The following is a 144,179-nucleotide window of genomic DNA, read 5'->3' as shown; positions in this document are numbered from 1 at the left end:
GATGGCTGTTACATAACGATATCATTATGGTTATTGCAATCCCAACATTTCCAAATATGCATATAGTACAACTATCTCTGGTCTATTTTGGAATGCTACGGGAATGTGTGCACATTACATTTTAACAACCCAGAAAGTATCTTACTTGATCAAGCAAACCCAACAGAGGCAATCGTAACGTTAGATGCTAGAATCCAGCCGATAAAAGTTGACGCTGCAGAACAAACAAAATAGAAGATGGGGACCAAGTTCCATACAGTTAAGTTACGTTAGCATAATAAATCACAAACAGATGCCAATAGCTGTCTGAACCGACTTAAACAGTGATTAAAATGCCAAGGCTTTCATTACAAAGATGGCAGATAGACACTAAAGTTACGTATGAGACCAAACTTGGCAAAATGCAAACGTTAATGCACAGCTAGCTAGAGGCTAGGGCTAAACCATTATCAGTGAGTCAACATGCTAAAGTTGTAGGTAGCTATCATAGCAGACGAGTGCTTCACTGACTTCATTGACTGAAATACCAGTGCCAGTATCACCTTAATCAAGGTTTGCATCGCAAACGTGATTTCAATATATGTATAGCACTAATAGACATTAGCAATAACTTATGCAATTGCACCTAGCAGCATGCTAGCTAGCAGCTATATGCCGCTAGCATAGTAGCACTATATGGACAACAGCGACACATTAAAACAGACAAGACCAGACTAATGTTAAATAATAATGTGTGTTTTTTAAATCACACTAGCAGCTACCATAACATATTCTGCCGAAATTGCTATCCCATTTTAAATCAGATAGGCTACAGACTCATATGAGCATCACAGCTAACAATAACGTTAACTTAGCCTGTTGCACAAAATGACAAACGTCTCTGGTTGCACTAACGTTAACGTTAGTCCTAATATCAAACAACGTCATTACAATCAATAAACATGATGATTATAAAACCACAAAGGCCAATGTTTAGCTATTGTGAATGTCGCAATATATTAATAAATATCACTTACTCGAGAGGGTTCAGCGCAACCGTGTCCCAGCAAAGAAAATATCCACTAGTATGACTCTTCTTGGCTCTTGGTGTACAGTCATGTTCAACCGTTACAGTAAAGTAAAGGCGCGTCCGCGCCCGCGGATCCGACATGGGTCCACTCAGGATCCGCTGTTTGACAGTAGAATTTACGGGGCCGCCTGGAGGCGGAGCTGATCCTCTGTGCGGCACCAAAACGAATGCGACAGTCACGCGGGTTTGGCGACTTGAAGGCGGATCCGCCTAGGAGTCTACTGCTGTGTGGGTATACACAGGGACCACCTTCTTCCTATTGGACAGCTTGTGAGGATGCCACTCACCGACCAGGATGCTGATCCACCTGCCAGACCCAAGACCAGAGCAGACACTCGTAAGAAAAGTCAAAGAGACTACAGACCAGAGACTCAAGAGTTTCAGGAGTTTTCTGATTCGTCCTCTGACATGGAGTATTATGTCACTCGGAGAGAGCCTGTCCCGAGGGTGCTAAATACTGCCAGGCCAGTAGTTGACTTAGAAGATGACCCTGAAACAGAAAATGATAATGACACGGAAAATGATAATGACCCTGAAACAGAACATGGAAATGACCCTAAAGCTGAACCTGTTCATGCAAATGATTCAGACCCAGACAAGGTTGACCACAACTCTGAACCGGAACCCGAGTTCAGGAAGTAGCTCCGGAAGAGACCAGTGAAGCTGGATCGGAGTCTGACCAAGTAGAAGTATCTGAGGTCCTGAATGATGGAGTGCAGCCCAGATCTGAGCCCAGACCTGAGCCTAGACCTAAGAGAACTGCCAAGCCAACTATTACCCTTACGGTAACACTTTCTATGAAGGTTGTATTTATAACACCCTATGAATGCATTCATAATGTTTTATAAGGTGTCTATAAAGCATTGTAACGCTCATTATTACCATCTATATGTATTCACAAGTCGTCATAACCAACTTCATGATGCATTATGACAACTAATTATGAATGATTATAATTTTAATCTGAATAATGCATTATAAATATGTCAAGATCTGCCGACTCACTTGTCAGTTTTATGATGCATCATAACTACTTCTCCCTGCTAAATACGTATAGTGATGCATAAAGAGTTTTGACTTCTACTGTAGTCCTATATATCTATAGCTATAAGTAAATGTAATAAAGTTATATAATAATTTATACATCTCCCTACAGCACACAATTGTAAACAGCTATGCAATATCGTAAGTGTTATTTGTCAGCTCTAAGTAAAGTGACAAGAATATGACCCTATTATTAACAGATATAAGTTCATTGAATAATAAAAGGGTGCAATGAACTAAGTACTGAGTCTGCCATCTTTACCCCATATGCACAATATTATAAATTACTATGCTAATGTCATAGGTGTTATTTGTCAGCTTTAGGTAAAGTAGAGCAAATGAGGTGTTGTTATAAATAGATATAAGATCATTATAAGCAAATATGAGGCACAATGAAATGAGAGCCTGGACATAAAGACAAAAGGAATGCATTTAGTTAACTTTATTTTCATTTAAACCAAAGGTCTATTTTGATTCGAACGATCTTTCATAAGATAGATTTCAGTGGCATTGTGAGTTTTATTCCAAAAATAACCACCACCACAAAATATAGGACTATGCCGTGCCACTTGTGTTTGTGTAATGTGCTCAGAGCATTGATAATTATGTGTGTTGGTTTAAATTAAAATAAAGTGAACTAAATGCATTCCTTTTGTCTTTATGTTCAGGCTCTCATTTCATTTTGCCTCATATTTGTTTATAATGATCTTATATCTATTTCTATAATATATATATATATATATATATCATTTGCTCTACTTTACCTAAAGCTGACAAATAACACCTATGACATTAACATAGTAATTTATAATATTGTGCATATGGAGTAAAGATGGCAGACTCGGTACTTAGTTCATTGCACCCTTTAATTACTCAGTGAACTTATATCTGTTAATGATAGGATAGGGTCATATTCTTGTCACTTTACTTAGAGCTGACAAATAACACTTATGATATTGCATAGCTGTTTATAATTGTGTGCTGTAGGGAGATGTATAAATTATTATAACTTTATTACATATTATTATAGCTATAGATATATAGGACTACAGTAGAAGTCAAAACTCTTTATGCATCACTATACGTATTTAGCAGGGAGAAGTAGTTATGATGCATCATAAAACTGACAAGTGAGTCGGCAGATCTTGACATATTTATTATGCATTATTCAGATTAAAATTATAATCATTCATAATTAGTTGTCATAATGGATCATGAAGTTGGTTATGATGACTTGTGAATACATATAGATGGTAATAATGAGCATTACAATGCTTTATAGACACCTTATAAAACATTATGAATGCATTCATAGGGCGTTATAAATACAACCTTCATAGAAAGTGTTAGACTTACCTATGATGAGCCTGGTAGATCAAGAGACCAGCCTCTGACCATTGTACAGAGGATAGTCATTAAAATAGGAAAACACTAGAAACACTAGTTATTATGCCCTAGACTCCTTTGTTGGTTTATTATTGTCTGTTGAGGACACACAGACATTTAAAAGGGGGAGGGTGTAACCCTGTTGAAAATGTATACATTAATCTAGAATTTGAATACATAATTTCATAGTTTAATAAATAGAATGTGAGGTTAAAAAGTTAAGATTCATTGACCAGCAATTAAGTTATGAGTTTGCTCAATAAGAGAAATGCATATTGGGTAATGTTCATGTTTACTGAGAATAGCATTGAAAATGTTAAATATTTGTTGTTTAGTAATATGTTAAAATGCTTTAAAAATGCCTGTAAGAATAGGAACAGAGTTACACAAATGTTTTGTGAATTTATTTTATTTCTGAAAGTTTTGTGAATGAGCCAATCACATTCAAGTTCAGAGGGCAAGGAAGTGAGGGTGCGGGAGAGAAACGTGAAGACTGAAATGGAGTTGGGAGAAAGCGAAAGAGTACGAGTCGAGAAGCATGTTTGCTTATAGAGAACTGTTTATGTAATGCACCAGTTTAGTAAGTGTTCAACCAGAACTCTTATACAAAGCGTAAATGGTGATAGTTTATGTCCGGTTGAGTGGACGACTCAGCACACACAGACAGAAAGAAGTTTAAGTTAGCTGCCGACTTAGTGGCTAGTGCTTTGCATGGACTTTGCTAACAAGCTAGCAACCAGTGACCAGTAAAGCCTGTGCGAAACTGCGAGACCGACAACCAAAGACCCGACGGAGCCGGATAGCGTTACCGAGTGATGGACTTTGCGAGGTCGTCAGCTTCATGAATCTTCTCTTCAACCGTCTCATCTTCAATGTGAATCTTCTAGTCATATCTCCTGTTGCTGTTGCCTTTGATCCTGCGCGCGTGAGGCTACATTCCCATTGAGTAAAGGTACCATTTTCTTTTGTTTTTGCCTTCGTGGTGAAGCAGCCATTTTGTAAGGCTACAACGCACCCGAGCTGCATTCAGGCCTGCATCACTTGAACATTTGAAAGGTATTTCCAATTAGATTAGCTGCTAGGTTATTGCCGGCTATTTTCTTTTCTTGGGCCCTTACGTTTTCAATGTGAATCTGTATGCATTTATGATTTGAAAAGTGAGTTTGAAAAGAGACATTTACATACTTACCTTCTTTTTCTAAGTAAATCTTTTATACTTTTTATAAAACAGTTGTGGTGAATGACTATTTTGATATTTTAAGTTAATTAAGAAAAAGAGTAATTTTGGTTAAAAAAGTGAAAGTGTTTAAAGGATAAAGGTAAGTCCAATACATTTCATTTTATGTTAAAGTGTACATATTGATGCTTAAATAATGATTTAAAGGGAAAGAGTAATTCATATAATAAGTTAGTAATTACACACACACAAGTTAAACACTGATTACACACTGATAAGTTTATTAGTGAAACCCCACTTATTTGATTGATAGTATAAAGAATTCAGGATAGCCACCTCTCACTATAGCCAAACATGCTAGAGAGGCGCTACACAAGTATACTTGGGCTATAAACATGATTTACATTTGTTGTTATATTTGTTGTTGTAATTCCAATTGCAATACTGGAAGAAATCATTTTCTTAATTCTATCCTCTCCTCCTGTAATCAACTTTGCAGTTTTCTCTGTAATTAAGGGGGCAAATTCAAGGACTATTATAGTCAGGGCTCTCAAGTTTTGAATTTTGCAAGGAGTGAGACTTTGTTTTTGTCAAACAGAAAACAACCAAATGAGAAAAAGCACATTTAGCCCCAAAATGGTCTTTTGAACAGTGGTGGTTCTGTCCGTGTGTGTGTGTGTGTGTGTTTATGAGTGATGTTGTGTGTTGTAAGTGTTTGTGGCAGATTTTGAGGCCTTGATGACTGATACTGGGGGCTCCCATTTAAAGCACTGTGGTTCAGCCATTTTCAGTCATGAGGCCATCCTTAAAAATATTCTTGTTTGCAGTAACAGCCAAAAAAAAAAAGGGTCGGTAGGTAGGTCAATATTTTTTTTTTCCAAGATTCAAAGTAAAAAAAAAAGTAACATTTTGGTCATGGTGATTACGTAGGTATGAATTTAAACAAATGTGCATATTGTGACGTAACTGACTGGGTCCACAACCCGTGCCTTCAGGCGCATCACTGTAAACCTCAATCTGATGCAGGTTATGTAGACCAGCCTTTCTCAAACTTCTTTGACCTGAGGCCCAGTCATGACAGACTTTGGGGTCATAGGGCTCATCTACACGTACCCAACCCCACTCCCTCCAAATCAAATAGTCATTATCATTATCACAATCATTATTATGCCTATATTGTTATACAGTACTGCACTTTCACTTAAATGTTTTGTGACATGCACATCAGAGGACTGCTTTACTAATGTAAGATATAATTAGTTTCATTGCTTTTGCATGGTTGCATGATGCTGCATAAGAAAAGAAATACTTCTCAAAACAGCAACAATTATATGGGTGCTATTGTTTTGGGATGTTTCCCTCATGCAAGCATCATACATTGGTAGGAAATGGAGAAAAAAAATACATGTTTTTTAATGAAGTTTAATTTGAATGCCTGAAGGATTCAGGAAACACAATACCAGCTTTTTTGGCATAAATCACTGATCTGTTGATCTTTAACAGATAGAAAGAAGGCTACAATAGCTTTTGGCCACGTTATATTCAAATTTGACTATACAATACTCAGTGCTATACAGTGTATTATACAGTCTCTGCTCTGTTTCTATGGAAGTTCCAAAAATCAACCCAGAGGAAAGAAAATGTTAAAATGAGAGCTCCTCTCTTTCTCAATTGTTTCTCCTAGACAATAATGAGATCACAGTGATATAAAAATGAGATTATTGCTTTTGTCTCCCGCTTCTCAGGCTTGTCTTTGGAGCTTGGAGTTAAGTTATCTCAGTGTAGACTCCCTTTAATCTACAAATGAGATCTCATCAATATTTTAAATAATGCTCAGTGTTGTCTAATTTATACATCTCATATTTTACTCAGGCTGATCCACCAGAGAGCTCTCTCTGTAAACTCATGCAATTCTCATTTCAGATCTTTTTGGTAAATCTCAGATTAGGCTCCATCAGTTCTGTAAAAGAGATCTCTTCACAAGCTTGAACCGTTCTCATTCTAGTCATCTCACTTTAGTCCTTTTTTAATTTACAAAAGAGATCACAGTGTAACAGGGTGTAGCAGGGGGGAACGCGTTATTTACTCCATCCCTATAGAGGGAGCCGATATAGACTTTAGCCCTTCAGGGACTGGAGTAGGTAAGAGAAGAAGCTGATTTGATTCTGTTAATCAGAGTAGTGCAAGGTACAGAGGGTCCCTGTTAAGTTTGGACGGGTTCCTTCAGGAATCACGATCCCCATTTTCTCGGCAGAAATGGCAGAAACTGCAGTTGACACAAACAACCACAAGGTGTCACTTTGGTGCCACTACTATTTTTGATGCGACTTGACTTACTGCTTCCATGATGCCGTTTCCAAGTCAGTAGAACAATCAGAGAAAGCTGAGCCATTACCAAACATATATGATAATACAATAGCGTGAGTTTATATATCTTATACCCTATTTGTCACGGTTACTTATAGATTTGATAGTGTAACGATAAGCGCATAAGAGCATAAGAGACTTTCAGCGGGGGCACGGAAACTTAAATTGATCACGGTAGTTTAAGCTTACACTTGACAAAACATTGTAATATGAAAATGTAGATGCAATTGTTGTAAGATGGTGCAGCTCCTTTAAGAAAGCACCGTGCAAAAAAGTGCTGTTGAGACTGGAGCGAGTCATATTCAAAATGCAAAAAATAACACCGCAGATAAAACCAATTATCCTCATTCATTGCAACCGCAGCATGCCTGCTTGCCGACGTTTAAACAAAAAAGATATCAAAGCACCTTTTGCGTTTCAATGTAACACGAAATTTTTTTTAAACAACTGTACAAATGATTTAGCTAATTGATTATAGCCTGTACACCAGCAATTGTTGAACATTTGGAAAAAGATCGCTCAGCTGTTGCCACAGTCACAGGCAATGTCAGAAACAACATGAGAGCAGTACACACTTCCCCGAATGTAGATGTTACACTGTCATAATCTACCACCAGCATTTTGGCAAGTTGAAAAATAGATGACTTCTGTGAAATCTCTGCTTTAAAGCAAGACCTAAATGAGTGGAGTTGTGTTGGGAATGTCGGTGCAATGTCCATGCTATAATGGTCTGACAAACGTACTGCCTTTTCAAGCAGTTCATCATCACCTGCGAGTTGAAGGATCATAGGACGTAAAGACTCAAACACATAACAAGTTTCCCGCATGCTTGCACATCTTTGGGAGAGCTGACTGATTATGATGTCCAGAGTTGCATTAAATACCTGCACTTTAAAGTATCTCTCTGCATCGGTTAAGCGTTCATCTTCCGATAGTTCGTCAAAGTGACGCTTCACTCTCCGTGCTCTAACATTTTCAAATGTAGCCTACTCTGAACCCCCATTTATTTGCAAGTGTCTGTGCTGTAGCCTTGGCCTGGTCAAAGGCACGCAGGTAGTCAGAAAGGACCGGTATAGAATTTTCCAGCAATTGCATTGCGGGGGTAGCGACGGGTCCCGGGAGGTCACAGACCCTGGTGCGACTGCACTTGCTGCACCTACTATAGTTACGCCACTGCGTGGAGCGCTAATGTGTCTACTGTAAATCATTTATGTGTGAAAGTCATTAGGCTGGAAGCGCTAATGTGTCTAAGCTCATTAGTCTACTTTCAATAGGCCTACTGTAGGCCTACAGCCTGAGAGGGGGAACATAACCTATAGCCTAGGCTACTGTAGAGTAGGCCTACAGTAGGCTAAACAATCTGTTTTGAAAGTCTGCAACTAAAGTTTCCTAATGGAAGCGCTAACGTGTCTATTGAGCTCATTAGCCTACTTTCAATAGGCCTACTGTACAGCCTGAGAGGGGGAACATAGCCTACTGTAGAGTAGGGGTGTAACGGTACACAGAAGTCACGGTTCGGTTCATACCTCGGTTCGGACATCACGGTTCGGTACGAGTTCGGTACAATGGAAGGAAAAGCAAACAAAAATGCAGAAAGCATTTTTTTTGTACATGTCTCAGCCTGTACCACCTAGTGTCATACAGTCTCTTCCCTGAGCTATCTGCAACAGCCAAGTGTGTAAGATGTAGACTAAACAGTACAATAAGTACCCAGACTCCATCTGTAACTTGTAAACAAAATAAGACAATCAGCTATAAAAATGAAAATAGGCCTACAGCATCTCTTATTTCTGAAAGTGCAAATTACATAGAAAAATGATTTTTAAAAATCCATTTAAGCAAGACCTTCAACATCTGTGTTTAGTTGTTATGGTTATGGTTATGGATTTAGCAGACGCCTTTGTCCAAAGCGACATATAAATACAAAACAACATAATAATATTTAAAAATGAACAGGGAACAGATTAAAATCTAGGTCAAATATAGTAAGGAGAATAGTTGTAGTACACAATAATATCAATTCAATCAATAGCCTAATAAAAAAGCAATGTAAAAAAGGGGAAAGGCAATAATAAAAACAATAATGTCAATTCAATCAATAATATAAAACAATAACATGCTAAGACTACATTAAGGAGAATATCAATAATAAACAATAATGTCAAATTAATTAACAGCCCAATTAAAATAAAACAACATTATATAAACCATAACACATAAGCGCTTAAACAACTAAGTATATGTTGAATAGGAATGTCTTTAGACCCCTCTTAAACGACCCAAAACTACCACAGGAACGGAGACCACTGGGCAGTTCATTCCACCAACATGGAACCACTGAAGAAAAGAGTCTGGAATTAGACCCAGTTTTTATGACTGGTCGACACAACATACGCTCACCAGAAGACCGCAGTGGGCGGTTGGGGATGTAAGGCTTGATTATTGAATTAAAATAACTAGGAGCAGATCTAGTTAGTGTCCTATAGGCCAAAGTGAGAGATTTAAATTTAATTCTGGCTACTATAGGGAGCCAATGGAGAGTAACTAGGAGAGGAGTTACATGTGTCCTCTTTGGCTGATTGAAGACCAGGCGTGCTCCAGCATTTTGAATCAGCTGTAATGATCTTGTTACACAAGCGGGTAAGCCAGCTAACAGTGAATTACAATAGTCCAGCTTAGAGATGACCATGGTCTGAACAAGAAGTTGTGTGGAATCTTGTGTCAGATAAGGTCTGATCTTCCTAATGTTGTAAAGCATAAACCGGCATGATTTTGCAATAGAAGCTATATGCTCAGAGAAGTTAAGTCGGTCATCAATTACAACGCCCAAGTTTCGTGCCGATCTAGTTGGGGTCAGTGAAGTTGAGTCAAGCTGGATGTTAATCTGTTGGGGAATAGCTGTTTTAGCTGGAAACACCAAAAACTCTGTTTTTGAGAGATTAAGCTGAAGGTGCCGATCTTTCATCCAGGCTGAAATATCCTTAAGGCATGCAGAAATCCGGTGGGAAACACTAGAGTCATCAGGTGGGAAAGACAGGTAAAGTTGAGTGTCGTCTGCATAACAGTGATGGTCAAATCCATGGGAGCGAATAGTATCACCTAAGGAAGTGGTGTAAATAGAGAAAAGCAAGGGTCCTAATACTGATCCCTGAGGCACACCTGTGGTGAGGGCATGAGACTTAGATACTTGTCCCTGCCAAGACACGTTGAAAGAACGCCCTTTAAGGTAAGATTCAAACCAGTCAAGAGCTTTTCCAGAAATTCCCAGTTCAGATAGTATAGATAGGAGAATGTCATGGTTAACAGTATCAAAGGCTGCAGATAAATCTAGTAGAATTAATACTGATGACTGAGCAGAGGACTTAGCTACTCTCAATGCTTCAGTCACAGACAGAAGAGCAGTTTCAGTAGAATGACCACTCTTGAAACCAGACTGCATAGGGTCTAGTAGATTATTCTGATGAAGAAAGTCACAAACTTGCTTGAAGACCACTTTCTCCAAAACCTTTGACAAGAAAGGAAGAAGGGAGACAGGTCTGTAGTTCTTCACCTCAGTTGGATTAAGTGTACTTTTCTTTAGCAGAGGTGTAACCCTAGCCTGTTTAAAAGAATAAGGAACTATTCCAGAACTGAGTGAAGCATTAAATACATGTGTGACTGCTGGTAGAACAGCGGGTGAGATAGACTGTAGAAGAGTGGACGGGACAGGATCTAATGGGCATGTTGTTGGACGACATCGCTGAAGCAATTGAGAGACTGCTTCCTCATCAAGAGGAGAGAAAGAGTCAAATGATGGGGTCATACTAACACAAGGCAAAGCCCTCCTTATAGGAGCATCAAACTGAGCACTTATTTTAGCAACTTTTTCAGTGAAAAATGTTGCAGTCATTTGCTGACAGTGAAGTAGTTGATGGTGGTGCTGGAGGATTGAGGAGAGATTTGAAAGTAGAAAAAAGTTGTCTACTGTCAGTGGCGCTCTCAATCTTGCTTTGATAGAATGCCTTTTTTGCAAGTGTAACAGTGGATGAAAAGGATGACAGCAAAGACTGGTAGTTACTAAGATCATTTCCATCTCTGGATTTACGCCATTTCCTCTCAGCAGCTCTAAGTTCCTTTCGTACTGAGACTATACTGTTCGTCAGCCATGGATGGCGAGGTTTAGAACGAGTAGGTCTTGAGGAAAGAGGACATGCTGCATTCAGACAAGATGCCAGTGTAGAGCAGAGAGTCTCTGTAGCGTCATTAACCTCAAGTGTCAAGAATGAGCTAGGAGTAGGTAAAGCAGATGTTACTAATGTTGCAAAATGGTCACTTGAGAGGCTTCTGAGATTACGCCGGAACGAAATTATCGGAGGAGGAGCAGCTGGGTTATCCAGGAGACACACAGAGAATCTGATAAAGTGATGATCCGATACATGTAATGGATTAACCAAAACCTTGTCTGTATTACAGTTACGTACCAGAATTAAATCAAGATCTTTACCAGCCTTGTGAGTAGGAGGACTGTGGACACGTGTGATATTAAATGAGGAGAGTAAGGACAGGAAGTCAATTGCAGACGAGTTATCCAAATGAATATTAAAATCGCCAAGGATTAATAATGGGCATGCATCCATTGGAATAGCAGACAGTAGAATGTCCAACTCGTTCACAAAGTTCCCAAGTTGTCCTGGAGGGCGATAAATAACCACCAAGTATAATTTGTATGGTTCAGTTATCATGATGGCATGATATTCAAACGAGTTGTGGACCTGAGCAGGCAGCAACTGTGTAAACCTCCAATCATCAGAGACGAGAAAGCCTGTCCCGCCTCCTCTACCAGACGAACGACTGGTATGCGAAAGTTATAGTTGTATATGGAAGAGTCTACAATTTGCCTCAATATTTTTAATTGTGTGTAAAGTAATAATCTAGCCTACTAACTGTGAAAATATCACAGTATTTTACCTTTTTTTAAAAAACGAAATTGCTCCTTTCATTTCATAAACAGACTAGCCTACAACTAGAAGTCACGTGACTTTGCCCTTTGACGTTAACTCACCGTAGCATGGTTTGTTTATTAGCCTGGTTAGCGTTGTCACTTTATTTTACTGTCTATGCACTTAACACTACCAGCTCCTCATGTGAGAAGTTGCAAGTTACCCCAACATAAAGGTAATTACCACGCGATTTACATAGCTTTCTGTCATTACGAAATTATTTGATTTAAGCCATAGGTTTTGGCCCTATTTGTATGTGTATCCAAAGGCTGCTGAAGCGCAGGGGAAGTTTTTTTCCCCCTCGTTTCAGTGATTGGTAGCCTACATCATCTGGGTGATGGCTTCGAATATGTGTAGCATTTTTTCCACTCACATACCCAATAACTGCTGAACAACGCCGACACACAGTTTCATCTTATCCACCACTCTTTCGCCTGTACTAACGTTACTGTAACTGAAGTTCAACTTCTCAAACTTGCGATCTTAAAGAGACCAGCGGATCCTCTAACTCTTGTGGGTCTAACCTCAGTGCTGCTAATGACTGACGGACTCGACCGACGACCTGACAAAAAAACACATAGGCGCCAATCAGAGCTTCAGAGCTAAGGCGAGGCTACAGATTAGCGTTAGGTGTCGCTAAAGAACTCCCGTAACTCTCGCTACTTAACAGTAATTGCGCATGGCATTAATTAATCCGCACACGAGTTTTATGTATTTTTATACCGTGTATTCTGCGTGTAAATTCATGCACCGAACCGTGACGCCCGTACCGTTTCGGTTCAATACGAATACATGAACCGTTACACCCCTACTGTAGAGTAAACAATCAGTTTACTTAGTTATATTTGTTTAGTTAAATCCAGTTTTCTACTCTATCTCCATGATATGCTTAGCCTATAAAGACGAAAGACGAAGTCGGGAAAGTGCTTCAGAGAAAACGTATTTATTGAAATAATGAACAGTCTAGATTCTACATTCTACAGTCTAAATTTAAAGCACGTTGAATCCCTGGGAAGATCTGCGTGTTGTGCGGAGGAATTCGTTGATCTTTTTGATGCAGTCCTTCAGTTCACTCCTCCCCATAGCAGGGAACTTTCGTTGCAGTGTTGAGAGACCACAAAGTTTTTCACATTCTGCGGCAATGCTCGCTTGCCCTTCGCTCCATCCCAGTTGGTGGTTTTGCTCCAGGCTTTATAGTGTTCCTCTGTGACGATGGACCTGAAGAGCAGGCATCCGTATCTGCCCACTTGGCCGTAGCTCTGTTGGTGAATCTGTCAGTGACTAATGCGAGAAGCGGGTTCTGTGTTGTAGGCTATGCATTTTTCCGACACTTGGCTGCAAGCTCCCCTCCCCCACCCCCTTCTTTCACAAGCAGTGCAGCTTTCTGAAGCGGTGCCTTTTGAAGCTAATGTAACAAATACCACCAATATTGTTGTGTGGCAATAAAAGTATCCAGGGTTTGCGCAAGTAGCCTAAATATAGGCTATAAATAAATTAAGGACATACAATCCTTAACGTGAAAAAGCTTAACGTAGCTTAATGTCCCAAAACAACAAGTCGTTTTATGCGCTCATTATAAAGAAAGTTTAACGTGTCCCAAAACAGCTGTCAATTAATCACCAAACGTCAAGAGGGTTGAGTCTGAATGACACCGAGTTTTAGACACTGAGTTTTTGAAGTTAAGAAATATTTTCGTAATAAAAATGGTCATTTAACCAATAAAGGCTGAAAACATGTAGCCTACAGTAAAACTGTAGGCTATAGCCTACAGTACATGCAACCCAGCAGAAGACTATTATAGGCTATTGGCAAATCATTGAGCATCATTCACACATTGTATTCAGCGCTAATGTGTCTAGGCATACTGTAAATCATTCAAAATTTGTGAAAGTCATTAGGCTGGAAGCGTGTCTACTGTCAGTGACTAATGCGAGAAGCGGGTTCTGTGTTGTAGGCTATGCATTTTTCCGACACTTGGCTGCAAGCTCCCCTCCCCCACCCCCTTCTTTCACAAGCAGTGCAGCTTTCTGAAGCGGTGCCTTTTAAAGCTAATGTAACAAATACCACCAATATTGTTGTGTGGCAATAAAAGTCTATCCAGGGTTTGCGCAAGTAGCCTAGCCTAAATAGGCCTATATAAATAAATTAAGGACATACAATCCTTAAAGCTTAACGTAGCCTAGATTAATGTCCCAAAACAAGTCGTTTTATGCGCTCATTATACATGGATTTCTATGAAACGTCACGAAAACATGCTGTGCGCAACCAAGAGGCAGAAAGCACCATAGAACAGCATAGAGCAGGGGTGTCAAACATGCGGCCCGCTAGATGGTTTAAACCGGCCCAGACTTGTAGAGAATAAATTTCTGACGACAGGGCTCCAGAGTGCGACCAATTTGGTCGCATATGCGACCTAATTTTTCAAAAGTGCGACTAAAAAAAATCGGAGGTCGCACCGGTGCGCCCTATTCGAGAGAGGAAAAAGTGTCCGCATTGAAACTCTACCTTTGGTTCAATAACAGACACATATTTGGCCAATATCGTGGTTTAAACAAATTACAGATAGTGAAGGGCGGGACCTCCCCTCTGATTGGCCGTGGCCCAGTGCCTGTGAGTAAATTTGAAAATGCGTGTGCTGCAGAGAGAGAGAGAGAGAGCGAGGGAGGTCAGAGACCCGTCAGATAAACAGAGTGGATTTAGTTGCATTACAGTGTGGTCACATAGGCCGAGATAAATGTCCCCTCTCTCCACTGCCTTTCAGCGGCTGGCAGCAGCAAACCGATCAGACGAGCCCGAGATGATGATCAAGTTTATCGTTGCCTACGATAGGCCTAGTGAAACTTCCCTTCACCAAGTTCAGTCCGAAATAATTATTCACCATAAAATAGTTTGAACGTAGGCTAAACCCGACATACAGGAATGCCACTTGCGCCAAATTTATAGGAGTCATTGCAGATGAAAAGACGTCTTAAAATTGCGAACAATGCATACAACGACCGAACGACAGAGATACAGATATCGCCGAAAAGGAGTGCGTCATTGACCGCAGTTACATGCAGGGAGTAACCCGGTTTTCAACAGCAATATTCGTTTTGCGCGCGAGTTGTGTAAACTCATTCTGATGGCATCAATCAATTTAATCCGGTATTTGGCGCAAACCGAATATCGCTGCTACATTTAAAGCCCGAATATTCCCTGCATGTATACAGTGGTCATTGTGTACGGTGAATTGAATGGACACATTTAGATCGAGCATGGCAAGTCATTGCAATAGCCTATAATAATAGGCCTACCATTTCGTTACTGCATTAACCATGTTCTTATTGAAAATTAAAAAATACTAAAATTAAAAAGTAAATTGCATTGTGGGGCTGTCAAATAATTATTGCAATCATCATTGCAAAATCACATAAAAATCCCCCAGGCTACTTGGAACATCTCTTTAAATTGTGCTCAAATACATTTCTATGGAAGATGCTAGCATGGTGAGCTGGTTTAGCCAAGGCCTAAAGATCATGAAGGATAGTATGTAAAACATTGAGCCATGAGATGTGCAGTTTGAAGCCCTTAAAAGACGTGCACTGTTAATTTACATACTGTTATTTTTATTTAATACATCTTGAGATGTTTTAAGTTTAAATTTCAGCTCAGTGAAGCACTTAAAGCACCAACACTTCATTAAGTTACTTTTCTTGTAGAATTGTAAATCATAAGTCATAGGACAACCTATATAGGACAGTAATTAAGGGAAAAAAAGTGAACCTGCTGCGGTGTTAAATGCGATGTGGTTGAAAATTTGGGTGCACCTAACTTTTGTGCTGGTGCACCTAAGAAAAAAAGTTAGGCGCACCAGTGCAACCAGTGCAAAAAGTTAGTCTGGGGCCCTGCGATGTCAACAACAAAAAAAATCTCTAGCCCATTCCTGTGAGGAGTTATGAATTTTCAAAGAAATAACCGAAATGCTCAATTCAGCCGCTAGGCGCAGCCAAAAAACAAAAAAAATAGTTCGGAGTTGACTGGTCCTGTGCTGTCGGTTTGGCTACATTGTCGGGAGAAAAGCAGGCGTTGCGACAAAATTCAGAGACAAAGTGCAGCCTGCAAACGGAGGACAAGATGTTTGGGCATTTTATTGTATTTTGCACCAGGAAGTGTTGTGTTGTAAAACACTAAACTTGGATCATGTTAAAGTGTGGTTGTGCAAACTGTAAATTTAATCAGGTCGCGAGGTCTGACTCACCGTCAGTTTGACTGTTTTCTTAGTGATAATGGCATTCTGTCTGGCTTACCATACCACGCTGTAGTACGGTGGTTAAGCCGAGGTGCCGTACTCAAGCGTTTCTTTGAACTACGAGAGGAAATTGGACAGTTCTTCAGGGCTCCAGACTAACTTTTTGCACTGGTTGCACTGGTGCGCCTAACTTTTTTTCTTAGGTGCACCAGCACAAAAGTTAGGTGCACCCACATTTTCAACCACATCACATTTAACACCGCAGCAGGTTCACTTTTTTTCCTTAATTACTGTCCTATATAGGTTGTCCTATGACTTATGATTTACAATTCTACAAGAAAAGTAACTTAATGAAGTGTTGGTGCTTAAAGTGCTTCACTGAGCTGAAATTTAAACTTGTATTAAATAAAAATAACAGTGAGTAAATTAACAGTGCACATCTTTTAAGGGCTTAACTGCACATCTCATGGCTCAATGTTTTACATACTATCCTTCATGATCTTTAGGCCTTGGCTAAACCAGCTCGCCATGCTAGCATCTTCCAGAAATGTATTTGAGCACAATTTAAAGAGATATTCCAAGTAGCCTGGGGGATTTTTATGTGATTTTGCAATGATGATTGCAATCATCATTTGACAGCCCCACAATGCAATTTACTCTTTAATTTTAGTATTTTTACATTTTCAATAAGAACATGGTTAATGCAGTAACGAAATGGTAGGCCTATTATTATAGGTTATTGCAATGACTTGCCATGCTCGATCTAAATGTGTCCATTCAATTCACCGTACACAATGACCACTGTATACATGCAGGGAATATTCGGGATTTAAATGTAGCAGCGATGTTCGGTTTGCGCCAAATACCGGATTAAATTGATTGATGCCATCAGAATGAGTTTACACAACTCGCGCGCAAAACGAATATTGCTGTTGAAAACTGGGTTACTCCCTGCATGTAACTGCGGTCAATGACGCACTCCTTTTCGGCGATATCTGTATCTCTGTCGTTCGTGAAGGCCTTGTATGCATTGTTCGCAATTTTAAGACGTCTTTTCATCTGCAATGACTCCTATAAATTTGGCGCAAGTGGCATTCCTGTACGTCGGGTTTACGTTCAAACTATTTTTCTGGTGAATAATTATTTCGGACTGAACTTGGTGAAGGGAGGTTTCACTAGGCCTATCGTAGGCAACGATAAACGTGATCATCATCTCGGGCTCGTCTGATCGGTTTGCTGCTGCCAGCCGCTGAAAGGCAGTGGGGAGAGGGGACATTTATCTCGGCCTATGTGACCACACTGTAATGCAACTACATCCACTCTGTTTATCTGACGGGTCTCTGACCTCCCTCTCTCTGCAGCACACGCATTTTCAAATTTACACACAGGCACTGGGCCACGGCCAATCAGAGGGGAGGTCCCGCCCTTCACTATCTGTGATTTGTTTAAACCACGATATTGGCCAAATATGTGTCTGTTATTGAACCAAAGGTAGAGTTTCAATGCGGACACATTTTTTCCTCTCTCGAATAGCTGGTCGCAGGGGTGCGACCTCCGATTTCTTTTAGTCGCACTTCTGAAAAATTAGGTCGCATATGCGACCAAATTGGTCGCACTCTGGAGCCCTGTTCTTGGAGAAAAAAGGCAGACCAGTAGCAATTTAAATGCCCGGAATGGGTGTAGGATCTGGCCTTTATGGTGGATAGCCTATTACACAGCACCGCCACCTAGCCTACAAAATTATTTGATCTGATGTAACCTAATCGTATCAGTTGATCGTATTGCTCATGCACTGCTAACTTATGTTTGTTAAATTCATTTTATTTTTCATACATTTGCACATTTACATTTTTAAGGCAGGATGTTAACTTTCTTCATAGCTCCCACTTCAGTTTAGTGTGGTGAGTTGGTTCAGGTGGTCAGATGTAAAAATGTAGGCCTATCCACTCAACTATAAAAATAAACCAGTTGTTTATGAGAGTGAAATGCATTTTATTTCAATTTCATTGGCCTCTGAATAAATGTGTAATAATCTAATATATCCCTTGTGATTATGTAGGCTACAAATGTAGGCTGAAGGGTAAAGCATAGCCTAAAAGCATAGCCTAAAAAATAAAGTAAAAAATGGAGCCAAATTATGTAAAACTTCATATTATATAACCATTCATATAGTAATTGTGTTATGTATTTGAATTATCACATTATGTTATACATTTTGTATTTAATTTTGAATAATTCCACTGTTTTACCATATGACGTTTTGTTTTACCAAATGACAGGACTACTTTGATTCAGTTTCCTACTTAATTTTTGAACTTGTGCACTGATGTAGGCTAATTCTGCATCTAGAGGGGTTCAAGAATGAGGAATGTGACTGTTTATTTTTAAATCATAACTTTTGTCAAACAAAAATCATTTGTTTGCAAAGTTGTAAATTGTAAAATCTCCCTAACAATTGTCATTTGTTGCTCACATTTCCTAATCAGACACTTGAATCAGTTATGGGATACTGCTTAGCAATGCAAAAGATACAAAGGCTTCTTAAGTGAACCTTTTATTGAGGAAAAAATACTGAATACCAGTTTTTGTCAACATACAGAACAATATTATCAACACATAGCCTATTATCTTGCAAAAGATCAGAATAGAAGAACAATAATGTTGTTATCTTCCAGAACAAGCACATCTCATGGCATTTAATTTCTGATATTAAAATGTTAAAATATTTCAGGATTGCATACTGTATCACAATGCATTTGAGAATTTATAAAACTGATTCTGTGGCTTTTAATTTTAAAAAGATCCATTGCTACACCTGACAATTTGGACCAGGACTGCTTTTCTTTAGAACATTTGAATCCATCTTGAACACTAAACCACTGAGGGATTCCCCACACCCACAGTCTCAACCCAAAGACAAAACCACTGAAGGATGGGTTAGTGCTGTTTGTTTTTCAAACAGAAAGGAATTTGTCCCAGTCCTCATCTGACAATTTTGAGCTTCGACTTGTTGATGGCTCTGGTTCAGAGATGATTGCTTTGATATCTGATTGAAAGTAAAAGAGAACATCTGGGATTTGGGGCCATACAAAGTTATTCTTTGTCCCAATCTGCTGCATGCAGGACACCTCGACTTCTTCACCAACAACCTTCTGGACCTGCCCCACGAAAGGCTTTTTGTCATAGGACACGATCACCATCTTCCCAGCAATCTCTTGCTCTTTTGTTGTGAGTGTGGATGCAGCTTTTCCAGAATTAAAATCAAGGATGGAGGGTGAGTCACATCCACAGGGAGATCCCAACCGGCGGCAAAAACAGGACACCTCTCTGTGAACAATTTTTCCAGGGGTGTCTGCGGTGATCTGGTGAATCCCCAAGGTGCCTTTAACAACTGGTAAGGCATCAGGCACTGCCTCATCCACTCGAGTGATGTCATCTTCTGATACCCACTGGAACTTCACATTTGAGTTGGATTTTTCCAGAAAGGAAAATAGTTCTTGTGGGTGCTGGATTTCTACAAATGCATCTGCACTTCTTTTAATGGACCCACCAACACCATCTGGTGCTCCCTTTCCATGGGACTTCTCTGAGAAGTTCGATGTGATTTCCTGAATGCCACGAAGAAAGGGCAAGGTGCACATGAGGTAGAAGTTTTTTCTGTTCCTATATTGGGTCAGTGGGCCATCACTCATGAAGTGTACAGTAGTAATTGTTTTGTTGGATAAGAGGTCATCCAACACCGGCTTCAGATGTGCCCATACTGCCCGTTCATCATGCCTGAGGGAGTCGGAAATGGTGGCTTAAGCTTGGGACATTCCAGATGTGTAGACCATGCATGTGTGTATAGTTGCTTGTTTTCGACTACCCCCATAATGAAAAGACTGAACCTCAACATTCAACTTGCAGTCATAATTCTCCGAAAAGTCCATGTGGACTACAGCCTCATGGTCTTGGAGGCTGTTTTTGAGGGCTCTACACTGTTCCACTTGATATATCCATATGTATTGGTGCTTTGCCAGTGCATCGAGTTTTTCATTAAAGCTTTTCAGGAGATCCTCCCATTTTCCTGTCAAAGCTCTCTTCACAAAATGGGAAAAGGTCTTTCCCTCTGAGCAGACCCTCTCCCTCTGCCACTGGTGCCATGTAACCAGTCCAGTATTTTGTGGGATGGCTAATTCTATCTCAGAATAGCAACACTTTGCACACTGCCTGAACATGCATTTTTTGTTTTTAACATCACACACAATTTGGACGAGTGCATCATAGGGTTGGTAATGAATAATCGATGATCGATTATTTGTTTGTAAGAATTTATTCGACTAAAATTCTAAGCCTAATAAATAATCGTTCTAGTCGCGCGCATTATGAGAACAGCTATAACTTCCGGTATCTTGTGCGAAACAGACGACGAGACGAGCAGAGTTGAAGCGGTCTAGAAGTGGAGTTGCTGCGGAGAAGTGCAGTGTGGGACCATTTCTCTAGAAAAGACGATAAAATCCAATGTAATTATTTTGACGCCCTGTTTATCTACCATAGTGCAACGTTTCCACTAATATATCATCTGAAAAATGTAGGCTACATCCGAACGTTAATTCCGGCGAAGCCAGCTCACCAGCAGCCAACAATTCAGGCTACACTAGCCTCCGTCCCATCTGAACGATTTTTTTCAGCTGCCGGACTGACAGTAAATCGATTGCGCACACACCTTACCCCAGAACATGTGAATATGTTGATTTTTATGAACAAGAACACATAGGTGAGTCTGTGATAGGTAATGTATGCCCAGGCAGTCCATGCAGGCCAGTTTCTCACCTTACTGTAGCCTGTAAGGTAGCCTGCATCTCGCCAATACGTTGCCACGACGGTCAGTTTATAACAGTTCAATGATCTAATATGGCAATAAGCCAGGTTTTGATATCATTATTGTGAATTTGTGTCCTGTTTGATGGCCATCAATTTCGTTCATAGTAACGTAATCTAAGTTAAAACTCAATTGTCAAATAGGCTAATTGCCGCCAGCGTTGAGCTGAAGTTTAACAGAATACAGACATTAGACCGTGTTATTTCTTAATGTCATTATTTTCCAATGTTATTATTATTTTTATTTTTCAAAGGTCTAGTCTAGGCTGTAGCCTACTTTTTTTTAAGTGATCAGGCAGTGATGCGTTTGCATAGCCTAGGCCTACATGTTAAAAATCCGTCGGATGCCATAATGCACTGTAATAAACAAAAGTTGACCTCTAAATGGCGTATTTCCTTAATAAATCTATTTTTGATAAATCAGTCCTGTCATGTGCGTGTTTTGACCTTAATTTGTGTGGGGGTGATGGTGAAGGCAAATTTAAACCATGTCGATGGCTCTGAGCGGAGACAAGTGACGTCATGCTTTAGTGAATAATCGATTAATTGTTTGATAACGTTATCAATATTCGAACATGAAAATTCCTGAAAAGTCCCAACCCTAGTGCATCAGAAATGCTTTTACTCCCTATAAATCCACTCTGATGAATTCTGTCCAGAAGAAGCTTCACATTCTCATGATCGAAGCAAGCACATGTGTTGCGGTCACTAGCTTTAGGCTCCGTGACATAAAATGGGCGAAGACGGACAAACTGCCTGTAGGATATAGTGTGTTCACTTCCTAAGTTTGACTTGTACTATTTGTACAGCTCTTTGAGAGACTTGGTAAGAACACGACGCTGTTTCCTGACCTTATTCTGAGTGACAGTGTCCTTTTTACCTGGTAGGAGACGACTGTTTTCATCACGGGTGAGAAATTCCACAACACTTTGTCTTGTTGCTGCAGCTTTTCTGACACTCTTTAACTTGTTAATTTTACTTGTTGCTTTGGATTTTGGATTCCTCAGTCTTTGTAATGTTTTGTGGAATCTATCCGCCCTTCTTTTTTCTCTCAGAAGGCCTTTTTTCAGTCGTTCCATTTCCTCCTTCAGTTTCCGAATGCGATGGAGGCTTGTTTCTTTGTTGCCTCTGAAACCTTATCAGGTATTGAGGATGAGATTGGCCGTGGTGCAGGAGATAAGGAGCGCAGGGATGGCCCTGGTGCAGTAGATGAGGAGCGCAGGGATGGCCCTGGTGCAGGAGGTGAGGAGCGCAGGGATGGCCCTGGTGCAGAAGGTGAGGAGCGCAGGGATGGCCCTGGTACAGGAGGTGAGGAGCGCAGGGATGGCCCTGGTGCAGGAGGTGAGGAGCGCAGGGATGGCCCTGGTGCAGGAGATGAGGGGCGCAGATGTGGCTCAGGAAGGTCAGGCTGTGCAGGCTCCACCAGAGAGTCCTCAGACACTGGTGTGAGGTTCATCACAGCTTCCATTTGTCTTTGTCTTTCCCTACGTAGTCTCTGATTCAACCTCCATTGTTCTCTCCTTTTTGCTGCTGCAGATGCTGTCAATGCTTTGATGGACAGATAGTCATATTGCCCAGTTTGCTTCCGCTGATGATACCTGCAATACATTTGTTTATTTATTAATTGTATGTATTTATGCATGCATGTATAATATGCCCATACACTGTCACAGTTATACCTTTGCTTTCTCTTTTCTAGTCTCGCCTGTCTTGCAGCAGGATCTGCCTTTATCTTTGCACGGAAACGTGCACCCCTCTCTTTGTTGGAAAGAGGCATCTGTTAAAAAAAAATTGTATGTGTTACAACTAGCAATGCTGAGTTGGATCATTTTGAATAAACTGCAAGCAGCAGGTGTTGTGCAGCACAGTTAGTGCCCTCTGGTAGTTACATATAACCATACTTGTAAGCATCCTCAGAAGGGTGTCCCTCACCAAGTTTCGAATTAATATGTCAATGCATCACTAAGATACGAGCTATGTTATCAAATTATAGCGCCCCCCATAGGTCAAGTCAACCAATTTATTGTATCCCCTTCAGGATGACTTCTAAAGTCCAAGTATCAAGTTTGAAGTTGATGCATGGAAGCGTTGCTGAGATATAAGCTTACTTCCTGTTTGCAGGGAACACTTCCTGTTTTGTTGATTGTCTGCATTGGGTGAATACTTTGGAATTTGGAAGTACGAAATGTGGTTTAAATACATGAAAGAGTTGTTGATATAAGCAATCTAAGTTGTTAAGATATAAGCAAAGGTCACCATTGATTGCGCACCCACATGATTTGAGCCATGAGTCTACAGTTTAAAATGGCATCTTGTCTTTGTTTTACTGAATGACATTAGGGGAAATGTGTCTGCGGAACAAAGTGTTTTAAATATTAATAGTGTTTTTAAATGATCTATATTGCAAATACTTTACAATGTTTATCTAAAGACTTGAAAAAATATGCCAAAGAGAAAATGTGATGATTTTGAAATATTTTTAACAATTTTAATTGCATTTGTCTTCATTGACATAAAGCGAGTGCCGTTTTACCGAAGGACATTTTACCTCTTTATCACTATAAAAGTCAGCCAGTTTTAAATTTTTCACACAATTATGACTTGTATGTAGAAGAGTGATGTAGGTAGTAAGGTCACACCTCCAAGGAACATTTGATTGTTTTCTTTTATTTTATTATTTTATTTTGTTTAATTGTTCATTGGGAGACTAGTCTTATGACTGAGCTCCATATTTTCACTAGTTGCTGTGTTTGCCTTTCTTATAGAAGTGTGTGGTGGCTATTGGTTGCTGTGTATACCTTTCTTATAGAGTGTGCAATTACCAGTTGCTGTGTCTTGCCTTTCTTATGCATGGTGCAGTATTTCCCAGTTGCTGTGCTTGCCTTTCTTATAAAGGGTGCGGTGTATTGTTTGACATTGTGGCACTGGCTACTGGCCTCCTTGGGTCATGTCTCTGGATATGTTGTGATTGACTGGTCCTCAATATTTTAAACTTGCATTCTTTTTGTACAATAAACTGAATTTTGTATTTTTGATAAAATCAGCCTCAGTCTATCCTTAGTAAGCTCTGTGGCAGGGAGATCTTGGAAGGAGACAACATACATCTTGTTACATCAGCAAAGGCTTATACAATACTCAGACTTGTTCAATTTATATATCTCATATTTTACTCAGGCTTATCCATCAGAGAGCTCTCTAAGTGAACTCATGTAATGCTCATCCAGACCTATTTGTTTTATAAATTAGTCTGATCTGTAAGAGCTCGTTGTTGTCAAGTGTCGTTAAACAATTAAATAGCATTCAACAGGTTGAAGCGGAGCTTTGATACCAACGTTATCGATTAGTTTCAGTTTCTCTCGCACAGGCGCCTGCATTGAATGAACGCTCTCCATGTTTAATGACATCGATAGCAGAAACGTTTGTTTTCTTTTTTTGTCGGTCCGCGGTATCTTGATCAACTGCGCAGCAAATTATCAGACGAAGCACCGGGCCTAATTTCACTCCACGACTCCACGTTGCGGACCCACATCAAAACAAAACTATTTCCTGAATGGTTGAGAAATCTTATTTTCTGATTGGCCGATAGGTTAGTAACTCAACAGCAGCTCTCTGAGATGAATGAGCGCACAGACAGCAACGTTGTGTGACACGTTTGAAAAATATAGCCCTTAGAAATTTCTGTGCGGGAGTGAGAAATGCCATGTGTGGCGTGTGAGCGTGTGAAGTCATTGAAATGCGTGTGTCTCACGCTCAATGCGTGAGACTTAGGTCTGATTTAATGTGCTGACTAACTGGCAAGTGCCTCCTAACTCAGACTAGTTTGTATCAATCCTGGACTGTGGTGTCTGTTTTTAAAGCATTAAAAAAATGTTGTCTGTAATTCTGGTTGGAAATCCAAGGACAGTTATAATTAATGTGCTAAGCACCTGGGAAGTACCCCACAACATTGCTGTCTGAAATTCAGCGACTGATTCAAGGGAAATTAAAGCTAATGTGCTAACTAACCGGCAAGTTGATGAACTAGGTTACATCAGACTATAATATTCACATTAAAATGAATTACTATTGAATGATTGTATTCCTGTATGTATTAAGCTACATGGAAGTGCCATAATTTATTTAATTTATTACCAAACATGACACGATTTAGAGGTATAAGCTATTATGCGACAAAAAGGAGCCTAATTTGACCTTTAAAGGTCACTTTGCAAAAGGTATTTTGTTCTCTGGAGGGACCTAAACTATTTTTTTACATATGCCCACATTCCACAAAGTTCAACCTGACTAGTACTATAGTCCGTGTCATGTTTCATTTTGAGTAGGCTAAGTGTTCAACATCAGTGTTCAATATGGATTTAATTTCAATCATAGGCATAATAATATTTAAAAATAATAATAACTCAGTTGGGGGGGCACACTGGTCTGTTTGGGCGGGCCTGGCCCCCTAAGGCCCGCCCTTGACGCTGACGCTGTCTACTACTTGACCCTGTAGTCATAGCTAATTTCAGGCGGGGATCTGCTCCTCAGGCTACTTTTCTTTTTTTCATACACATATCAAGCTTGAGTTTTGTTATCAATATTTGCATAATATTTTCAAAATCTTTGAATTGCTATATTGGATGATACAAAAAGGCTAATATTTTAATTAATTTAATATGTTGCTTGAGAATAGGTTGATAATGCTACAAAGGCCAATATTAGCCCAATTACGCTGATAATAATCATTGTATAGGCTATCTCTCTTTACCAGTTGCCACTTATGTCTGTCCTTAAAAAAAATCTGGAAGCTTGGCACATTTGGCAGAATTTTCTCCAATGTTTTTCTTGTTTTTTTACCTGGCTCTTTTAGTCCCTCCTGGCCTCTTTCTACCATCCATCCTCCCTGACGCTTATCGCTACGGTAGGGCTGGCCCGGCTATGGTATCTGAGAAAACTGTTTTGGAAAAGACGGGCTATATGGACCCAACCAACTCTTCTTGGGAGGGGAGAACACCCTCACATGGTAGGCTACAATCCATGCAGAGGCTGCGGCATAGAATGTGGAATGTGTGTAGCCTACTTTAAAAGAAGATAGACTAACGTGGCAATTGTCAATATTTTTCCCTCGACTGGCCCAAAAGTGAAGCAGCCCACCGGGAATTCTCCTGATTCTCCCGATTACCCATTCCGAGCCTGCCTCCTGTCCAACGATCTTGCAGAGTCCAGTTACAGCTCATGGAGTTCCCTGTGTGTACTGGTCAACAAGCCGGATGGGTCATACAGGTTTTGTACCGACTATCGGCGGCTTAATGCCGTAACCAAGACTGATTTGTATCCTCTACCGAGGATTGATGAATGTGTTGATTGTGTTGGGGCTGCCACGTTTGTGTCTACTTTTGTAACCCCGGATGAATTTTTACAGTATAAAGTTATATGTGGCAGTTGTGGCCTACTGGTTAGGGCTTCAGGCTTGGACCCGAAGGGTTTCCGGTTGGATCCCCGACCAGTGGGAATGGCTGAAGGCAAGGCACCTAAGCCCTCACTTCTCCTGGAGCACTGCTGTAGCAAGGCAGCTCACAGCTCCGGGTTAGTGTGTGCTTTACCTCACTGTGTGCTCTGTGTGTATTCACTAATTCACGGATGGGATAAATGCAGACCAAATTCCTTGAATACGCAAGTATACTTGGCCTAGAAACCTGATTTACATTTACAGTTATGCCCTTTGGTGTCCAAAATGCCCCAGCCACTTTTCAACAGCTTGTCAGTTGTGATCCACTGAATGAGCTCTTGTGAGGCCTATTTGGATGATGTGGTCCTCTATAGTTGTTCTTGGCCCGAACATCTAGACCTTTTGCGGGAACTCATTACACGTCTTTAGAAGGCAAATCTTACCATCAACCTCTCCAAATGTGAGTTTGGAAAGGCCTGAGTCACTTACCTTGGGAAAGTGGTTGGAGGTGGACAGGTACAGTGAATGCCAAAGTGGAGGCTGTCTGCATTTTTCCTGTGCCCGCAACACAACGGGAATTGCAACGTTTCTAAGGTACGGCGGGTTATTATATAATAAATAATTTCAAATCAGGTTTTAATGATATGGAAACATGAAATGAAAGGAAATTATTTGTAAACTCTATAGTAGGCTATGTTTTCATTAAAAAATAAGCTACCCACAATGCATGTGATTTCCTGCGGGCACCCAGAATATCAGGCGTGTTAGTTTCGTGGAAGTGTAGGCTAGGTAGAAGGCTACGCAAACATGGAAAACTGGCTAAAAACAGGGACACTGTCCAAAAGGCCTAATTAAGGCGATCGAAGAGGAGAAGCGAGAGAAACAGAGGAGACAGGTAACATTGGGATGGGGGGCAGAATGATGAGGGTGGAGGTGGAGCGCAGGGGGCTAAAAGAAAGGACAAGACAGAAAAGACTGCAAGAAGAAAACAAAAGTATGATGAGGCGTATGCCTAGGCTTCATGTTAATTGGGAGACAGACTGCTAATGTTCTCCACACTGTTTTTTTAGCGTGTGAGCTCAGACCAGTTTCACATTTTGATTTTGTTATTTGTTATCAAGTAGGGCGGCTAATTAAACATGATGCCTGGAATGAATCAATAGAATGTGTTATTCTTTTATGTGTCGGATGGTGGGGGTACGTGCGCGAGACGAGTCAGGATGTAGAAGGTGGTCTGCAGGAAAAATAGTTTGGGAAACGCTGCCTTAGCCCAAAAGTAGCTTTTCAGTGGACTCGCTTTGATGCTATCAAAGCTTTGTTGGCAGACTGCTCGCTCCTAATTTTGAGAAGCCATTCAGCTTATGGCCTCCTTACACAACTTTGACAAGATTTAGGAAGGTTCTTGTAAGACAGTCTTTTGAGTAAAGCTTAAATGGGGGACATTAGTTAAAAGACTACAATCTTGCAAGAATCCTTTCCAAATCTTGTCAAAGTTGTTTGGTGTAAGGTGGCCAGTAGCTAGTGACATTGGGGCAGGGGCTTTTATGCAGGTGGGGGAAGATGGGGTAGACCACCCACTCCTACTTCTCCAAAAAGTCTAACAGTTGCCAACAACGTTATGCTACTGTGGAGAAGGAGGCTATTGCCTATATCCTGGCTGTTGAGCATTTTGGGTTTGTTTATACTGACCATAATCCTCTGGTTTTCCTTCATAGGAATTATGCAGTGGTCTTTAATTTTACAACCTTTCAACCTTATTAAACATGTATGTGTCTTGGACAATGTTGTCGCAGATACCTTGTCTAGAGCATTATGGTTTTCCTTCATGAGAATTATGCAGTGGTCTTTAATTTGACAACCTTTCAACCTTATTAAACATGTATGTGTCTCGGACAATGTTGTCGCAGATACCTTGTCCAGAGCAATGTAAGTCTGTATTTTTCCCTCTCCTCCTCTTCCTCTTTCCCTTTATGTACCTGGGGCCCAGGTTCCATGGGAATGAATGGAGTGGATACGGGATGAGTTGGACTCTTGAGAGAGTCTCATCTGGGGAAGGTGTTGGTGTTACATCCCCCTGCGCCCCATCAGCCAGTTTTTTGTTTGTGTGTGTGTGCGCGTGTGTTGGAGAGTTGACAGTAGATAGGCCTCGTTAGGTTTCACCTGGCGGCAGGTGATGTGGGAATAAAAGTGGCCTGGGGCTCCTCCTTCGTTCTCTCTCATGTCCAGCATCATTTTTGCCTTTTTCTCACTGAACTACCCACGCACACGCACCCAGCTCACACACACCTTTCCATTATCTTTTCCCACTAGACAAGATATAGCCTACTTCTTAATTTGGTGTCATCAAATATAGAGGCATACAATTAAATGGTAGCTTAGTGGAGTTTCCATTCAATGTGCACGTCTGCGCAAGTGATACTGCTGATTTTGATTACATTTATAATGAGTAGGCCTATAAGCTACTATATGGTAGGCTATATAAGATTATAGTGTTACATAAAGGCAATCACAAAGAAAATAGGTAGGCTTTCTGCATGACTCATTCCGAATGAATTGTCTATAATAAATACAACACATTGGGCTTGGCAAGAAATTTGGCAATGCTACTTTCCCACAGGTGATGCCCCCTTCCCCCAACACACACACACTCCACACCATTACACCATACTCCCCAAACACACACACAATACAACTTTTTAATTACTACTTTTAATTAATTCTTTAAAGTTGATCTGGCTCTAATTTCATTACTTATGATTAATATTATGATTACATGACAATAAACTACTTGAACTTAATTGCCAAGCAAAACCTATAGCAAACCCTGAACAAATTCACACCTTGAACCTTTGTTTACAAGGTGTTACAAGACTCAATATATGGCATGAGCATATGAATGGTCACATACAGTCTATATTACTAGCCTGGTCACACCCTTTCAGGGAGATACAAATCGGGAACACTAGTGTTTCCCCAGGTAGGCAGACTACCTGCCCAACCAGCATCGAAAGGGGATGAGGCTATAGATTCGAAACCGAAATGGGCTATAGACCCTCCAGTGGGCTAAAGAGTGTCAACCTCGCATTGTTTGTGGTCGTCCCCTCCAAACACTTTGGAGCTAGTTTGTCCTCTAACCCTTCACTGTAGTATGTCGCCATCTAGCTAATCAGCGCTATTCCTTCCTACTATTAATATGGTGAGTAATTAATTGTTTCCGTGTGCTTCAGCAGGTTGTATGGTGTCGCCATCCTTTGCTTAAAGGAACACGCCACCCAAAATCAGTAGTGATATATGTTCTTACCGTAACTTTCACGAGTTGAGTCGTACCTCTCCCGCGTCGGTAGGTGCACTCAAACGCTCTGTCGCGCGGTGCGAATGTGTTAGCATGTTGCTATGCTAGCGGGCTCTGCCGTGGCCGTAGAGAGAGGCACATAGCAGTATTCAAACACCTCCACGTTTTACCTACTTAAATACAGTTGCACAAGTAGTTGATGAAAAATGTTAGGGCACACAACATGAAACGTGACGATTTTCCAAGCGAATAAACATGAGAACTACGATGTGTGGCGCAATAGCACTTGGGAGTACTTCGACCTAGCGTGGTAATATTATTAACACCTAATTGTAGATCCTATCCACCACATCATAGTCTCGGTAGGCTACAATTATGTGTTTTATATATAGGCTAATATCTAAACAAAATAACCCAGGCAGTCTCATCTAGGATATAACACAGGTTGAAGTTGGTTCTATTTAGGGAGGTGAACATCTGTAGATGACTCAGAAATGACATCGGAAGACAAGGAGTGAATATGGCAAGAGGCAAGCCGAAGTCTGCTGACAAGGGCCCGACGGTAATTGTAAAGGAATTTACAAAAGATTCATTGAACAAAAATGCTGATGTGGTACATGAAAATGTAGCTAAAAATGTGGAGAATGCAATGCAATCAAGCATTTTGGACGATATATTGTCACAAGCTGGCAGAATAGGCAACAGGCCGATGTGCGTTTTATTTGGAGACTGTTTTGCGCGACAGAGACTGAGTTTGCTGCTGATATTCTGGGGATAGGCCTAGCCAATGTACGACTTTTGCCTTTTAATATATTTGCTGCATTAGATCAGTCTTTCTAGAACAGGCAAGGGCTTTCTAGCCTCACGTCAGCAGCGCTGCATCACCCATATAGCCTACATTAAAACAACCAGCCACCACCTCTAGTGTGTGTGCCTCTCTCGCTCAGAGGGGAGGGAGAGGCTGAGGGTCGATCCAGCATGGATTCTAAACTCTGTGGTGGATAGGATCTACAATTAGGTGTTAATAATATTACCACGCTAGGTCGAAGTACTCCCAAGTGCTATTGCGCCACACATTGTAGTTCTCATGTTTATTCGCTTGGAAAATCGTCATGTTTCATGTTGTGTGCCCTAACATTTTTCATCAACTACTCCTGCAACTGTATTTAAGTAGGTAAAACGTGGAGGTGTTTGAATACTGCTATGTGCCTCTCTCTACGGCCACGGCAGAGCCCGCTAGGTCAGCCTTTGTGTCATCCGGGCCTACTGGTGTGATTACTGTTGTTGTCTGTACTTTTCGTTGTCTGTTGTGGTTTGTTTTGCAGGAGTAGGGGGTGCTGCAGGGGAGGCTGGTCACCTGGTGTTGGTGGGAGTCTCCAGTTTGTAGTGCATGTGTGGGTTCATGTGTGTGTGTTTCCAGTACTGTTCACCTGTGTGGGTTGCAGTGGTTGCTATTTCCTATATCCACGTGTGATCCTGACATCCCTCTCTTCACGATAACCTGCCTCCCTATGGTAAGCCCCCCCTTCCTCCTGTCTAATTAATTATTAATTGTCTTGTCTCATGTTTTGTTACATTCCCACCCTATGGGGCACAAAGTTGTACATTTTAATAATAAATTAATATTTTCTTAGTCTTGTGTTACAGCTCTTTCCTTCTGGTCTAAGTTTTTCTTAATTTGTTCCCCATCCTTTGTGCTTAAATAAAAACATTTCATTTTGTGGAATTCTGTCTCTGTCTCATGCCTGAACCTGTGAGCCTGTCGAGTCTTTTGATTAACAGAAACCTATTCCCTGGTTTTGATACGAGGGTGGCGTAGTCAGCTAATAAATTAAACTTCTTGCCAGTTCTTGGCAATGCCACACAAAGTTAACAGTATGTTTATGACCGTCACCATGCTAGTGTTGTAAACTATCGCTAGTGACCAGACTCTATTCACTTTGTGAATGAGTCTTGCTTGCCAGGCTACTATATTACAGCACACATATACCTAACACAAGATCTCAAAAGCATATGGGCCGCTGACTGCATTTATAGTTCCTTGGAAGAATAAGGTTTATTAAGGATGATTAAGGTTTATCACCACAATCAAGGTTTATCACAAATATAACAATACAATAGTTATAATTAACAGTAAACAGTTATAGAAAGTTGGTGAGGCTACATTAAGGATAGTAATACTAACAATAAAGCCAATACAAAATCAACGATCAATAATGAAAATAAACAGATACCATATACCATTACTCATAAGAACCACTTAATTAAGTGCAAGCTGAACAAATAATGTCTTTAGAACCCTCTTGAAAGACCCAAAACTATCACAGGAATGCAGAGCACTGAGCAACTCTTTCCACCAATGAAGGGAGAGAGTACCACTGAGGGGAAGAGTCTTGAATTTGAAGTGTTTATGGCAGGTCGACACAACAGACGCTCACCAGAAAATCACAGTGGGCAATTGGGGATGTAAAGTTGGATCATAGAATTGAAATAGCAGGGAGCAGATCCAGTAAGTGTCCTTGGCTATAGGCCAAAGTGATAGATTTAAATTTAATTCTGGGCCTGTATTCACAAAGCATTTTATCTTACCACTAAGAGTTTCTCTTAAAACCTATTCACAAAGCTGCTGAAACCAATTTTTAGTAAGGAAAAATGAAAACTTGGTTGCCATGGTTGACACCATTACTCATGCAGAAGCTTGATTGGAGTGACCATCATAATTGGCTGATGATTATAACGTGAGAATGATGCCAAAACACTCCCATATGAAGATGAGTGACAGGTCTTTGCTGGTGAGAATGCCTGACCACCCTGAACGTGCCCACCCTAATGCAACACCAAACCCTGACCACCCTGAACGTGCCCACCCTGCTGTAACACCAAACCCTGACTAACCTGAACATGCCCTGCCTGCTGTAACACCAAACCTTGACCACCCTGAACGGGCCCACCCTGCTGTAACACCAAACCCTGACCACCCTGAACGTGCCCGTCCTGCTGTAACACCAATACCTGACCACCCTGGGCCATCACCAGCCCCTGGGCTCCCTGCACCAGGCCTCCCCCCTGCAGCAGCATCCCTTCTGTAACTGTCTGACTCCCGTTGACCAGGATCATTCCCTGACCCAGACCCACTTGGGGCCTCTCAGCCAGCAGCACTGTGCTCTGGACCTGCTGCGGCTCCACCATGTAGTACAGGGGCTGCTGCTGCTGCACCAGCACAGTCTGGGTCGGCACGGCAACGGCTTCACACAATTGAATCCTGGGAAGAGTAGAGGAGTTGCTGATGGTCCTGCAGATCTCTGTGGTTTCAGTGTGGACAGGCGAAGGAGGAGGAACAGCCTCGGAAACCATCACAGTGCTGACAGACATAGAACTTTCTCGCTCTGTTTTTGCTTGCATCTCAATTTGTTCCAGAATCAGTTTTGGTGGCTTGCAGATCTGGGCCAGGGTGGAGAACTCTGACCCCAGATCATCCAGGAACTGAAGGTCATCATCAGACCCCAGGAGGCTGCAGCAGCCCACAGAGCCAGCAGGTGATCCCTGCCCCTCGTAGCCATAATCCAGCAACGTGTCCTTCTGAGGAACCTGCACAGCTGTGTATGCTGACTTCTGTAACACAAACACACACACACACACACAGATACACTTGTCATGTGTTTCATTTACATAAGAAAGACAAAATAAAAAAGATCTCCTGACCACAGTTTTTTTTTTAATCCACACTGCTGAGTGGCATACTGACTATCCTATCAGTACCAGTGTAAATATTGATGAATGAATAATAAAAATGAATAATAATTACATTTGTGTATAATTGCAGAAATAAATGTATAATTTTCTACATAAAAAATATTAAATATTATGTAGGCTATATATGGCCTGATGAAAGTAGACAGCTAAGAGATATAGCCTACTGACTAGGCTACCGAAGTTGTGTGGAAGATCTGCTCCAAGAAAATCCTCGTAAAAGATGGATAGACAGCCAATCTGAACACTTGCTTGTGCACCAACCAGCGGAATATTCCACATTGCCAGCCTTTGCTGGGACATCAAGCCCAGCCCAGAGCGGTAGATAAAACAGGGCCCAGCCCACATCCAAGTCAGCCATGTTTTTTTTTGTTTATTACGTCACACAGTTTAAAATCACTGGCGGTGAGAGGGAGGTACTTAGGGGCTAGGACGACGAAGTAAACAACTTTTACAAATAACGAATCCTGATTACCTCTCCATTGCTGTCTGGGGCTTTTGCTAAATGCAAATCATGAAATACAATGAATACATGAAAGACATATCTTCTGATCCTAAAATAATAAGCTTTAGAATAATAATAATAAGCTTTATTTGTATAGCACCTTTCATACAGAATGCAGCTCAAAGTGCTTTACATTTGAAGCATGTAACACAATAATAGTCAGTCATTATCAATCACTTTTCTTCATTGCTGTGGCCGTTTATGATCCAATCGGCAACATATCAAAAATATAGAGAATAACATGTCATAAGACTGGCAGCCTTAACCCTTTACCCCCCACAAGCACGCCATATGGCAACTGTGGCAAGGAAAAACTCCCATATTCGAGGAAGAAACCTTGAGCAGAACCTGACTTAATAGGGGGAGCCCATCTGCTTCTGGCTGGCTGCGCCCTCCAATGGCGTAGAATAATCTGAAAAAGTAGTCTACAGGATAGGATGTTTTCAGATCTTTTTTAAAAATATTTACTGAACTCGCCTGCTTGATGTACAGTGGCAGGGTGTTCCATAGTTTTGGTGCATAATGGATAAAAGCAGCTTCTCCGCTTTGCTTGTGGAGCACTTTGGGCACGATTAAAAGATTAGAATTGGATGATCTAAGTTTCCTTTGTGGTTGATAAGTAAAGGATAATGTATAGAACGCCGGTCATTGTCGGGAGATAGGTCCCGACAGGGCGAACCGGACCCCGACGCGCAGCGGAGGGGTCTTGTTCCGCCCTGAAGGGACCTATCTCCCGACAATGACCGGCGTTCTATACATTATTCCGCTTATTACACGGCTACTTACCAAAACTCCCCACGATATGACTTTTTAGCCTACATAGCCTAGGCTATAGCCTATTTGTTACCGTTTCATCATGGCTTTTGCTGAGAAACAAATAGTTCGCAACAACACACGCTGAACTTGAATCAAACATTCTTTAGAACACAGCTGATCAACCGTCTGCTTTCACTTTTGAATGAAGTCCCAATCCTTGCGTAGTGATATGAAAGAATTGACTTAGAAGCAAAAAGCCCATTTTCCTTGACAGCGGTCTGTTATACTTAGCAACGGTCTGTTATTCAGAATTAGCAGACCGCCGAACGTTGGGAAGGCCCATTCAAGTGAATGGAGCATTCTGCAGCACTATGAAGAGCTGTGTAATAAGATATTAAAAGCTCAGAGATATATGAAGGTGCTATGCCATTCAGAGCTTTGTAAGTAATTAACATAACCTTAAAATCAATTCTATAGGAAATAGGAAGCCAGTGCAGTTCAGATGTGTTCTCTCTTCTTGGTCTTAGTTAAAAGTCTAGCCGCAGAGTTCTGTATGAGTGCCAATTTCTTTAGATGTTTTTTGGGAAGACCAGTGAAAAGTGCATTGCAGTAGTCTAACCTGCTAGTGATAAAGGCATAAATTAGTTTTTCTGCACCTTGTTGAGTTAAAAAAGGGCCGCACTTTGGCAATGTTTCTCAGGTGGAAATAGGCTATCTGAGTAACTTTACTGATATGGGGCTTAAAACTTAACTCTGCATCTAAGATGACACCGAGGCTTGTTACTTTTGGTTTGACCTGGTGCGGCAAGTTCCCCAGATTACTAACAACAATGTCTCGCTTTAGTTTTGGTCCAACTAAAAGTACCTCTGTTTTGTCATCATTTAGTTTAAAAAAATGTTTGCTCATCCACTGATTAATGGAGGTTAGGCATGCAGTGAGGGAGCAAAGGCCATCTGGGTTAGTTGGCTCCACAGAAATATACAATTGGGTATCATCTGCGTAGCTGTGGAAGTTTACATTATGCTGACTTATGATGTTTGCCAATGGAAGCATATATAGGAAAAATAGCAGGGGGGGCCACACCAAAAGTCATGTTTTTCAGACACATGATCTCCTAGACTGATATAAAAATCTCTGCCAGTAATGTAGGTTTGAAACCAGTTTAGAGCATTATCAGAGAGACCCACCCACTTCGCAAGGCAGTGAATTAGGATGCTATGATCAATGGTGTCAAATGCCGCACTCAAATCCAGAAGAATAAGGATTGAGACTTTGTTTGAGTCAGTAGACAGTCTAAGATCATTGACTATTTTTACTAGAGCCGTTTCTGTGCTGTGATTTGATCTAAAACCTGATTTGAATTTTTCAAGAATACTGTTTTCGTTGAGGAAGGTATTTAACTAATTACAAACGACTTCTTCAAGTACTTTGCTCAGGAACGGTAGATTTGATATAGGCCTGTAGTTGCTCAGATTGCTATGGTCAAGATTCGACTTTTTAAGTAAAGGTTTCACAACAGCGGTTTTAAAAGCAGTTGGAAATATACCTGTTTCTAATGAGGTATTTATTACCTTGATAATAAAGGGAGCTAAGCTATCATATACATTTTTGAGGAATCTAATAGGGATTGGATCCAAAACACATGTTGAGGAGCCGGTTTGAGTTATAATTTTACCAAGCTCAGATTGAGTAATAGTGCTAAAGAACCTTAATTTTGGGGGGCTGTTTTTGGGTGTACTATCAGACATATTACTTGTGTTATCAATAGCCTCCCTTATAGAAATGACTTTGTTTTTGAAGAAGTCTGCAAATTCTTCGCATCTTAGAGAGGATGCCTGACTGAGTGTATCAAAAGGTGTTTGATGCAATAGCCTATCAATGGTGGAGAACAACACCCTAGAGTTTCCACTGTTTTCAGCAATTACCTTAGAGAAGTAATTCCTTCTCTCATCCCGAATAGCTCTTATAATTTGCTATTTTTTCTTTTAGAATGGCACGGTGAACCTGTAACTTAGTTTTTCTCCATGTTCTCTCAGCTTTTCTACATGATCTTTTTAGATCATGGATATTTTCGTTCATCCAAGGTGTCAGTTTGCTACGGGGCCTTTTTTTAGTCTTTAAGGGTGCCACTCTGTCAAGCAGAGCGCCTAATTCACGATTGAGAGCCTCTACCATTTGATCAATGGGATGATGTAAAATATCTAAATTTATGGAGTCTATAAGAGCTATGAACTGCTGTTCTGCTCTAATGTCTAAGAGTCACGATTTGATTGCAATTTCGGGATGAATTTTTGGAGTATGTAGTACTATATTAAAAGATACACAATAATGATCAGACATATTTATATCATTTACTGATAAGTCTGTGACTTCTATCCCTCTAGAAATGACTAGATCGAGGGTGTTGCCAAGGTTGTGGGTGGGTCCTGTAACATGCTGCTTTAGCTCTAAACTGTCCAAAACATTAAGGAACTTACTGGCTTTAGCATCAGTTGTCTTATTGACATGAATATTAAAGTCGCCATTTACAATTATCCGATCATAGCTAGTGATGATGAGCGACATAAGTTCAGAAAACTGGTCGAGAAAGCCAGTCCATAGTTTAGGAGGGCGGTATAAGGTTAATAGAAGTACAGCTGTGTCAGCCTTCAGAGTGAGGGCAATATACTCAAAAGTTAGCGAATTCGCCAAAGTTGACTCTAGTGCAGCTATATTTGTTTGAGAGAATGGAGGCAATTCCACCACCTCGTTTGCCCTGTCTAATTGAGTGGAAAAAATTATAATTTGGGGGACAGGTTTCAACAACAACAGCTTTGCTGTCTGAAGTCAGCCAGGTTTTAACAAGAAACAGAAAATCCAATGTTTTTTCACTAATAAAATCATTGATTGCAAAGGTTTTGGTAGTAAGTGCACCTATATTTAGTAAGCCCATGTTAGCTGAAAATGCCTCTGGCTTTTGAGGAATATGCTGAGGTATGGAAAGAATATTTGTTAGGTTTCTAGTTTTAAATTTATCTTTTCTTTTTACTATATGTTGGGTAGAAATCAATGTTGGAATAGAACTATAAGTCATGCTATTGCATGAAGCAGTTTGATCTATGGTAGTAGTATTGTATGTTACCCTGCAGAAAACATTTTCAGACCCATCCACATGTATAATGCCATTCGAATCAATACCTGGGGGGCGTGAATCTGTAATATTTTCTACAGAATGATAACGAAAGAAATTGTTTATTTTAACACGGTGGAGAAGGACGCATTTGGCGCTTTAGTGCTGTAGCCTCGCAAAAATAGAATTTGCTAGTCGTAACAATAATAATTAATTAGGACTGTTTTCTGCTAGGCTAAACCATTAGGCTACATGTACATCTTTTACGTTCAATGTAGGCTATGCTGCGAGACATGTAAAAAAACAACACATTCACGTTGCAATCAGGAATTATTTGAACAAGAGGGTAGTCTCACATAGACTAACAAGTATTTTATTTTTGCACTGTTTGGCTGACAGACTCTAAAGTAGGCTACCCTATATATGCATTTAGCCTGACTCCGCCCTCCTACGTACTTCCGCTAGAGACTTTCTAATGAGGAGACACAGCACACAAAATCCTCCATCGAAATGCATGGGGCTACTTTGTAACGCCGTTACACATATCACACCCCTACCTTGGCAAAACGTCGATATGTGAATACATTTGGCGTTCCAAAAAGCGTTGCAATATCGCCGCCGAGTGGAGGGACTTGCCTAAAAGGACTTTGCTTCTGCTCAATTTTAATTTCCCTTCGTCTGCAGTATATTCAGTTTTCTCCAGCAAAAATCTGCAGGTCCAATCAGCGAACAAAGGGAGTAGCTGAGAACGATGATGTTGAGGTTGTGCACAAGTTTGAGCCAGACATACGTCACGACCAAACGATAGCGATTGGTTATGGCAGATCCAGAGTGGCTCTGAGCAGATCCAATTTTTTTTTATTTTTTTTTTTAAGTATATTTTTTGGGCTTTTTTGCCTTTATTTGGACAGGACAGTAGAGAGTGACAGGAAGCAAGTGGGAGAGAGAGATGGGGTAGGATCGGGAAATGACCGCAGGTCGGATTCGAACCTGGGTCCCTGTGGGCACTGGGACCTGTATATGGTACGGGTGCTGCAGCCTGCTGCGCCACAGCGCCCCCCCCAGAGTACTCGTCTTCAAGAAGGTTAACGCTTGGCAATGGAAAGTGGCCAGACTCTGTACAAATGAAATGTACGTACGAGAGTCTGGATATTTCCAGGCTACATATGCATTAGTTCTAGGCTCAATTTCCTTTCCATGGAAAGTTTTTTTTTATGTTTAAGCCTGTTATCCTACAGCAGGAATTAGTGCCTGGTATGTGGGGGCGTGGCATCACGATGGTACCCAAAGCCACTTACAAAAAGGGAATAATCAAGGTCACCAGGACATACAGTATTAGTGCAGCAACTTGCATACTACCTACTTACAGAAGCACTACATACACACATAACGAGGGGTGAGAACCAGAGGGGCGTAAGTGATATGATCAGCTCTTTCTACTGTCAAAAGGACAGAATTATTTTAAAAAGTAATTTTAGAGTTATTAGTGAAAAGGACTTAACACTGAACACACTGAACCAGTTGGTGAAATGTTGAAAGTTGTTGAAATGTCACTTAAGCCCCTCTGATTCTTAGGTCTCGTACACTTGTGGACTGTGGCAACCACCTGGCACTGCCATTCTCTGCCTCTCACCTGGGCGAAGTACTCCATCAGAAAACCATCAGGTAGAGCAATATCTCCATAGAGGTCTGCCAAGCCTGTCTGCCTGCTCTCCTGCCAGGTGACAGCGCGGTATGTTGAGCCTCTCTGATGAGCACTGAGCGTGTTAGCCTGGCCTATGGCTGCATACTCCGCCATGCTCCTCATGTCCATCTCCACATGTTGGCTTGGCTCAAACTGGCTCATCTGCATCATCTGTCTGTAGGTGCTGCTGGACATTTGAGTGGTTTGCTGCTCCACTGCAGAACTGAGGGCCACAGGTGCTGCCTTTATCATAGTAACTGGCAGCAGGCAGGTAGGGACCTCCTAAAAGCAAAGAGACAAACAAAACAAATATACTGTATTGCACTCTTGACTTCTTAAAATATATTTACAGTAGTTTCCTGTGCACCACCACAGTGTGTTATGCAAATTAAAAAGAAACTGCATCCGTGTATTAGCCACAGTGCCCAACAGCCCAGTGAATCACAATCAGATTTTATATCAGAATCAGAATCATACAGAAGAATGAAGAAAATAAATGTATTCCCATGTATAGCCCACCCTTGTGTAGTTACCCCATAGCTGAAGAAATTTGCAAAATCAATGTATAAACCTCAGTTAATACTTGGGAAATTATGGTAAGCAATATGGTGTGAGTGAGAGTGGGGTTGGTAAAGGATATCCCCACGGCTGTGATTTGGCCATACCGTAGGTCTCCTCAAAAAATACAGTAACTAGTGTGAATTTTTGGTGTCTGGCGGTGCCAAGCAATGAACATTGTCACTGTAACAAAGTTGGGTGAGAGGCTATTTGTGCACATTCATTAGTACATTCGGCTGTCTTCATGTTATGTTAATCTACTCCATTAACCCTTTTATTCTCATTTGATCTGTTTAATGGAACATTATAAAATTGCAACCTGCTCTCTAGTTCTCGATAAATGGAACATTAAATGTCAGACAATTCATGTGTAACGTATTAACCGTGGAGTGATAACTAAATAAAGTAAAGAAATCTAGGATATCAGCACTCTGGGAATGCAGCTTGTCCAATTAGAAATGAATAAATTGTTCAACTGGACCTTACTGTTGGGGATACATAGATCCATTACCTTGTCTTCACCCTTGGCCTCAGTGTGATACGGGATCAGGTACTCTTTAACATCAAAAGGCAAGTCCATGAAACGGTCAGCCATGCCGGCTACAGATCCACACTGGCAGAACAGCAGCAGTAGGGGGACCACTTAACACACACAACAGCACACGGAAACAGAGAGGACAAAGAGATTTAAAATTTAGTTTAAACAGTACCGTAATTTTCAGGGTATTAGCCGCAGGATAGTTTTATGCAAGTTAAAAACAAAACAATATTAATACCATATTAACTGCCCCCATGCATTAACCCCATAGCTGAAGAAATTTAGCAAAATCAATGTATAAACCTCGGCTAATAGTTGAGAAATTACGGTAGTAATTTCAAGATTTGCCTAACACTCTCAAAAATAGGGGTACGGTTGGGGTACATTTTTGTTCTTTTAGGTACAACTTTTGACCCTGTACCTTAAAGGGAACAAAATTGAGCCCCTAAAGTACTAATATGTACCGTTCCTGGATCATTAATGTACCTTTTCGCAAAGGGACCATATTTGTACCTAAGGGTACAAAAAGTACATGGCCTGTCACTCAAAAGTTGTTGGGGGAGGAGATTCGGGACGGGAGCAACCGTTATTTTTCCCCTTTTTTTTCATCTCACACACCAAGAAATGGAGCAAGTTTCAGTGAGGAGCTTGGTGTGAGAAAACACATGTGCAGGATGGAATAATCTTTGTGGAAGAGGAGGCAAAGCTATTCAGAGGTAAGGTGTAGTTGCAATTTATCGAAATTCGGTTTGTAAATTGTAAATAGCCTACTGTTACAGTAATGGAGTCAGATTGTTGGCTTAAAGGCTAACATTAGCATTCGCTAGCAACTTAGCCTAGATTAGCTATGAATTCAGATATTTTTAAATGGAATTCAAACTCCTTCAATAATGCATGACTATCGTGATAAATGGTAAGGAAATGATTTGTGTTTGTGTTTTATCTACTATTTCCCATGTCAATGTTAAGTTTTTGTGGAAGCCAACTTTCACTAGCAATCATTATCCTAACTAGCTTAGCCCATAGATATATGAGCATATCCTAGCATTGTTAGCCATACATACTTGCTAACTTCCCTGAAAGGCTGGTTTAATATCAACGGTAGTGCAGGTGAAAGAAGCCTGGTATGTGCAAACATGCAGTAAGCATGATCACTCTCAACACTGTCATTTTGTTTAGGTGAAAATTAATTAGTTGAGTTGCCTATGTTCACCAGAACATCCTGTTTGTCATTGCTTATCTAGTTAGAAGCTAGAGGGAGCAACTCAGAACCATTCTATAATGTTATAAAGTTACTCAGAGCTTGATAATGGTCTAACGTAATAAATCTAACGTTAATCCTTCTCACAGATACCCACCAAGGCAGAATATGGCCACTTGGAAGTAAGCTTACCTTTCCTAAAGGATCTAATGGCTACGTAAGTTACCCAACTGGGTGTTTTTTTTGTAATGGTATTTTTCTTATTGATGTTAAATACATAGAAAAGTATTGCATAATACATTATGCAAATTATAATAATACAGACAACTTTTAGATTTTTTTTTTGTCCAATAGCAATTTATATATTGGTTAAGATTATCTTTGTGCTATTTCATTGTTGTGTCATTTTGTTTAATTATATTATTCTATTGCATGGCATTTGTCTTTCAAACACATAGTGGAGCAGGCAGCTTTCGTTCATGAAGATATGGTGAAAAGGAGTAAGGAGAAGTTTGGGAGAGTCAGCCGGTCCATGGAACTTGTAATGACTCAGCGCTGATCTATGCCAGGTGAGCAGATTGATATAGTTACATACATGTATTAGACAAGGTATTTTACACAATCTGTCTGAGGCTATTTATTTGTGTGGTTGAAAAAAAATCTTATTCTGAGGTTTGTGTTTGCATTTTGCTTCCAACAGATGTAAAACCCCTGCTGTCATTGGTGAGGCTACCACTGCTATTGAAAATATGTGAACGTCCTGTAGATCAAGTAAGAATCCAGTCTAAGTCAAAGTGGATATATGCAGAGGAACAGAAGTTGGAAGAGGGGGGAAAACAGCAGCCTCCACTGCTGTTGACCTTTACTTAGCACACTCTCCTGAAGAAGATGTTGGATTTCTGCCTGTTTTTGAAATTTTGGTGCCTTTTGAGACTCTTGCCTTTTTAATGGCTCGCCTCATGATTGGAAGGATTGGAGTGTATTTTCTGATTGATTGATTTATTGGTGAGGTAATGAACATTGTAACAATATATTGTACATTTTTACAGGCTTGCTAATATTTCCCAATGGCTGGCACATTGTTTTCTGAGATACTACTCTAAAATGTCGCTATATGACTCATTACATCACACATATTGTTCACTCAATTCTATGGTGTATGCACTGTGAATGAGATCTAAGATCATAGCTACTAAGTTACTGCAAGGACTTTGTTAATTGCAACGTGTAATGGTTATGGCAAGCAGATACTGTATTTTCATCACTCATACACGAGTATTAACATGAACTTGAAAGCATACAAGGTTTGTTGGAGTAATTACTAACTCAAATATTGGTATTTTATAGATCATATAAAGGTGTTATTAGTGCTATCGTGCAAATTAATATATTTTTTCCTTCTGCATATAAACACAATGTGGCTACTCAGGCAAAATATTGTAAACCAAAGTGTTTTATTATTTACACTTACAGTCATAACATATTTTACGTGAATATGTATATTGATATGGATATAAGATACTTTGATGTTTTGATATGAATGTGTTTTTAATATGAACATGTTAACATTTATTGTATCTGTATTCATGTGGAGTATTGTGTGTAATATCCCCCCAGAATAAACATTTAAATGTACTTATTGGTTGTGCATATATTTTAGTTCCACCTTAAATTTTCACTGGGGTTGTACCCTTGAAGTACAGATTAGTACCTTTTAAGGGTACTATGTGATAATGATATATACAGGTACATTTTAGTCATTGCAGGTACACAAGTGTACCTTGATGGGTACAGATGGCTAGGGTACACAAATGTACCTGCATTCATGGGTACATTATTGTACTTCAAAAGGGTACTGCCCCAGCGACAAGCATTTGTACCGACTTAGGTACACACTGGTACTTCCATTTCTTAGAGTGAACCATCAGGTTTTGAGTGTCAGAGATATTTTGAGTTCAGAGGTGGCTGAGAAACTTCACTGTCAAACTGCAGCTTCCATGTGCCTAAGTAAAAAAAAGTGCGTAACTAAGCGCTTTTCAGCCTGCACGAATTCTCCCCTTCACTTAAAGTGTAATTCCAGCGAAAATTAACACAAGGGTGTTTTTCTGCATTAAAACACATCAAATAAGCCGTGGAGACAGTAATTTTCGTTGATCAACCACTACAGAGCTTGGCCTGGTATATGCTAGCCCCAAATCGCAAACAGTGGAGTAGCTATGAGCAGTAAGCTAAACGCTTCCCAAATAGCATTTTTTTAACTAGTAATATTCACTGTAAAAAATAATACTGTGGTTTTGTTGCTTTAACTTAATTTGTTTAGTTAATATAACTAAACTCTGTGAAAATTGTCGAGTCAAAAAGAAATACTAAGTTTTCACTGATTCAACTTTGTTCTAAGTTCAATGAACAAGCACTTTGTTGTCTTCACTTAAATGAACAAGTAGCCCTAACAAAACACGACACATGCTCGTTACTGCCACCTCTGGCCAGACCTGTTTACATCACTTTGCCCTGTTGGAAGAAAAGCACATGGAGGAATCGTCTCAACTTTCATCCGACGTAATCCGTCAATATTCAGTGTTTTTGGTGAGTAAACTATAGTACACAACCACTCAATGAATTGAATGAGTAGAACTATTTCCATATAATTGATGAAACACTTGCATTTCGTAGATGTTTTCGCTTAACCACATATCTCGCTAGTACCAGTAAAAGCTAGCTATTATAATGCTGTAATGTACCAAGCCACTTGAAGAAAACAAGTCTTTTCTCTATTCCTTATGGTTATTTCCCCTTTGTGTATTTAAAATAGCTAAGGAGATGTTTTTGTTTGTTTATTTAAGGCAAGCCAAGTTGGTTGGTGGTTATCTATTTGCATACATTCACTTAGATGGGTACGAACTAGCCTGCTAACTAACGGAAGCTTCTCTTGTCCATCAGCATGTTCTCCCTTCACAAGGACTAATGACAATTTAACCTTAATTCAGATTAGTAAGGGTGATATGTTTGTTTTCACAGTTTGAGCCAAAAGTTTACTTTAAAAACAGCACTGAGAGTGTGTGGCAAGAAATGAGTCAATATCAAAGATCCTTTAGTAGCCTACATCCTATATCAACCATCTCCGATGCTATTTAGCACAGTGGACATAAATGTAGATTATTATTATGAACCCATTAAGCATATCTTTATTAAGCATGACTTCATTCTCACTATGTTTAGTATAGGTGATAAAAGTTACCTAAGCATTTCTACAGTGTTCATAGAAAGTCCTCATTCAAATCTGAATAATATTGTGTATCATAATGTAGGCCATGTAGTATCAATGTTTAACAGATATCTCAATAGGCCTAATGCTTTTACAAACACACTTTTGTGCATTAAAATCTCAGATGCTTGTAATTTATCTCTGTTACAGAAGAGTGTTAATGAAGTGGACCTGTAAACTGAGCCCATTTTCAACGCGGAATCAGAGGGTCATCAGAAGATATACTCTGAAGCACGGACAGCACAGCCACTTTTGCCCCTTGCTCTGCTTGTTTTATCACCTTCAGAAGGCAAGTTGACCTGAACGGACATTTCTACACACAATTGACTTTTTTTATTTTATAGTGTCACCAGGTATTAACAGAATTGCCTGTAGAATGAACACAAAAATATTGATTTAATGTCTTTTATCTTTTCTTTTTTGTTGTCATATTCTGCATTCAATGCATCCTCACGGAATTCAACTGTCTGATGTCTGCTGATCTCTTGTCTTAACTCTTGTCCTTTTCAGAAAAAGGGACCCTGCCATCACAAGCTCCAAGACATTCTTAGATAGCTTGATGCTCATGTAAGTATTGAACATATGACTCCTGCATTCTATGATGTGAATATTAATGAGCTCAGAGTTTTTTCTATTTTGTTTTTGTTTAACATTGTGTTTGCGTTTGTGTGTTTCCTTTTGCCTTTCAGGATTCCAACCAGAATAAGCGAACAACAGTCCTGCTTGGCATGCCCCACTTTCTTCGTCAAGATACTTTCTTTTCTAAAGACCTGTGAGGTAGGTTTAGCAAATGACTTCAAATGTGATTTGGAAGCACTGGTTGAAATACAAGGACATGCTCTACAGATGGAAACTCATCATTTTATAAAGCATGTAACATTGTATTTGAACTAAGCAGATTATTTTAACTGTTCTAAACTGTAATAGAATAAAAGCATGTCCCTGGTAATGAGTTAAATATTCACCTTTCTGGTGATTTGTTTTTCAGCCAACTGGTCCAGTTGAAGATGTCTTAAAAAGAAACCAGTGTGGGGATCCTGATCGTGTATGAGGACTGCAGCAAATGCGTGGTTCTACAAAATCAATGACATATGTCTTGTTTTGGAGGAACAGTTTATCGTCATGGACATTTCCAATATTCCAAAGGCCTTTGAACTCTTTGGACTGATGGGTCTCAATATGGACTACCCGAAGCATCCAAAATTCACGTTTGAAGTACTACAAAAGCTGTTCTTGAACATTGGAAGGAGCTCCTCTTCACATGAACATTGCAGCTGCTTTCTCCAAAACAGGCTGCTTGGTAAAGAGTAGTACAACAACCTTCCGTAGAACTTGGACTTGGTCCTCAGTTTTGATTTGTTTTTATGTGTGTTTTCAGATTATTTTTTCTAATGTGTTTCCCCCCCAAATTTGATCCACCTGTGTATTTTTAGTTCGTTTTTGTTGTTTTCTTCGATATTATGATGTGCATCCTCTCTTTGAAAAAAATAAGTATAAAAGTTTTTAAAAGTTAATAAAAACTAACAAGGAAAATACATGTCTGAACAAATTTATTCCAACTAATGATCCTATTTTGAAACAACATGTAAACTAATCAAGTTAACTTACATGGCTTTTTTGACACAACAAGAGTCTATGTAAAATTTTCAGTTGACTTAACTAAGAAAGATAAGTTAAATCAAATTTAATTTTATGTCAAGTTAACTCAAAAACGTTATGTCAAGTTAACTCAAAAACGTAAGGCAGCGGGGTAACAAACCTTTTTAAGTTAAAAGGGCATATTATTTTTTACAGTGTTGTTCAAAACGGCACCAAACCTTGTCAGTAGCTTGCTTAGGGTCTCTACACATAAAACTAAACACCAACAACCTAGTTAACCAACGTAGTGTTTATTACAGAAGACTGTTAAAAACACGTGCGCTATTTTAAAAACTTTATCTTGGATCCATCTGCTGAATTTCTCTACATTCAGCGATGTAAGTTATGAACCCATTTTCTACAAGCTACATGTCTTCCTAACATTCCGACATTGACATTGCATTTTCCAACGAAACAAACAAAGAGAAAAAATAACTTTGTTTGTGATCTGTCACTGTCTCAGCAAAGCTCTTGTACACAGCCACCTGTTAAAAGGCTCTAGACCCAGAGACAGTTGATAATATGAGAAGCAGCTGCCATTGAAACCTTCTTTCTCAACAGTATGTTTTTAAATTATGAATCTACACACCTCAAGCACGTCTTGACTCTTCATAAACAAACCTCAAAGCAAAAGTGAAATTTTGTCAAGTCAATTGTTTGTTAGGCTACAGTATGTGCTGACACACCATTGTGCTGAAGGCCTTTTGCTATTCAGTTCACCATGCTTACGTTTTCAAAATCAAAGACTGGTTTGTGTTCTTTCTGGATTTAAATGACATTCAGAAGGTGAATTAGAAAGTCCACGTTCCACATTTTCATATTTACCTAAATTAACAAGGTGGTGGATCAGTCTGGTTCTATTTTAAATAAATCACACCTCTTTCATAAGGCCGCCTTGATTTCGAACTTATGCTCTGTGGGTGTGACAGATGCAGGAATGGGAGAATGTGCGTAACTAAAAAAAGTGCGTAACTGAAGCGCATAAAAAGGGCTTATGTGTGATTTACGAACAAATGGGAGAGTTAGCCCCACTGTGCATAGCTAGAGCTCTAACTTTGTGTGGGTTTGTCATAGATATATTAACTAGATATCGCCTTTGGCTTCTCAACATGCATCTGCAGCCACCATCTTTCATCTGACGGAAGTAGGCTACTTCTATGAATAGCTTTATAGGCCAAAACTCCTGCAGCTTGTCAGTACACTCTATTCTTTTGAGGGTAAGTGTCCCCTGTTCAAATATGGAGGCTGCGTTGACATATTCTGCCTCATAGGCTTTAGCACGCAAGGCGACATCTACCGATATCTTTATGGGTTTGTGCTAAAGGACTGCTACTTGGGTGGAGTGATTTGCGCGCAGCACCTGAAAAGCCCCATTGTTACTTTTGCAAATCCAGTGCTTCAGCTGAATGAGAATTCCAAGTGTGTATATTTAGAAAATTGCTATGTCTCATTTTACATAAGTATTTGTACACAGGGCTGTAGTGGAGGCTAAATGCAAGTAAACACAGTTTTTTCATCTCTGAAATTTCAGAAATAGAGTTTATCCACCTCTTATTACAGTTTATCCGTCTCTCAAAAGAGTTTATTCACCAGTTGCAACTTTTCAACAACATTCAAAATTCACAATGTATTATCCACATTCACAATATGTACACTCATAAACAATCTAGGAACCATTTAATACCACTGGTATTGTTAGAAACATTGGAAAATAACCTCCACCATCATCAAACATGTTCTCAATACTTAAAAAAAAAAAGTCTGATACGGGGGAGTCTACCTTACCATGATCACAGAATTCATAGTTTACCCACCTGTAGCTATAGGCTAGTTGGTTCCAACCACCTCAGTGAGCTCGCTGGGCTGACGGTGGGTGCGTCAGACTTTACAGAGTTAGGGTACGTACAGTGTATACGGAAAGTTTTCACAGTCTATGTTCACAGCATGTTACAGCCTATGTTCACAGCATGAGACAGCCTAAAGGATTAAATTATTTTTTCCCTCAAAATTCTACACATAATACCCCATAATGACAACTTTAAAAAAAGTTTGTTTGAGATTTTTGCTAATTTATTAAAAATAAAAAACAAAGAAATCACTTATACATAAGTATTCACAGCCTTTGTGATCAAGCAAATTAATCTACAAAATTGAGCTCCAGTGCATTCTGTTTCCACTGATCACCCGTGAGATGTTTCTACAGCTTAATTGGAGTCCACCTGTGGTAAATTCAGTTGAGGTCCCACAGTGTATGTCAGACCACAAAATTGTCGGTAGACCTCCAAGACAGGATTGTCTCGAGGAACAGATCTGGGGAAGAGTACAGAAAAATGTCTGCTGCTTTAAAGGTCCCAATGAGCACAGTGGCTTCCATCATCCGTAAATGGAAGAAGTTTGGAACCACCAGGACTCTTCCTAGACCTAGCCGTCCCTCTAAACTGAGTGATCGGAGGAGAAGGGCTTTAGTTAAGGACGACCATCGCTGCAGCACTCCACCAGAAGGACGACCATCGCTGCAGCACTCCACCAATCAGGCCTGTATGGTAGAGTTGCAAGATGGAAGCCACTCCTTAGTAAAAGGCACATGGCAGCCCACCTGGAGATGGCCAAAAGGCACCTGAAAGACTCTCAGACCATGAGATACAAAATTCTCTGGTCTGATGAGACAGAGATCGAACTCTTTGGCGACAATGCCAAGTGTTAGGTTTGGAGGACACCAGGCACCGCTCATCACCTGGCCAATACCACCCCTACAGTGAAGCATGGTGGTGGCAGTATCAAGCTGTGGGAATGTTTTTCAGCGGCAGGAACTGGGAGACAAGTCAGGATTGAGGGAAAGATGAATGCAGCAAGGTACAGAGACATCCTGGAAGAAAACCTGCTCCACAGCACTCTTGACATCAGACTGGGGCGACGGTTCATCTTTCAACAGGACAAGACCCTAAGCACACAGCCAAGATATCGAAGGAGTGGCTTCAGGCCAACTCTGTGAATGTCCTAGAGTGGCCCAGCCAGAACCCAGACTTGAATCCAATTGAACATCTCTGGAGGGATCTGAAAATGGCAGTGCACCGACGCTCCCCATCCAACCTGATGGAGTTCGAGAGGTTCTGCAAAGAGGAATGGGCGAAACTGGCCAAAGATAGGTGTGCCAGGCTTATGGCTTCATATTCCAAAAGACTTGAGGCTGTAATTGCACTGCCAAAGGTGCCACAAAGTATTGAGCAAAGGCTGTGAATACTTTGGTATGCAGTACATATTATATTTTCGTTTTTTACTTTAAAACATTTTAAAAAAATTGAAGAAAAAAATTAATTGAATCCCTTTTGGAATAAGGCTGTAACAAAATAACAAAATTTGGAAAAAGTGAAGCGGTGTGAATACTTTCCGTATGCACTGTATCATCATCTACAGTAACTCTGGGGTAGACGGCAAATAAGCTAATTTCCCAAAATGTTGGCGTGTTCCTTTAACATGTATCTCTGTGTCTCTGTGTTGACTCACCCAATAAGATGGACAGTCCTGCCAACAGAAGGCCAAAAAGTGGGGCTCCAAAACTGACAGAACTGAGGGAGAAACCATCTGCACCCCCATATCCTCTGAGACTGCAGCCATATCCATCTGTGCAAGTGCAGACCTCCAGCTCCAGCGTCTGCTTGTCTGGGCAGGACAGACCCTGAGCATCGGTTACCTCCACTGTGATTGTGTAGACTCCTGGCCACAAGGGCTCCACTGGATGCAGGGCCACTGCTGTGCCTGCCAAATGCCAGGGAATACACAGACATGTCTACAGGTTGGCCATTTTATCACAGCTTAGCAAGCACTTAGTCAAGTCAAGGCAGTTTTATTTGTATATCGCATTTCACATGCACAGAGTGCAACCCAAAGCGCTCCATGGACAAACAGCATGCCAGACAGAGTGGCAAAAGACGCCAGCGTACCCGTTACTAGGCAATTGTTGTACATAAAACACACATAACATAACGTTAGGCTATCTCACACAAACAAATGAACAATTCTAGCACAAGAGGCCATACAAACTCATTTACACAAAGACAACAATAAAGTCAAGTCCATGGATGATTCCGCTTGGCGTAGCAACACAGAGCATGGTGATCTTGAACAGTCCAACCAAGTTCTTGGGCAGGCGTCTGTAGATCTCCGGAAACACAGATCTGGGGCCTGTACTACGAAGGGAGCTTAACCTACCCAGATGTAACCCAGGGTTACTTTGTTAAACCAGGGTTGACAAAACCTGGTTATCTTAAGTGGTGTTAATCGGTACTACGACGCTGATTATGAAGTTGATTTGTTGAGCCGGGATTAACCTAATTGGAGTTTGTGCGCGTTCACATAAAAGGGGCGGGTTGCAGCGTAAGTCACCACTTTCAATGATGACGCGATCACCTTATTTTACGGATGAGGAATGCACAATTATTATGACAAGTTATGAGGAATTAAAACCCACTCTACGACAAAAATAAAATACGTCGGCAGTGAGCAAAGCAAGGCTGTTGGCAACGTATTGCAGATCGGGTAGCCTAAATGCCTAAAAGTAAAGTTTTATTCCCACATGTTCTTCAAATATGTGTTACGGAGGATTAGTAGCTTGCAGAATGTCTGAAATTAGTTGAAATAATTAAATAGCCTATTTTGAGTTCATAGAAAGGCTTACAGATGCAACCCAATTCAGAAGTGGGCATATAGATTACAGTAATAAGGATAATTGAATGTTTAAGTAGCCCCCATTGACTGATTTAGTGTATGCCTAATCCTGTGAACATTTCAGATGCAACACCATTGCCAAACGCACATGGCAGCAGGTGAAAATGAAACACAAAAACATTATTCATAATAGTAGGTTTATATAGTTATAGCTTGCATTAATATTTCTTAATTATGAAAACATGTAGGCCTAGCTTATAGCCTTCACTTGGCCTCTGTTCTACAGCTAACAAGAAAAAGGTGTCTTTGAACACTACTGTAGGAGGAAAGGCACCAGAGTGTTTTACAGTAGCAGGAGTTGGCCATCGCAAATAATAGTGGAAGGCCGATTATGGAGAGGGTTGAGGGAGGCATTCGGTCGGATTCTGGTACTGTGGAAATGTGTAGCCTTTATGTGCAGGGTACAGTAATATGACATTCAATTCAACAAGTTTGTTAAAATGGTGATTTTTATTTATTAGGCCTACTGTAGGCTATGTCCGATTTATTTTAGGCTATTCTTGCTCAGATGTTCAGCATACTGTAGGCCTATGTCCGATTTATTTTTGGACATACAGTATTCTTGCATCACCGATGGAATACATGAATGTCCACGTACGGGGATTGCTATGAGACGTTTTCCTAGATCATCTGACAAAGATGACAATCTATATCTTCATAGAGAATATCGTCCGGGTAGGCTATATATATTTTCTGGCGGTCTCTAAAACCCCTCGCCCTGCGAAGAGAGTCCCTCACGATTTGCGCTCCAATGTCGTATGGATCATCCAGGTACGCTGACATGTCTCAGGAGAAATTGTTAGTGGAGGGGTGGTACTTATAAAGGGTGTGGTTAACGGATACCTCGGGTTAACCAAGAACATAACCTGGTCGGAGCAGGTTTGAGATGCAGCGTAAATTGCCATGGCAGCATACCTCGGTTAAAACCTATCCACCTTTCGTAGTACGGGTTAATCGCGAAGTTACGCCACACGTGATCAAGTTACTCTCGAAGTCACCCAGATAAGCCAGTAACCCTGCTTCGTAGTACAGGCCCCTGAAGTCCTAGGCTAGACGCTGGAAATCCAATTCGCAGAACTCACGGTGGACCTCTGATAGCGACGGTTCCTCCACCCAAATACCACTTATACAAGTTGTAGTGGCAAGAAACCTTGAACTCTGCTCATTAAGTGGGACCTATTTGCCAAAGGCATATTGAGTCAAAAGAAACGTCAAGAGGTGTGGGCTTGTCTTGGTACTTTACTAAGTACTTTATTATTAGAAATTGAGACTCATTGCCTGGCCAACATTGACTTTGTCCCACCTCTGGTAGCCTCTAAAACCTCTGCCTGACCTGCTATGATTTCTCATGACATAATTTGCTTTCGCAGGAAAAGTGTCAACACCACAGATATGCTTTATCAAGATGTAGGCTCCTAAAGGATTTGAAATGCCCCTCACCATTGAGCTTCTCCGTCTCCCATGGTCCTGTGGTCTGCTCTGAAATGATGGAGAAGTGAAGTGGTTCTCCATTGGGGCTGAAATCTTCATCAATGGCAGACATGTACACAACTTTAGAATCTGTGCAGATATTCTGGTATGTGCTCGTCAGTTTCGGGCAGTTATCATTTGAATCCTGCACATTAATGGCAATGGTTCCAGTGGCTGTTCTTCCTGATCCATCTGTGTGAAACATTAAGAGTTAGTCATGAAATTGACAGTTGACAAACTCAATAAGCCCATTTCACAGTGTCCAGGTTGATGTTAATATTACATTAATTGGCAAGGTAAAACTTATTCCTGTTTCTGTCTTTCCTGTGGACTGCGCTGTTCCAGAGTGAGTTAGTTTACACAGTGGCAACATCTTGTGAAATGGGCTTTGAAAATGAAATTGAGCTACGTGCGTGCGGACATTTGAATAGGCCTAATGTCGGGCAGTAAACGGGTTCGGGCTCGGGCTGATTTCTGTGGGGCTCTGGTCGATTACAGCTCTGCCACTGACCAACTGTGGGTGGAGATCTTTAGATTCAGCAAGTCATTGTTTGAAGAATTATGCCGAATGATAGACCCGGCTGTTGCCCGAGTACTCGTGGTCGGACGCCTATCCCAACAAACAAGCCATCACATCTATCCATAAATTGCAGGAACGTCTGTCTGTCTGTCTGTCTGTCTGTCGTTCGTCCGTTCGATTTCAAACTTGGCAGGTGTCTTGCTACTGGCATGAGTAAGTGCAGTGCATAGTTTGACATTGTTTCGATAAGAAAAGCAAAACATTGTTATATATCGGTAAAAGAAGCACACGTTGGCTTTCTCCGCTCTACCATAGCCACACCTCTCACACAGCACTGCACAGAGAGAGGATAAGCGGAGATTTGGCAGCACGGTCACGGTTAAAATGCAAGATGTTTGATTATCACGTCTGACCTCAACAATAAAGACTCCCTGTATGTTTGCTTGCATAAAATGATTACGCGGATTTTTCAACAACATGCCAACAAACACGGGTAGGTAGTGCCTATTCAAAATTACATAAAAAGTATGTGCAATAAACTGACGCTTTGAATAGCCCAGGCTACATTGGACGTGAGAATTTGAATAAACAAACTACAATTCCGACTGCAAGGTCCCAACAAGCGATAGGCTAATGGTCCCGAATGTAACGTTTCAGAAGACGTGCCACACAGCTAAACAACAAGTGGCAGACAGAGCAACTTATGCTACCAAACACTGCTTTTTCGTTGCAAATGTCAAACAATCACAAAATGGCTTGTCTTCACTATCAGGAAAGTTATTCAATAAGCTATAGGCCAAGCCTTAACTCAAAACATTTGTTATGCCATTCTGATCAGAAATGTCACATGCAGTCATGCCTAAATTCTGCTTACTGCACATTAATTATAGGCTAATATATTATGATATTCAGTATTCATTATTGAATGCTTATCTGGAATGATGTTTTTCCCTATCATCCTATAAATCTGCAGGCGTGTAATAGGCTAATTGGGCTACAGGTTTTCTACAGGAATAGCATGTTTGAACGGGCACTGCACTAGTTGTATAAACTTGCAATGTGTGCCGAATACAGAGTTGTTGGTAACAATTTTAGCGTCAGCAAAACAACTGTGCACCGATGTGTGTATTCAGTTTGTTTTATTCTACGGAAACAAGAAAGAGAGCACATCAAGTTGCCTAATGTTAGGGAAGCGCCAGAGAATGCTGAGATTCTCTGAAGGTTACGTCACACAATGCGAATAAACCGTTTCCATCAACTTTATTCGCATTATACCTTATGCGCATCGAGAGTTAATCCACCCCCCTCTAGCGAATCAAATATAGATGCGCATTAGGATTTTTCATGCACATTTCAAATGTTTCCATTCCATATGATCATTAATTGTGGTGCTAGGGCCACCCAAAAAGTGAAAAATCACACATGCTGTTAACATTTTTTAGGACTTTGGTGACCCACCTCTCACCCAAACAGTAAGGAATGTTGATTCTGCCTCCAGAATTGTGTAGTACAGGCTACAATGAACTACCACACCAGTTTCCAGCCTTCTACCACTATTAGAACACGTTATGGGCTTCCAAAAATGCCAAAAGATGAAATGTGAAATTCCAATGTGTCAATTAGGGCCGTGGCACCCGAAATTCAAATGGACGCCACGGGCAAACCGTTTGAGATATTGACCTGAAACTTCAGATTCCCTAGTTTGGTAACATAAGGCATATTTTCACAGCTTTTCAGCGAAATCTGAGAGGTACCATGTACATGATACCCCGGTATTGGCTGTTTTCACATTGAATGACCCAAAATGAAGTCACCTTGGACTAGACAGAGGACCTCAGCATAGTATGTGCCATTCTTTAGGAATGGAGATTCTCGATCTGGCATCTTGTTCAGTCTGATCTCTGCAGTGTCTTCATCAATAGTCAACCAGTTATCAGGGTCAAATCCTTCAGCATACCTACACATTTAGTCAATTAACAGAGAAAAAGAACACTGTACAGTTAAGAAAGTGACACTGTGGAACATAGAATTCATTTAAAAATTCTGCCTTTTGTCTACAAAGCTTTAAATGGCTTAGCACCCCAATATCTCTGTGATATTTTAAATCCCTACTGTCCTCCTAGACTTCTTCTATAATCTCTATCTTCTATAGTGTCTTATTTGTGTTCCTTTTGCTTTCCTTCAATCTAAAGGTGACAGAGCTTTATCTGTCTATGCTGCCTAGCTCTGGAATAGCCTTCCTGATGATGTCAAATCCTGCCCCCCTATCAGTAGCTTTAAATTCAACCTAAAGACCTACCTCTTCTCCCTAGCTTTTAACACTTCCTGACCCCTTCACCTCTCCCCCAAATTATTACTATATATTTTTTTTTATGTTCATTAATATTATTACAAGGGCCATCTGTTGTTATTTTTGAGTTTTTAAGTTTGTTATGTTCCTTACTTAGCCTATTCATATTTTATTATTATCATTATTATTAATTTGATTTATTATAATTATTGTTATTATTACCTATTGGGCAATTCCACGGAAAATGGACTTTTTGTCACATCCATAACGCCAGTAAAATGCCTTGGCATTTGTATGATGTGAATGATAACATTTATTTTTTGTGCATTTTTTGTTATGTACATTCTTCAGCCAAAAACAGCAAATGCTCAAATTTCATGTAATCATTCACATCATACCATACCATCACATTTTATTGGCGTTATGGATGTTACAAAAAACATAATTGTCCATGGAATTGCCCTATTATTATTATTATTATTACTATTATTATTTTTTTTTTTTTTATGTAAAACACTTTGGCGCAATGCTGTTGCTTTTAAATGTGCTATACAAATAAATTGACTTGACTTGACTTGACACTTACTTAACATCATCTAGGTCTTCTCCAGTATCACCATCCACAGCTGGGTACACAGCTATGACTGAGTGAAGTTCAATCTCTTCTGGGTTTTCTGACAGTGGCACGTGTTTTATCTCCGGTTCAAAACTAGGTTCATCAGGCATGTTGTTGACCGCAATTGAAATAGGATAACTTTTACCAGGCTTTTTCCCTGGTTTGGATGGCTTGGGCCCTGGTTTCCCTCCAGGTTTGGTACCTGGCTTCCCTCCAGGTTTGGTACCTGGCTGCCCTCCTGGTTTGGTACCTGGCCTAACAGGTTTACCAGTATCAGGGGAGACATCAACTTTTGGATTTCCACCACCGCCGCCACCTCCACCACCCCCCCCCCCTCCTCCGCCACCACCCCCCCCACCACCCCCTCCACCTCCTCCACCTCCTCCGCCACCTCCGCCACCACCACCACCACCACCACCAAGACCAGGCTTTGCATCTAAGTCCTGATCTGGCCACTCCAATCCAAGAGCCAAGGCTGTGCCATTGACAAATGGAGCGACATTCTCCATCTCCAACTGAAGGTTCAGCTTTTTGGTCTTCTCATAGTCCACATGCTTAACACAAATTCAAACATATTGAGAATGTGGGAATAACATCAAAAGGATCTGATAATTATAAACATGCAGGTAGCCTACTGAAGTCAACTAAAACAGATGTGTAGAGAACCACTGTAAACCTACCTTAACCAGCTTCAGGATACCTTCATTGGTCTTGGGATCTGTGTGGATTGTGAAGAGATCTTCTTCATTCCCAGAAACAATATTAAAAACAGTCAGCCAGTTATCACTGTCCTTTAAATCCACATCGAGAGCTTTGATTCTCATCACCACCACGTCCACAGCTCCTTCGTCCACATTGCCAGCGTACTGGAGAAAAGGGCAATATTGCATGTCTTTAAGCATTTGTCCACAGAGTAATAATATGAAGTGTTGATCAGGACATGTTGTAGCTATCTATGCCTAAATTCTGAACACCTGTGGGGTACCGCCATAAACGTAAAAAAATATCAGCTCATAAATCTCCCACCTGTATAAGATTTGACTGAAAGTTCGTTTGAAATATCATAGCAGTCATAAACCAACTGTTAAAAGTCGATGATTTTGCGTGACAGTCTGTTTTATACACATATTATATGTTCTAATACCCCCGCACCCAATTAAATAGTGTCAGAGATATGTGAGTTCCCCCTTCAGTTTCTATATACGGTAGCTATCTCTATTACAGGACAAAGGGTAACTTTGTCTAATTTTACCACACCTCCTCCTTCTCGAGAGTAGGGACGTTGTCGTTGATATCTTGTACAGTAATCTTCACTGTTCCAACTGCAGTAATTCCATTCGGAGCCCCATCCAAATCCACTCCTTGGACAATCAGTTCATAGAAATCCCGGGTCTAGTGAAGAGAATGTTGGTAACACAATGTTTTTAGCATGTTTTTTTTTTAAACTGCATGCTAAACTACACAAGAGTTGTCTTGACTGAAGACTCTGTTTTGACGAGGCTGAAGTTAGCACCACTTTCAGATCGCGGGGGAGTTAATTTTCAATTCCACCTTAAATTTTGCAATTTTCTACCACAAGGGGGCAGGGTTGACTGCAAATCCGCGATAACACAGGCATGTGCCTGTTGCAAATGAACAGGCGTTCATTGTTGTGGCATTGTTGCTGCATTGTTCACAGACGTTCAAAAGCATGTATATCTTTTTTCTGTTGACTCCATTGCCGAATGTTTTGATAAATGTTGCCTTTTGTGTTCTATTAAATAATTTAGGGGGGGGGGGGGTTATGTAGAGGGTGGCAGATTATGTAGTTTTTTCTTTATTTTCTGTGCTGGATCTTTTGATACATGTTGTGTTATGTTTTCTATTAAATAATTTTGTACATATTGCAGTGTGTGTGTGTGTGTGTGTGTGTGTGGGGGGGGGGGGCTGGTTATGGAGTTGGTAGCAGATTATGTATTTTTTCTTTAGTTTCTGTGCTGGATCTTTTGATACATGTTGTGTTATGTTTTCTATTACATAATTTTGTTCATATTGCACTGGGGGGGGGTTATGTAGTTGGTAGCAGATTTTGAAGTTTTTCTACAGTAAATGTATTCCCTACGTCCTACATGTCATTTTGCATCGGATTTTGCAACACATTCTAAAACTACACTCTCTCCTCATTCCAATGACAACCCACTTCTGAAATTCTATGGTGAAATGGCGTTTTTAGCCCTTTGAAAATATAGTATGTATTTGTGAAATTGCAGAATTTCAGCACTAGAACAGCCACATTCATCTCAGGAAGGATTTTGAAAGGGATCTTTCACCACATTCTGAAACTACACTCTCCTCTTTCCAATGACACCCCACTTGTGAAATTCTATCGTGGAAAATTGCCTTTTTAGCCCTTTGAAAATATAGTATGTATTTGTGAAATTGCAGAATTTCAGCACTTGAACAGCGACAGACATCCCATTTTGCAACAGATGTTTCACCACATTCTGAAACTACACTCTCTCCTATTTCCAATGACACCGCACTTGTGAAATTCTATTGTGGAAAATGGCATATTTAGCCCCTTTGAGTTTATAGTATGTATTTGGGAAATTGCAGAATTTCAGCACTTGAACAGCAACAGACATCCCATAATGCATTTTGCAACGGATGTTTCACCACATTCTGAAACTACACTCTCTCCTATTTCCAATGACACCCCACTTGTGAAATTCTATTGTGGAAAATGGCATATTTAGCCCCTTTGAGTTTATAGTATGTATTTGGGAAATTGCAGAATTTCAGCACTTGAACAGCAACAGACATCCCATAATGCATTTTGCAACGGATGTTTCACCACATTCTGAAACTACACTCTGTCCTCTTTCCAATTACACCCCCCATGTGAAATTCTATCGTGGAATTTGCCTCTTTATTCCCTTTGAATATAAATTGTATTTGGAAAATTGCAGAATTTCAGCACTAGAACAGCGATAAACATCCCATAATGCATTTTGTAACGGATGTTTCACCACATTCTGAAACTACACTCTCTCCTCTTTCCAATGACACCCCCTATGTGAAAGTCTATCGTGGAATTTGCCTCTTTATTCCCTTTGAATATAAATTGTATTTGGGAAATTGCAGAATTTCAGCACTAGATTTGGTCTAGACTTCCCATAATGCATGTCACGGGAAATTTATTTTGGCCTATTTTTCTGATTACCGTAAAACTTCAAATAATAGCCGAGTCCCAAAGAGACGCCTGTCTCTTTTAAACGCCTGGCGTGGCTAAAGTTTTGGGTTAAAGGCCGGTCTCTAGTAGAGGCCTGGTCTTTTTTTTAGTTTCGGGTTTTATTTAATCTTCTAAAACCGATGGTAAGCTTGCAACAAAACCAGAAGGGTTTGTGAACGTTATTCTTTTTTCTAAATGGCATTGGCGATAAAAAGAAAGAAGTCAGAAAAGGAATTTACCTTAGACTAGGCTATAATATATATATATATATATATATATATATATATATATATATATATATATATATATATATATATATCACTGATTCTTGAGATAAGGGACAAAACATGTCCCCCATCAAAATGTTGCAATTTCCTTTAAAAAACAATAAATTATTTCATTTAAAAAGGCTTTAAAAGTTGGATATGAAAGAATTGTGTATGTTTAGACTTTTAGTTTTGGCTATATTTATATTATTTCATAGTAATTTCATAAAATACCGGCACTGTACTATGAAAGCCCATGCAAATGAACTCGTCCTCCGCAGAGGTTACAGTATCAAACTGCAAAAATAAAGTGTTTTAAAATGCCCAAAATGCACAAATATGATTATGAGGTTAATTGGATGGCTTAATAAAATATCACAAAATCCTTAACGTGAACATTGCATTATTTTATACATTAACAACAGCCTTTCAAAATCTGTCCTCAATTCATGTCAACTCCGTCAGATATTTTTCAAATTTGAAATAAATCAGGCATATTTTGGTCAGCTTTAACCCTGAGGACCCCCTTTGACTTCTTGATGACACATGATCTCATAAGTGTTTTTTAATAAATAAATATTCAGCGTTGAAAGTTGAAATCCCTGTGGTCACAGCTTTTATGTGTCAACACTGTCTTCAAAGTAGAGCTGAATTCACTCAAGAAGTTTGAAATAAAAGTTGGTATTTTGGTTTAGTTTAGTGGCAGCTGGCAACTGAGGAAAATCAAAATGGCTACCATCTACTACACATGATTAAGTTAAAAAAAAAATGTTGTTTTGTCAACTCCGTCAGACGTCAACTCTGTCAGATATTTTGTCTGACGGTGTTGACATGTGAGCTGACGGAGTGGAAAAGTGCTCCCAAATACTCATTAAGTAATGTATAACAACTACATAACATGATAATATGATCTAAGTATGCATGTTGATTGACTTAAACATCTTAATATACCCAAATGCCAAATAACTTATAATAATAACTCATAAAAAGTATTGTTTTTATCTGTAATCTAGGCAGACAGGAGCAAAAACAAAGAAACAGTACCAGAGAAAAGGGAGAGAAAGAATTAACAGTGACCCAGAAAGCAGAAGGGACAGTTAGACAGTAAACAGCAGTTAGAAAAGGAGAGACAGAGATGGAAGGACAGGGTCCAAAACAAAAAAGTAAAACAAGTAGGAGAATTAGGACCCAGAGCAAAAAGGCACCGCAATAAGTATTGGAGGAAAGCAAAGAAAAGGTCCAGAGCTATGCAGAATAGATGGCTAAATGAAATAGACACCCCACCAGAATGTCCTCTGGACCAGGCTGTTGAGGAGCCTACTTCAACCCAGCGTGCCCTTGCAGCTGAGAGAGAGAGGAGAAAAACCAGGAAAAGACATGCAAGGGAGATAAAAGCATTGAAAGAAAAGGTTAAGAAATTAACAAAAGAGCAACACAAACTAAGAAAGCAGGAATGGCGGAAAAGGCGGCTCAAATAGAAAAGTCAAATGTCAAACTAAAAGATAAAATGATTGTATATTCTCCATGAACAGAAACAGAGAGGATGATAACGGGAAGCCAACATCGGAACCCCAACATTAGGAGATATCTTCTTTTCCACAAGAGCTGAGAAGGAATTATACAACTCATATGGCACAGAAACGAGCCGTTGAAAAATCAGGTCACAGACAACTGGCATTACACTGCAAAAACTGCTTATCTAATAAAATCTAACCAAGATTATTAATCTTATATCAAGATAAGAAACTAGTTTGTATTGTTTTCAGTATAAAGAGACTTACCAGCGCTTTCTCATTAAATCATTTGACTTAATTTAAGAAAAGTTTGACTTATTTTAAGACATCTCATCATGAAAACAAGCAGATTTGCCAGTGCGTTGAGCAAATTTGTCCTAAAAACAAGCCAATTTGTCTGCCAGTGCGTTAAGTAAATTTGTCTTGATAAGAGTCCTTAAAATAATTCAAAGTCTTCTTAAATTAAGTCAAAATGACCTTTCAAGAGGTAAGTCTTTTCATACTAGAAACAATACCAAATAGATTTTTTGATGTTATTATAAGATTAGATTTCATATCAGGCAAGGTTCTAAAGAAGTATCGGCTTCTCCATAGGCTTCGCCAGTTTGGTGTTAGCTACAGACAACTATCATGCTCTTGCAGTGCTATTGAATTGCCAATGCTTTCCCCCAGCTACTCTTTGTATAAGAGACTGCTCAGAGGAGCAGCAGACTGATGCAAGGGCCAGGAAGAGCCGTCCATGTTGATAGAGGAGATGGAAGACAAGTTGGGAGAAGCAGGGGATTCGGTCGATGAAATAAGATTTGGTGGATGAAATGGAAGATATTTGATGTAGATATAGAACACCAAGATGTGAAAGTTGAGTTTTTGCATCGTCGTGGTCCTACTGCCAATTTTCACCCTAAATATGGGAGGAGGGTAACCTAGAAATCTAGACGTACCCTAACAGCAGCAAATGTAATTTGCAGCCAGGGTAGTCTAGCAATTCTCTGTTGGCTTGTGAGCTGGAAAAATCAAACTTTGATCAGGCCAATCATATTGTGTGTAGAGTCGGTGGGCGGGCTTACAAAAAATACTTTCAAAAAGTATTCTTCTACAGAATACAGAATACATTCCCAAAAATTTATTTTGTAACGTATTCAATCTGAGTAACTTATTCTGAATACTTGGATTACTTCTGCATTGATTTGCAATGCAGCCATCAAATCCTGCTTACTAAACAGGCCTATTCTGGTGTGTTCTTCTGTTCCAAATGGCTAAACTGAAAAAAAAAACAGCTAGAAACCAGCTTATGCTGGTAGCTGGTTTTAGCTGGTCTTTGCTGGTTTTCTTCCAGCTCTTGCTGGTCTTTGCTGGTGTAGCTGGTTGGGCCACCAGCTGGATATGCTGGTGTGACCATCTGAGGAAGCTGGTCATGCTGGTGTGACCAGCCTGTCTTGTGGGATACAGCTGGTGCAAGATGGTCATGCTGGTGACCAGCCCGTCAAGCTGGTCATGCTGGTTTGCTAGAATGACCAACATAAGCTGGCATGGCCAGTTAAACCAGCACTATAGACCAGCAACACCAGCTAAAATGACCAGCTTGAGGTGGTACGACAAGCAAAACCAGCTGAATTACCATCATAAGCTGGGAAAACCAGCTGAAGGTATGTTTTCGCAAGAGTTTTGCTGGTCTAGTAGGTCAACCATCATAGGGTGGTCAAACAAGCTGGTCAACCAGCAAACCCCCTTTAGCTGGTCAAGAAACCAGCAGGGAAGTTTTAGGCCCATATAGGAGAATGTAAAGTCAACAAAGCTACCAGATACAACTACTGTATAAAATAGCAAGGTGACCAGTAAAACTACAGCAGGCAACTAGGATAGGAGGAGGGATGCCTGTTTCTGTCCAGTGAAAGATTTTGAAACTGACAGGGACAGCTTGTTCCCTGTTCAACACCTCTTGTCCAATGTCCAAGTCCCGCAGGTTAGACAAACTATTATATATAAATATCTAATACTTGGCTCTACACCGAAGGCAGTAATGACAGATAAAACACTATATGTACTTACTTGCTGAGAGAAATTGGAGCAAATCATGAACTTACTTGCCTGAGGTCCTGTAGAAACTCTTTGTTTGAAGTTTGATACTCTTTCCCTTGATACTGCCATGTCAAAACTAGTCAAATATCTTTAATCAGTTTGATTCTCGATTAGTTTGTCAACACCGTCAATTGTGTGTCAACACCGTCAGTTGTGTGTCAACACCGTAAGATGGAGGTTTTTCATTTTTATAAAAAAAAATGTATATTTATTTTGTTCAATTGAGTGTGTTCATACATTAAAACACCAACTTATCTACATGCATCAGTGTCTTGTGTGCACAAAACTACTAATTGTATATATTAAAAATTAAAAAATAGTAAACTAAATTAAGGTAATTTAAAATGGCTTATTTCAAAGCAATGTAAAATGATATTAAAAGTGTATATAATGCAATTTATCACTAAACCTTGCTAAGGCACACCATTTCTACACACTTAAAGACTTTAGAGTGTTGTTGAATTGATCAAACACACAAAAAAACATATTTTCATGTGTCTGACGGAGTTGACAAATGACAAGTTACTAAGTCAGTAAATGTCAATTTTTATAAAAAGTGGTTAATAAAAAACCTGTTCCTTTTCAGGCATGATGGATGAGATCTATGTTTATGATGATATCCAATTCAAATTAATGTAGTATTGATTTTTTGTTTGTCACTTTTCAAAAGTACTTTTGTCCCTTATCTCAAGAATCAGTGATATATAATATATTGCATTTAGTCTTGTAAAACCCGTCAGATCGTCTGTTTAAAGCCCAATTCACACCAAAGATTCGCAATGACACGAAAGCGTTACAGAAAAGAGGTTACAGCGGTGTTTAGATGTAGATGGTAATTAGATGTTGCACGTCGTTGCAAGCCGTTGCAAACCATTCACCATGTCTGGTCAGAGTTGCAAGGTTTTAGAATGTTGCATCAAGTTGCTGGTTAATAGAATGTTGCAGCTCATCTCGTCGCGAATCTTTGGTGTAATTTGGGCTTATGTGTGGTGCAGACTGCGCACGTTATGATTAGATGGCATTAAAAGACTGCGGTGGGGAAAAGCTAGAGTTCCAAATTGTATAACTTTTTTTCAATATGAACTATGCTTATATGTCCGACTTCGTCATTGTTCAATTCAATTTACTCTAAATGCGTACTGCCATGGCGATAAAGAGAAAGAAGCCAGAAAGGGAATTTACCTTAGACTAGAGTAGGCTATATCAGAGCCCGTCTACCGACATTTTCTGGCTATATACTGAAATAGGTTAATGATGTAAAGTCAAGTGCGCTTCTAATGGGTCTGGTGTGTGCGCGTGCAGTTTTTATTGATGAGTCGGAGTGGCAAGTGCTGAGCATAGTTGCAGTGGAATGTGGCTGCCCAGGGCATTATAAAACTTCTCACTCTTAGACCTACTCATACACGGTGCTGAAATGGCGTATTTAGCTGGCTAAATTCGAAGCTGGGAGAGAAATTGTCGGACATCCATGATTATTGTGTTATTTACCACCCCTGGTCAAAAATATGTTCCCCGCGCCTGGAAGTAGGCTATGATTTGAAATGTAGACTGTTGTCAAATTTGGCAAATACAATACGGGAGAAATGATATGGTTCATGGTCTCTCATGCTGTTTCTTTCGTGCCAAAGGAGGGAGAATGAAACATTACGCACGTTCCACTTTTGCATAAATAATTCCTGAACGGTTTTGGTCAGGGCTGATGATGCAACTGTATTTGACAAAGTACCGATATAGGCTATTTGCTAGTGACAAAATATGAGCTTTCAGTGTGATATGATCTCTTTGTAAATTACGTTTGATTAAAACGTGTTTCATCTGTTCTGGCTATCCCCACTATTTGGATCTTACTGTATCTCACTCAATGAACAACATCTCAACATGATGATCCGTAATTGTCATCAAATAGCCTAGTCATATAGGTAGACATTCAGTGTGTTTGAAATAATTAATTCGATAATATTTTCCATCTTTGCAGAGGTAAAGTTTTGTGTAAAGGGAATTAAAGGCCTGTCTCATATAGACGCCTGTCTCTAATACTAGCCGGTGCAGTTTGGTGATTTGGGAAAATAAAAGTACGGGCTATTATTTGGAGTTTTACGCTACTCTATTGGTCTGCATAGTTTTACAGTGAATCCTAAGTAAAGGTTTGAAAGGAACTTCAGCTTCCGACTTTCTCTTGGGAAGCTGCTAGGTCTATCTTCTCTAATAGACCATGTCATTGCCTCACACAAGTGGGGGCAGAATTGGAAATGTGTCATAAATCATGTTTATCTCGTAATTACGAGATAATTATCTCGTAATTCTGAGATAATATGTCATAATTATGAGATACTATATCATAATTATGAGATTTTTTATTTTTTTTTGATGTGAATGCAATGCGCCACCTATCTGGTAGCTGTGCCGAGAGAGAATCAGAATCAAGCGTAGATCTGTAAATAAATAAACCGTTAACCGCAATTGAAATTGAGATGTTTTTTTTTCCCCCATTGGCTGTATAATTAGTTTTTTTTCCCCTGTGAATATAGTTATACCTCGTTACCCCAACTTCATTATTTAACTACTTTTCTTTCCCCCGTGAATATAGTTATACCTCGTTACCCCAACTTCATTATTTAACTACTTTTCTTAAAATATCCTAGTTTTTCGTGAATAAATGTTACTTCATATGAATTCACTTGCCACATTCCAAAGTAGGCCTACTGCCAATCCATCAAAACGTTGCTGAAATATTGTGTTCAGATGCTTTCATTGACAACAGACTCTTTTGGGGCTTCTCCCTTGACTGTTCACCTCCATGTCCACCCACGATTGCCTCCGAGCTTTTCCTGATTGTATGGTAATTTCTCTACTGCGCGACAGAAAGTTGTGTGACATCATCGTTAACCTATTTTTACAAAAACAGCTGCTACGGAGCCATAATGTGAGATACAAGGTATGGAGCCATTCATACAGTTGAAACCAAAAGTTTACATACCCTTAGCCTACACATGCTAAAGTTGACTAAAAAGAGGAATAAAAAATCATCTTTTGGAAATTGATCTTAACCCTTACAAGCCCGACTGTTCTAATTTCGTTAAAATTTTAACGATGACCAATCATTACAGTGCATGAAAATGCACTGTACTGTTCTTCCTAGGCAACAACTTCTTATTATTATTATTCCGCTTACCACTTTTTCCGTACGCTATTTCTCTTGAACAGTTTAACTTAGAAACTTCATTCAAACTTTGTAACATAGGTATTCAAACGGACGAAGCTGCTATGTCTTTTATACTTTTTAAACTATTAAAGAAAAACTTTTTAAAAATCCCCATAGACTTAACATTGCCGATTGTGACATCATAATACGGCCGTTAAGCAATTAGAATCCTATGGCATGTGTTCAGGCCACCTGCAACCTCAGGCTTTAAGCATACAATCTGGGTCAATTAAGACTACACATCCTATTCAACTGTTTCCTCTGCCCAAAACTGTTTCAAAATAAAAGTCCTCACTACAATAATCCACTGTTAAACAATGTAACCCATTAAACTACTGAACTTTTTACATTCAACTTTTAAACGGTCTACTTTTATACTATACTTTTACTACTATCATTAAACTATCTATCTATTACTAACTAACTAACTAGCTGTCTATCAACATGTTTTAAACTATCTACATTCAACTTTTAAACTTTTAAACTATATACATTCACTAGCTGTCTATCAACAACTTGTCATCAACTATGTCAACACTTTTCATCAACTATGACTCCTACCCACTGTAGCTAGTTTGCATGGTTAGCAAAGTTAGCATGTTAGCATTGTTAAAATTTTTAACAAAACTGCTAAAAATGATTAGCTAGATTAGCTAAGTCACATGGTTAGCATAGTTAACATGCTAACATGTTAATTAGCATTTTTAACAAAACTACTAAAAATGATTAGCTAAGTTAGCTAAGTAACATGGTTAACATAGTTAGCATGCTAGCATGTTAGCATGCTAGTTAGCATTTTTAGCAAAACTGCTAAAAATTATTAGCTAGGTTAGCTAAGTAACATGGTTAGCATGTTAGCATGCTAGTTAGCATAGCTGCTAAAAATGATTAGCTAAGTTAGCTAAGTAACGTGCTAAAAATGATTAGCTAGGTTAACTAAGTAACATGGTTGACATGTTAGTTAGCATTTTTAGCAAAACTGCTAAAATGATTAGCTAGGTTAGCTAAGTAACATGGTTAGCATAGTTAGCATGTTAACATGCTAAAAATGATTAGCTAGGTTAGCTAAGTAACATGGTTAGCATAGTTAGCATGTTAGTTAGCATTTTTAGCAAAACTGCTAAAATGATTAGCTAGGTTAGCTAAGTAACATGGTTGGCATAGTTAGCATGTTAACATGCTAAAAATGATTAGCTAGGTTAGCTAAGTAACATGGTTAACATAGTTAACATGTTAGCATGCTAGTTAGCATTTTTAGCAAAAATGCTAAAAATGATTAGCTAGGTTAGCTAAGTAACATGGTTAACATAGTTAACATGCTAACATGTTAGTTAGCATAGTTAATATAGCTGTTAAAAATGATTAGCTAAGTTAGCTAAGTAACATGGTTGGCATAGTTAGCATGTTAACATGCTAGTTAGCATAGTTAGCATAACTACTAAAAATAATTAGCTAAGTTAGCTAAGTAACGTGCTAAAAATGATTAGCTAGGTTAGCTAAGTAACATGGTTAGCATAGTTAGCATGTTAGTTAGCATTTTTAGCAAAACTGCTAAAAATGATTAGCTAGGTTAGCTAAGTAACATGGTTAACATAGTTAACATGTTAGCATGCTAGTTAGCATTTTTAGCAAAAATGCTAAAAATGATTAGCTAGGTTAGCTAAGTAACATGGTTAGCATAGTTAACATGCTAGCATGTTAGTTAGCATAGTTAATATAGCTGTTAAAAATGATTAGCTAAGTTAGCTAAGTAACATGGTTAACATAGTTAGCATAGTTAGCATAACTACTAAAATGATAAGCTTGGTTAGCTAAGTCACATGGTTAATATAGTTAGCATGTTAACATTGCTAACATAGTTAGCATGTTTAGTAAAACTGCTAGAAAATGTTAGTTAAGTTAGCTAAGTAGCATGGTTAGCATGTTAGCATTGCTATAAAACATTAGCTAAGTAGTATGGTTAGCAGAATTAAAAATCTTAGCATAACTGCTAGCAAACATTAGAGCCATTCCAACTAGGTTAGCTAAGTAACATGGTTAGCATAGTTAACATGCTAACATGTTAGTTAGCATAGTTAACATAGCTGCTAAAAATGATTAGCTAAGTTAGCTAAGTAACATGGTTAACATAGTTAGCATAGTTAGCATAACTACTAAAAATGATAAGCTTGGTTAGCTAAGTCACATGGTTAATATAGTTAGCATGTTAGCATTGCTAACATAGTTAGCATGTTTAGCAAAACTGCTATAAAATGTTAGTTAAGTTAGCTAAGTAGCATGGTTAGCATGTTAGCATTGCTAGCACTGCTATAAAACATTAGCTAAGTAGTATGGTTAGCAGAATTAAAAATCTTAGCATAACTGCTAGCAAACATTAGAGCCATTCCAACTTTCAGTTATCGTCAAATATCTACCTATACACAGCCATTAAACTATTTAAATATCAACATTCATTAAATTGCTAGAAAACGTTAGCTAAGTAACATGGTTAACAGGTTAGCATTGCTAGCACTACTATAAAACATTAGCTAAGTAAAATGGTTAGCATAGTTAAAAACCTTAGCATAACTGCTAGCAAACATTAGAACCATTCCAACTTTCAGTTATTGTCAAATATATATCTATACACAGCCATTAAACTATTTGAATATCAACATTCATTCAACTTCCAGTCTGTCAACAACTTTTAAACTATTTACCTTCAACTTTTAAACGGTCTACTTTTAAACTATCATTAAACTATCTATTAAACTAGCTGTCTATCAACAACTTTTAAACTATCTACTGTCTATCAACAACTTTTAAACTATCTACATTCAGCTTTTAAACAGTCTACTTTTGAACTATCAACTTTTATTAAGCTATGCAACCACCATGTCTATCCTAGCATCACCGTAGTAACCATCTCTGTATTATCTGTTTTAACTATACATGATATTTTACATCACAACTTTAGCATTTTCATGCACTGGTAATTCCTTGGAATTGCACTTCTAGTTTAATATCTCAGCTGTCCAATGACTGATTTTATTTCTGAAATCGTCCCCGTAATGCTGACAACATAAGCTTCAATTTGATATGATTGGTTAAGGGATTTATGGCGCGAAATGTTTTGGATACTTGAAGATCAGTCGTGAAAAAAAACTTTTCACTTCAGTCTTATATATTGATATGGACAGCCAGATGCCACCTGCACTTCGTTGGAGTTTACCTCGACTGGAAACCACACAGCTGGATAAACTGAGGTAATATATGTTTTTACATTGGTTGTAGTTATGGTTAATTAGTGGGCTTGCGAAGCAAGCCCACTATTGTTCTTCTTAAGTTTACTTTATTAGTGGGTTTGATCCAGCAAGTGGGTTTGTTCTTCTTAAGTTTACTTTATTAGTGGGTTTGATCCAGCAAGACCACTATTGTTCTTCTTAAGTTTTCTTTATTAGTGGGTTTGATCCAGCAAGCCCACTATTGTTCTTCTTAAGTTTTCTTATTAGTGGGTTTGATCCAGCAAGCCCACAGCATGGCTATTGTTCTTCTTAAGTTTACTTTATTTATTAGTGGGTTTGATTCAGCCATGCTGTGGGCTTGCGGAGCAAGCCCACTATTGTTCTTCTTAAGTTTTCTTATTAGTGGGTTTGATCCAGCAAGCCCACTATTGTTCTTCTTAAGTTTACTTTATTTATTAGTGGGTTTGATCCAGCAAGACCACTATTGTTCTTCTTAAGTTTACTTTATTTATTAGTGGGTTTGATCCAGCAAGACCACAGCATGGCGAAGCCATGCTGTGGGCTTGCGGAGCAAGCCCACTATTGTTCTTCTTAAGTTTACTTTATTTATTTATTTATTATTCCTTTTCACCCACTTTTTGGCCGAACTACTGCTCCTAGACCGTTTGAGCTATCAACGCGGTTCGAACTCCAAAAATTCAGGCCCGAACCGGTGTAACTTGCTTGTTAATTTCGTGTCGCTGGCCCTTGTCGTTTTCGCGGTATTCCCGTTTTTCTGCGTTTTTTGGGCCCATTGAAATGAATGGCGGAATGTTCAGAATTCAAATTTCAATTGTGACATCACAGCTCTAATTGCTTAAGCTTGCACCTGGAAGAGTTCTAAGCCACCTGGCAGAGCTCTAATGGGCTGGGCTGGGCTGTCTGTGTATATGAAGGTGTGTGCATGTAACTTTTGACCCGTATGTCCGATTTTCATAAATGAGGTACCGTTGGAATCCTTGGATGAGGCCGAGTTCCATGCCCCTGATCAAACCCACTCTTGCAGTTCCTCGGAACCGCAATTCTAGTTTATTTATTATTCCTTTTCACCCACTTTTTGGCCGAACTACTGCTCCTAGACCGTTTGAGCTATCAACGCAGTTCGAACTCCAAAAATTCAGGCCCGAACCGGTGTAACTTGCTTGTTAATTTCGTGTCGCTGGCCCTTGTCGTTTTCGCGGTATTCCCGTTTTTCTGCGTTTTTTGGGCCCATTGAAATGAATGGCGGAATGTTCAGAATTCAAATTTCGATTGTGACATCACAGCTCTAATTGCTTAAGCTTGCACCTGGAAGAGTTCTAAGCCACCTGGCAGAGCTCTAATGGGCTGGGCTGGGCTGTCTGTGTATATGAAGGTGTGTGCATGTAACTTTTGACCCGTATGTCCGATTTTCATAAATGAGGTACCGTTGGAATCCTTGGATGAGGCCGAGTTCCATGCCCCTGATCAAACCCACTCTTGCAGTTCCTCGGAACCGCAATTCTAGTTATATCTTCTTTTTCACCCACTTTTTGGCCGAACTACTGCTCCTAGACCGTTTGAGCTATCGACGCGGTTCGAACTCCAAAAATTCAGGCCCGAACCGGTGTAACTTGCTTGTTGATTTCGTGTCGCTGGCACTTGTCGTTTTCGCGGTATTCCCGTTTTTCGGCGTTTTTGGGCCCCATTGAAATGAATGGCGGAATGTTCAAGGATTCTAATTCGATTGTGACATCACAGCTCTAATTGCTTAAGCTTGCACCTGGAAGAGTTCTAAGCCACCTGGCAGAGCTCTAATGGGCTGGGCTCATAGATATATACACTAGATGTCGCCTTGACTACTGCTGTTCATTGGAACGAATGCGTCAATCGAGACGCCATCTTGCTTCAGTGATCCACTCCTCTATAATGCATTAGCGTCAATCTGGGCAAAGATCTAGCGAAAATAAAATCACCATAAATCGTCAAAATCTCAAGCAATTATCTAGTTTTTTGGGTCGTTCCAACTGACAGGCATGTATTTATGGTTGAGTCTAGAGAAAACTAAGCTTAAGACGATAATAAAGATACATTTTACCCGTCTAGCCCCATAGACTCCCATTCATTCTGCACTAGCTAGCGGCGGCCCCTAGAGGAACAATGAGTAAACTGCAACCAGGTTCGATACAATGAAAGTAAACAGGCTCTTCGTAGACAGGCTCTGGTTGAGGCCACATACGTTTCGTTTACTCATGTAAGTTGTAATCTCACCAGAAGTTGCTGTATATCTGTAGAACATTTACCTCTGCTACTACATAGGCTACGCCAGTCGTTACTTTTATATGCATGGGTCAGTGCCATGGGCAAACGAGATGTAGCTGAATTCATAAATGACAAAGCCATGAGAAAGGTGATTTTCTTACGTTTCAACAACAAAGAAGCCGATCTGCCATCATTGTGAGAAGTTCCCAAATTTGTCGCTAATCGCTAAAAAGGTTTTCTATCGCTGGGGATGGCCAAACGTCGCTAAATAGGTAACGCTGACAATACAGGAGAACTAGTTTAGCGCTTCAGATCCCTGTACCATGATGGCGGCGGTGTTGACGCATGCTGAGAAGCAGAAGGCGACATCTAGTGTATATATCTATGGGCTGGGCTGGGCTGTCTGTGTATATGAAGGTGTGTGCATGTAACTTTTGACCCGTATGTCCGATTTTCATGAATGAGGTACCGTTGGAATCCTTGAATGAAGCCCAGTTCAATGCCTTGCCAGCACTAAGTGTAAAGGTAATGTAAAAAAGATGAGACAGCGCGAAGCGCTGTCTCATCTTTTTTTTAAAGCCAAACCATGTTGATACAGGTCATTAAAAAAAAAATATATATATATATTTTCCAAATCCATTCAGCCCAGTTCAATGCCTTGCCAGCACTAAGTGTAAAGGTCATTCGCGCTGTCTCCTCTTTTTTTTAAAGCCAAACCATGTTCATATAGGTCATTAAAAAAATAAATAAATAAAGTATTTCACCAATCCATTCAGCCCAGTCCTATACCCAGCTAGCTCCATTTGAACTTAGTCATGTGTACAGTTGTATAGATTATTACATTGTTCTCAATGTAATAATCTATACACACTTTCATACAGATATCATGCATATCCACGCAGCATTACTAATTAAGTTACTCATCGTTGCCCAGCAAGAAGTCCACAATCAATTCAATTGTCTTGCCACGATCTGTGGAGCTTACAGACAACGTTATATTACTATAGGTTCTGTTTGCTATTTAAAGCCGACCTAACGCTGAGTCCCTTCTAGACGGTGTGTTGCAATGCATTCTGGGTGCTGTGCTGTGATTCGACGGCTCGTCACCTGACCCACCAAACAACAACTCTCTGGGATGTGGCAAATATCGCGTAAAAACCTTGTTGCCGGTGTTGTGCCCCTTCTGGTTTTTCCACCTACTGGTTTCCGAGCTGTTTCCGAGCCTGTCCAGATGTCATGTATACCTATCAACAGCAGCTGACGGCTACCACGTCGACAGATTCGCTACATATTCATAAACATTTTACTGGCCTTTGCATGTCGCACCTCAATAAAAACTGCACTGAACTGAACTGAATACCTGAGAACTACATTACTATAACATTTTCCAGCGAGGAAAATGCTTTTTTAAAGTAACCTAATTTCGATTCTCTGTGTCGCGCTGGATTCGAACCTTCATCAGCAAAAGTATCACCATGCTAGACTGTCTCGCTCTCCACTAAACTATCAACATCTACATAACTTCTAGAACACAACGCTGTGTTCACTCAGTAGGCCTAGGCCATGATTCACCATTTATCTGAATATTTTGAAACAACTGGTTACCTTGATTTAGGCTTTAAAAACTTAACTGTATCATGCACTCTACCTTCTGTTACACCTCTGCGCTATTCATGTGCAAGGATTTGTCATAAATTCTACCAGGCAACGCACGAGTTATGAAACAATGGGTCTAAAACAACTGGTTACCCTGGACTGAAAACGCATGATCTCGCTCTCAAACAGCTAGGTTGCAATAGCCTACGTTCCCTGGATGCATATGCCTACACATTTTACTGGCCTTTGCGTTTCGCACCTTAATATAATCCGTACACAGCTGAGCAATAACATTCTCCAGCGAGAAAATTATTTTTTAGAAGTCGCCTAATAATGACCATGATCTAGATTCGAACTCTCTTCAGGAAAACAAATTACACGCGTGACCACACCGTTCCCCACTACACCATCAACACTGTGTCAATGATCGTTTAACTATTTTCTATCAAGTCATACATCACTGTTTGTCTGAATATTCCGAAACAACTGGTTACCTTAATTTAGGCTTAAAACATATCGCTCTGCTACACCGCTGCGCCATCTGTGTGCAATGATTTGTCAAAAATTCTACCAGGCAGCATATGGATTCTGAAACAATGGGTCTGAAACCACTGCATGGTTACCCTGACCTGGAAACGCATGAATTCGAGACTGTGAAAAACAGCTACAATAGCCAGTTCCTTTGGTTTAGGACAAGCAGATTTCTATGGCCATGGCGTCTCGTTTCCAAAATTATAGCCTATGCTATCCTACAACGTTATGTTTACGACGGAATATAAATATTTGCAACCCCTACAATGCTTTTCATTTCAGGTTTTTAATTTTAAAAGGTTAACCTCATATCCCTGTTATCACAAGCAGCTTGTTCTAAATTGGGATGAAACTGGTTACCTTGCCTCAATTAGGCTACAGATGATCGATCCCCACAAGCTGCTTGCGCATATGCGCATATACCAACATTATGTGCTAGTTAATTTGCACCAAAAGCTCTCCAGCTCCAGCTGTTGAGTGTTTGACAGCGAGATCATGCGTTTTCAGTCCAGGGTAACCAGTTATTTTAGGCCCAATTGTTTCATCATCCGTGCGCTGCCTGGCAGAATGTATGACAAATCCTTGCACATGAATAGCGCAGAGGTACAGAAGGTAGAGTGCATGATACAGTTACGTTTTTAAAGCCTAAATCAATTAAGGTAACCAGTTGTTTCAAAATATTCAGATGAACGGGAAATCATGGCCTACTGAGTGAAAACAACATCATGTCGAATGAGTTTTGTAGTTGTTAGTAGTGTAGTGGAGAGCGAGACAATCTAGCATGGTTTTACTTTTGCTGAGGAGGGTTCGAATCTAGCGCGACAGTTCATCGAAATTAGGTTACTTTTTTAAAAAAAGCATTTTTCCCGCTGGAGAATGTTATAGTGATGTAGTGCTCAGATGTTCAGTTCAGTACAGTTTATATTGAGGTGCGACACGCAAAGGCCCGTGAACTGTGTATGAATCCAAGGAACGTAGGCTATGGCAACCTAGCTGTTTGAGAGCGAGATCATGCGTTTCCAGGGCAGGGTAACCAGTTGTTTTAGACCCATTGTTTCATAACTCGTGCGTTGCCTGGTAGAATTTATGACAAATCCTTGCACATGGACAGCGCAGAGGTGTAACAGAAGGTAGAGTGCATGATACAGTTATGTTTTTAAAGCCTAAATCAAGGTAACCAGTTGTTTCAAAATACTCAGATAAACGGTGAATCATGGCCTAGGCCTACTGAGTGAACACAGCGTTATGTTCTGGAAGTTATGTAGATGTTGATAGTTTAGTGGAGAGCGAGGCGGTCTCGCATGGTGATTCTTTTGCTGATGAAGGTTCGAATCCAGCGCGACACAGAGAATCGAAATTAGGTTACTTTAAAAAAGCATTTTTCCCGCTGGAAAATGTTAAAGTAATATAGTGCTCAGGTATTCAGTTCAGTTCAGTGCAGTTTTTATTGAGGTGCGACATGCAAAGGCCAGTAAAATGTTTATGAATATGTAGCGAATCTGTCGACGTGGGTAGCAGTCAGTTGCTGTTGATAGGTATACATGACATCTGGACAGGCTTGGAAACAGCTCGGAAACCAGTAGGTGGAAAAACCAGAAGGGGCACAACACCGGAACAACAGGGAAAAGGCAACAGGATAGCAGCACGAAAGATACACAGGATACACACGGAATTTTGATGGACGTCCTTATCAGTCTATGGTCTAACTTATAAACGTGTCGGGTCAACGTCAACGATAAGTAAGTTAGGCTAACGTAAACGTTAGCTATTTGCTGTTGTCATATGCTAGTGCTATATGCTTTAGGCTACGTGATGGCCATTTATCACACTAATTTTAGGTACTACTTTTACGAGGTCTGTAGTTCTGTCAAAATGTATCTTAACCTTGTAGTCTGTTCAACGATATCTTCCTTAGACTTCGTAGATGTAGTTACTACAATTTGGAAGCGAATTTCGAAGTGTAAATATGATTTTAGTGTGTAAACAGACCAATCGCGATTTTGCAATTAAGTGAATGGAGCCTTTTATGTAGGGCTATAGGCTACTTTCACGAAGTCTGTAGTTCTGTCAATTTATCTTATCTATGAACAGACTACATGGTTATCTTCTTTAGACTTCGTAGATGTAGTTATTACAGTTTGGAAGCGAAATTCGAAGTGCAAATATGGTTTAAATGTGTAAACAAGACGCCTGATGTTTAATATATGTTAATGAATGGGCACAGTATTATTGTGTACAGTAATGGGCTATCAGTAGTATGAACAGTTCATGTGTTATGTGATTTACATAAACTAGTAAACAACAGAAATTTTAAAAGCTGGTATTGTGTTTCCTGAATTCTTACATTCAGGCATTCAAATGAAATGTAATTAAATAGCATATATATACTCTATCAGTGTATGATGCTTGCATGAGGGAAACATCCCAAAACAACGGCACCCATATAATTGCTGTTGTTTTGAGAAGTATTTCTCATGCAAGCATCATGCAACAATGCAAAAACAAAGAAACTAGTGTAGGCCTAATTATATTTTACATTAGTAAAGCCAGGGGCGTAGCCAGGATTATTTTATAGGGGGGGCCAGCTGGGTCCAGACTTTTTATTGGGGTGGCACTTGGGAATCAAAACTACAATATGAAAACTACTCAAAAAGTTTTGAAGATTAGGATACCCTGTTTTAATAATGGCAATGAATTGTGTAAAGCCAACTGATACACAGGTCCATTCACAGACAACCTGAACAGTTTGTTGTCCACTCCAACACATTTTCCATAAATAGGCCAATGCTATAAAAAGTACATTATGATAATGCACCTTACTTAATCAGTCATATTCAAATGATGTTAACTCAAAGAACAATAATAAATACTACAAATATGGTATGCAGATATTTAATCTTATACTGATGGCAAAACTATATTTCTTTCTGTTATCCACTCCAAGTACTTGGCTGTAAGTAACATGGCTCTGAATCAAGACATTAACCCTTAGAACCCTAGACTGTTTTAAGGGCTTTTTCACTACCTTTAGTTAGAAGCATTTATCCTGGTCATTGTAAGTGCCATACACAAACAAGAACAATGAGCCATGAACAAAGTGAAGGGAAAAAGGTGTTTCTTTGTCGAATAAATTGGGATGCAATGTGAGTCTTGAATTGGATGCCATGTAGGAATTTGCTAGGATCTCAAAACCGGATTATGAACATGCTATGCCATAGAGAAACACATTATAGCGTTGGATTATGAACATGCTTTGCCACCACAACAACACACAAAAACGTGGGGTAAGTAAGTCGAGCTATATGAAGTTATTATTTTGATGTCCCTTCGTCTGTTTTATAACCCAGAAGGATGTACTTGGTATCAAATGATAGCTCTGTGTCTCCTCTTTCATCTGACATGCGTGGCATAGGCTATCTATCCGATCACGGGTTCGTGAGTAGGGCCTAATTCAAACGAGAGTAATGGCTGTGAAGCGTTGGTTTTTGTACATGATGTTATTTTGCAGTCACGTTGTCTGTTTTTATAGCCCAGAAGGATTGATATACTTGGTACCAATGGATAGCCCTGTGCCTCCTCTTTCTTCTGATATGCCATATCTATGCGATCACGGGTTCGCGAGTAGCCTAATTCAAACGAGAGTGTGGGTGCGTAGGTAAACTAAATATGATGCAATTTGATTTAATTTCATGATTTTTTGTATTTTCATACTTGATCGCACAGACAAGTGTTTAGTCTCGTTGGAAAGCCCCACTTCTGCTCTGTCACGCAGTTAAGGTTTCATCTCGTTGCAATTACCGGAGCAATGTAACAAAGAACTCAGGCAACGCAGCAGCCTGCCTCTGCCTGACCAGCTATGGCAAGAACCACACGCAGTCAGCAAATTATGTTTTTATAAAGTAGCCTAGGCTAGACACTATTAGCCTACTTTTATTGGAGCCATCCGGAGATATGTGCCTAATATGCTTGCATTTCACCCGAATATTATCAAAATATTTTTGTAACAGAGTTACCGCGGGCATCCGCTTATTTTTGATCAGCCTCACACGTCAATGTCAGAGCCTACCTAACAAGAACAGCCCAACGCAGCTCACTTTGCTATGATTAGTGTCACATTTTAACATTAATGTTCCAAGTCATCATCAACTCACCTGTTGTCACTGAGGTTAAGTAAGTAGTAGTCTACTGTCAAGTGTTTTTAACAGATGACTTGAATTGTCCCCTGCTGCTGCTGCACTAGGCCTACTCACGATTTGATTAGAACCGTAGGCTACACTTCCTTTCAAAGTAGGCTACCGTTGAAAACGGCAGCAATCTTTTTTTTTTAACTTTTCACTGAACGGAGCTGGGGGTGCCAGCAGGGTGGCCAAGCTTTGACCAGTGGTGGCCGTGGCCCCCCCTGGCCACCACGTAGCTCTGCCCCTGAGTAAAGCAGTACTCTGATGTGCATGCTTTCACAAACTTTTGTGAACAATCTTAGCACTTTAAACATTGACTGTTTTAAAGTGCATGTATAGCAATATAGTATAAAAATAATAATTGTGATATCATTACAATTTGATAGGGGTTGGGAGGAGGGGGTGGGTTCATGTAGGTGGGCCCTATGACCCCAAAGTATGCCTTGACTGGGCCTCAGGTCAAAGAAGTTTGAGAAATGCTGATGTAGACAACAAAGCAGCAAGGTGTGATCATTTAAACAAGTTTTATGACGAGGTCGATGAGGGTGGGAAAAATCGTACATTTCTGTGCAAACTTTGCCCGCACTTCAGTCACATTGTCTTTTAAGAAAATGCAGTCCTTTTTTCGGTTCCAGCAGCCAACAACCTCAGAACTGACCCTTCAGGCCTCTCAGCAGGCGCTGGCCTTTAACCGCAGCCAGAAGAGAGTCAGCAGAAATTTGATTGCCTTTAAAAAATCTGACTTCTTAAAAAATCTTAAACTGGCTGCATTACGTGATTATTTCTGAGATTCTGATACGTTTTTAACCATGACCTATACACAGTTCTGGTTTGAAAATGTATCTCTTAAAATAATCACTTTATGCAGTCAGCTTAAGATGGCTTACTAGCAACTAACTAATTACCCTAGCAACAACCTAGAAACCACCCCTGTAATGTCAACCTAGCGACCACCATAGCAACCAGCATAGCAACCATGTTATTTATGCGTTTTAGCTTATTGGATGTTGCGTTAATGCAGACAACTTTTGATCCGTGTGCCCGATTTTCATAAATGAGGTACCGTTGGAATCCTTGGATGAGGCCGAGTTCCGTGCCACTGATCAAACCCACTCTTGCAGTTCCTCGGAACCGCAATTCTAGTTATATCTTCTTTTTCACCCACTTTTTGGCCGAACTACTGCTCCTAGACCGTTTGAGCTGTCGACGCGGTTCGAACTCCAAAAATTCAGGCCCGAACCGGTGTAACTTGCTTGTTGATTTCGTGTCGCTGGCACTTGTCGTTTTCGCGGTATTCCCGTTTTTCGGCGTTTTTGGGCCCCATTGAAATGAATGGCGGAATGTTCAAGGATTCTAATTCGATTGTGACATCACAGCTCTAATTGCTTAAGCTTGCACCTGGAAGAGTTCTAAGCCACCTGGCAGAGCTCTAATGGGCTGGGCTGGGCTGTCTGTGTATATGAAGGTGTGTGCATGTAATTTTTGACCCGTATGTCCGATTTTCATGAATGAGGTACCGTTGGAATCCTTGAATGAAGCCCAGTTCAATGCCTTGCCAGCACTAAGTGTAAAGGTAATGTAAAAAAGATGAGACAGCGCGAAGCGTTGTCTCATCTTTTTTTTAAAGCCAAACCATGTTGATACAGGTCATTAAAAAAAAAAAAATATATATATTTTCCAAATCCATTCAGCCCAGTTCAATGCCTTGCCAGCACTAAGTGTAAAGGTCATTCGCGCTGTCTCCTCTTTTTTTTAAAGCCAAACCATGTTCATATAGGTCATTAAAAAAATAAATAAATAAAGTATTTCACCAATCCATTCAGCCCAGTCCTATACCCAGCTAGCTCCATTTGAACTTAGTCATGTGTACAGTTGTATAGATTATTACATTGAGAAACACACTTTCATACAGATATCATGCATATCCACGCAGCATTACTAATTAAGTTACTCATCGTTGCCCAGCAAGAAGTCCACAATCAATTCAATTGTCTTGCCACGATCTGTGGAGCTTACAGACAACGTTATATTACTACTGGTTCTGTTTGCTATTTAAAGCCGACCTAACGCTGAGTCCCTTCTAGACGGTGTGTTGCAATGCATTCTGGGTGCTGTGCTGTGATTCGACGGCTCGTCACCTGACCCACCAAACAACAACTCTCTGGGATGTGGCAAATAGACCTCTGAAGTTCGCCTACAAAAAAGATCCAAAACGGCCATCTTTGCCCATATAAGGAGATCCGGTTGTTAATTGAAGCTAACTACCTATGGCAAATTGCATTGCAAGTTAGCTCTGGAGTAGCAAACATCTAAGTGTGCCGCCTTCACTTACCGGAGATCACAGTATCCACTCGAAGGCAGAGGACAAAAGTGTGTTCAGGAAAACGTCTGCATTTCAGACTTTTTCATCCCCACGAGACTTTAACAGGTGCGATTATTCAAAATCCCCATGTTATTTTCCCATAGGAAAAATCGCCAGATACCGGATGTCAAAGATGGCAGCTTTTTTGTAGGCGAACTTCAGAGGTCTATATCGCGTAAAAACCTTGTTGCCGGAACAACAGGGAAAAGGCAACAGGATAGCAGCACGAAAGATACACAGGATACACACGGAATTTTGATGGACGTCCTTATCAGTCTATGGTCTAACTTATAAACGTGTCGGGTCAACGTCAACGATAAGTAAGTTAGGCTAACGTAAACGTTAGCTATTTGCTGTTGTCATATGCTAGTGCTATATGCTTTAGGCTACGTGATGGCCATTTATCACACTAATTTTAGGTACTACTTTTACGAGGTCTGTAGTTCTGTCAAAATATATCTTATCGTTGAACAGACTACAAGGTTATCTTCCTTAGACTTCGTAGATGTAGTTACTACAATTTGGAAGCGAATTTCGAAGTGTAAATATGGTTTTAGTGTGTAAACAGACCAACCGCGATTTTGCAATGAAGTTAATGGAGCCTTTTATGTAGGGCTTCTAGGCTACTTTCACGAAGTCTGTAGTTCTGTCAAAATGTATCTTATCTATGAACAGACTACGTGATTATCTTCCTTAGACTTCGTAGATGTAGTTACTACAATTTGGAAGCGAATTTCGAAGTGTAAATATGGTTTTAGTGTGTAAACAGACCAACCGCGATTTTGCAATGAAGTGAATATGGAGCCTTTTATGTAGGACTACTAGGCTACTTTCACGAAGTCTGTAGTTCTGTCAAAATTGATCTTATCTATGAACAGACTACATGGTTATCTTCTTTAGACTTTGTAGATGTAGTTATTACAGTTTGGAAGCGAAATTCGAAGTGCAAATATGGTTTAAATGTGTAAACAAGACGCCTGATGTTTAATATATGTTAATGAATGGGCACAGTATTATTGTGTACAGTAATGGGCTATCAGTAGTATGAACAGTTCATGTGTTATGTGATTTACATAAACTAGTAAACAACAGACATGTTAAAAGCTGGTATTGTGTTTCCTGAATTCTTACATTCAGGCATTCAAATGAAATGTAATTAAATAGCATATCAATCATGCAACAATGCAAAAACAATGAAACTAGTGTAGGCCTAATTATATTTTACATTAGTAAAGCAGTACTCTGATGTGCATGCTTTCACAAACTTTTGTGAACAATCTTAGCACTTTAAACATTGACTGTTTTGAAGTGCATATAGGCAATATAGTATAAAAATAATAATAATAATTGTGATATCGTTACAATTTGATGGGGGGGTGGGAGGAGGGGTGGGTTCATGTAGGTGGGCCCTATGACCCCAAAGTATGCCTTGACTGGGCCTCAGGTCAAAGAAGTTTGAGAAAGGCTGATGTAGACGACAAAGCAGCAAGGAGGCGTCGTGTGATCATTTAAACAAGTTTTATGACAAGGTCGATGAGGGTGGGAAAAATCGTACATTTCTGTGCAAACTTTGCCCGCACTTCAGTCACATTCAGTCACATTGTCTTTTAAGAAAATGCAGTCCATTTTTAGGTTCCAGCAGCCAACAACCTCAGAACTGACCCTTCAGGCCTCTCAGGAGGCGCTGGCCTTTAACCGCAGCCAGAAGAGAGTCAGCAGAAATTTGATTGCCTTTAAAAAATCTGACTTCTTAAAAAATCTTAAACTGGCTGCATTACGTGATACGTTTTTAACCATGACCTATACACAGTTCTGGTTTGAAAATGTATCTTAAAATAATCACTTTATGCCGTCAGCTTAAGATGGCTTACTAGCAACTAAATAATTACCCTAGCAACAACCTAGAAACCACCCCTGTAATGTCAACCTAGCGACCACCATAGCAACCAGCATTGCAACCACGTTATTTATGCGTTTTAGCTTATTGGATGTTGCGTTAATGCAGATAACTTTTGATCCGTGTGCCCGATGTTTTGATAAATAAGGTACCGTCGGAATCCTTGGATGAGGCCGAGTTCCATGCCCCTGATCAAACCCACTCTTGCAGTTCCTCGGAACCGCAATTCTAGTCTTAATTTGTAGTCCTAAAATCATGTTATTTGACAGAAACATGCTTTCTCATCAACATCAACATTATGGCATAGCGGGGGCTAAGTGCATCGTCATGTAACTTTAGCTAGCTGCATTACTCTGAACTGCTTGCAGTACTCTCGTTTGCTTTTGATGTCAGTTATTTTCATTTGACAATTTAATTTAAAAACCTGTTAGTATGTAAGTAAGTTTGTTTTCTAGTACCAATTTGCTTGTTAGGTAAGCATTATTGGCAAGTCAGTATAACGTTAGCACATCAAAGCTGGATAAATCAATGGGCGCTGCATTTGTTTGCGTCAGTTCTACATGAAATAAGTTGAGCGATATTTGTTCTCCTCTCAAAATGTAGTTGTAGAAAATAAGATGTGAAATCACATATTCTGTCAGAAATGTAGTGCTAATTAACTTATTGCCTGTCCTCGAGTTGTTACCTCGCTAGGCAGTTTGTAGTGAACTGATTTAGCTTGCTAACTTCTAAATGACAAACATCAGACCTGCTTGTCTCAACATTTTCTAAAATGACATGACTTTTCTAGACCTCTCAATATGTAGTTATAGAAAACATGATGTGAAATCACATATAATGTCAGAAATGTAATTATTGCATTTTCAGCAGTTAGTTACTAGGTGAAATGTAATCTGTCTTTATCTTGATGCCAGCCAGGCAATCAGATTTAGGGCAGCTAAACCCATGTGTAATAAAATTGCTTCATTATTCTGAATATTTTTGAGTTACTCAGAATGCTTCAATAGTTTCAAGGCTACCTCTTCTGGTGTATGTATGTGCACACACACATACATCTGTAGTTTTGATTTTATTTTGTAAATTAATAAAGGTATTACATTTGTATGATTTTACTGTTGTTTCAGATGGAGGATAAAAAGACCTACACAGACCTCGTTGCAGGCCTGAAGAGGTAGCTGACTGCTGATGAGCTTGCGCTCACAATGTTAAAGACCATGTGAGGATGGAGGAAGAAGGTATAGATTTAGGTGGCGTGCATAGGGTGGTGTAGACTGCCACTAAACACTGTGAAATAGACTTGTTATGTTTTTTATATGTTGTTGTCCCAGGCATATGTGGTTTTATCAACCGGAACGGGTGGGAGGTTGTGCTTAGTAGGCCGTCGTATGCAAACACACAGTGCAGGGGCATGGAACGAAGAGACCCCAGAAGACTTTCACAGTTTTCTAGGATTGATCATTGACATGGGGCTTCACTTCCCTCCCTAATATCCATTGCTACTGGGGAACCAAGTCTCTGAAGGGATCAGGGAGCGTTGACCAAATGATAAATACGTATTGTGTACACTTTTTCTCCATTGACATTGCCGTTGTCAGTAGTTTCTTATTATTTCAAGTTTGGCAATGCAGAATCTGGTGTTTAACCTAGGTTTGGTAGCTACAGCCAGAAAGACCACAACAGCTGGCAGGCATTTCCGTCAAAATTTCAGCCTCGCCTTCAGCTGCTCCAACTTCTAATCTGTCGTCTTTTCATCAAGTACATATTCCTGTACAGCAGGAGCCAAAGAAAAATGGTTGGCTTTGTTATAAAATATAATACATAATAACACTAGTAGCTTGTATGGCCCGGAGTTTAGCGGTAGGTGACTGTCAGATTTGGCATTCTACAGGAGGGGATGCATTTAGTTATGAGTCATAGGTCTTCTGTGTTCAACCTTCAGGATCCCCACCCCACCTTTCCCTATCCTCCTCTTTGTGTGTGTGTGTGTGTGTGTGAGTTTGTGTATAAATGTGTTTATTCTCAACAGGCTTGTTCTATGTAATCCACTTTCAAATGTTTAGAACACATTGATTTTTGAGTGATGTTGAAGTTGATTGTATTCCTAGCTTTTCATAAATAAAAATAATAAATTTTATAGATGTATACAATTTTCATATTATACTGATTTATATAAGGAAGTTGTATCTGTTGAATCAAATGTATGTTATGTCTTTAGTCGAAACGATCTTCAATAACTATACAGTATACTTACTTCCCGTATTACTGGTAAGGTACATGTTTTTTTTTATATATCATTATTATTGACTGTAGCATTTGCTTAAATACAAATAAATGGTTTATTCTTATGGACCAAACAAATCTAAACCATTGTGTCTGACTTCATTATTAGTTTTTATGCATACTTTTATGTTTTTGGTGAGAAAGAGAATGTGAATTCTTTCAACATTCTAATCCCGTTTCCTGCATTTTTTTACACTGATCACTAAATTTATCATAACTTTTGAAAGGTTAATGATATTCCAATTCAGTCTTTTTTGTTAAATAGCCCACAACTTGCTGAACATGTCATACACTCTATAATTTTCTCTATCTTGTATAGTATATGATGAAAATGATTTTTTATGTGAATGAAATGAAATTTTAACGAATTTCGGTATACATCTGGAGAGGATTTTCAAAGACTGTTCATTACTATATCAACATTACCATAGGTATTTTACACCATTTGATAGAACTGATCATTCTGATTACAATGGTATGTATATTCCATTGATAGTATGTAATATACTCAAGAAATAAATAAACAAAAATGGAATGTTTGGCACGGGCACGAAAGGGTTAATGCCTTAATTAAAAAAATTAGGAAAAATCCAACCTTTAAGGACACCAATTTTCTTTGTGAATGAATAATGTATCGTAAATAAATAAAGGTACAGGTGTAAAAATACAGGTGCTCATAAGTATACCCCTATGTTAAATTCCCATTCCCATTTTTATTTATAAAGGCCAGTTATTTCATGGATCCAGGATACTATGCATCCTGATGAAGTTCCGTTGGCTTTTGGTATTAAAATAGCCACATATCATCACATACCCTTCACCATACCTAGAGATTGGCATGGTTTTATTTCAGTTAGCCTATTAGCTGGTTTGATTTGCATGCAGAATCTCCAATAGGGGGTACACTTTCCTGATATTCGCTTACCCCCTTGCTCTGAACCAGCCTAGCCAGCCAGCATGACACAGAGCGCATGGTAGGCCTAGGTTATTTTCACTTTCTAGAGTGCACATTCATTATGTGAAAGATGCTTCATACCAAAGCAGCGATCAAACATTATCAAATTTATTTATTTTAACACTCCAATTAGAAAATCAAAACCAAAATCATGTAAGTAAAGACTATGTTAACAGCTTAATTCTCAATACCAATTTCCAGGTTTTGCCTGCAATTGCACAGCGCCTGCTTCAGAGGCCACTGTTCCCACCTAGTTTGGCCTATAATCAAATGCTTGACCTCTTTGGAAAGCTAAGACAATGTAGTTTCTTGGAACAATCAGAAGAACTGTGTGTACTGACACAGAGTTACAGAGGCTAGAATATTGTTTTTTTTCTTTCTGCCGGATAACAAGCATCTCTGAAATGACCACATTTCAGCCCTCTGTGTCACTTGATATGACTCAGAAACACAACTGAGAGCTAGCACCAGGTCTTGTGAAGCTGTGTTCAAAAGTAGATCAATACAGAATGGAAATGTGAGTACTTTAGATTATTATTTGCTAAGGTATGCTCATGCATTTTGTAAAATGTCCTATGGAAACTCCCCATAGGACTTTTGGTTATCCAAAATGCATACTGACAATCAAATGAAAGGTAACACTTTGAATTTCATGCTTGCATTTGAATTGTACTTCAGGTGTTCTGATATGGAATGAATACAGTAAATATGGAATAATTACACAAAAAATATAAATCCTTGCCATTTCTATTTCAAATCAATTGGTGTGTATAAGATGGACTATACATCTGCACAACTAATATTTGATAAAATAACATGATTATTCAATTTCTATGGATTCCTGTGAGTATTTCATAACCCAATATGCGATATCTAGCATATTGCTAAGTGTTGTTATCTCATTGGCGCCGGTATAAGGAAAATGTGATATCGGTTTGTAAAATGTATGCCATCCTTGTGTAACCCAGACTAAAAGGTACAGAGGCACGGATTCACGAGGGGGTTGAGGATTTGATGTGATGTGAGGATGTGATTTTGACTTGATACATTTGCCTAAATAAAAGGCCTTAAATGGGAAGTATTTTAGCTTTGGTTCCCTTTTGACGCTCCAAGGTAGGGAGGATCTTGCCTCAGGGCTGAGGTCAGGGATCTTGAGCTTAAAAAGGTTGGTGACTACTGCGCTAGAGGAAAGCGAGATGGCCATCCACATTCACCCCAGAAAAAGTCATATAACCATTCCAATGACTCCAAAGCTGTTAAGTTAAGGTAAATTAAGCCAATTGAGCCAAAGAAAAACCTTGCTGAGCCGGCCTCACCTCCCGGTCCAGAGTTGGCTCATTCACAAACAGTTGTCCTGTGTCCCGGTCAATGGAGAACAGCATTCCAGAATCTGGAGGCTCTTGCTTGATGATGCTGTAGGCGATCTTTGAATTAACCGTCCCTTTCTGGTCTTCGTCGTGGGCGGTCACATTCATTATAAAGGTCCCTGGTGAAACACAACCGAGTCAACTGAGAAAATGCATCTTGAAACAGAGACTGCTAGCACACAGATTGTTAGAAGAGGACCATTCTGTCAAGTGGAACAGAATGAATTTTACAACAAAAATGTTAAATTTTTACATAAACTGTACACATAAAATGGTTTACATAAAATGGTTAAAGGTGCTATTTATTTTTATTTTCCATTAAGAGATTCAAATGTTGACTCAAAATAGCAACTGAATGTTAAGAAATTTCCATTTTGATGTGATGTCATATGTGCCTACGCCCTGTTTTATCCAGGTAGTCAATAAAGCTAGCAGGAGTGCCATATTAGGAATAATGCAGCGTTCCAAAAAACTAAGATTCTACAAATTACATCTTTTAGACCAGAGTAGATACTCAAGAGTAGTTGTTTTCAGATAGACCAGACCGTTTCCTTACCGACTGTGCTGCATTCTCTGACAGTGCTGATATGGATTTCGAACTTTGGAGGGTTGTCATTTTGATCAACAACAAAGACAGTAAGATCAATGGCTTCCTCTGCCTCAGTACCGTCAAGGAACATGGCAATTCCAGTCAACTGTTTGAGGAAACACATTGTTTCTTGATGATTGTTTGTTGCTTTATATCTGTAAAACTCACACAAAATATAAGAACCTTTGTAATCTAATCTAGTAGTCCACACCATCTCACTCACATTACTCCAATTTGTGCCTCAAGGGGGCAGTAAAGAACTAAAATGTAAATGAAAATGGGTGGGGACCTGTAACCACATGCAGAGTATTGCTGGGGGTGTTTCTGCAAATAGGGTGTGGAGTAGCAAGCTCATTTGAAAGTGCTTCAGGCTATTACACTGTGTTGTTTTCAAGACTTGGAGAGACACTCACATTATACTGATGGATTTCCTCTCTGTCCAAGATTTTAGTGACCTTGACATAGCCAGTGTCAGGGTCAATGATAAAGCGATTGACAGGACGCTCGTTTGCTCCGGGTCCTTTTAGGCTGTATTTCACTTTTTGAACCTCGTCAAAGTCTGAGCGAATCTAATTAATAAAAAAAACAACAGTAAGAATTTAAAGATGCAGGGCTTAGTCGTAATCAATTACACTTTTGTCAAATTAAGGACAACCCATATCTCTCAAGATGTCAGTCCAGTGTGTGTGTGCGTGTGTGTGTGTGGCATGGACAGAGCCATAAAACTAAGTAAATAAGTTGTTGTTGCCCTTGTGTGAAGCAAGTGGTGTATTTGATTAGATCAGCGGTTCCCAAACTTTTTTCCCCGCGGACCACCTTCTACATCCTGACTCGGCTCACGTACCCCCACCATCCAAAACATAAAAAAGTAACACATTCTATTGACGCATTCCAGGCATCGTGTTTAATTAGCCGCCCTACATGATAACAAAATCAAAATGTGCAACTGGTCTATGAGGTCTCACGCTAAAAAGTGTGGAGAACCACATTAGAATGGTTAGATAGCATCTCACTGCAGACCACGCACTGTGGCTTTGGGCAGTCTGTCTCCCAATCCACGTGAAGCCGAGGGCTATATGCCTCATCATACTTTCGTTTTCTTCGCACAGTCTTTTCTGTCTCGTTCTTTCTTTTATCCCCTGTGCTCCATCTCCACCTTCATTAGTCTGCCCCCCCATACCATCCCATCGTTACCTGTGTCCTGCTCTGTTTCTCTCGCTTCTCCTCTTCGACCGCTTTAATTAGGCCTTTTGGACAGTGTCCCTGTTTTTAGCCAGTTTTCCATGTTTACGCAGCCTTCTACCTAGCCTATACTTCAAAGAAACTGTGAAAACATAGCCTATTATAGTTTACAAATGATTTCCTATAATTTCACGTTTCCATATCATTATAATCCGATTCGAAATTATGTATTATTTATGAATTAATTTGATTATTAATTAATGAATCATTTTTAACTCCTTTCCGCCATTGCCCTTTTCATCTCGCGTACCCCCTAGTGGCAGCTCGCGTACCACCGGGGGTACGCGTGCCACAGTTTGGGAATCCCTGGATTAGATGATGAGCTTAAAGGGAAACTTGGCAGGATTTCCCCCTCTGCTGGAGAAATTGTGCATTATGCTATTTCAAACTGTGGAAAAAGGTAACGATAAAAAGGTAACGATAAAGCACATGGATTTGTTTACAAGCTAGCAAAACGGTAGCATAAGTTCGGCAGACAATGTGGATGTTACAAGGTAAGAAACACGATTTAAAACGAGTTTCTTGTTTCTCACTTCTCTTTCCGCGACGGTAGTCTCAATGTTGTAAGGTTGGTTTTCCGCCTGGGGACGCTAGGGGCAGCGGGAAAAGTCACCATTTTCACCGGAACAGGTCATTTAACCATCCAAATGATTTCTAAACGGGTTTATTACGTTGAAATAGTTGCCACGGTCCCCTTTAAATGTCAGGAACCTTTCAACAGTTAAAAGGACTGCGGATTTTAGTGATTGACTGAACAACATACATTTTAATGAGCAGCAGGACTAGAGACAAGTTTCATCTCTTCAAATGAATCATGTTAATTCTTTTTGCATTCACAGTCACCACAGAAACCTGTTGAGCCTGTAGGCCTATTTCATATTTGCATAAGCTGAAGAACAACATAAGTTTATTGCCATGGGGTCTGTTGAAAGATAATATCATCACCAGTGATAACTGCATAGCAAAACGTATCATCCATCAGCACCAACGTTTTTTGACCAATTTTCAAAACCGCACCCGCACTAGAGACAAGTTTCATCTCTTCAAATGAATCATGTTACCACAGAAACCTGTTGAGCCTGTAGGCCTATTTCATATTTGCATAAGCTGAAGAACAACATAAGTTTATTGCCATGGGGTCTGTTGAAAGATAATATCATCACCAGTGATCAGGGGCGTGCAGAGACCTTTGAAGAGGCAGGGGCTCAAATTTAAAAAAAGGGCATATGGAACAAAATTTTCAGAAAACGTGTTAACTTTATTTAAAACTTAATTTTGATTACAACCCAATAGAGAATACATAGGCTACATGCAAATTATATCAAAATAATTCCTATTCCCTAGCCTATAAAGCTTTAATCATCTGAACCCGAGCTGGACATTTTTTTTGCATTTAAATTCTAGCATTATGCTATTTCAATGATGATGGTGGGACAGGCTATTATATGGTTTAGCAATTTGCAAAGTATTCTAATGTACTGATAAACATTTTATAAATGTTCATATTTATTCATTATGTATCAAGAAGAATGGGTGTAAATAGCAGATAGAGCTGTAACACATTTTTCTCATTTCTCTCCTTGGTTCTGAAAATTCAATATGAGTACATGTACTGTAGGCCTACTGTAGCCAGGGCACAGACAGATAGGTCTTTTCAGTTTTCATTAGGCTATTGTCTACAGAGATCATAGGCTATAAGGCTACATCTTAGACCTATTGATTAAATTCAAAGCTAACTGTAATAGCCTAGAAATCTAGACGCACCCTAGCGGCAGCAAATATGTTATTGCCTAGTCTGGCTTGTCAGGCTATAATTTTAATGTTTATCACAGTGAACTACCACCATTAGCAAGCTGGTGTCTTGCAGATTCACGTGCTGTGCGTGTGGCCACTGAGTGAAATGACGCGTAATGTAGCCTACTGTAAACAGAGAACGACGTGTGGAGTTGGGTTAGTTAAACAACTACAGTAGCCTATGTCGTCGGCTTATGACGATTTAGAAAATGTTTGCCTACTCTGTTTTATGAACTAGGTCTACTAACCTAAGCTACTATAACATAGAAACCTAAACAGAATATGTTATGAATGTTCAGCCTTAGATTTTCGAAGCTGCCAGGTTATTGAAATGGATGGACCATGACATGGTTAAAACGGGTTTGATAGCCTACTTCATTAAACATGAAACAACTTTAAACATTTTATTCTCTATCTCTAAGCTGAATACTATTGCATGTTCAGACAGGTTAACTGCCAAGTGACCTTACCGTGCTCCCAAACGTCTGAGAGTTCACTGAATGTATGACGTCACGGATTGGTGGCCGCAAGGCATTTCAATTAACACAGAACATTTTTATTTTTGTAAATTTCTAATTTCAGGTTGGCGAATTATTCATTTAGCGAATATTCAGGTTGGAACTAGCGGAAGTATTACACATTTTAAAAAGTAAAAAACGGGTCCTGTCAAAAGGGCACTTGGATATCAAATGGGCAAAAGGGCACGTGCCTGCCAGTGATAGATGTAGTCATCGTCAGAAGTAGTCAGACAAGTGCAAGGACTCAGGTTGTGAGTATATCACATGAAACCAACCTTTGCAATGTACTCTCGTTCGGTGTAGTCAACATTCTCCTCCAGTTTTGCGGGTGGTAGGATCCATTCTCGCTTGCACCGTCTGTGGCTGTTTGCTTCAACTGACTTCATACAGACCTTCAAGGATACAATCCATATTAGTTAAATCTAAATCAGTGGTCTCCAACACGGTGCCCGCGGGCACCAGGTAGCCCGCGGGACGGCTATGAGGCGCCCCCAGCGCACTTTCTAAAAAATAGCCAACAGGTCACCTGCAGATCACGCTCTAAAAACACGCTCCATTGTGAAGTTTTCAATAGATATTTAAGTCTAGACCAGAACCATTTTAAGAATGTATGTAGCCATACATCTGTAACAATAAATTGATATTGGTGATACCTTATAAATTGTAGCTGCGTTAAAATTTAGCCTTTGGCTTCAAATCCGTTTCCCATTCAATCTTTAAACAACAACGGAAGCGGAGCGCACACGCTGCTCGCACGCATAGACAGTAAAGGGGGAAAAAACTTGCTTGTCTGGTGTAGCCAATGAAAGCATATCTTTGCAAAAGTTCTGTGGCCATTCCATGTTCGTCAAATACGGTTCTTGCATGATTGTTCAAGGACTGAAAAACAATTGCTTTAGCTCACAGGCCTTTTCTCCTCCGTAGGCAACTGCCGTATAATAGCGCTAAAAATGTTATAGCATGCATGACTGAGCAGGACTGTGCATTACCCTTTTTTGTCAGATCATGGATCATTTCAGGTGTGCAATAACTTTAAAAGGAGTTTTCATATGTTAGGGTGGTGTGGGCGATTACTATTGAAATGTTAAAACCGAATTGTCCACTGAAATCAGAACTTAAACATCCCCTGAATTCATAATGGTGGGTTGGTATAAATTGGGTACAAATTGTAACCCAAATTATTAATTGCACAAAAAGAAAGTTTTTTTGTAAAAAAAAAAAAAATAGATTAGATTCCCCATGCAAACTTTGAAATGAACAAACTGAACAAAAATGTTGGTAGTGTTGCATAGGTTATTGATATTAAATTTGAAAATACAGTTGCTTAATATATAAAGACGTATAGGCCTGCACAAATAATGATCATTTAAAAGTAAAAATCACATAGGCCTATTATTTAGGAGGACTACCCTCGCAAAAAAGGGGTGAGGGTATGTTTGTTTTAAATGAGTAGCCCTCCATATGATTTCGGGTCTTCAGGTAGCCCTCATTCCCAAAAAGGTTGGAGACCCCTGATCTAAATGGAGCTGCAATATAGCCTAGAAATCTAGACGCGCCCCAGGGCTAGTCTAGCAACTCTCAGTCTCCGTTGACTTGTGAGCTCTAGAAATCGAAACTAAATCTGGCATTGAAATCGTGTATAGAGTCGTTTGTTGGGCTTAACATGATTGATGGCAGAGTTGGAACTGTTTGGCTTGAATTCCCTGCTACTTGAAAACAAATATCCTATTGCGTCCTATTGCGTGCAGAGGGAATTTGAAAGACAACTGATTATCCCGACCCTCGGACTGAGCACTACGAACGATGAGTGCCCAGACGACCCTACATTATAATGTGGGTCTGGCTAGCTGCAATATTATAGACGCAAGAAAACGTTTAGAAAATGATTGATGATATCAAAAAAAACATAGTCCAGTATTTCTTTTGAAATTGAAATGAAGTTGTATGGACTGGACCATGTTTTTTTTTAAACGGCGACGAAATTGTGAATTTCCGCAATCGACTTATTGTAAATTACTGAAAATTGGCACAGACCATCTTCAGACCATGCCTTATCAGTGCTTTGATTTCCATAACAATTGACGGAAGCGTTTGCCCGTAGCAGCCAATCGAAATTGGTGGCGAAGCCGCCAAACAGGAAGTGAGCTCATATCTCAGCATCCGTAGCATCTATCAAAACCAATTGGTAAGACTGCTAGGGGGCGCTGTAATTAGCAAAACCTTTTTTTGCCCGTAGCTGCTGAAGTGTATTATTCTGCCATGGAAGTCTATGGCAGCCCATAGAACCGTCTGGTAAAAAGTTGTGAAGTTTGGCACACTGATTAGAGACAGTCCTGTGATAAATTTCATCAAGTTTTAAGTCGGCACCTCATACACTCTAGCACCACCAACAGGTCAAAGTTGGATGTGCGTTCACGCACCTAACCTTTGACCTGTCGCTCTGAGTTTTCAAAAACCAGGTGTTGTTGGGGTCCTTGGACTAAGCTGAGTTCAATGCACCCTATGATGTCAATTTCCGCCATGATGGATTTTCCGCTATATTGAATTTTATCAAAAACACTTAAAAGTTTTCATAGGTCACAAATTTTGTCCGATTGACTCCAAACTTGATGCACATCATCTTCAGAGCATGTCTCACAAATGCATTGCTTTTTGTCTTTCGAACTAAAACCATTTGGCCATAATAGCCAATCGAAATTTGAGGCGAAGCCGCCAAACAGCATCTGTAGTTGCTGATGTGTTTTATCGATCTTTTATTTTTTGATGTGAAACTGATGACAACATGTTCCATCCAGTTAATTCTAATGCGTGCATGCAACGGCAGGGCAGGGGTGGGACAGGGTGGGACGGGCAGGGGTGATTAGGTGGGGGGGGCTGGCTGGCGGAGGCGGAAGCAATACTCAGCCCTGTTTCAGCCCAACAAAGTCAGTTATGTTTTGATGTGACCAGGGCATGAAATTGGCACCCGCCCACACGCCAAATGCGGGTAACTTTTGTGATTGGCGGGTGAAACTGTCAATCTACCTGCCAAGTTGGCGGGTAGCCAATAAGACAACACAACACTGAGCAAGGAGATGCACTGTCGGGATTGCCAATTTTTGAGCCAATAATCTACTCTTTACTCTGCTACATTTTCAATTGCCTTTCATTACGTGAACAAGTTTATTATAGGAGAAAGTATCTCAAGGGAGAAAAGAGCACCTCTCCCCCGGTACACAACGGCGTGGGAGAAAAGAAACAGGGCTTCAGAATGCATTGTTACGTTTCCCCGCGATTATAAAAGTAATGGCTGGCCTATGTAGCCTACTACACAGAAGTAGATGTTCTATATAGGTAACAACTCAGTTAAGGCAATGACGTCCTGCCAGTTGCTGCATCTTCTGGTGAGGCTGCCAGAGTGCCAACGAGACTAGAGGTATGACATGACACGGAAACTTCCACATATATTCATTTCTGGCCAGCATCATTCAACAATCACATTGGACAAGGAAAGTAGGCCTACAACTTAATTTACAAGCAAAGCAAATGCACTGGAAATCAAGTTAGAAAAAGCCTAGCATTCATTTATGTAGGCTCAATGTTGCAGGACATGACATGAGACGGTCGGTCGGCTGAGAAAACAGATAGCCTCCTCTGTCGCTCTGCCCGAGTGGATATGCCTAGGCTATAGCCTAAATATAGGTCTACCCATAATATAGCCATTGTTTTTAGGTTACATTGTCTGTATGGTGAAGTTATAACCAGACTTCTAGCAATGCAAAGCAGAAGAATCAGCTACAATGCATTGGAAGACTGCTTTTCAATCCATAGCCACGTAATGCTTATTCTGGCTATGAAAAAGTATATTAAATAAAATATATTTGAATTGGGCTTTTAAAATATGTTTGACTATATGATTATCTTACAGAGGAGGAGAAAAGCAAATAGGCATAAAGGATACTTTTGTATCCCTTTAAAGGTCCATCAAAAATATAAAAATGTAGGCCTACAAAAAAGTAACTTGTTAGGCCTACTTGAGTAATTTATTAACAAAGCACTTTTTTACTTTTACTTGAGTACTGTAATGTGTATTCTGTACAAGTTCAAGAACCATTCTTATGCATTTTCTTAGTCGTTCACCTTTATTTTGGGCACAAAATATTTTTGGCTGGTAAAAAACACTGTGGCAGGTGGATTTCAAAATTCACCTGCCACAGTGGCTGGTGGCCAAAAAAGTTAACTTCAGGCCCTGGATGTGACACTTGTTGAAAGTGTTGATCACGGGTGTCTGAGTTCTATCAGAGCCCGTCTACGGAGAGCCTCCCCACTCTCTATTAATCCCATACAAACCGAATTGGGCTGCAGTTCACCAGAGTTCACCTAGATGGCGATCGCGGGCGAGTCCAAAATACATGGGGTCCTATGGAGCTACATGGCTACATTTATTGTTTTCACCTATTTAACAACTGAAACCCTCAGATTTTATTTTATTTTTCGCAAAATGGATATGGATTATCAATCAAAAGTGAAATAATCCGGGAGTCATGTCCTTTCGTTTTCTTACAGGTTGGGTCGTTGTTGCCCATAACACGCTAGCATTGATTCTATGCTATGCTATGATCATGCTAATGAATGACACGTTTGAAAGGCTTTTTAGAACAATTAAGTGACATTAAAAAATATAATACTCAACCAAGTGTATTGTCTTTGTCTCCCCTTTCGAATACAATATTCAAATTACTTGAAAAAAAAATTATAGCCCGAGAAAAGTGGATTTTGAGGGGTACAGCTCCATAGACCTCCATTCATTCTGGACTCGCCCGCGAGCGCCCCTAGATGCAGTACCACACCGGGAGAGTTCCGAGAGTGAAGGTTCTCCCCTTATTAGACATTCTCTGGTTCTATCTTGTCGCTGTGGCTACTCCGGCCTATTCTGCTTGGCCCCCTCATTGCTGCTTGCAGCTATATTTACACTTCGAATTTCGTCACAGCATTTATATCACAGCTACCCTATGATCTACCAATGGTAATAACGGTACCTGATATCAATTTAGTATTTTTTTCTGAATTTCGGGAGGTCTCGTTTTGGAGGGTGTTTTACATTCATTCCTATGGGAAACGGTCGCGGTTACACTTTCAACATAAAGTTTGTATATTTAGACTTCGAATTTCGTTACTGCATTTATATGACAACGACCCTATGGTCTAACAAAGATAACAATGTCTTCCGATTTTAGTTTAATGCAATTTTCTGAATTTGAGAGAGTGGGTGTTTGTCTGTGTGAGTGTGTGTGTGTGTGTGGGTGTGTGTGTGTGTATGTGCGTGCTTGTGTGTGTGCCTGCGTATGTGCCTGTGCATGCAAGCGTACATATGTCTACTGTGTGACTATGTGTCATACGTATGATTACTGTGAATGTATGTGTGTGTGTGTGTGTATCTGTTTGTGCACATGTGTGCACATGAAATGGGTTAACATGACCCCTGGAGGCAAACATACGGAAAAAAATGGTCATCCTAGGCTCTACAGTTCTCAAGATATTCACAGAGAACTGTGTCTGCCCTACCCTCCTTTCGGGGGGTCCAGTCCAGCGGGGGGGCTACAGATCAAAACGAAAAATGACGGTTCCATGCTATCCATGTGGGGGTACATGCCCACCAGGTTTTGTGTACCCCAGTCTTTCAGTGTCCCGGGAATCCTTGTTGGTGTACGTCACTAAATGTACACATAAATAATTTTATTGTAAGGCCCCCCATGAACGAAAGTACACAAAACTTGGCATGCATTCGGAGGGTGTCATAATGATCCTACACTTTTAATTTCGTGCAGTTTTGACCTTGTCAGCCAGAGATATTGTGATGAAAACACCTAATTTTTTGCTTTTTAATTTTTAACTAGGTGGCGCTATACATGAAATAAGTGGTAATGGGATGGGTTGACATGCCCCCTTAAGACCAACATACATAAAAAAGGTGGACCTCCTAGGCCCTACGGTTCTCGAGATATTCACAGAAAACTGTCTCCGGCCACCTACAGGCCAGTTGGTGTATAGTAACATAAATTAATTTATTGTGTGGCCCCCCATGAACGGAATTCCACAAAATTTGGTGTGCATACAGAGGGTGTCATAATGATCCTACACTTCCAATTTCGTGCAGTTTTGACTATGTTAGGTCACAGATACCTTCAATTACAACACCTCATTTTTACTTTTTTGTGTTTAACTAGGTGGCGCTATACATGAAATGAGTGGTTATGGAATGGGTTGACATGGCCCCTTGAGATCAACATACAAAAAAAAATGGTCCTCCTAAACCCTACGGTTTTCGAGATATTCACAGAAAACTGTGTCTGCCCTACCCTCCTTTCGGGGGGTCCAGTCCAGCGGGGAGGCTACAGATCAAAACGAAAAACGATGGTTCCATGCTATCCATGTGGGGTTACATGCCCACCAAGTTTCGTGTACCCCGGTCTTTCAGTGTCCCGGGACTCATTGACGGAAATTTGGGCATGCGAAAAAAAAAAAAAAATTCTGACTAAACCTATATGACCGCCGCTTTGCTGCGCGGCGGTCATAATAATAGGTAACGTTCCCTAACCGTTAGTTTTTGGTTTGGTTCGAACTACCCTTTAGGGAACCATACACTAACGTTCCCGAACATTCCCTTAACGTTTTGTGTTAGTGGGGTTACGACACTTTTTTTGTTACTGTCAGTGAACAGCACCGAGTGAAAGTCAACATTTTCTTTATATCTAGTGATAATGTCGTTAGTTCAGATAAGTAGGCTACCGGGCAGACTTAGTCAGAAGATCAGAATATAAAGTATCATGATAGCTAGCTATGGGCTAACGTTCCAGTCCCACCTGTGAGAGCCACCCCTGTTGTTGCAAACTTAGCTTCTAGCCGCCGCCGATTAGGCTGGTCGTGTCTTCAGCATGAATATTTTCGATAACTACTGCTCGTGATTGATTGCCATTGACATCGTCAGGGTAAGAGGGAGATAATATAGGCAAGTCGCAGTTTTGCAGGTGCTTGTGTGGGCTGTGCCGTCCCGATGGAAACTGTGGTGGAGAGCTGCAGTAACTAGGGAAGCGAGTGCATTTTGGCCGCTTTGGCCGCATTTTTACCAACAAGCAAATTGTGCAAATTCGTTGGAAAATGAACCCTGCAACACAGGCTTTAATGTAGCCCAAAATGATCAGCTATAGGGAGGGAAAGTAATCTCATCGCCATCTAGTGGTTGCGTTCCTAGAGTTTAGCGGAGGGGATGGGATTTTTTTTTAGAAAAAATATATCTCGGTGCACATTGGGATCTTAATTGAATGCCTTCCATATGTTAGGCACTGGGGTCACCTCTATTGCTTCAAGTAGTCATACCTTATTTTTAGGGTCAGTTGAATTGTTTTGAGTTTTTGTCGTAACATGGTGATAACAAACTACAGTTGCATGTGACGTCACAGGTTTGGGCGCTTAATCTCTAACTGATCAATACGGCAATTTGCTTAACTGGCTTACATATTTTTGTAATAACGGAAGGTGATGTAAACCGCGTGGTGATAACCTTTATGTCTGTATAACTGGTGTTGTGCTTCTACTCACATGAAGAGCTGGCAGTAAGTGTTAAGTGGCAATGCTAACCAGGCTAATAAACAAACCATGCTACCGTGAGTAACGTCGAAGGGTAAAGTCACATGGCTTTTTTGTAGTTCGTTTATGAAACAAAAGGAGCAATTTGGATTTTTTTAAATAAGGCAAAATATGGTCTGACATTTTCACAGTTAGAAGATTATTACTGTATAGACACTGAAAAATATTTTTGGTGGATAAGATCGCTGATTTGGCTTCACAGTATTTTTTTTAAAATAGGTCTATGGGACTTAACATTGGAGCTGCTCTTCGATAGGAACGCAACCACTTGGGGCGCTGGTTTTCACTTTCCCTCCCTATTAGGGGTTTGCACGGCGTGTCATCAGATTTGGACGTTGCCATATTGGAGATACTCGCCTCCAAGCATTAGGCACTGAAGTAAATCCCTAACATCGTCGAGGAAAATGGTTAATTATTGCCGTGTTTTAGGTTGTACCAATAGGTTAGACTGAGAAAAACATCTGGTGTAGGTATCAACTTCCAAAAGTTATTAGAAAACCAGGGAGAAAGGAGAATAATGCCAGAAGTTATAAGAGGAAGGGGGGCGCTTGTGGTTGAACTTGGTACTTCGTCTCCCTCACCCAACTCATATGGATCTGCGCTGCCCATAAACTGTAATTTCTCGCGCATTTTCTTGTGGTCCAAGTCCTGCCCTATATGCCTTTGCATCTTAGCCGCATTTTGATGAGCTTTTTTGTTGTTTAGACATGGCTACAATCACGTAAAATATCCAAAGTGCATAATACTCCATTGTACTTCATTCACCGAGTATCGCCAATATGGCCGCGCGTGCTGGGTTACCACGGTTACCGGCCAGAATGTGACGTCTGTGCAAACCCCTAAGAAAAGTTAGACAAGGCTTTCTGCCCTACCAAAATGTATGGTCACCAGTGTTGTAATGTAACGGAGTACAAATACTTCGTTACTGTACTTAAGTAGAAATTTCACGTATCTGTACTTTACTTCGCTATTTAAATTTATGTCAACTTTCACTTTTACTCCACTACATTTCCTAGATAAAATGTATACTTTTACTCCGTTATATTTCCACTAAGCATCTTCGTTACCCGTTACTAAAACATAAAATTAGAAGAAATGTGTGCGACAGCAATAAGGAAGGTTTGGCGAATCACTGCTCCTAGATTGTATTACGCACGTTCCGCACGCTGCGCGCTCTATTTCAGCACTGTTGGTTGCTAAAGGAGGAGGACGCACAACTGAAACTGCCATGAGCACGAGCAACTATGGAGGACCTCCCGTAATCATACACGACCACCCCGACGATAGTGGTGAACTCGGCGAACAGGGTAATGGTGAAGATAACGTCATACACCCATGGCCGTATTTGCAAGAAATGTTTCTGTACATTGGCAGCTTCTGTGAAGCTGAACACTCCGCTACCTGCCTCAGCGGCCTGTGAAAGGCTATTTAGCATCGCAGGACTTGTCTTCGGTCCAAGAAGAGTAAGACCCGGGCCCGGGGTGGGTAATCGGGAGTAAAAATATATTTTTTTTAACTTCTCAGTTGAAGTGAATTATTACATAACCTTTACACATTTGTTGAACCATGGTACTAATAAAAACTACAGGATAGTAAGAGCTGAAATGTTGCTTCATTTATCCAATTTCCACCACTATGGAAAACATGGGCCGGTCTTGGGCCTGAAACTCCCGGGCACTGAATTCTGGCAACTTTCTAGCTTCTTTTGAAGATGAACAGACACCTTTTTCAGTTTCATTTTTACCTGAAGTTCATACAAAAGTGACATTTCTGTTTCTGTTTTTTTCTTTGATGTCAGCTCTAAAAATATGCTGTTCTTTGAACTTAAGAGAATTGTGCCTGAAAAGTCCTAGAAAAGAATGCGATTTTGATTTGATGAGTGAGATTAAGAAGATATGGGAACCCTGAATATGCTTTATGCTTTACTATAAGAAAGCCAAAATAAAGTTCACAATAAAAGTTCAAAATAAAACCGCTTGCTTTTTACTTTTTACTTTTACTTCAAATACTTAAGTACATTAAATATCAGAAAATTACTTTTGATACTTAAGTACAGTATATATCAGATACTTTAAGACTTTTACTTAAGTAATATTTTAAAAGGTAACTTTCACTTCTACCAAAGTCTTTTTTTAGTACGATACTTGTACTTTTACTCAAGTATTGCTTTCTAGTACTTTATACAACACTGATGGTCACTGCACGCTACTGGGTAGCCTTACAGTCGGATAACTTTAGACAGGACGGGAGCAGGACGGGATTCGGGAGTCTTTCTCTCGGGATTTTGCGGGACAGAATTTTTTTTTGGGGGGATGTCACGTGATCGGGATATGATGGGAGTATTTGTGCGGGCTCGGGATGGGACGGGAGTGAAAATTGATTCCCGTGTCACCCTCTATTACAAACACAGAAGCTAGCGAGCATGAGGGCACCACACATTTTGGCTCAAGGGCCACATTGGGTTTTGAAAATGGGCTGGCAGGCCCCCCTCCAAAAAAACCCCACTGTTTTATTACCCTGGAAATCCAGAGTTCTCGCAAGAGCACAATTTGAATTGTGCCCGCAAGATACTCTGGCCACGAGCAATGATCCAAATTTCTTCTATCTCTCGAGCGAGAGGGACCAATCAAATCGGTGTAGGCGGGACACACTACACTACGCGAGCTACACTGATGACGACAGTGCTGCGACGTCCGGAATCATCTAGAAAACATTGCAAGATGGCTACCGATGAACACCAGTTGTTTGAAACGGATTTGGCCGCTACAATAAAGGATTTAGATTTGGCTTTTCAACTAAAAGAGGAGCAGAAAATCGCCCTCAAATCGTTCCTTTGCAAGAACTGGATACGTCACACTGTGAATTGTTGTGATTGGTCGTAGCGTTATCCAACTGCGTGCAGTGAGAGTTTCAAATGCATGCTTGGTGCCGCCCCTCGAATTGGGCCATTTTCATTACTCGTGGCCAGACCCTTAATCTGAAAGATTCCAGGGTCTGGTTTACCAGGCTACTGTTTTATATAATTTAATTGAAAATAATAACAAAGTATTTTTTTTTTAAAGGGGTGATAACTGGTTGAACAGAGCATTGTACCTTGTTCTGTGATGTTAACACAGAAGGTGCAAGTAAGTCCAAGAAATGGTCAGATGTAATTTCACAAGCCCAGTTACAACCCTATTTTGGCAGATTTAGCACCCCCTCGTTGTTTTCTGGACATTCTCATTAATAATGAATTGCCTTGCAGCCAATGACTACTCACTAGGGCTGGGACAACCATATTAACCTAGCGTTCATGGGCTTCGGAAAAACCTTTCTCCGAGTGAAAACATCATCATTCCGCGTCATTCACGTCACTTAATGTGTGAGTCAGAGGTCGGAAACTGGGGCTAGATTTTGTTAACAGAGTTGCCCAGTTAGGGGTTCGTCATCACTTTTGTCGTCACGTTGTAGTTCGTTTGTAGTCCATGTGGCCTTTCATGTCCAACAGTTTTAATGTGAACTTGGGAATTTGCCCTTTTTATCACTTGATAGCTGCATATCTTTCTTTCACGAGCATCTTACACTATATTTTAAGCAAATACAGTTGTTAGTTTAGGATTAGTGAGATGTTTTAACCTTTGTTGTGGCATCCGTGTTTGTCACACATTCCGTTGGCAAAGCACATGAACACTTGCTGTCGGAAAAACAAAGTAGCCATGGGGGCGGTCCTTGTTATTCCGAGGTGCTCTGAATGCACCATATGTCTATGGGGACAACGCGTCGGACGTAATCGATGACGTCGACGCAAAAAATACGTCGACGCAAAATATGAGCGTCGATTCGTCAAGCATAACGTGTGCTGCTAAATATTTTTAATTTTACACCTTCAGTGTTTTCCATACGTTGACCATACGCTGGGCACCACGAAATCAAAACCGGCCACCACACATTGATGTTCTATGTTATAGGCCTACTATTTAAATTAAAGATAAGATAAAATAATTTCATTGAGCTGCACTTTTTACTCACACAGCCTTTCCTCGCCCCGCCCGCTCTCTCTCGTAACGAGCCCGCTGCTCCTCCCATAGACAGTCAAATAAATGGACGAACAGACTCCGTCGTTCTCAATGGGAGGGCACTGAGTCATTTTTCAGTTGGTCCCCCCAGTACTGCGCAGACTCGCACATAACTTCGTGACGTTAGCCATCGAACTGAATCTTGTAACTCATATGATAGATACACAGAAATTCTTCTCACACTTCCTTCGCCTTCAAAGTCATCAAAGTTAAACATTTATTTATGTATTATTATTAATATCATCATCACAAGTGATATCAAGTTGTGTTAATGTTGAAACTACCACACATGATCATCTTCAAAAACAGTCATGGTAAAACAAAACAAAAAAGTTATAGCCTTGAAGCTAATCTTCTTTCCACTTTTCTGACCTACGGTCAATCCATCGAAAACCTCTGAAATGATTATCGTTAGACTACCTAACGGTAAAACTACTGTTTTTCATTAGGTTTACTTGCCTCTATGCTTTACCTTAACATACAATGCTATTGTAGGCTAGCTTTGTTCACGAGTTTCCGTGCTGGCTGGACTACGCTTCTTATCCAAACAATACGGTTATCTCCCTTCGGTGCGTTAGCTTCACTTCAACCGGACATGCTAAACATTCTTTTTACGAGAACCTAACGTTACGTACGAGGTAGTCGAGTCTTGTTTTGCCTTTTATTGTTTATGTAGATTACACAGAAGCTAAAATATCGGCACAGGATATATGTTAAAGTTCAAAAAAATCCTAAATGAATGGGCGTTCTATATGGGTTAGCAGAGAGTTGATAACCACCGCTACATCGATGCTTCTATTTCCGGGAATTCGCCTGCCCCTTTGGCTCCTCCTCTGCATGTGCATTTAACAAAATATTCACGATTGTCGTTGCCACATAGAAGCACTGCACAGTGCACAGTGAACACAGTGGGCTAAATTGCTATTAAATCCGCTTAGCATCTAGCCTAGAAATCTAAACGCACCCTAGCGGCAGCAAATTAATTTGCTCAGCCTGTACGACTAGTATCGAACCATAGGAAATTTCGATTGGCTAACGCCGTGGACCTCATCGAATCACAGCGCTCTATTTTGTTAGCGAGTCTTAAGGCGGGCTTAACAGGATAACGACAGTCCTGCGACGGTGAACAACAAGGAAGGTGGCTATGGCGAACGAAGAGCGGTTGTTTGAATCGGCGTTGGCGTCAACTTTGGAGGAGTTAGACTTGTGCTTTTCTTTGAAAGTAGAGCAACACAATGCACTTAAGTCATTCCTTTCGAAGAAGGATGTATTTGCCGTTTTGCCGACCGGATACGGATATGGTTGAAGCGCTGGCCTATTGCATGCCTAGGCAGTTTGAAAGACAATGGGCTACTTGCACATCAGTCACAATCGCTTCCGCGTTCTACTTAATACTGCTCAGCTGTTTCCGGTGGAACGATGGCGACAGCTATTTTACACAGCTTTCAAGAGCTCCCAATATATGTATGGCAGACGTCCACCTGGATCTGCAAGAGATCAAAGGTCCCATCGTTCAAAATGGACAAGGGTTTTCAGCTGTATGTGGGCACTTACATACACAACTATGAAGGTAAGAACATCATTATCTAACTGACTAAATACATGTTAGCGCTAGCTAGGTCTCTTCATAGAGGGTTGATAATTTATCTAGCAAAGGTCGTTTATCTTTTCGGTGTGAGTGTCATGATGAGTAGCCTATGCTATCTGAGTAGCACTGTAGTAAACACGGTATGCTTTATCTAGGTTGAATTCACAACATTAGCGTTAGTGAGGTTACTTTGACAGTGTTGTCTGTCAACTGTAAGTTATGCCTTACTAACGTTAAGGCGCGCAAGGTAGCATGTAACCGCCGTCAGGCTAGCTACTTGTGGGATGTGTTGACGTTACATAGCTGTTGATACACAGCGACAGCAGCAACACATAGCTAACAACGTTATCTGTTGTTTTATACAGTGTCCAATAAAGACAGGATGACGGCAAGTTGCCGTCAGATCATTGTGCTACAGGTCTATGCTGGAAGTCCGAGATGCCACACCGTTAAAGTGTAGGCAGGAGTTCCAGTTTTATTCATCCCCATTCAGTGGGGAATAGTTCAGTTACCCCCCATCCCCCAATGTTTCCTAATGTTAATGTAATGGTAGTTTGTTCAATGTAATCAACATTGATAAGGTGAGAAAGTTTGTCTATGATCTAAGAATTCAGCAGTTTAGGCTTTTGCAGATGTACCACAACTAGGGATGTAACGGTATGAAAATTTAACCTCACGGTTATAGTGACCAAAATTATCACAGTTTTCGGTATTATCACAGTATTTCTAAAAGTGTGTTCAATATGTTCAGAAAGCACTGATAGACCTACACAAGCTGAAATAGTTTCCAAAAGTGTCCCGTTCACTTTTTTCTTCATGTTTAATTGGCTATGTGCTTATAGCTTAACTTATCCTACCATAACTTGGAGTTTGCTATTTCTGTTATTTGGATGCAATGAGTGAGACCAAAGTAAGCGTTCAAAATAAAACTTTAGGCTACTGTATTCTCCTGATAAAAGTGAGTGGAATGGATTTAATGTGGACGCGAACATAAAAAAACGCAGAGTGGCTACAGTACATGATACAGTGCACATTTTGCGGTGAAAAAGTTCCGCCTTTTAAAATCAGGTGTAGCATAATCCGAATTGTAGTTAAAACCATCAATTAGACAACAGAATCAGTAGGGTACCGGTTTTGTTCCATTGTACCAGGCCTACTGTATGTCAAAAGCAGGCTGGGAAGGATTAAAAACATGGTTTCCACACCGCAGTAATCAACAATGATAATCATGATATTTGAAATGAAAACGGTAATTATTATCGTCAACATTTTTATCGCGGTTTACCATTATATCGGTAATCGTTACATCCCTAACCACAACTGTGTGGTAATGACACAGAACAAATGTTCCTGTGTGGCAGGTACTGCTTTATGCAGCCACATAGTGGCCCTGCTTTATCAAACTGCACACTATTTAGAGCTTTGATTTGAAGTGATCCCACTCTTAGTAATTGTTTTTGTGTGATAGGGTGTGACGCCCATCAACTCCATGGTCTTCACCAAGCCAGTACCAAAGTGAAGGGTACAGACTGGAGTAATTAATAATAATAATAATACATTTTATTTAGAGCGCCTTTCATGTCACCGAAGGTCACTACACAAACAAAAACAAAAAGGTTGTTAAAATTATAGTCATCTCAAAAAAATAAAAATATTAATTAATTAGAGATGATTCCCCCTCTAGGAAATAATCCTAGGTCCAGGCATAATTGATCACCACATCTGTATATGCCTAAATCCCATGTGCCACTCCCAGTGCAATTCTCCCCCAAGTGGCTTAAATAATAGCCAAATAAGTAAGACTTACTGAATGGTGGATATAAATGGCTCATACAATCAACATTTATGACATTGCCAATTATGCTCATTGTCCCAATTCTTCATCAATGCTCTCATTAACTCCTTACCAATTTTCTGTGTGGAAAATGCTAGTCTTGCTTAGGTTTTCATCAACACCTTTGTCGTCTGAAAACAGTGTAGATTGTCATTACATAAGAGAAATTGATTAAGTGGCTGCTATTTTTTCATTTGTTGTATTCCTCCCTTATTTTATATATATATATTTTTTTTTTTTTTCAGGAGTGGATTCTACAGAGGCCTGGTCTGGCCATTACCTGATCCCTGCATGTTCAGAATAACAGAGGCATACAGTAGATTCAGTATTCAGGAACAGCCACTCGTGACTACCATGAACCTGACATCTAACCAGCCCCTTGTAGAGATTGGTATCGGGTTATTCCAAAAGGAAAGTGTCCCGTCATATCAACAGCCTGCACAGAATCTATACAAAGGGACCTAATGATTGTTGCTCATTTTTACAAATCTATACAAAGGGGCCTAATGATTGTTGTAATGGACTGACACTCCTAAAAAATTTTACAACACTAGTTATTGAGTCAAAGACATGACAGACCCCATGGTTCAAACGTGTTATACATTTTATTATTTTGACTAAATAATGTATATATTAATGACGATATTATAGGTAGTTTTTTCAATGTGAGAAAATGTATTTATGTGATTCATGTGTACAGTACCCACTATTTTACTTTTGAGCTATGTTGTACTATATTGTATGTACTGTACATCAAATTTTACATTAAAAATATATGACAAGTAACATTATTTATGTGTTTATTGAGATGGTATGTATTTATTTAAGCCAGGCCTTCACTAATGCCTTGTTCATATAATTGGATTACAGGCATTCCATTGTGAACATTTGGCTGATATTTACTGTTTGGGTTAGGGGGATGATGCTAAGAACTTGTTTTCTTGTATCCTCCTGATTACGTGTACTCCATGTGTACTCTGAGATGTGCTATGGCTTGAGTTGCAATTACATAATGTGCAACCATCTGACTCTTCCTGGGCAAAAACGATGGGCAGTACACCTTGGAATTCACACAGTCGGTAATTATGAAACCCTTATCCACCATCACTGTCATGTCCTCTGTGAGTAGCTCTGCTAGCCTGATCTTTTGAACAACTCTTTATCTAGTACTCAGTACTAAGAAGACAAAAGTCACTGCACCATGTGAAACGTAAGTTATGTCCATAACTATGGATCTATGAGACCGACCGATGACCGTCACCACGGTCTACACCTTGAATGATGCCATCCTTCTACCTTTTCTCGAGACCATTATATCAACAATGTCATGTGACTGACCTGGAGGCTGTCCCGCCGTAATATAATGCATTCAGGGACATGCCTCTTCCTCTTGCCTGGAACGCCTCAGCTCGTTCCGAGCAACAAGAGATGGTGACGGTCATCGGTCGGTCTCATAGATCCATAGTTATGGACATAACTTACGATCTATTTCGACTTCCCTCAGACCGTCACCACGGTCTACACCTTGGATGACTAGTCCCAACAGTGTCGCGAGGACAGAAGACTACTCATCACCAGTCAGGTCGGCCACCAACATAACAGTGGAGCCGATAGTGGCGGATGTCACATTGACTCGTTAAAGTCTGGCAGGGATCCATGGAGTAGTCCAGGATGCCGCTGCACATGCCACCAAGAGCAACCCCTTTCAATGGTACCCATGAGGCGGCCGTACTCCGTGTGGAATGAGCCGCCAGGCTTTAAGAGATTAGAAAACACTGCCCAGAGAAGGCCTGAAAATTTGTCCCCACCAATTGGTGGGTCAAACGGTGTGTAGACACTGGGTGAACCAGCAACTTACCCCCATAGCACCGAAAGCTGTGTGTGCGCCTGTCAATGCAGCCACGTGTGATCAACACAAGCTCCCAATGCCTTGACTGGGCATAGAGCATTAAGAGCCCCCTCAGCTTGGCAAGCTGGCTCAGGGCAAAATTGCTCCAGTTCAATGACATGGTTAACTGACTGAGCCATCCCTTAAGGGAAGAATAATGGTTTCCACCTCAAGCATGTAGTACTCATGGAGGGTGCACATAGCTCACTTGCCATCTTGGCAGAGCATGTGGCCAAAGATGCAGTTTTATTTTTGCAGGTGGCCAAACATGCAGTTTTATGCAACACAAACTTGATGCCCCAGGGTCCACCTGGGGTTGCACTCAAAGGCCTCACCACCCAGGGGAGGTTGCAGGATTGAGCTCTCAAAAATCTGCCTGGATGCAGGTAGTCAGCTATTTCAGGAACTGCGACCCCATAGGGTCTTCTCCAACAGACAAACCTTCTACAGTGCCATGGGACCCCAAGGCATAGACTTACAGGATACTGGATCAGCTCCCCTTCCCACATCCCAAAGGGAGTGAAGAAAGTGTAGCACCAAGCATTGGATGTCACTGGATCTAACTCCAGGCCCTGCCACCATGAGGAGAACAATTCCCATCTCTGCTGGAAATGCTTGGCAATACTCATGGGCTCAGTTAGTCAGTTTTAACCCTGAGAAGGGCTGAGGATAGCGGGACCAGATGACAGCTTGACAGGAACTCGAGATTCCGAGCTTCTGGCACTGCTTTGAGTGAGACCAGGCATGGAAATGTCCACAGCAGAGGTTTCTAAGTAACTTAGCAGCCACGCTGAGCCCTTAAGCCCGCTTTGTGGTTGATATGGTACATAGCAGCAGAGCTGTCTGTCCGCACAAAGACATGCTTGCCCTGTATACAAGAGAAGATAGCCCTCAGGGTGAAATGCACTGCCCCCAGCTCCAGAAGACTGATGTGCCCCATGTTCCATGGGGGCTCGCAGAGACCACTCACGGTTCTGCCCTCCCAAACTGCTCCCCAGCCTGTCTGGGAGGTATCTATTGACACAAATGTACTAGACTGCCCAAGTTCTTGTACACACATCCTGCTGCCCAGTCATGGGGGCAGAGCTTGCAGACATGACCATCCCATGTGGAATCTTAACATGCCTGTTTTTCCCATGAACGCCGGTTTGAGGCAGTCAGCCAGTGCTGCAGAGATCTGGCTCTGAAGAGACTGTGTGGGAACACCATCACTGCTGCAGAGATCATCCCCTGGATTCTCTAAAAGCCAATCGAATCTAATGTTTGCTGAGGCAAATGTCATGTAGGACTGCCAGAACTCTTGCTATCCTTTAAGGGGTAAGAGTGGCCCTCATTGTGAGTGGGTTCAGGTGGAGCCCTAAAAGACTGCCTCCTGAATTGGTTGAAGGTTTCTTTCCTTCAGTTGAGTTTTAGCTGAGGGACTGAACATGGTACAGCACAGTGTCTGTGTACTACATGACCTGTACCCAACAAAGTGTATCGCAAGTTGGTAGTGGTGAACCACTTCCTTAGTATTTTGACGGTTAAGATTTGATGTACATGTTGAAGCGCCGGAGGACTAAGAAGGGTCTTAGCCCGCCCCTCCCATTTTGGAAACAAGGAAATATGCTGAGTAAAAGGCAGCCTGCTGTTCGCTTAGACTTTACTGTGACAATGGCGCCCCTCTGAAATGGCGTTGCTATTACCTCTGCCAAAGCATTTGCCTGGACTGAGGCCCCTTACTGTTATAGGGACCCTAAAACAAGATGGAGGCCGAAATTGGAAACTCCAATGGGTGGGGGAGTGGCAACGTAGTGGCCAAAGAGCTGGGCCAGCCAGCAGCAGCCCCCAGCCCGACAAGCCTCCTAGCCAATATGAGGACATGGCCCTTCCAATATCACGGGTGAGTTAGGAATGGGTAGACAGCAGCATCCAACAACTTCTTGGTGTCTGGACCACTAGCGCTACCAGACTTTCTGATAGCTGCTAACAAAACAGCCAAAGCAGTCTCAGCCCAGGCTTCACTATACACATTGTCACTAGCAGACCCAGAGCTCTGGAGCTGGAAGGAACCAAAGTTAAGTACATCCGGCCTCTCTTCTCAATAGGAGAGCCAGTGTACAGAGGAATATGGACTCTGTATCAGCCATATGTGGTTCCTGGAAAGGTGGCAGGTGGACAGGGAAAGTTCCTGCTGCCTAACCTGCCATGGATGGAGCTGGCCCTTGGGAGTGAGCGTCCCCTGGCCACTCAGTCAATCAGGCCCCAAATAGAGGCCAAAATCTTTAACTGCATGTCCTCTTCCCCTACTACTTGCCTAGAGGGGGGGGAATTAAGCTACGGCCCTCTATGGCTCTTTTCCTCCTATACCTATAGGAGTGCACACAATGCTGTCTGCGTGAGTGACGATCATGGATACTGTCCTGCTCTCCATCACAGGTGGGAGGAGGAACAGTCACTGCATGGGGATGTTCAACCAGGCCAGACCACACTCCTCAAATGGTCGATACCAGCCGGACATGGGCATTCCACATCTTCTGTGAGATGCACTTTGCCCAAACATGGTTAACACTTCCTGTCTGTCCATGATTGTGCCGCAAATGGGGCAAGTATTTGGTGCCATAGTATTGTCAGATGGTAACAGAACCCTTTTACCACTGCACCATTGCTGTGAATGGTTTCAAACATAACCTAGCCCAGCTGCACACAATAATTTGACACTGAGTCACTGGCCCACAAGAACAGAGGTTACGGGAGATGTTAGAGACGGGAGATGTTAGAGTATTAATGTTAGAATATTAAGTGTAACATTAAAATATTGTAAACTTAATCCCACATGGATTACATCCCAGCAGCCACCTGACTGTCATTGTGTGACTTCTTTCCGGCGGTCATGTGACTTTATGTCATTGTGCGACTTCTTTTCAGCGGTCATGTGACTGTCATTGTGTGATTGTCACGCAGTCATGCGACTTCATGTCATCATGAGACCACACATCTCGTGTGTTTAAATGAGTCATTTCCTGTTGCATTGATTACAGCTAACAATGGCGTTTGGATGAACACCCGAACTTCTTGCACCTCGTCATCCCGGCTAATCCCATGTTAAAATTAACTATTTTAAAAGATTGTAAACTCAAAGTTAAATAAACTCACCACTCATGTATGTGTACATACACGGGAGAAATACAACCTCCACTCACAAAAACGTATGAGGGGAACATAGCAACCAATTTAACAGCTGCGCACAGTGTAAAGGGGGGGGGGGGGGTATAGACCCTGATGGAAAAATATGAACAGTTACAATTACAATTACATCACACACACCTTCACTCTTGTATGTGACCATACAAAGGGGCAATAGACTTCCACTCCTGCACACGGATGTGCGAGGGGAATATAGCAACAATCTCACCAGTTGCGCACAACAGTTAAGGGAGATCGTAATTTCACCAAACAAAAGGGCTTTGCACCTCCGGTGCTTGGGCCCTAACGCTGGAAAACGAAGTAAAGTGAATCTTCTCCCACCACATGTGAACACACCGTCTAGGATGGGAGAACAGTAAGACTCTCAGTACGTGGACGTACTGCTAGACAGGAGAACAAAGACTTCCCACTACATGTGAACACTTGGCCTGCACGCCATTTAGGCTGAGAAAACAGAAACACTCACCATGCGTGAACACACTGCCTAGGCAGACAAACATCCCCACTGCGTCTAAACGCCCTGTTTAGGCTAGTAAACAGAGAGACTTACTATGCGAGAACACACAGCTCTAGCTACTCCTGCTGCATTTGAAAAGGCTGTTTAGGCCGCAGGACCAAAAAGGCTTATCGTGCGCGAACGCACTGCTTACACTGGGAAATAGCAGACTAGAACCGAAGACAAGCCACAACCACGCGCGCGTGACCACGCCGTATAGGCCAGTAAACTGAGAGACTTTACTGTGCGCGAACACACTGCTCAGACAGTGATACATACTGCCCAGTAAACAAAAAAGACTTGCTGTGCGCGAACACACTGCTTTCTTTAATCCTGCTGTATTTGAGCCGACGGTTCAGGCCGCCGGACCAAAAAGGCTTACCGTGCGCGAACGCACTGCTTAAACTGGGAAATGTTAAGGTTAGCAGACTAGAACCGAAGACAAGCTGCAACCCAACGCGCGCTACCACATCGTATAGGCCAGTAAACTGAGAGACTTACTGTGCGCGAACACACTGCTCAGACAGTGATACATACTGCCCAGTAAACAAAAAAGACTTGCTGTGCGCGAACACACTGCTTTCTTTACTCCTGCTGTATTTGAGCAGACGGTTCAGGCCGCCGGACCAAAAAGGCTTACCGTGCGCGAACGCACTGCTTAAACTGGGAAATGTTAAGGTTAGCAGACTAGAAACGAAAGACAAGCTAGTAACCCACCGCGTGCGAACACGCCGTATAGGCCAGTAAACTGAGACTTACTGTGCGCGAACACACTGCTTCCTTTTTATTACTGCTGTATGTCATGTATCCTGAGTTATTTTAGGCTGCAGGACCGAAAAGGGTTACTGTGCGCGAACGCACTGCTTAGGCAGGGGGACAGCTCTCCTCCTACTGCCTGTGAACACCGCCGTTTAGGCTGGATGAGCAGAAAGCCTCACTGTGCACAATGCACCGCTTTTTTTTTTTTTATTTAAGGCCATTTCAGCAACTAAGGCTATTTAATGGCCAGATCATTGTGTGTTATAGAAGCTTAAATATTTTTAAAACTATGCTAGTCAGAAATTCTTAAACCTTCAAAGGTGGGACAATGCACCGCTTAGATTGGATAACAAACTTTTCTCCCACTGCATCCTTACTATGCGCGAACAAATTACTCAGATAGAAAAACAAGCTGTATACCCACTGCGCACAAATGCGCTGTTTAGGCCAGCAAACCGAAAGACTCACTGTGCACGAATGCACTGCTTAGACAAAACAACTTTTCTCATACTGCATGTGAACATGCCGTTTAGGCTGGAGGAACAGAAAGACTAACTGTGCGCGAACGCACTGCTTAGACAGGAGAACATCTTTTCCCATATACTGTTGATTTAGGCCGGAAGACCAGAAGTGCATGCAGGGATGGATTACTGAACGGGCCTACTGGGCCCAGGCCCAGGGGCCCAAGGGGTCAGGGGGCCCTGAAGCCCAAGCCTTTGCATGGAATCATTGCCTCAATATCAACAAATCAGGATGTAGGCTATGAATCTGATTGAATTTATTGGCCATCTCCAAAATGCACCAGAATACAGGAAATCACATCAAACAAATTAAAAAATTTCTGGGGGAGGACCCCCAACCCCCCCCCCTCCCACATATACGACAATAAGTGGGGGGCCCTTAAACATCTGGGCCCAGGGTCCCGAAAGTTCAAAATCCGCCCATGAGTGCATGCACGACCATTGATTGTGCGCGAACGCACCGCTTGGAGAACAAGCCTTTTCTCCTAACCTACTGCATGAACGGTAAGCTAGTAAATTAAAAGACTCACTGTGCGCGAACACACTGCTTTAGCTATACAACTCCAAAAGCCCTTACGTTTCGTAATGAATTTAGGCTGATTACCATCCCTGCACACCTGCGTGTAAATCCTTAACAGGGCGAAAGTTAGTCTTGACCACCCTGCCAATTATCAGCCTTTGTTTTCTAAACAAAGCATCATTCACGCGGCTTGTAAGATCAAAAAGCGCTGAGAGAAACACAACAGGTGTCAACAATTAAACCGGCTACACTAGCTTGCATTCAACAAGCCGCCGGTAACGTTCTACCGTGAAGGCGAAAGTAAACGCCTCACTAGAACGAATATCAAAGGGAAAACCAGTTTGAATCCTCAGGGACCAAAGGCACCTGCACGATAACGTGGCGGATTACTGGCTTCTAATGAAATCATACTCACCGGTCTCAGAATTGAGGCGAGAAAGGCAAAGAGGAAGAGGCATGTCCCTGAATGCATTATATTACGGCGGGATAACCTCCAGGTCAGTCACATGACATTGTTGATATAATGGTCTCGAGAAAAGGTAGAAGGATGGCATCATTCAAGGTGTAGACCGTGGTGACGGTCTGAGGGAGGTCGAAATAGATCAGGCCTTTCATGGTGCAGTGACTTAACACTACACTCATTTCACTCTGCACTCTGTGAGGATGCACTCTAAACCCAGAATTAGTTGTAATAAAATAATTGAGTTGTCATTAATTAAGTTTATGTGTTTTAGTAGAAAGCGATCTCATTTCTAAAAAAGATTAGTTCATTGTAATGCTCAGTTATACGGAAGCGTATTGCATTCATGACAAATAAAATAAAAATGCACCCTGTTTGTCTGAATTAATGACTTGGCACATCCTGTTTTTCTGAATTGTTGAGTTAACTATCTCATCAATACAGAAAAACAGCCCTGTTTCTCTGAATTAACAAGTTATTCTGATTTTCTGAATTAACGAGAAAATTATCTCGTTAATTCAGAAAAACAGAGCTGTGACTTGCATGAGATAAGCTTATAGATACCTGGACTAGGTGTTTTAATGTTTGTTTTAGGTGTTTGGTTTGGCTGTCAAACCCTCCGCAGCAAACTGAAAAAGTCCGATTTAACTTGGGTTTTATCAAAGAATGTCTGTGGAGATGCATAAATATAGAACACTGCTAGATTCTAAATCACATTCAGTATTTTGTGTTTTAGCTAGCAGCTAGCAGTAGCTAGTTATAGGGATGTTGGCTGTGATGCCTAGCCTACAATGCAGCCTGCATAGGCTACCGATCATTTTGATCATCACCTCTGTTGCTGTTTGCTTGGCCGTCTTTACAACTGTTTTTCTGAATTAACGAGATAATTTTCTTGTTAATTCAGAAAATCAGAATAACTCGTTAATTCAGAGAAACAGGGCTGTTTTTCTGTATTGATGAGATAGTTAACTCAACAATTCAGAAAAACAGGATGTGCTAAGTCATTAATTCAGACAAACAGGGTGCATTTTTTTTTTTATTGCATGAATGCAATACGCTTCCGTACAGTTACACAAATTCAGTGCACTGATCATATTAAGCAAAGACAACCAAAATGTTTACGTTTTTGCAAGGGTGGGGGAGGGGTTAGAATTCTGGCCAGAGAAAACCCGCTGCCGCCTTTTTAACTTCAGTTGGCTGTGGAAGAGCTGGAGGAGACAGTCTGCAAATGTGTTGAGAGGTGGGTGAACTTTCTGCAAAGCCTGTTAAGTTACATAAAAACGATCAATTTACATCTATTTCGCTAAAGTCTTTGTTCACTAAAGACCTAATTTTATAGTTTGCATGAGTGTTGGCACTGTTTTTTTTCCTAGGTCTACATAGTTTATTTTAAGATAGCTAATGTTCCGTTACCTTAGCATTGAAAAGAACGTGTCCGTTGGCTCAAATTATTTAACACACAGGTTTTGATTATATTTTAATTGTGTAGTTTCTGCTGGTTCCGTTGAACAAAAGTTTAATCGTGGACATCGTTGTGTGTGTCCTTACACAAGTTAAGCTAAGCAAATGCAGCATGCTGTGACATGCCATGCTGCAACTTGCTTTTAGCTAACAAATGCTTGCTAGCTAGTAGCCTACATTCAATCGTGAGTGAATTGCTACAGTACAGCAGTGATCAAACGAACTTTTACCTAAAACTGCATCCCAATAATTGCTTTTTATATTAAATTCAATCGCAATTAAATGTAGTGAATGCAGTTTTTTTTATTGAGCTGTGAAATTATGCTTGAATAAATTGCATGTTAGGTTCCTCAACTAAAACGTTGTTTTCTGGTGTTTTGCAGATTCTTCGTGCTCCTGAGATGCAGTGGAATTGCAAATATTGTGAGTTTGCATGTGACAAAAGGGGATACCTCTTGAAACACTACAGAATTAAACATGGGGGATTCAGTAGGATAGTGCCATTTCCGTGCTTGCACGAAGAGTGTCTGTGCACGTTTAGCTCCATTAATGCACTTAAGGTCCATTTATCTAAAATTCACACAAAAGCCCAAGATCCACAACAAATTGTCAAACTTAGCTGTCTGCTATGTGATTTCTCTGCTCCTTGCACAGAAGTAGCCTTTTTCACCCACCTGCGCAGTACACATTTAAGAGTCAATCACAGAGTTCAGTGTCCATACCAAGGATGTGGCTTTAGTACCAATGTGTACTCCACGTTTAATGCACACTTATGTAAAGAGCACAGAGCAGACAATTGGAGAATGTTTAAGCCTCAAATAATCTCTGCTAGTCTAAATGCTGACATGTTTGAAGTAGTAGAAGATGTGCCTTTAACTGACACCTTTGATTTAGACAGTAGTGAGGGTTCCAGTGATGATGATGAACTTAATGATTTAGGGAAACAGCTGGAACACAATTTGGCCGCTCTTTTTAAAAGATGCAAATGATCCTTCACATCCCAGCAACATCTGTGCAAGAATTTATACAAGAGCTTGTACAAACTTGTGAATTGTCCCAGCCACTTTTGCACAGTTCAGTCAAGGAGGTCCTCAAACAACACACTGATGTAGATGAAGAGACAGTTAGAGAGGTAGTTAGGGCTGCCTCAGAAAGCAGTGTACTAATGAGGTTTTGTGCCAGGGGTTGCTCATTGTCAACAACAAAAAGAAGAGCAGCATATATCAACAAAAAAATTGAGGTTGTTAGACCAGTGGAGTATGTCATTAACAATGACAAGAAGTCTAGTGTAGTGTACGTTCCAATAATTCCAATGCTGCAGAAAATGCTGAGCAGGGCAGACATTTTAGAAAAGGTGCTTTCAGTTCAACAGAATGTAGCTTGTGGATACAGTACATACAGAGATGGGTCAAACTATAAAGAAAATGTCCTCCTCAGTGGAGAGGGTTTTAAAATTGCCATCGGACTTTACACGGATGATTTTGAGATCTCAAATCCTTTAGGGACCTCTAGAAAAAAGCACAAAATGAATGCAGTATATTGGGTGCTCGCTAATGTGCCATCAAAATATAGGTCCACACTTCATTCTATTCAGCTTGCTCTTCTGTGTAAAGTCTCTGATGTGAAAGAATTTGGGTACGCAAAAATTCTCCATCCTCTCCTCCAGGATCTGGTTTATATGGAGACACATGGTGTTTATGTTGATAAGTTAGGAGAATGTGTCAAAGGAACATTGTCATATGTGGCTGCTGACAACTTGGGCGCTCATTCTCTTGCAGGATTCTTTGAGAGTTTTGTCGTGGATAGGTTCTGCAGGTTCTGCATGGTGAAGAGGAGTGAAGTACAAGAGAACGAGGTAAGTTCAGGCACCTTTGCAGCCCGCACAAAACATACTCACAACCAGCAGGTTCAGGCGGTACAGCAAGATCCCACTCTGTCCAGGCTGTATGGTGTTAAAAGAGGGTGTGTTTTAACAGACAGTCTAGAGCACTTCCATGTTGTTCAGGGTTACCCCCCTGATGTCCTGCATGACCTTTTCGAAGGTATTGTTCCGGTAGAGTTGTCGCTCTGCATTTCAGACTTGATTTCCAAGAAATATTTTACGCTGGAAGCATTAAACAATGCCACTCGAACATTTCCCTATGCTTCAAATGATAAAACTGACCAGCCTCAACTTATTCCCCATGCCTTTTCCAACAAAGGGACCATAGGTGGAAATGGGCATGAGAATTGGGCTCTAATCAGACTACTCCCGCTTCTCATTGGACATAAAGTTCCAGAGGGAGACAATGCGTGGCACATTTTGATGCTTCTCAAAGAGATTGTGGAATTGGCTGTAGCAAATAGACACACTGACGAATCAATACACATCCTTGACTGTAAAGTGTCAGAGCATAGAGAAGTGTTGCAAGCAACATTCCCAAATTTCAGATTACGCCCTAAACACCATTTTGTGGAGCATTATCCTGAAATGATAAAGGCATTTGGCCCACTTTCTGATGTTTGGACAATGCGCTTTTAGGGCAAGCACAAGTTTTTCAAAGGTGTAATTCGTAATGCTCACAATTTCAGAAACGTAGCTCTCACACTGGCTGAAAACCACCAGAAAATGATTGCTTACCATTTAGATGCAAGTTCATTTTTTAAACCCTCAGTTGAAATGGACAAGGTGACCACAGCATTGATTACATCTTACCCAGAGAATGTCCAACAGGTCATCTCTCAGAGAGTTCCTGGTCTCACAGCAGTTCTTGTTGCCTCATCCGTCTCTATAGATGGAGTAAGATACTGCCCTGATATGATAGTCTCAGTCGGTTCATGCTCAGGCCTCCCCACATTTAAGCAAATCCAACAGATTCTGGCAATTAACACAGAGATCCTGTTTGTCTGCAAAGATAAGATCGCATGGTACCACGAACATTACAGGTCATTTGAACTCTGTGACATCCCTGGTTCCTTTCAGTGTGTGGTGACAGTACAAGAGCTGAATCATGTTTTCCCTCTGCCAGGATACAAATTTGGGGACAATTTAATTGTGACTCTCAAGCGTTACATTCTGTGTTAAAGAAAGCAACGGTTGTCCTGATAGAGTTTATGGTAAACATAAGCTTTTAAAACATAACTATTGCCAAAATGCACCTTAGGGTCATTTTGTGAGTGGGTCAAACTCTCGTTTAAAAGTGGGAATAGGACAGAATCGCCACTTTTAATACTGACTATGATTGCATTAAAATCGCTAATTGTGTTATAAAAATATTCATTTCATATTTTGATGGATCATAGTATGATCGCATTAAAATAGTAGTGCCCCTAGCGCTCTCATTCAAAAGGCCATTTGACCTGAAAACAACAACACAGTCAGTATTTTAAACGAAAGTTTGACCCACTCACAAAAAGACCCTTGGTTGCATTTTGGCAATAGTTATGTTTTAAAAAGCCTATGTTTACCATAAACTCTATCAGGACAACCGTTGCTCACAGTGACACAGTGACAAGTTCACATTGAGCAATGAAATTACATAACCAACTGATCAAGTTATTATCTGCGTTGTGTACTACAGTGATTTAATAGATAGGCAACGAGCCAGAGAGCCTTACAATACAACCACCTCCTAACAAAACCAACTTTTTTTTTTAAAGGTCTGGCCATGTTGAACATGAATTTCAATGTTATGAACATTTTGGGATGCACTACCTGTTTCAGAACCACAAATAGATTTATGTTGACAATCAATGCGTTTCAACATCTCTCAATAAAATATCAATGCAAGACATAAGCTTTTAGAAAAATGTAATGTTTGAGTGGTCTAATTTGCTTTTCCTTAATAATAGATTCTATCTTTATTATTAAGGGAAAGTTAATTAAACCACCTAAACCATACATTTTCTAAAAGCTTATGTCCTCTAGATGTGGTCAAACATGCATGAACACATGACCCACCTACCTCTGTCATGGACAGTAGATGGTCCTATAATGCATTTACATTGTATGGAAAGTTTTTGAAACACGTTGAATTTTCAATGTAAATTATTCATGGGCCTGAAACAGGTAGTGCATTCCAAAATATTCAATGTTCGTGTGTTCTTCTCAATGTACTTAATGATGATTTTTTTATTATTATTTTTAAGATGATGATGGCCTATGAGAAGATGACCCTGAGAGTGATTTTATCGGATGGAGATATCAGAAAGTTCGTACTGAATACAAGGCCTGCTACGGTGGATGATTTGATCATCAAACTTAAAGAATCGCTAGGCATTAATTACAATTGCTGTCTGCAATATGAAGATCCTGGATTCAATTACCAGCTATTTAACCTGACCGATATGGGAGATCTCCCAGATAAAGCTACCGTGAAAATCATCCCTATCCTTGTGTTGGAAACCTCTGTGTTAAGTGAAATCTGTAGTGACACACTTAGTACTGCAGATACCGAGATCCTCCCACTCCCACTATCCCCTCAGGGTAGACAGACACAGTGGCCAGAGCAGTTTGAAATTCCAAGCTTTTCTGTAGATGTGGAATACAGACTTAGACAGGCTGATCTATTGTACATGAAGGATGGAACACATCTAAGGGTTGCCAAAGATCTTAAGCATGACATCCTTGAAAGAATTGCTGAGTGCATTTATCAGTACACAGCTTACCCAAATAATGCACAATTTGAAAGTGTTGCTTCAGCACTGATTAGCAAGCACCCCTGTCTTCAGGAGTGAGGCTCAGCCAGTCGTTATTGTGGCTGGAAAAATAGCCTTAAATATAAAATGGGCAATTACAGAACCAAACGCAGACGGTCTGGATGCCTTGATGTGGCGATAAATGCAGGGAAACGGGGGGGTCATTCAACTCCAGGGGAACCGGCGAACAAGAACATAAAGAAGGCAAAGAAGGGAGAATTGAACTATCTTCCAAACTTTCCTGAAGGATGTAATGACGAAGGCCTTGAGGATGCTCGCAAAGAATTAGTCGAGGAAATGAAGAAAAGATATCCGAATGGACCCCTCATCAAGCAGAACATGGAAATGACTTTTGCTTTAAGAAGAAAAGAAGTGGTCGAGGGAGAACCTGCCATAAGTCAGATGTTGGGGCGCTGGCCTGCGCTGTTCACTCAGGATCAGGTAAGTTCAAGGCTCAGACCCGCTGTCAAATTCACACGCATTCACTCATAAACTCACCCACTTTTTCTCACTCAGTGAAATGCACATTCTCTTTAACTCTTGCACTCACTTACTCAACCTCCTCTGCCATTCACACTGACACACTGTTTCTTTCACATCACACTCGCTTCACTCAATCTTTTTCACACACTCACTCCCACTCATGCATGCATTTATCTCCACTCTTATCTGTTAAATTCACACTACCACTATTTCCTACACTATCTCCCCCACACTCAGACCCACACACACTCTCGCTCATACTCTTAATTTCACCTTCACACTCTCATGTCTCCAACATTTCCCCTCTTTCACTTGCATGTATCAATCTCTCTCCATAAAGCTGTCATTAACAGTCATGTAATTTAAAACTATGTTTTTCCTTGTTTTCTGGTCCTTCAGGTGTATATGGAGTTCAACTGAATTTTGGGGAAAAACATGAAGCAAGAGTTTTATGGAGGCATTGATAGTCACAGTCCTCGTCTCCTCGATATCTTTCGGTCAAAGAAAGGGAAAGTTGGGCATGTGTTGACACGGCTTATAGAACAGACAAAGGTGGGTTAATTTCACACTTGCGCTGCATTTTGTATGCATTTGGTATGTACAGTACCCTCCAGAATTATTGGCACATCTGCTTAAGTTGACTAAAAAGAGGAATATAAAATCTTCTTTTGGAAAGTCAAAAGATGATTTTATATTCCTCTTTTTAGTCAACTTTAGCAGAGGTGCCAATAATTCTGGAGGGTACTGTATTGGATTGTTTATGGTTTGTGACTTTTCAGATTATGCTACTTTTTTGCAACTCTAGGTAAGTAATTTTGTTATGTGTCATTTTACTCCCCAAAAGACTCAAGAGCCAACTGATATTAGGACACTGGTGCTTCGAGGGCTTCCTGTTATCCTCGGAGATGAACCTACAGAGTTTTTCAAAGTAGGCCAAGCTGTAAGTAACCTTGTAATTTCTTTAAGAATATCTAAAAAGACTTATAGAATATTTTGTGTCTTTGAAATGAACTCTGTGAAAATAGTTTTATGTGCTACCATTTAGTGAGCTGTGTGTAACCATTAAAAACTGCACAAGGAAAAATTGTATAGCAACACTACTTTCCAAAATTCCAGCTGTCAACCATGTCATACCATTCCTTTTTTTCCATCTCGACTGGGCTACGTATACTAATGGTATTTCATTTTTATTATTGCCCTCTTATGTTGCTAGGAGCACTTCCACCACCTAGACATCGGGATCCTCCTGGTTGGGGATGAAGGTACTGAGCTTTCTTTCTTCAATTTCACTCCAGCCTCACTGAAGATCATCATTGAAGGGCAAGTCGTGATGCAAGACATCGAAGACCTCCCAAAAGCAATGTGTATTTTGTTTGGTCTTACATATGCACTCCATCTTAACTAATAACCAATTAGTTAACCAATACTTTCCAGTTCATCCAACAGGGAATGCTCTCCTTGGGCCACCGTGATCTTAGACCAAAATTACAAAGTCTTAAAAACCTTCTTGCCATGTAAGTCTAGAAAAAAAACTACAGACGTCTGCATGTATGCAAACTTGGGTGAGTGTACTCGTTCAGAAACTTAAATTGTTTAGTTTGCCGTCCATCGTTTGCTCGTTCTCTCTGGAATCTTGTCATACTCATGTAAGTCTCTGAAAAAAAGCACTAAAAAGAACACACCTACATTTTTATGGTGTGTGTTTTATTATTATTGTTACCATTATTATTTTTAAGCCATCTTTGGATGAGTGTGAGACTCATGAGAAACTTTTGTGAGTGTACTCGTTCAGAAATTTAAATTGTTTAGTTTGCCAGCCATGTTTGCTCGTTCTCTCTGGGATCTTGTCATACTCATGTAAGTCTCTGAAAAAAAAGCACTAAAAAGAACACACCTACATTTTTATGGTGTGTGTTTTATTATTATTGTTACCATTATTATTTTTAAGCCATCTTTGGATGAGTGTGAGACATGTTTGCTTGTTATTTCTTTAATACCTTCTGTCATTGTTATGCAAGTCTCTGGAAAAGACTAGGCACTGAAAAGAACACCTACATTTTTAATGTGTGGGATTTTTTCTTTATATTGTTATAGAAACCTAAATTGTTGAGCTTGTAAATCTGGAAAAGATATTATTATATCGATTTTTTTTAAGCCATGTAATGTACACAGATTTTATTGTTCTTTGTTATGAGCTGATACTCATGTTTCATGATCTGGTTATGTTGATTTTGTTTGACTTTAATCAACAATAAAGCAATGCATTTTAACATATGTGTCATTTTTTCCTGAAAATGTAAATAAAACCATGATCTCAATTAACAACACATCAACTGAAACCTGACAAAATAGAACTAGAATGAACTAGAACAGTTTAGCCAAAAATAAGTTTTATTAAACTACGATAACTGAAATAAATGAGTCATGTGAACAAAAGATTGTAAGTGAACACTACTAATATTGCTTTGTTTGTACAGAGCATACACTCAAAGTTCTGAGTCAACACAACTTAACTTGTTTAGTTTTATGTTGTGCAAAAACTAGAATGGTTTAATACCACTTGCTTTGCAGTCATATTTCAGTAATTCTGACCAAAAGGCACTACACGTATTAGAGAGGCCACCATGCCCACATCGTTTGGTCTACAAGCACATGGCTGGTATCATTGGAAAGCTGAGACCATGTAGATTTTTTTGAAACAGTCAGGATAACCCTGTGAAGTTCTCAGAAAGAGCTACAGAGGCTGGAATAAAGTTTTTTTCGCACCAACAAGCGCTTCTTTTGTGCATTGAGATACACGCGCATTGACCTCTCCAGAATAAGTCCCGCCTCCGTAACTTCCGTATCCATCCAACTTCCGGGCGTGGATTGTCTATGAGAAATAACATGGCGTTTCGAAATATCATATCGATAAAACATCTGTAGGTAGCGAAGTTGAAAAAGCTGGTGGGCAGATTGGCCTACACACTTCTGCCATATAGTTTCCACTGGATTTTTTGATTGTCGGTGCCGTTTAAGTAGTATACTATAGACTATACTACTTAAACGGCACCGAAAATCAAAAAATCCAGTGGAAACTAGATGGCAGAAGTGTGTAGGCCAATCTGCCCAGCAGCTTTTTCTACTTTGTCACCTACAGAGTTTGACAGGTACGATCTTTCAAAACGCCATGTTATTTCCCATAGACAATCCACGCCCGGAAGTTGGATGGATACGGAAGCTAGGTGGCGGGATATATTCTGGAGAGGTCTATGGTCAAAGTCAATGACGACATCCCATACGTCGTTTAAAAGCTCTGGTCATTGGCTTCAAGAATATGTCCATAATTTCGTTCTTACTTGTAAGAGGCCCACGTGGCTGCCATTCCAAGCTTGCATGTCCAATAGAAAGGTGTAGCTGACCAAGCTTGTCTCTGCCTCGTCTTTGCTTCGTTTCTCGTGATTGGTAGATCCTACAGACACGTGACATGGCTCTTTGTGTTCGTGAGACTCAGGGGAGCGTGGGGAATACGCATAAGTAGGGAGTTCGAAGCCGAATGGTATTCAAAATCACCGATATTCACCGGAAAATCTTTGAAAGTGTTTTATTTCTATTCTATTCTATAAACGTTTTGAATATGGAAGCTTACACACTCACAGTTCAACATTGGACTATAACAACACATATAATCTTGTTCTATGGATTCTTACGGACATTTTAAGACCAGGTTAGCCATATGAATATATTGTTATGGGTGTACACAAGGATTAGAAGGCAATGATGCAGGGGGGGTTTTTTTGAGGGGGGCATATCAGCATAAATTACTTACTGTAGCTCACACCACACAGTTTGACATGGAATGGTGGATACCTTTGGAATCCTGAGTCCCGTAGCTTTTTATTGATATGGGATGTCAATATTACATGAAGTAATGAGCCTACCCATTGATTTAATACACCCCACCACCCCCCTCCTCCCCCCAAATGGCGCGACGGCGTTCCACTGCGAGTTAACTGCACTCAAAAAAATATCTTGTTGGATTTAATTAAAAATGTTTTGTCAAGTGGTTCCACGAAACTGTATTAAATAACTCTAAAGATACTATATTATTTTCAATTGACTCAAATAAATAACATTAACTGAACAAAAGTGAATAAAGTAGATGGTAAGTAATTGAATTCCTTCATTTTTATTTAGTATTCTTACATTGAACCAACTTAATATGGCTGTGTTCAACCAACTTAATGCTGTTATGTTCAATTAATTCAGCATTCTTACATTGACTCAACTTAATACTGTCCTGTTCAATCAAAGTCACATTGTTAGGTTCAATTAATTTAAGTTAAAAAGATATCTAGCACACATCCATATTAATTTAAGTTTAAGTGATACAGTTACGTGGAACCACACTTGACAAAACTTTCTTAAGTAAACTCATCCAAAAAACAAAGTTCTTAAGTAAATCCAAAGTAAACAAGTTGAATTTGTTCTGCATAACATTTCTAAATAAAATTGAACAAATGTGTTCAAATAGCAAACAGACACACGGTCTTCAAAACAAATTTGCATTTATTTAGCTCCATTCTCATCAAACCATCAGGGACATTTTTTAGTAAAATAGAAATGCAATGAACAGAAAAATATCTCTGCTAAACACGGCATGTTTAGTTTTGTTACATTGTTAGTGATTCAACTATAATGTCTACATCTTCTAGTGGAGGCATTGGCACCCTCATGTTTGATTGCAAAGATCCCGATGGTGGTTTTCTCCATCTGGCTCTGGGCATCAGTCAGCATCCTTTACCACAGACCAAAAAAAATACATTTAATTGATGACTTTTCAAACAAAAGTATATGTCTTTAGATATGTTTGAATTCAGTGGATTAACCTCACATCTCCCATCTCCTTTAAATTAAAGCAATGGTTCTGAGTGAATTTCACCCTTGGGTCATTTGCATGATCATTGCGAGTGCCAACCCACCCCCCCCAGTAGCTTTTTTCCCTTTGGTCGAAAGTTTGTAAGTAGCCTACACCAGGAGTTTATTTAAATAACACTTGCCTGAAAGCTTCTGCTGCTACCGCTACGTCAACATCACTTCCGTGATTTGTGAAAAGCCCGTAAAAGTCCTTTGCGAAATTCACACGTGTAAAGGAAAAGCTAGTGAATTCAACACTCCATAGTCATATATTGATAACTGGATGATATATGAAATTGTATTTTCAGGTCAATAAGTGTTGACCTGAAAATACAAGCATTTATAAAACTTATGCATCGCTTTCTGCCAGGACTTTTACGGGCTTTTCCCAAATCACAAAGTGACGTCGACGTAGTGTTGCAGTAGGTGTTGTTTACAGACCCTTTTTGTACTACTGTAGAAGTTTGGTAATATTCCGGACATTTTAGTTGAGTAATTTACGAGATACACTTCTGGTTTCAAAAGTGCTAATGCTAAGCCATTGGGCTGAAACATAGACTGATAGTGTGAACTTGACCAATGTTCGACCAAGGGAAAAAAGCTTCTGGGGGTGTGTTTGGCTCGTGGTCATCGTGCAAATGACCCTAGGGTGAAATTCACGAACCATTGCTTTAGACTCTCTGCTCTCCCAAATCCCTCTTACGTCTATGATTTCTTTTAACTCAAAAGCTAGTTAACCAAAGATTAAAACTTTGGGTGACATTTTACCAACACAGACTAGGAAGCTTTGTCTGTAAAGGGTGTATGCATGGTCAGTGACAAACAGACCAATGGTGACTTGTTCTGCTGTAACATGCATTCTGCTTTAATATGCATATTGACAGACTTAACAAAACATTACAAGCACCGAAACATGAACAAGGAAATGTCCATGGGTACTAAAATAATATAAGAAGCCATATTCATTCATACCCATCTTGCCACTAGACGTACCACTCCTACTCTCGCTGCTGTAATGCTTTACTGTTTTTTTGATATTCATTTACACTTACCAGGTATTCCTTTATGAGTTTCTCCGAGCCTTCGTACACAAGTGCTTTCAGGTTGCAAGTTCTCAACAAGCCAATGGTATGATTCTGCAAAATAGGGAAATGAACATACAACTTACATTTACAAATTAAGTATCTTAATGTTTAACATGCCTTACCATGCAACCCCCAATGTTAAATGTTAAGAGAGATTTTTGGAACGCACTGATCTTCAATGTAAATCTATTCATGGGGTTGAAACAGGCAGTACACCCCTATGTCAATGTTAACTTTCAAATTCATGTCAGCAAGGTAAGACCTTTCAAAAAAAGTTTGCAGTTGCATGGTAAGGTTCGGTAGCTCATGGCCTAATATTGGATCACAGGTTTTCAAAGTGGGAGGCACAAAACAACTTCTCACTAACCTGGTCAATGGCAGCCATGATCTCCTCCCTTCCTATGCACACACAGCAGACAGCCTGGAGCAGTTGATGTCGAGTTCTGACATTCTGACAACGTTATGAGGGGAGAGGAGATAGGAAGAACAAGTAACAATACAACCCAGCATTTGGAAATACAGAAAGAATTACAATTAGCATATGGCATGGGTGTCTGTGACCAAAGTGACCATGAGCTAACCTGTAATACTTCAATAAATGAGACCTTGATGACACTCCGGTCTTGCACTCTTTGCACTGCCACATAAAGGCCTGTGGGGAGAAAGAGAAAGTATATCAAACTCAACAAATTTACACTAAAATGTGTAAAACTATAATAATATTAGATCACAGAATCAATTGAGAATTTTAATAAAATTGAACTAGGAAGATAACCTTTAATTAGATTGGCTTGTTTGTGATTTAATTAGTTACTTGTTTGTGATTAACAAATCATTCAAACATTGAAGAGTAGGCAGCTTCTAGCATGACAAATGTGAAATTATTTACCTCCCGAATATAGTGGTTGAGAACAAATGTGTGTGCTTAAAATTGACAAGTTCCCATGCAAGAAACTGCCATTTGCTTTCTTTAACTGATATATAAGCCGGATGAGAGCCAAGTAGCCTATGATAGCAATACAAAAATAATGACAAGTCTGATGTTCCTGCAACTGCTGTACTTGCAGCTACTCGTGGCTAATGTTAGCAGCTAACGTTACAGAGAGACTAGGCAAGATGGCAGAGTTTGCTACACGAACATTAAAATGATTAAAATGTTTCTTGATGGACTTTAGAGCCTGCATAATTGTTCATGACACACAAGGATAATTTGGTCAAACAGAGTGGGGTGCACCTAACAGTTACGTTTAAACATTAAACTTTTCCGATACTGATCCAACAATTAGTATTCACATAAACCCAGGCAGGGTTTGTATGGGGCTAACGATAGCTGCTATCTTATCTTACCAGTTAAATACATGAAGTTGTCTTGACCTTGGTACTTGAACATTCAATTGTGGTTTATATGAAATAACCCCATCAAGGCACCACCCCTGTCTATCTTCAGTAGGGAGTAAAACTAAACTGGGAAACATGATAGAATTCTAGCCTGAGATGACTTAGCTCGCCAGCCACCATGACAGATTTAGTAGCTAACATTAGAAGCTAGCTGCTCGAGTTTAGTAACACACATGTACACTATAAGATCTACTAAAATGATTATTTAAGTTGTTGTTACGACAAACTCGCTAAACTCAAAACAAAAACACAATGAACAGCAACAAATACATACCTTGCAATTACAGGATCCAAAAATGTTCCGTGAGTAAGCAAGGAAAAAATGGCGGAGCTTCACTTTCTCAACCGTCACTGGCGGAGTCCTCACCATGGTCCTCATAAGTTGTGAAATAATGCTACGGCAACTATAGAGGGACACATTTCCTAATCTAATGCGTTTTGTTCAAGAAAGTTGAGTAGATCCAATGCAAACATGTTAAGTTAATCAGCAAAAACGCATTATTGATTTGAAATAACACAACTAACTCAATTTCACCTTAGAAACCTAATTTTGTTCTGTAAATCCTACGAAAGAGGATTTATTAAGATGAACAATAGTGAGATTTCATTTTTTTGAGTGTGGTTAACTGTGTTAATGTCATAGTTCGAATTACAGGTATACCCCCCAATGAAGACCCAGTACCCCCCAAAGCAGGGGCGCAGGAGATATTTTGAAAGTGAGGGGGACCAAATTGTGAACACAAACCCATAGTGAAATCAGATTTCCAGATATCGGATCGCCACCTCTGGCCCACTTTCGACCATCATATTTTAAACTTGCCAGAATATTAAGATAATACCATTAATTGTTTTCAAAATATTGTTTGATTAAAATTGTCAAAACTGTGAGATGAGCACAATGCCAGATCTGCCCTCAGACCAGCATCTTGCTATGGGCTATGTGCAATTCTACTAATTTTTTTAGATTTATTTTACACTACTTGGGCCAATGAATACTCTAAAAGCAACATGATGTTGATATTTTATGAAGCCATGAATGAATCATCATGCCTATGATCCAAACATAGACTACATGATCAAATAGCCTAGTTAGGCCTACAGTACCTAAATTGTCTGGTATAAACCAAATCAACTCTCCACTATGTGTCTGCAGTTAATATTTATGCAATGTTAGAACATATATTGGCTTAACAAGTTACCAGTCTAGAACACACAGAAAATGCAACAGAAAGTTGCCTTTATAATCAACTATTTGTTCCAACAGCATTTAAACAAAGCATTTATAAAATTGAAAAAAAAAAAAATATTACATAAGAAGTACAATAAAATACTGTTACTGTAGTAACTGTACCACATTATCCCAAGCTTCAAAGAGCTCCCCATGTCTGTGACAGCCAGACGTGACACCGCTAAATTCTCAGCTTGTTTATACCCCACACTGAACGCGTAAGAAAGGCCCATCACTCTGGGGTGTGGTCGCCTACTCTCTGGGATTTATGCACCAAGGTAACTGAAGTATCCAATTTGTGTCTTGAAATTATGTTTGAAATAAATGTCTTAGAACAAAAACTTTGGGTAGGCCTATATACTTGTATTTTATAGTTAGGCTAGTGAAAACGAGTTGATCAGTAGGCTAGTTGAGTTTGTTATCAATAAACATAACAGCTAATGTCATGTTGAGCAGGAGATAGGCTACCATAAATCCTCAAATTATGCCCGGGATTGATTCTATTTATAGCCGGACAAAGGGCTCGAATGATCTTTTTGTCTTTAAGGGGGTCTCTCTATCTCATAAAAAGTTGACACACCCCGCGCATAGCCTAACAAGGCGATACAATGAAATAGCCTAGGCGCAAGTGGCGCAGTAGCCTAGTATATGCGCACGGTAGGCCTAGTCTTTACCTTGACACACGCATACATACGCATAGATTTTTCATAGAAATTGATTACTTTTAATTAATTTCAACATATTATTGATTATAATAGTCCATATCTCATTTCAATTTCGCAATACAAAGAAATAGACTAAACGATTTAGTCTGTGCCATTCTCAATTTCACAACGTAACTCATTTAAACCAGACCACCGTCTCAGATAGGCTATCCTCAGTGTCAAACACAATAATGCATGTAGTGTAACTTATACAAACAAAAAGCACTAACTGGCAGAAATGAATAAAGCCAGCCAAACTATGTTCTAGTAGGCTAATGTGTTGAACCGTGGAAAATTAATAGACGAACAATTTTGGAGTTTGCACTGAGATATTGTCGGGTAGCCATTGAATATTCCGACATCAGAGATTGCTAACTGGTGTTTCAAAATAGCTGGGAACTTTCCGGAGCTCTGAATGGCAGAGGATAGCTAGATCATCAGACAACACAATCATTGTAGGCTGCATTATGGGCCATAATGTATGGCTTTGTCAATCAACATAGAATAGGTAAAGCGTAAGTTCAACAGCAAACAGGACTTTTCAGCACGTATCAAACCACGTAGGCTAGCCCAATGAACGCCTATGCAAATAGACAAAACACTCACATCAAAGCAGGGTGACTTCTTCAGATTTGCGAGTGCTGTCAAATCGATACAGTTTGCTCATATAGTCTAGTGGTGTTTTGGTGAAGTGTCATGCTGCGTTCAAGAGCGTAGTGTAGCCTAGGTCTACGTCCCGTAGTAGCCTATATTTTAATTTAACGTCTTTAATGGTAAGAGATCGCACAGGGATGGATAATGAGCGGTTGTTTAAGATTAAATTACAATGCCAGACACCTTCAGATATGAGAGACCCCCTCAGGTTTTTGACTTTGTTGCTTTCATGGGAGCCAGTCGTCACTCTATGGGAACTCGGCTCCCTCTGGCTCCCACGTAATTCGAGCCCTGGCCGGACAAATAAAGGCAGGTTCCCATATTTGCCTATACCATACCAGCAATTGCCATCAGTCCACCAGCACTAGAAGACATTGCTTCGATTTAAGTCAATGAAATAACACCTCTTCTTAATATTTTATTATATTGTTGGTTGGATTAATAAAGTCGTTTTCCTACCATGGGTCTCCAACACACGTTCTCAAGCTCATTGTCTTGCCGCCCCTTTCGAGCTAATTGCCAGAGGCTGAAGCCTACTACATTTAATTGTTGCGTGACTCAAGGCATTCCAGCCTACGAATTTAATAAAAAATAGCCTACTAAATCATGCATAATTAAACAATAACTCAATTTAGGCTACTTGGCTACGCAAAAAGGTTTCTATTACAGCACAACCCCTATTCAATGAATGGCTGCCTTGTCTCGCAATAAACAGCGGTGGAAATCCCAACACTTTTTCAACTGCATGAAACATAACAGTGAACCATCAAATATCTCCCAGAGTTCAGTGCCCATCAGTCCCAACATTTAGCAATATAATCAAACAGTCCAAAAGTAAATTAGATCCCAAACCAAACCGAAAATGTTATGCTTTTGATGGCCTACCAGTATGCCGCTCCAAACGAAAAGCATCTCTAATGATGGTTGTTAGTAGACAAACTGGCTTCAGATATCCAACAGAGTGAATATGAGATTGTGCAGTCGTACAGTAGCCTACTGTAGATGGCTGTGGTTAGTGATGTGATGCTGTTAATGGGGAGTTTTAGATAGTTAGCGCAAACCCTATAGGTTATTATTTATTTAGCGTATATAAGGCTTTTTTTCCTTATCAAAAGTGAGGGGGACGACGGCTGTCTCTTCAGCACTGTGTGGGACACATCCCCCACGTCCCCCGTGCCTCCTGCGCCCCTGCCCCAAAGAGACAGAAATATCAGTTTTGGGGGGGTGAGATAATTTTTCTGATATTGTAAAAAAATATAATTACAGTTGGCTACAATATAAGTCAACTCCTATTTTCACTAGGAAAAGTTTAATGTAAAGCGATTTCAGACACCCCTATTATGGACCGTACCATTTTTAACCACCGTGGCGCTAGAAGCAACGGAGATAGAGAACGACTTCAACTTCTCAAGCAAGTGTCAACGACGTTGAATGACAAAACGCTAGATTCCTCCCGTAGTCTAAATTCGGTTTGCTGCTGACGTGCATGAGTAACTGTAAGTTGCTAGCAGACGTCTAGCTTGTTGAAAATGTGCTATTTTACAACCTTCATGTATTAACGTGTTTTGTTCTTTCATAGCTAATGTCACGTCTTCATACATTTAATTACCGGCTACTTACCTGCTACTTACTTACCCACTGATGCTAGTAAAGTGGACCTTGGTTAGTTACCAAGGTTAGTTAGCAAGATAATTCTCTATTTAAATCATTAATTATTATTTTACATTGTTGTGAGGTAAAATCGATTGTCATTTCCAAGGAAATGAACTCCAGTCCATAGCCTAGGTGTCCATTGATTCTTATTTTATCTTGAATAAATTATTGTGCCCTTTTGAAATTAGTTTGGCACAGATCCTGTGTTGTTTTTATTATGCACAAGAGGGTCTGATGTAGCTAAGCCTACATTACATTAATACACAGGATTAGATGTTAAAATCCCTTGTGCCAAAATCCAAGGTAAAAACACATTCAGAAGCCCCTGCTCAAGTTTAACTTTAAAAAGCACACTACCCACAAATCCGCCAACAAATGGTCACAAGCACAATGCAAATGGCCTATCCAACAGCAGTAGCCTATAGTATGCGGCATGTCATTGGGGTTATCAAGTGGGCACCCTCATTCACCGATGTTTCGTTAAGTTAGGCCCACGACACCTCATGAAGGCTTAACAGTGAAACCAGCGTCCTGGAGACACTCCCCTCCATGCTGCCACCATATTACCACATTGCTTCCCACATTCTACATTCTGCTGCGCCTGGCCATCTAACCCCAGGCCTATGACCATTAATCTTCTCCCTCCTTGGCTGACTGGCCTCTCTCTCTGCCTCAGTGCTAGAACTTACCTCAACAACAGGGGTACTGATGTCCTGCGAACTGCGAACTTCTTCCTGTCGCTGGACTTCAACCGACTGACTTGATGCACTTCTTAAGAAATAGCTATCAATGCGGGGACCCTGTGTTCCCTCTACCAAGCACTTCTTTTTCCCTTGATGAATTTTCAGGCCCTTTAGACTTGTAACCTTCTGCCAACCACACACACACATCTGCAGCTTTTTCTCAGTTTTCTCTGAACTAGTGGCTTCCACAAACATGTTTACCTTACTCGTAATCAAATTCGTTCCAGGGTCAGTAACCATGTCTATCACAAGTGAGTCATCTTCCGCCCCTGCTCTCGCTGACTCTAGGGGTATTTTTTCATTATGTCGTACTGTAGCTTAGTAGGGTGCAGCCCATAGCTTAGTGAAGCCTGGGCTACTGCCACAATGAGCTGCTTACCCATTGTAGCCCCCACATTAGTGAAACCTGTGGAAACATAAAGAGCCAAGTAGCCTAGGCAAAATAGTACATGCTAGTATTTGAATTTGTTTTTAATTGGTTAGTAGGCCTATTGTTTTTACATTCTGGTTATCGGATTCTTGTAGGTTATACCGCTCTGTAGTTCTTATGTGGTAGTATGTTTTTTCATAGTAGGCTATATGCTCCTTAATCACATTAAAGATTGCTTAGGTTTCACATATCTCTAGGCAATTGTGTTGATTTGACACTGACTACCATAGACTATAATGGAAAATTGGTTTATGTTTATACAGTAGGCTAGGCTATATTAGAGGGTTGGATCTTACCTCCAGGTCTTATGAAATCTAAAAATAAACCAAATCAATATGTCATGAAATAAGCAATAGGCTTCTTATAAAGGTATTACTTTTACTAGTAATTAGAATGGTATTTCAGTGCACTTCACTTCTAACTTTTGAGAGTTGATCAAAACAGTTCTCTTTTTGATATAATAAAAATGAGATATTCTGTAGCCAACTGATTATCAGTTTGTCGCATGTTTACACCTTGTACATGTTGCACTTGGCAATCACGATGGGGATTGATATGGTAGACCATGATGGTCATAGAAGAAGTGAAGGAGCAGTACCCCCCAATTATGGTGGGGTAATTCGCACTCTGGTTAATGTTAATTGCAAGGATTCCCACACGAACGTCTTAAAATGACAGGCACTCAATTAGACATAGGCCTACACTAATGAACTTTATTGAATGCTACCTCTGACTAAGAATGCATTACTTTGCACTTATATAGTATAGTATAGTCTTTTATTTTGGAATCTTAAGAGCAATAAACATATATTGCAATGTTAAAGAATTGTTTTTTCATTCAGATATGTAAATAAACATGTATAAGTTGCTATTAGTGAATAAATGGGGAGATAATCGAAATCGAATCGGACTGAAAAAATGAATCGTTAGATTAATCAATGCATCGAAAGAATAATCGCTAGATTAATCGTTTAAAAAATAATCGTTTATCCCAGCCCAACTACTCACTTTGCAACATTGCTATCTTGAATTTATTAAACCCATATATGTCACCTAACTGCCCATACTGCTGGAACATGTGTACATATGATAATATGGAAGTAAATTGTACTTAAATGGACCCTGAAAAATGTTGGGGACCAGTGTTGGGAGTAACGAGTTACAAAAGTAATGTAATTACTGTAATGTATTGCTTTTTGCTGTAACGCAGTAATGTAAGGCATTACAAAAAACAATTGGGTAATATTTTACTCGGTACAAACTTCAGTAACGCGCATTACAATACATTTTAACCTGAAATTAAGTGGTTTTGTTTTGATACATATTCGCAAACAACTGCGCAAATAGCAGAACGTATCTCCTGTTACTGGTTGAAGATGACTGTGGCTGGCTGCAACTGACTCGATGAACATAAGCCTATACGCTCATTATTTTCAATTTGTCAGAGACAACTAGGATATGAAGAACAGTTAAGTGCACTTTGTGTGTGAAACAGAAAGATCTCTATACCTCGCGAAATAGCACAATTAATTTAATGACACATCTAGAGCGGTGCCACGCTAATCTTTTTGATTCTTGATAAAGCATAAATGCTCTTCATGTCAGCTTCGTGCTGTGAACTTGAATTAAAGAGAATGAAGGGATAGAAATGTAAAAAAGATGGGGACTTGGACTTAGGTCGCAAAAACAGTGACTTCAGACTTGACTTGCGACTCCACTCAAAAGACTTCAGACTTGACTCGGAGCTTCGAGACTCCTGAACAAGCTTTATTTCATGCAATTATTGCTTTTTAATCTAAATTTATTCATGCATTTCAATTTTATTTTACTGCTACATATACTTTGTGAAACGTATAACGAGCGGCATGGCCCCTTTGCCATAATGTGCAATGTAACGCATGCTATGTGCGCACACTCACAGACATAAATACATTGACCATGGCGACAAGAAGTCCTCCCGGAGTTGTGCCTTTTATCATTACTTTCGGTTACAAAAACTTTGTGCACAGAGGAAATAAATAATAGATAGATAGATAATAGATGAATTATGCCTATTCAACGTCTGATTTCATCAGGCATCTCCAAACGCACCCAGATAGGTCAGTCACTTAGGCCTAGCATATATCGTCACATGGTGACAAGCAAGCTAACCATCGCAAAGTGTTGTGCTAATGCTGGGAACAGGCAGGGATGGGCAAAAATACATTAGAATGTATTTCAAAATAAAATACCTAATACCCTCATTTTTAATGTATCAAAATAAACTACAAAACACAGTAACCATATTATGTAGCAAAATTAAATACTGTATTTTTGTATTTTAGAAAATACTCAAAATACTTTTTTCAAGGAAGTATGGAAGCACTGCAAAAAAGCTTTTTTTTATCCCAAACATTTAGCCTATTAAAACAGTAAAAAACAATACAATTTGGCCCGTCATACCAAATAGTACACCGTATGCAAGTAAATGTAGTGTGATCAGAAGAATAAATCAAGAATTTACATTTAGTCATCTAGCTGATGCTTATCCAAAACGACTGACAGAGCTTTCAATTAACCACATTATAATCAATAGGCCAAAATCATCTGTGCCAAATTCCGTAATTCAAGTCCAGTGCAGAACTGAATAAGAAAATAATAAGGCTATGTATCTTGAAGTTCCAGTATGTGAGAAACTTGATATACCTTAATATCTCCAACCTCAAGTATGCAGCTAATAAGGAAATAGAATTGTTATTTAATTAAACAAGGTGAACTTGTCCCCACTGTGGAATGCAGAAAAGGATGCTACAAGGAAGGGAATTTAAACACACTCAACACCTTACCATCTATTGATGTGGTTATTGTGGTTCATTGAGATATCGGACATTTTTTCTGTTAAAGATTGGCATGGAGACAATAGGACATGTTGCCTTTGTCGGTGTCCTTATGTGAACTTGCACAGGTAAACTTACTCATCTTTACTTGCCTATGACTTCACACCAGTGCTTCAGACCAGAGCTGATGCTTCAACAATAGGCGTCACTGAAAAGCTGTGAGTGTCTTTGAACAGCTGTTCCCACATTAGCTGATTGCGATAAAAAAATAAACCATTGTTGCCTAATTACCAATTATTCATTACACCTGTGTGTAGTATCTACTTTTTTTAGTGTTTTTCACATATAGTATTTTGCTGTATTTTTAAAATACAAAAATACACACCAATAAAGTATTTGATACAAAATACAGAGCCATTTCCTTCAACCCAATAAAATACAAATGACAAAATACTATTTTGTATTTGAAATACAAATACATATTACATGTTTCAGAAATACTACCCATCCCTGGGAACAGGCAGATTACATCTTTATAGTTGGCCATATGATGACATACTTGGGTTAATACTGTATTTCACCAGTTAGGGCACCAAAATGGCCAGCAGCGGCACTGTGTAGCCTATCTTGACATGTCTAAGTTTTGGGTTACAATATACAATCCCCCAGAAATGTTTTAATTTGTTTGATGTGATTTTTCTGTAATCTGGTGCATTTTGGGGATGGCCAATATTAAATTCAATCAGATTCATAGCCTACATCCTGATTTGTTGATATTGAGGTAATGATTCCATGCAAAGGCTTGGGCTTCAGGGCCCCCTGACCTCTTGGGCCCCTGGGCCCGGTAGGCCCCTTGCAGTAATCCATCCCTTGACATATGTTGCATTCTACTGTTGTTTGCCTTAAGCCTAGCTCAGTCATTATGTTATACCACATCGCCCTCCATTAGAAGTGCAATGAGCTGCATTGAGCATAATAAACTGCATTTAGAATTCCAAATCCATATTTCTAGATATTTTGGTAAAAGTAACTTAAAAGTAATACAATAGTAGTGTAATGCCTTACAATGCACAGGGCTCCAGAGTGCGACCAATTTGGTCGCGTATGCGACCTAATTTTTCAAAAGTGCGACTAAAAAAAATCGGAGGTCGCACCGGGTGCGCCTTATTCGAGAGAGGAAAAAGTGTCCGCATTGAAACTCTACCTTTGGTTCAATAACAGACACATATATGGCCAATATCGTGGTTTAAACAAATCACAGATAGTGAAGGGCGGGACCTCCCCTCTGATTGGCCGTGGCCCAGTGCCTGTGAGTAAATTTGAAAATGCGTGTGCTGCAGAGAGAGAGAGAGAGAGAGAGAGAGAGCGCGAGGGAGGTCAGAGACCCGTCATATAAACAGAGTGGATGTAGTTGCATTACAGTGTGGTCACATAGGCCGAGATAAATGTCCCCTCTCCCCACTGCCTTTCAGCGGCTGGCAGCAGCAAACCGATCAGACGAGCCCGAGATGATGATCAAGTTTATTGTTGCCTACGATAGGCCTAGTGAAACTTCCCTTCACCAAGTTCAGTCCGAAATAATTATTCACCAGAAAAATAGTTTGAACGTAGGCTAAACCCGACGTACAGGAATGCCACTTGCGCCAAGGAGTGGCATTGCAGATGAAAATACGTCTTAAAATTGCGAACAATGCATACAACGACAGAGATACAGATATCGCCGAAAAGGAGTGCGTCATTGACCGCAGTTACATGCAGGGAGTAACCCGGTTTTCAACAGCAATATTCGTTTTGCGCGCGAGTTGTGTAAACTCATTCTGATGGCATCAATCAATTTAATCCGGTATTTGGCGCAAACCGAATATCGCTGCTACATTTAAAGCCCGAATATTCCCTGCATGTATACAGTGGTCATTGTGTACGGTGAATTGAATGGACACATTTAGATCGAGCATGGCAAGTCACAGTAGCCTATAATAATAGGCCTACCATTTCGTTACTGCATTAACCATGTTATTATTGAAAATTTAAAAATACTAAAATTAAAAAGTAAATTGCATTGTGGGGCTGTCAAATGATTATTGCAATCATCATTGCAAAATCACATAAAAATCCCCCAGGCTACTTGGAACATCTCTTTAAATTGTGCTCAAATACATTTCTATGGAAGATGCTAGCATGGCGAGCTGGTTTAGCCAAGGCCTAAAGATCATGAAGGATAGTATGTAAAACATTGAGCCATGAGATGTGCAGTTTGAAGCCCTTAAAAGACGTGCACTGTTAATTTACTCACTGTTATTTTTATTTAATACATCTTGAGATGTTTTAAGTTTAAATTTCAGCTCAGTGAAGCACTTAAAGCACCAACACTTCATTAAGTTACTTTTCTTGTAGAATTGTAAATCATAAGTCATAGGACAACCTATATAGGACAGTAATTAAGGGGAAAAAAGTGAACCTGCTGCGGTGTTAAATGCGATGTGGTTGAAAATTTGGGTGCACCTAACTTTTGTGCTGGTGCACCTAAGAAAAAAAGTTAGGCGCACCAGTGCAACCAGTGCAAAAAGTTAGTCTGGAGCCCTGATGCAGAGGCAGTAATATTATAATGTAACAAATTATTTTGAAATGACAGTAATAAGTAATACATAATACATTACGATTTTGAAGTAACTTGCCCAACACTGTTGGGGACAGTTGCAACAGTACCGAGGGGCAGTTGCAAGTCATTTAGATGTAATAAAACTCATACATTGGCATCATTTTTCATTTTATTAGTTTTCCAGAGTTCATTGAGTTAACTTGAGTTGACTTGTTAAAGTAAAAAAAAACTATGCATTGTGAATGTAACCAGAGGCGTATCAAGCTTTTTAAAAGTGTGGGGGTTGCGTGATAGGGAAGTGAAACAATCCGGCCAAATTATAAATAACTCCCTACAGGGACGTTGTAAGTATTTTCTGAGAGGGGTGCGGACTATATTGGCAGGTATCCGGGAGTTTCTCCCCCGAAAACTTTTTGAAATTCTGATTGCTAAATAAATACACCATTTTAATGCAGTTTGGGAGGGACAGAACAAGCAGCGCCTCTCATTTGTGTGGCTCATGTGACATGTAGGCCTACATTATCTACCTGCTATCACTTCACTCTTTGACACTACCCTACATGGAGACATATCTCATGTTATAAATGAAGAAATCATTTCAGAAATTATGTTTTGTGCATATGGTTAGCAGGCTACAGCAGACAACAGCCTAATTTCGAGGTATCACTGGACTATTAATATAATACCTATGTATAAATGTAAAGGACACAGAATAATGACAGAACTGTAAGCTCAAATTCAAAAACGTTTTAAGTCTACCCAAACATATGCAAAGGGAATATAAATAAATTGTGTTGCATATAGCCAGCTTAATTAATGTCATTTTAAAGATTATGATTAGCAGTTTCTATGCTGTTTTCAATATTAGTTACAGGAAGCCACGTTGTTGTTTAAACTAGTGTTGTAGCCCACGTTACCAAGCTTGCTGCAGGGACGCACACATTGCATGAGCGCTCATAAGCGTTCTTTGAGTTCTACATGCTGAAAAATCCTAGTTCTCAGATGTAGAACTCAAATGTATCTTGACGCCGCTGTTTGTAAAATCAAAATAAGGTGTTCTAAATGGAACGCGATCGTATTTAAGACATTGAGATCTCCAGTAGATGTAGAACGACACACATTGACAGTGAAATGCTGCCGACGTTTGTAAGATCAATAAGATCAAATAAGATGTTCTAAATGGAACGCGATGTAAGCTGTTCAGATCTTTTCCAAGCGTCTTGGAGACGTATATGTGTTGGCCTGGCTGGGCTATGTCTATTGATGACACCAAATTAATAAGAAGGCTATTTCTGATTGGGGAAACTTTTAGCCTATCTTTCTTTCAGTCCACTGTTCCATACCATTCAATCTTGCTGCAAATTATCAGACGTGAAGCACCAGGCATAACTTAATTTCGCGGCTACGTGGACCAGTAAGCTAACTGTTGAGGAGGCCCATAGTTTGAGAAAAGCTGCAGATCATAGACAGAGAATAATGAGAACAGTAGCCAAGGGCCTTGGTGCGCGCAGCCCCGGTTTCACTTCGACTCATGCATTTCTACATTGTGACAAAAAACTATCAGACAGACAGTGAATTTTAGTTTACCAATAATGTGGTAACAATTATCATTTCAATTCTACCTCAAATTTGATCACTGCAGACTTTATAATGCAGATTCAAGCAGCCTTGAAAGACGCACACTTTGAATTTGATCAGAGCGGCTCGGGTTATTCACTGACGCTAACTTGATGTGATTGGCTGGATGACCGTTCAATCAAATCAACAGACCGTGCGTTATCAGAGCCCACCCTTATTAGACATACGGTTCCAACTCTTTGCGTGAGCGTTTATTTCTATATTTTACTTTCGTTTTAATCTGACAAAAAGTGTGGGGGATAGAATCGTGTTCCAGGAAAAGTGTGTGCGTTATAACACCCACATCCCCCACGCTTGCTACGCCCCTGAATGTAACACCTTTGTCAAAAGCCCAGAAAGTGATTTCTATAGGCCCTAAGCTAAGGCAAAATAATTTAAAATAAAGTATCATGGGATCACTCATTTGTCACATCTATTATCTTAGACCAGACAGAGTCCATTGACTTAACACCATGTGGGGACAGTTGGGGGGACATTTTTAGCTAAATTTTCATGTACCACATCAGCATTTTTGTTCAGTGAATCTTTTGTAAATTGCTTTACAATAGCGTCGGGCCCTTGGCATTTATGCCATATTCCCTGAATGGTAGGCTACAATTATGTGTTTTATATATAGGCTAATATCGAAACAAAATAACCCAGGCAGTCTCATCTAGGATATAACACAGGTTGAAGTCAACGTCAAGTTGGTTCTATTTAGGGAGGTGAATGTGTGTAAACATCTGTAAATGACTCAGAAATGACATCGGAAGACAAGGAGTGAATAGTGGCAAGAGGCAAGCCGAAGGCTGCAGACAAGGGCCCGACACTATTGTAAAGCAATTTACAATAGATTCACTGAACAAAAATGCTGATGTGGTACATAAAAATTTAGCTAAAAATGTGGAGAATGCAATGCAATCAAGCATTTTGGACGATATATTGTCACAAGCTGGCAGAATAGGCAACAGGCCGATGTGCATTTTATTTGGAGACTGTTTTGCGAGACAGAGACTGAGTTTGCTGCTGATATTCTGGGGATAGGCTACAGTACAACATAGCCAATGTACGACTAGCCTTTTAATATATTTGCTGCATTGGATCCAGGGGCGGACTGGGACCAAAAATCGGCCCTGGCATATTTGGCCCAAGCGGCCCTCAAATCGGTCGGGCACACCTAATTAAATACAAATTATTTGCATTACCCGTAAATATGCATATATTTTCAACTGTCATGGAGCACTGAAAGTGATGTAGGCCTCATTGGTAGTAGGCTATACAAGCAATTATTAAAGAAGACTTTCTGCCTGAATTTAAAGTATCATTTCAAATTATTCAATAGGCTACATTTAAATTATTTCATTGCTCAATTGACAGCAGCACCAAAAACGTACTGAAGCCTATGTGTAAAGAGTTAAATTACTTAGATTGTCTTGGACATTAATGTAATTTAGCTATCACTGTAGGACAACTAAAACAACACGAAATAAACAGGGCTGTTGCTGGAAATATTTTATTTCTGTAGGCTATACTACCTACCTACATTGCTGGTACATTTTGGAACAGTATAGCTACATTAACTAATTATCTTTAATGTCATCCAGTAGCCTATCGTATAGGTTATATAGTTGCCTTGTGCATCAATGGGACTTGACGTTTCGTAGCCTACATTTCCGTCAGTCTACTGTCTTTTAGCTCATCTTTACCATGATAACCCAGATAAAACCCAACGCTCTACTTTGAGAGACCAAGCAGCACTCATGCCATCGATGTTTAATTTTGGGCGTCTGACGGAAACTGATCAATCTGACCAACAATTAACGTCGATTTGACACTTTTGCTGTCCAGGTTTGCAAATCTTTCATTTAGAAAATTTAAAGGAGAATTCCGGTGTGATATTGACCTAAAGTGTGTTGAAACATGATACCGAGTGTGAACGTATGTCTCATAGCCCATCTCGGCTTGTCCCCTGCACTCCAAAATCTGGCGCTAGTTAGCCGATGCTACCAACAGCTTTTTTAATGGTGGTGCTTCGGCATCGGGCTAGCCATGCAAATAAATCACTGTTTTACACCATTTACGAGGCTCAATGTATCTCCACACTTCATTGGTAGACTACCGAAGGCCCTGACATTTAAAACGAGACATTGAGAACTTTTAAAAAGCACTGGTAGTTTACTTACAAGACGATTTATACAGACAGTATCTTCACGAAGTTTAGCGTTTGCAGCCATCTTGAATTTAGTCACGATAAGTCGAGCGACGAGTAAGAATGAACAGGTATGATAAGGGATCAGATTCCAAAAATAATTCAGTGGAAATGCATGGATTCTAGTTTCTTCCAGTAGCAGCAACTGGAATCCATGCATTTCCACTGAATTATTTAGGGTCGATCCAGCATGGATTCTAAACTCTGTGGTGGATAGGATCTACAATTAGGTGTTAACAATACTACTACGCTAGGTCGAAGTACTCCCAAGTGCTATTGCGCCACACATTGTAGTTCTCCGGTTTATTCGCTTGGAAAATCGCCACGTTTCATGTTGCGTGGCCGTAGCATTTCTATCAACTACTCGTGCAACTGTATTTAAGTCGGGAAAACGTGGATGTTTTTGATTACTTCTACGCTTAGTTACCGGCAAAGCCCGCTAGCATAGCAACATGCTAACACAGTCCAGCCGCGCACCAGTTTGAGTGCACGTACCGACACGGGAGAGGTATGACTCAACCTGTGAAAGTTAAGGTAAGAACATATATTACTACTGACATTGGGTGGCGTGTTCCTTTAACAGCGTAACAGCATGAGCGATTCGAGCGTGTTATCTGTCTACACTGAATCCGTTAAATATCGGTATGCCCTTCTATTGCATCATATTTCTTATTTAAAATAGCAGAGCAACGCGAGCGACAGAGAGAAAATAGGCGTCCAAAAGTTCTTTCAAAACGTTGCGTTGTATCGCGCTGATCGCGTCACTTGCAGTCAGGACACTCCAATTGAAACAGATTTTTCTAATGTTCGCTCGCATCGTGTCTGGCTAGGACACGCTGTAAGCAAAAGGCATTGACCATGGCAATAACAAAGATGATCGCTGTTGTCTGATGACCAACCGTTTTCAGTAGTGGAAGACGAAGAATTCAGCAAGGTGCTTGAATTCTCACTCAGCTCAGCCCCGCTATGCCAAGTAGTCGTTACTTTGCGTATGTCCTGCCTGCCTTACCTTTCTAGTGTTTCACGCAGTGCTTTGCAGCCTACGCGGCCGCATAAGCAACACACCTCCCGCT

The 144,179-nt window shown here is 40.2% G+C and overlaps 1 protein-coding gene and 5 long non-coding RNA genes across 8 annotated transcripts in view; 3 read left to right on the top strand and 3 right to left on the bottom strand.

The window, feature by feature from the left end:
* The window catches only part of LOC143114745 (uncharacterized), a 1,575-nt gene extending 277 nt beyond the window's left edge, over positions 1–1,298 (bottom strand). Inside the window, exons 1-3 of one of the 2 annotated variants that reach the window (XR_012984989.1) lie at positions 1,017–1,298; positions 146–214; positions 1–5 (exon numbers count right to left, since the gene is read on the bottom strand). The exon at positions 1–5 is cut by the window's left edge and continues 122 nt beyond it. This is a non-coding gene — a long non-coding RNA (uncharacterized LOC143114745). Of the gene's footprint in view, positions 6–145; positions 292–1,016 lie in introns of those variants that run through there. The other variant, XR_012984987.1, reaches the window with a different exon arrangement.
* A 30,578-nt stretch (positions 1,299–31,876) lies between these two features.
* Positions 31,877–124,779, bottom strand: LOC143117498 (desmoglein-2.1-like). The gene is made up of 15 exons (XM_076279245.1): positions 124,413–124,779; positions 91,796–91,912; positions 88,380–88,535; positions 87,934–88,072; positions 87,327–87,496; positions 57,714–57,848; positions 57,137–57,322; positions 56,875–57,010; positions 56,427–56,790; positions 55,365–55,507; positions 53,001–53,222; positions 50,340–50,591; positions 40,705–40,835; positions 39,585–39,917; positions 31,877–33,442 (listed from the first exon to the last, which is right to left on the bottom strand). The coding sequence occupies exons 1-15, from the start codon at positions 124,449–124,451 to the stop codon at positions 32,657–32,659; spliced, it is 3,309 nt and encodes a 1,102-aa protein (XP_076135360.1). The 5' UTR covers positions 124,452–124,779; the 3' UTR covers positions 31,877–32,656.
* On the top strand, positions 41,366–42,708 carry LOC143116746 (uncharacterized). The gene is made up of 4 exons (XR_012985919.1): positions 41,366–41,447; positions 42,082–42,149; positions 42,391–42,501; positions 42,633–42,708. It is a non-coding gene; the product is annotated as an uncharacterized LOC143116746 (long non-coding RNA).
* Positions 44,424–45,970, top strand: LOC143116742 (uncharacterized). The gene is made up of 4 exons (XR_012985915.1): positions 44,424–44,518; positions 45,348–45,486; positions 45,708–45,764; positions 45,887–45,970. It is a non-coding gene; the product is annotated as an uncharacterized LOC143116742 (long non-coding RNA).
* On the top strand, positions 114,925–122,497 carry LOC143116743 (uncharacterized). Of its 2 annotated transcripts, XR_012985917.1 has the most exons (7): positions 114,925–115,693; positions 116,298–116,337; positions 117,693–117,769; positions 120,043–121,032; positions 121,474–121,626; positions 121,919–122,014; positions 122,288–122,497. It is a non-coding gene; the product is annotated as an uncharacterized LOC143116743 (long non-coding RNA). The 2 variants fall into 2 exon arrangements; XR_012985916.1 differs by having other exon boundaries at positions 114,925–116,337.
* Positions 124,780–125,604: 825 nt separating the features above from the next.
* On the bottom strand, positions 125,605–128,901 carry LOC143116741 (uncharacterized). Its single transcript, XR_012985914.1, has 5 exons — positions 128,728–128,901; positions 127,637–127,707; positions 127,423–127,506; positions 127,023–127,106; positions 125,605–125,851 (listed from the first exon to the last, which is right to left on the bottom strand). It is a non-coding gene; the product is annotated as an uncharacterized LOC143116741 (long non-coding RNA).
* Positions 128,902–144,179: the final 15,278 nt, after the last annotated feature.

Source organism: Alosa pseudoharengus, unplaced genomic scaffold (assembly GCF_046254945.1).
Source record: "Alosa pseudoharengus isolate Yale_2024_CS ecotype anadromous, Long Island Sound unplaced genomic scaffold, YU_APseudo_1.1 YU_APseudo_1.1_scf_11, whole genome shotgun sequence".
Lineage (NCBI taxonomy): Eukaryota > Metazoa > Chordata > Actinopteri > Clupeiformes > Clupeidae > Alosa > Alosa pseudoharengus.
The sequence above is the reverse complement of the archived record's forward strand: the minus strand, read 5'-3'. Positions and strand labels throughout refer to the sequence as shown.

Coding starts and splice junctions, on each gene's coding strand:
- LOC143117498 (XM_076279245.1), bottom strand. CDS start 124,451: ATGCAAGCTTGGAATGGCAGCCACGTGGGCCTCTTACAA. Junction 57,011..57,136: donor GTATCCTGAAGCTGGTTAAG/GTAGGTTTACAG, acceptor ATTTGTGTTAAG/CATGTGGACTATGAGAAGAC. Junction 55,508..56,426: donor GAAGACCTAGATGATGTTAA/GTAAGTGTCAAG, acceptor CTAAATGTGTAG/GTATGCTGAAGGATTTGACC.